Source organism: Taurulus bubalis (assembly GCF_910589615.1).
Source record: "Taurulus bubalis genome assembly, chromosome: 8".
In the NCBI taxonomy this organism is placed as follows: domain Eukaryota; kingdom Metazoa; phylum Chordata; class Actinopteri; order Perciformes; family Cottidae; genus Taurulus; species Taurulus bubalis.
Genome location: NC_136596.1, coordinates 20,250,873 through 20,365,872, shown reverse-complemented (window position 1 = coordinate 20,365,872; position 115,000 = coordinate 20,250,873). Strand labels below are relative to the sequence as shown.

At 41.4% G+C, this 115,000-nt stretch overlaps 4 protein-coding genes across 4 annotated transcripts in view; 2 read left to right on the top strand and 2 right to left on the bottom strand.

Moving 5' to 3' along the window:
* Positions 1–10,744, top strand: part of gak (cyclin G associated kinase) — a gene marked incomplete at its 5' end in the record, with an annotated part of 24,612 nt that extends 13,868 nt beyond the window's left edge. The window contains 18 exons of the mRNA XM_079222164.1: positions 1,560–1,609; positions 1,833–1,981; positions 2,269–2,391; positions 2,551–2,684; positions 2,772–2,966; positions 3,076–3,193; positions 3,293–3,372; positions 3,550–3,743; positions 4,519–4,680; positions 4,870–5,036; positions 5,180–5,432; positions 5,513–5,686; positions 5,904–6,041; positions 6,131–6,217; positions 6,349–6,573; positions 6,816–6,964; positions 8,916–9,092; positions 9,194–10,744. Of these exons, the coding sequence (XP_079078290.1) occupies positions 1,560–1,609; positions 1,833–1,981; positions 2,269–2,391; positions 2,551–2,684; positions 2,772–2,966; positions 3,076–3,193; positions 3,293–3,372; positions 3,550–3,743; positions 4,519–4,680; positions 4,870–5,036; positions 5,180–5,432; positions 5,513–5,686; positions 5,904–6,041; positions 6,131–6,217; positions 6,349–6,573; positions 6,816–6,964; positions 8,916–9,092; positions 9,194–9,295 (2,677 nt within the window). The 3' untranslated portion in view covers positions 9,296–10,744. The remainder of the gene's footprint in view (positions 1–1,559; positions 1,610–1,832; positions 1,982–2,268; positions 2,392–2,550; positions 2,685–2,771; positions 2,967–3,075; positions 3,194–3,292; positions 3,373–3,549; positions 3,744–4,518; positions 4,681–4,869; positions 5,037–5,179; positions 5,433–5,512; positions 5,687–5,903; positions 6,042–6,130; positions 6,218–6,348; positions 6,574–6,815; positions 6,965–8,915; positions 9,093–9,193) is intronic.
* A 28,889-nt stretch (positions 10,745–39,633) lies between these two features.
* erap1b (endoplasmic reticulum aminopeptidase 1b) lies at positions 39,634–48,410 on the bottom strand (the record flags this gene model as incomplete). Its single annotated transcript, XM_079221904.1, has 18 exons — positions 39,634–40,657; positions 41,089–41,170; positions 41,507–41,647; positions 41,757–41,918; positions 42,075–42,259; positions 43,120–43,276; positions 43,373–43,556; positions 43,688–43,767; positions 44,142–44,299; positions 44,888–44,971; positions 45,217–45,348; positions 45,518–45,649; positions 46,037–46,150; positions 46,390–46,544; positions 46,936–47,056; positions 47,227–47,361; positions 47,623–47,761; positions 47,914–48,410. The coding sequence occupies 18 exons, from the start codon at positions 48,408–48,410 to the stop codon at positions 40,487–40,489; spliced, it is 2,829 nt and encodes a 942-aa protein (XP_079078030.1). The 3' UTR covers positions 39,634–40,486.
* Positions 48,411–51,050: 2,640 nt separating this feature from the next.
* On the top strand, positions 51,051–90,585 carry naaladl1 (N-acetylated alpha-linked acidic dipeptidase like 1; the record flags this gene model as incomplete). The annotated part of the gene is made up of 19 exons (XM_079221910.1): positions 51,051–51,250; positions 51,655–51,827; positions 52,469–52,590; positions 53,729–53,848; positions 84,817–85,009; positions 85,223–85,316; positions 85,416–85,520; positions 85,798–85,883; positions 86,027–86,146; positions 86,228–86,313; positions 86,625–86,688; positions 86,927–86,994; positions 87,092–87,183; positions 87,765–87,858; positions 88,547–88,628; positions 88,847–89,020; positions 89,376–89,463; positions 89,575–89,667; positions 90,408–90,585. 19 exons carry the CDS (start codon positions 51,051–51,053, stop codon positions 90,583–90,585), a joined length of 2,232 nt encoding a protein of 743 aa, XP_079078036.1.
* Positions 90,586–93,405: 2,820 nt separating this feature from the next.
* atosb (atos homolog b) lies at positions 93,406–100,329 on the bottom strand (the record flags this gene model as incomplete). Its single annotated transcript, XM_079221783.1, has 7 exons — positions 93,406–94,665; positions 94,848–95,053; positions 95,249–95,317; positions 95,951–96,109; positions 96,736–96,835; positions 97,238–97,296; positions 99,142–100,329. 7 exons carry the CDS (start codon positions 100,327–100,329, stop codon positions 94,512–94,514), a joined length of 1,935 nt encoding a protein of 644 aa, XP_079077909.1. The 3' UTR covers positions 93,406–94,511.
* Positions 100,330–115,000: the final 14,671 nt, after the last annotated feature.

The window sequence follows — 115,000 nt, the reverse complement described above, 5'->3', positions numbered from 1 at the left end:
ACGTGAATGGAGGGAAGAGTATCATTATAAGAGTGAATGGCAGCGCCAGGTGATTGGAAAGTGATATTGGTCAGTGACAAAGCCAGTGAAACATGTTCTCTACGCATACAGGAAATGAATGGGCCAGTCTGAGCTGATGCTGGTGCAGCAATGATAGCCTTTGCTTGAGAGCTGCATTATACCAACTGCATCAGACAATTATTTATGAAATGCCAGAAAGCAGTGTAAATTCATCATCTCTTAAAGTTCTGTCTTCTATTTAAAAACAAACAAAAAAAAACCTAATTTAGTAGCCCTTTTCAGATCAGTCATAATTTTAACGACAAAAGTGTTTTTGCAACTTTTGTCTGTTTTCAAGCAGACAGCATCACCCATAGACTATTTTGATGGTTCCCAACCTTCTTTTGTCCGATGTAACCTCTTACCCTGTCAGGTAAACTCAAGTACCTCCTCCATTATTTTCAACCATTCCATTATTTTAAGCTCACTATTTTCAACAGTTCATCCATTACTTTAAGCCATGTCCAATTCAACATGAACCTATTACTTTAAGCTCACTGAACTATCTATTGTAACCATGTATCCATTCATTTAAGCTAACAATTTGAATCATACGTTTAGGTATCTATCTCTCATCACTTTTAACGTCTCTGATCACTTCACAACTTTTCATGTACTGCACCACATGGCTTTCAGATGTTAATGATTAAACAACTGAACGTTATGTTATTTGTTCACAATTCATAATCATAATATTTGTTTTCAAAATAAGTCAAGCTATTATCTTTCCATGTAACCCAAGCAAATCCAGATGTGCCTCTGGTTGAGAATCACTTTCCTTTATGTGAGTGAATGATTGAGTGTCTGGTTGTTCAATTTAATATTCCACTGCTAACAAAATCACCATTTTCAGCTCAATGTGTCTGAACCAGCATCGCCTGTCTGTCTTGACAACATACAGATACTGTACAATTGAGTATCATCGGCATAGAAGGACAAATGTATTTGCTTGGCCTACAGGTTGTTTGTGTGTTCTCAATTGTAATATTCAGTGGGAATCATTCTGCGTTGTTTTTGCTGTTGCCATTGTCCCAATATGATTTATTTTGCTATATATGTAGCCTAATATATTAATTAATTAACTGCCAATAATGCGTAACACCAAGAAACTATTGGCAGCAATGATCCTCCGAGAAGTATTCCCATGCAACAGCAAACATCTGCCAGATGCATGTGCTACATTTAAAAACTGAGAAAACGTCCAACTTTTTATGTCTTAATTTGCATGATTGTGGGACAGCAGTCATTAAAGTAGGTGGAACATCTGTACTGTGGGGTAATGCTGACAGAGTTGCCCATTCAGGCATCAAATAGCAACAGAATCATATCAGTATACCGTAAATAATAATACAAAACGTTCTTGTTTCTGAACCAGTTTGCATTAATTGGCTATATTTGTGTCTCCCAGACAGTCAAACGGTTTCTTTCTTTCTTATTTCTTGTTGTGAATTGTGTTTTTCCTCCCTATTTCATAAGTGCAATTGTATTTCCTCTCCCAGCTACGCCAAAGGGGACCTAGATATTTCATACATCACCTCCAGAATAGCAGGTAGGCATAATACCCTTCATAAAAAGTAATTAAACATTTTTAACCCTCTTACTTCATAACATTGTCGATCAAGTCATTATTCTATACTACATGGTGAAAATAACGTTGGCGGTGATTCCATTCTGACACTTACGTGACGGGATGTGATATGTCTTAGATTAACATTTTTAGAAAGGGGATGAACTTTGATGTACGTTACACAAATGTATGTGTGTGCGTGTAGTCATGTCCTTCCCAGCGGAGGGGGTGGAGTCAGCGATAAAGAACAACATTGAGGACGTCCGTCTGTTCCTGGATTCCCGTCATGCTGGCCACTATGCTGTCTACAACCTCTCCAAGCGATCCTACAGGCCTTCTCGATTCCACAACAGGGTACGAAGTGGGTGTGTGTGCGGGTGTGTGTGTGTGTGCACGAGTGTTTGTGCAAGCACCTATTTGGTAGCTAGATGCATATCTGTGTGACTCCCTTGTCTCAGTATGGGTATGTCATTGCTGTGAGTGGATTGTTTGTTAACTCTGTCACAGTGTCACTATAATACATGGATGTACTATTGCCACAGTAATTGCTTTTGCAAAAGCAGGGTTATCCTTTCACTTGTGTGCGGCTACACAAGGTTCCCGTTGTATTCAGGGGTGTGTCTTTGTGTGCTTGTTTGTAGGTTTCAGAGTGTAACTGGCAAGTGCGCCGTGCCCCCAACCTGCGCAGTCTCTACAGTGTGTGTAAGAACATGCATCTCTGGCTCAAACAAGACCAGAGGAACATCTGTATAGTGCACTGTCTGGTAAGTAATCTCTCGCCACTTACGGGATGCCGAAGATGACTTGGGTTTTCATGCATGCTCAGATGAGGCGAGGTCATGACTCGAGTAGATGATGATGATTATGATGATGATGACACCTTCAATATCCTTAATGGTTGCCTCCACCTTTTGTCTCTGCAGGACGGAAGGGCAGCGTCGGCGGTGGCAGTTTGCTCCTTCCTGTGTTTCTGTCGCCTTTTCACCACAGCGGAGGCTGCCGTCTACATGTTCTCAATGAAGCGCTGCCCGCCCGGCATAGCACCCTCACACAAGAGGTAGAATCCCGGGATCGATCCCCAAATTTCCCTGGTTAACAAAAGCTGAGATTTCAGGAGCCTGATCTTGCGTTTTAATTGTCGCAGGTATATGGAGTATATGTGCGACATGATGGCAGAAGAGCCCATCGTCCCCCACAGCAAGCCCATAGTAATTCACTCCATCGTCATGACACCCGTGCCGCAGTTCAACAAGCAGCGCAATGGCTGCCGGCCGTTCTGCGAGGTTTACGTTGGAGACGAGAGAGTCCTGACCACGTCGCAGGAGTACGACCAGATGAAGTAAGTCCATACGTGCTCGAGAATGACGTTCAGCTCTAAACGTCAGTAAAAGGAGTAAAAACAATGTTCCTAATAATCATTGTCTTGCTCACTCGTTTGCTCTTTCTAGGGATTTCAAGATGGAGGATGGAAATGCAGAGATTCCCCTTAATGTGACAGTCCAAGGAGATGTACTGGTGGTGATCTACCACGCCAGATCTACACTGGGAGGACGTCTGCAGGCCAAAGTACACAAGCATACACACGCATAAGTGCAACACACGTCAGCTGTCAGCACATTCCTTGACAAATATAAGCTTATTTTCATCTCTTATGATGTGTTCCAGATGGCATCCATGAAGATGTTTCAGATCCAGTTCCACACAGGCTTCGTCCCCAGAAATGCGACCACTGTCAAGTTTGCCAAGTATGGACACACATTTTTTATATTTTGACTGAACAAGATCATTGTCACTCAAAGCTTCACATTTCTTATTGCTTGCACAATAATATCAACTACATCAGATTTCTTATTTTCTAATTAACTCTTGAAATGTACTCTCTTCATAAGTTCCTGTTTCCAATCCGTCTGCTGTCTTTCCAGGTATGACTTGGATGCCTGTGACATCCAGGAGAAGTACCCGGACTTGTTCCAGGTCAACTTAGACATCGAGGTGGAGCCCAGAGACAGACCCAGTGCCAAGACCCCTCCTTGGGAGAGCTTTCAGACCAAGGGCCTCAACCCCAAAATCCTTTTCTCCTCTCGTGATGAGCAGCAGGAGATCCTCAGCAAATTTGGTAGGTGACATATTGCTTTGTGTTGATGAGCGTAACGCTTCTCCATCCATTTGTTTCTGTTTCTCAGTTCACTTATACAGGTATATCAGACATCTCTCTTTCTTTTCTGCCTTCAAGCCCACTGGATGTGTGTTTTTCTTCTTTTTTCTTTTTCTAATTCACACATTAAACCAGTGGTTCTCGAACTGTGGGACACGATCCTCTTTTTTTAAATAAATAATCCTTTATTAATACCACAGTTGGAAAATTATTCTCTGCATTTTACCCATCCTTAGTAATTAAGGAGCAGTGTGAAGCACTGGGGGTTCAGTGTCTTGCTCAAGGACACTTCGACATGCAAACTATGGGGAGAACAGGGATCGAACTGGCTACCATGAACATGATAACTTTACATTGTACAAAGTAATAGTAGTATTGCACAGGTTGAACGTTATTGTTATTATCTTGAAAATATAGTCACAGATTATTATTATTATTATTATTATAGATTAATATTTGCACAGATAGAACTTTATTTGCATTGTTCTAACAAAATGATTGCACATGTATGTTTTTGTCTGATGGAGCAATCTGGTTAACTTGAAAGGGATTTTATTTTTCTTTATTCTATATTAGAAAAAGCACGGATGAAGGAGTCACAAAAAGTCGGACCATTTTGTTACAATTATGTTAGGGCGGTGGGGCCCGAAAATTTTTCTTCCTCCAAAGTGGGGCGTGACAGAAACATTTTGAGAACCACTGCATTAAACTAAACCTAAAACCTTAATCACTACAGGTAAGCCCGAGCTGCCTCGTCAGCCAGGTTCCTCAGCATTTTATGACTCTGAGTTGCCCCAGACGGCTCAGACCCCAGAAGTCTCGAATGCGACAGAACCAGAATCCCCTGTGAGCACCGACGGCAACGCCAACAACTTTTTCCAGACACTGGATTGGGAAGGTACTCTACTTGTGTTGTCGTGAAAATCATCTTGATTTTGCCCCGTACAGCCTCAGTGTTCTAGTTATTGCCCTCCATTTCAACGAAGGGGACAGTACTACTTTCCTGCCTGCATTTTCCCAGACAAGAATCAAACCATAAAATCATCCTAACAAAGTGCCATAAAAGTTCCACTTCTTGCATTTTCAGATGTGAGTGGCGCTCAGGATGCCTCAGACAGTCTAGGAGGAGGATCCATGAATGAACAGGAGGACCTAAGTGATCAATCAGAAGGAGAGTCCTACTCCTATTCTGCCCCAGGTGGGGAGCCACTGTCACGTGACACCAGCGAACCGCTGTTTGATGCTGACTTTGAGGTGGGGAAAGTCTTGGATAGCTGATTATATCAATTATAGCTTCCTTTCTAATGCACCCTGAGTTTTATAAAGTAGGAATTACTTTATTCCTCCAGCATTCCATTATATTTCTTTTCTTTTCTTGGTGTCCTTTCTCCTTCCAGATCTCTCCTCCTGCAGCCCAGGAATCACCTATCGGGGACACAGCTGACCTCCTGGGGTTGAACGCTGACCCTTCCATGTCCTCAACCTCCTCCTCTGCTCCTCATCAAGGAGTCCAGGGAGGACTGAAATCTGCATCCAGCAACAGCGACCTCCTCAACGACCTGTTTGCCCCCCCTGCTGGTCAGACAGGAGCAGTGCAGGAAGACTTGATCTTCAGTGGGCCGGCCAGTGGAGCCACATCAGACTCAAAATGTAAGCGCAGAGGCTTAATACACGCCGACTGCATCGTTGTTTAAGTTATCCTTAAAGCATTATTCTCCCTTTACCTGCAGCCATGAGCGACCTGTTTGATCCATTTGGCATGGCGTCTGGCTCCGGTGTTGACGCCACTGTGGGGTCATCTCGGCAGGACTCTGTGCCGGACCTGTTTGGAGAGCTGTTGGGTTCTGATAGTTCAGCTCACAGTAACCCTGCTCCTGCTTCAAACACGAGCCTCTTCAACCTTAGTAAGTACATCACTATGTCCCAAATGTCCCTTTGCTGCCTCAACACATGATAGTGTCATAACATACACCTTACTCCAACTTGGCAGACAAACCATTTTTCATATTTATAATAAACACTCATTTAGGTGTCACATTCCACCTTCTATTTGCAAATAGCGAATGGAAACATGCAAACTGAACTTACTTGGGGATACTCTGAATGATTTGGTAATTACAGATAAACTAGTGAATGATGCCCCTAAGATGACATCATCCGCCAGCCAACCGGACCTGCTGGGTGGATGGGACAGCTGGGCAGCTGGCACCACGGCTAGCATGAGCACCGCCGCCAGCAAACCCAGCTACACCAACACCGGTGAGTGGTGGGACTGAAATGTAGGAGTTTGTGGCTGACTGGAAATATGAGTTGTCAGTTTTGTACTTGCATATTTTTTATTTCTGTAGCTCCTGGTGTTGCATCTCTGTCGAAGGCCAAGTCTCAGACCTTTGATCCTTTTGCCGACTTGGGTAACCTGGGTTCCAATTTACCAGGTAAGTGACTTGCTCAGTGCTATGCAGTGGTTTTAAAAGGGGAAAATGCCCTTGAAAGAAAAACATATTCACGTATGACCTCGCAAATCTCTAAATTAATCTGAATGTACTATCATTCCTTCATGTTTTAGCTTCATCCTCCTCGGCTAAAGCTCAAGCCCAGCCCTGGCAGTCCGGCAGACCCGCCTCCGCCCAGAGCAAACCTTGGAGGGCCGGATCAGGACCTGGGACGGCACCTAAAGCCTCCTCTGCCTCTCAGTCTGCAGGCGCACAGCCCATCAAACCCAATTACAACCTCAACTTCACTAGTGTCATCGGTGGGAGAGAGGAAAGAGGAGCTCGTGGGCCTGGTTTCGGTAAGCAGCATTGAGTAGAGGGGGAAGGATTTGTTTCAGAAGTTGGGGATCTTATCTATGTTGGGTTTTCCAGTTATTACTCAAATACAGCTGATGGAAATGACTAAATATGATTTGTTTGTAATATTTATGGACAGTATCGTATTGATTCTCTGTTCTGTATCGTGTTGCAAACTCTACTTGGGAATTCAGCCAAAGTTCCCCATTAAGACTTCCTTCCTGTGTGCTGTGTTGTGACGCAGGGCGCAAGCCGAAGGTAAAGGAGGAGGATTTTGAGGACCTGCTGTCAACTCAGGGTTTTGCCTCTCGGCCTGATAGGAAGGGACCAAGGACCATCGCTGAAATGAGGAGACAGGAGCTCACGAAAGACATCGATCCACTTAAATTACAGGTAACAAACTAAATGCATGTTACACGCTAAGAAACACATTCTTCAGTGGATGAAATATGAAAAGTGAAGGAGCAGTGCTTGCCTCTCAGGCCATGTCCTTAACCCCCAGTGGTTGACCTGGACAGCTTCTAGGTCAGTGTTTTTCAACCCTTTTTGAGCCGCAGCACATTTTCTACAATAAAAAAATCCCGCGGCACACCAACAACCCAAAAAGTTACAGAATGTCACAGTATTCAGTGTTTAGCCTAGGTTTACAGCTTTAGGTAGGTGGGGGGGGGGGATTGACGGACATACTACATCGTGGCACCTCACAGTACTACAAAGTAATATTTCACAGTACTAGTGACTCCATCTGTGCTTTTATAAATAATAGAACATTGAAATCACTTTCAATTAAACCAGATTGCTCCATCAGACAAAAACAAATGTGTTATCACTTTGTTAGAAAAATGAAAATAAAGTTATATCCGTGCAAAAAATAACTAAAATTTAGTTACAACTAAATAGCTTATTGTGGAAAACAACAAGCTATTTTTTTGCAAAACAGAATGAGTGCAGATGTGTGAGCATAACGTTGTATCATTAATAGTGGCTGCAATGAGCTGCTTTCCTCTACAACTCTTTTTAAAACGAGGTAGATTTGATACAGCCGTTCTCAATTCACGCTCCATGTTGAGCGACGCAACAGCAGAAAAGACAACCTCACGGAGATCTCATAAAGATCGGCTTTTGGCGAAATGACAAGAATCGGCGAGTCGTACATGCGCATGTGACCTATTAGCGCCGTACGGTAAAATCAGCATTTCCTCTTGCGCCCCACCTGTAATACGCCCCAGTTTGATAAATACTGAGTTAAAGGAAACATAGTGTTCATTTATTTTAATGATGACCATAAAGTGAGCAGGCTTTGTCACTTGAGTGTGTTTTTTGGGCTTTTGGAAGAATATTTCCAGAGCCTCAGAAACGTCAGAAACGTCATTGATGGAGCGCCAGGCTGCAGCCTGTTGGATGTTTGTCTTGACCTACAAACACCTTAACTGTTAGGCTTTAAACATGAGAGCTCATAGCTTAAAATAGTGATAGCTTAAAGCAGCAAATCCCATTGTAAAAAGCACGCGACATATTTTTCGCCGCTCTCTCTGTCCACTGTGTGCTCTCCTGTGTGCATCGCATCGGGGCGGAAAGAGTTGTAGACGCGACCCAGAAATTACAAGCTGTCGTGTACGATCAATAACATACGGCCGTTTAGTTTGTTTAATAGCAGAACAAGGTGCAGACCTGTTCTATAGGAAACTACTAGGCCAGCCACTATATTGCAGGCTCAGACGCTCAACAATGGAAAATTATTTGCGTCAGCTAAATAATATTTTTTTGGACCAATTAAGTGAAATTGGAAATTTTCTCACGGCACACCTGACAATCTGTCACGGCACACTGGTGTGCCGCGGCACAGTGGTTGACAATCACTGTTCTAGGTGATAACAAAGTGTTTCCTGGAAAAGAACATTGCGCTTTGCGAAACAACCCTGATAGATAACGGTGAAAATGTAATTAAAGGTTTGGTTACTCACAAAATCATCTTTGTAAATGGACCCATACTTGTATCGCGCTTTTCTAGTCTTCCGATCACTCAAAGCGCTTTAACACTACATGACATCATTCACCCATTCACACACTGATGAGAGGAGCTACCATGCAAGGTGCCACATCAGGATATCAACCGGTCATGTACCGTAGGCGCAGCTACGGGAGCAATTTAGGGTTAAGTGTCTTGCTCAAGGATATCCTCTGATTGAAGGACGACACTGCTCACCACTGAGCCACAGTCGCCACGGCACCTTTTGGCAGGTGATACTCAGCACTGACGGTAACCTCCAAGTGCTGATCAGTGTTTGTGCCTTTTTTTTCATGGTAAAAGTGCTTACGGTTTATTTTGTTTGTCATGCTACAGATCTTAGACTGGATCGAGGGGAAAGAGCGAAACATCCGAGCGCTGCTGTCGACTCTAAACACTGTGCTGTGGGAGGGGGAAACCCGCTGGAGGCCTGTGGGCATGGCTGACTTGGTGTCACCTGACCAGGTGAAGAAGTACTACAGGAAGGCTGTGCTGATCGTCCACCCGGATAAGGTACTGTAGAACAATGACAAATATTACAACCCTTCATCTCAACTGTCCTTTATTATTTATTAATTGTCAAACGTGTTCTCTCTCTCTCTTCCCCCCCGCAGGCAACAGGGCAGCCTTATGAACATTACGCAAAGATGATCTTCATGGAATTGAACGACGCCTGGTCAGAGTTCGAGAACCAGGGTTCCAAAGCACTCTTCTAAAACCCTGGTCTGGATCCCAGCTAAACCAGACCAGACCGGACTGGACTGGATTTGGCCTAACCAAACCGGGGTTAGACTGGGCCAGATTGAACAGGACTGAGCCCACATTGGGCCTTAGCCTCTGAGAGGTGTCCTCTCTACCATTCCCTTCACTCCCTCCTTTACTTTCTTCTGTTTCTACAGTCAAGAAAAAATACCTTTTTGCCTCATGTCCGGCTGTAGGCAAAACTTCCTCACTGGTTCATCAGCAGCCAGTAGAATAAACAATGTGATAGTTCTTAAACTCACTGCCTACCTGTACAACTGCCTGAGTGGTGCTGCAAACATCTGGAGGGAAGAATGGGTGACAATCACATGAAGAAGACAGAATGGAAAAGAATTTAGATAACACAAGCTGATTATCTCGACGGTGGTATTCAGATAAAAATATTTCATGACCCCACACTAATAAAATGCTGGTAACTTTTGGCTGTGGCTGGTACGGTTGTTATTTGTGCCTGGCACTGTTGCAGAACAACCAGTCATTTCGCTGACTGAACATGGCTGTACATTTCTCAGCATGCCAGACGATCTGGAAGTATTGTTTTTAAGCTTTGTTGCCTCAAAGAATAGTGAATGTTGCAGATGAATCATAGAACAAACCAGCCACGGCAACCAATGGACTAAAAAAAAAAATAATCTTCTCTCCTGCCCTTAAGCAGATGCAGGATTAAAATCTGCCCGAGGATTTTGAAGATAGATCTGTTGATAATACCCATTAATTCGTAGTGTGCAGCAGTGCACCTTTTTTTGGGTCAACAGTCGGTTGGGTTTGTTGTTGAGATCATTTCCTCGTCAGAAAGACAAGACTATTGCCTGCTGAACACTACTAGTGCTGCTTCTACCGTTACAGTTCCTGCTACACACACACACACACACACACACACACACACACACACACACACACACACACACACACACACACACACACACACACACACACACACACGCGCTCCTCAGATTGATGTTGAAACCTGCATCCTAAGCTTCTAACTTCTGAAGAAGGAGCTTAACTGGTTTTGGAGCCCCATATAAACCTAAGCGGGCCGTCTGTTATTTTTGAAGTGCTCTTTTAATTCCACCCACTCAGGCTATACTGTGTAGCGAACTGCATGCTCTTCCACACCAAACCTCCAAACAGTGGGTAGGTGTGTTTGATTTCAAACCAGGGTAGTCCAAAGGGGCGGGGGCTCTTTTTATTGAAGTGCTTTTTTTTCCTTGTAGCAGAAGCATAAAGAGTCTACCGGCCTGATTGCGCTGGATGGCAGCGCTCGCACTGCCCGCTGCTTTTGAGCATCTCCATCATCAGTCATTAACCCCTTGTCTCTGTAAGAACTGCCCTCCTTCCCCCAGCGCCTAGTTCAGTGGACATTTTGATGTCAGTGCATAGGAGGAGATTACAAAGTGAAGGAACGAAAAGAGAATACAGTGATTTAACCTGGTTGTGCTTAGTTTTACTCTTTCTTGTGTGTTTTTTTTTTTTTTGGGTGTTCATTCCAAACTTTGAGCTCTTGTCAGTAATTCATCACTTCAGTGTAAATATAAAAATATTATCATCCATCAAGTGGCTTTGTTAAGATTACAGCCTGGTCAATTGACGTGTTATCGAGCCTCATGCTTGACTGTGTGAAGGGTTGTGTGTTTCTTTGGGGGGAAATAATGAAACCTTGTTGGACATCATGCTTTCTTGTCTGCTATCACAATCTTTTCTTTCTTAACTTCATTTTGTTCTGCCTCTCCCATGCTTCAAACTAATCTTTCCACTTTTTGCTTTTCCCTTTATTTTTTTATTTTACATTTTACCTCATGGACCAATCAAATCACCTGTTTTCTTATTTATTATGTTTTTTGGGGGAGGGTTATGATGATATGTATTCATGCATATTGATGGCACAAGTGAAAATCTTCAGATAATATATAAGAGGAAAGTTTTGAGTGCAAGTTGTTGGTTGATCACAGTGAGCTTCTTTGTTGCTGTTTTCATTCCAAAGCATTTATTATTATGAATTTGCTTTTACAAAAATATGTATCCTCTCGTTAAGCGTTGTTTATTTGTTTGTCTTTTCAATCTGTCTTTCTGTTTTTTTCCTCTTGCTTCTGTTTTGCATTTTGTCAAAATTCCAACATGAGGGGCCAGTAAACCTAAGTAAGAAAAAATAAATAAACTGATGCTTAAAATTCTCTGGCAGTATCATAGTATAAAGAGGGAGGATTGCAAAACCACACATCAGCAGTGTTTACTGTACCAAATTACATCATACTAATATGAATGTAGATTTCAATGCAAAAATAAATTAAAAAACCTTTTGATTTGAGGCAGATATGTTGGTGTTCTATTGTCTTTATTTTGAAGTATTCAAAGGGGCTGCACGTATACATCTAAGGTAAATTAGCCAATATTATCAGAAGAACCTATTTAAAGATAACTTTTTTTTTTAAGTGGTAGAAACCTGAGTCTGTGCTTTGGTACTGTATACTTTTTGATGCATCTCATTGCTATTCCAACCTTTTTTATAAAAAGTATATATTAGAATCATTAAGGATTTATTTTTAGAAGCAGAGGCTTCCAATTTTGAAGGTGCAACTAATGAGTACCATCAGTGGTGAAAAAACATTAAAATCTTAAATGTACTCTTTGGTAATGAGTCATTTAGTAGCAAGCCCGGTTCTAGATCCACTTCCTTTAGTGATGAGAGATTTCAAAACAAAAGTATAACTGACATTCATCACACCTGATAATCAAGCTTGCAATAATATACCTAAATCATTACCACAGATGAAAGCCAGCGTATTCTTTGCCTTCTTCATCTACTAGTAGTGACCAACATTTTATTTGACTAATTTGCGATTGGAAAACAGTATTGCAGCAGTTATTGCATAACCAAATGATAGTCTTTTATAGAGTTGCATCTTTGAGAGACAGTTATTGCCAGTACAGAACATTATCACTCCAATATTTCTGCATTGTAGATTAGTTTATCCTATTAGTGCAGTTTGTGTGTGTGAAAAAGTAAATAAAACAAGTACTCTGGCATCACATTGAGTTACAGCTTTATTTAAAAGTTGGACCAACATCAGTTCGACAGTGATCCTTTTCACCAGATCACATTAATTTCCCCTCCAGAGCACAGATTTCGAACACAAGACCGTAGCACATTATATGGTCTATACAAAATGAATTAAAAAAAGGGTAGGAAAAAAAAAAGACCTCAGCTCAATCCCTCATACTGTCATTTTCCAGTGGCCATAAAACCTAAAACTCTAGCTTTGGGATGCGTTTTAGCATCACACTAATGGCACTTAGTTGAGGCAGAAAGGAGAACCGGGGACAGAAATGGGGGCTATGAAGAGGTTTGTAGTAGTGTCTTTTTTTAGAGTAAAAAGAGCTGTTAAAATGAACGAAATCTACGTAGTCCCTCCCACTCATATGAACATAAGCCCAAGTACAACTATAGCCACATTCACCGACGCGACAGATTTCACCTGCAATGAGTGTACGCAGTGTTGAAGCCAAAGTACTGGAGAGATGAATAGAAATATCAGGCACTGCCATTTATCTGGTCTTTGGAATCTCCCATCTCTCAAGCACATCTGCTTCTACTCTTAATGCAAATGTTTAGTATTTTTGCATTTTTGGGGAGGAATACAGATTTTTTTTAGCCACTGTGTTGGTTACCATTACTGCATACTTGTGACAACAAGTTCTGCTGCCTTGAATGCAGGAGGTTTTTGGCATGGTGGCATCTGGTTTGGTGTTACGACAGGAACCGGGGCCAGGAAGGCACTTCAAAGTGTGGATGTCCTTTTTAGATTTCCATGCATAAGCTCTAAAAAATGAACAAGATCAGCTGCAAAGCTTTGAGTCCTCCAAATGGCCAAAGGGGAATCTGAAAGACACAAAGAAGACACGGGCCTAGTTATTGGCAGCTGGAAGTGGTGGAAACTGAATTTCCTTTTTTAATAAAGGTCAGAGAAAAAACCCGAAAGAAATTACATTAAATCCATGTGATAATTGACTGATTCAATATTGTGAGAAACTTACAAAAGACAAAAAAAAGATCTTCCGAGTTATGAAGCTAGACCTCAATTGAAACCTCTGGAACAATGTGTCCATTCAGCGCCGCCTCCATTGACATCTCCTGAGCAGCAAACCAGACGTGACATCAGGTTAGTGCACTGTGAATTCCCATTATCGATAAACATCTGATTTATGACAGCAACAGTGAAGTTTTTATTTACCATCGAGCTGAGTTTCACAGACTCCACAGCGAGCTGCATCTGACATGGTATGTCGCAGATTTCTCGCTTTGGCTCTTCTGACAGCATATCCAAACACATCTGTTCAGCATTGATGTCCTGGAAAGGAAAGGAGGGGAGAGAGAGCGGTGGTTAGAGAGCCCTACTTTTTGGATAATCTGAATTAATGAGGAAAGTAACACAGGAGGACTTTCACAATATTTTCATATAATGGTGTAATACCATGCGTCTGTTCAATTTTAAGCAATGTCAACACAGTAACTCACAAGGGCCATTTCCTCTGCAAGGGCAGCAACAGGCTCAGCGGGCATCACATCCACAGATTCTGATTTGGTGTCACTCACTTCCACAATTTCCTAAATATAGCAAGCAGAGAGAGGTGACTGTTAAAAATAAAAGCGGAACATGAAATTTGCACAAATGGATAATATGCAATATACATGGCAATGACATCTGGAGCAACAGCTCATGTTCCATTTGCCATTTTAACTGAAACTATTCTGATCATAAGAGGCAGAATGTAAAATAAATGTCTCATCTAAAATGTGTTAATGGCTTAATAATCGTAAAAATTGCAGTAACTAATGATGAATTCCTGTCTGCAGTTCTTACCGACTGGACAGCAGCAGACTCTGCAACGGCGATATCCACTTCTGAGACTGATTCTGTGACAACAAAGTCATCAACCAGGCAGTCAGCAATGCTCTGCGTGGAGAGACGGAGAGAACAAGATGAGATCATTTTAAGATGTTCAACACACCAACACACACACACACACACATACACATACACACACACACACACACATATACACACACACACACACACACACAACAGACTAAGTGGAGGAGGTGAATTAATTATGCAGCATCCCAGGAGAAGATGGCAAGCGAAGCCTCTGAACTAGTTATTTTAAATGGCTTAGTGATTTAAATGTATTTGTATCAATGTACATCACATACTTAAGATAGGGATGTTGAATTAGTATCAAATCAAATATAAGAGACTCTAACTGTGACTTATTACAGTCAGCACATCATGGCATAACCCATAAACTTCCAATTTCAGGGTGAGCAACATCTAGAATAAAAATGGCCACATAACGTGTATAATCAAATATTTTGAGTTCAGGTTCTACCTCTGTGACTTCAGTTACGAGGGCTTCAGCCTCTTCTACCAGAGCCTCGGGGACGGTGTCTGGCACCTGTGGGCACAACAGATAGCCATGTCAATAATCAGCAGAAACTCAAAATTTCTCTTAGAAAGTTAATAAGTTAACTATATCTTGTATTTGATTGGAAAAATAAATAAATAAATACTCACCACTGGGATTTCCACAGATGGAGCAGCATCCTATATAAAAAGAATAGCAGGACACAGTACGGCATTAGTCGTTGCTGTTAAGTTACACTTTGAAAGAAATTACATTAATGAAGAACCATGCCAGAAAACAGACATAGCCATGAAGACCTAACCAGTGAAAAGATCTTTTTTTTCAAACTGTTCAAACCACATGCTGCACACAAACATCACACCATCACACTATAGACATTTTAAAACTACTTAAGTCAAAATGCACTTCTGCATTTTGTTCTTAGCAGATAAAAGAAAAAAAGAAGTTCGAGAGCAGAGGAAAGTATTTTTTTTTATCAACGTGGCACCTCTGTGATAGCAACATGCTCAGCTGGGACTTTAGGTGCATCTTCCTCAGCCAGCACTTCTATTTCAGCATCGTCACCCTCAGCTGGGTCTGCAGGACTGGCGACAGCCTCAATCTCCTGTTGTGGCTCAATTATCTCTGAGACAACCTCCTCCACGGCTTCTGTAACCACTTCCTCTGCGACGGGTTCGACTTCAGCAGGAACTTGGTCACTTGTCGGTGCTTCAACCACTTCAGTCGTTTCAGTTACGGGCTCTGATATGGCGATATCGCATGTGACTTCCACCTCAGTCTCAACGGCCTCGGCCTCCACTTCAGTCTTTGGCTCGCAGACATCATGCGTCTGCACATGCGAAATCAACACGACACACATTGAAAAACCATGCCACATGCAACAGGGGAACCAATGGGCAACACTTTGACCATATGAATCATTGATCAACAAGGTTTTTCTTCATAATGTGGACAAAATGATGACATCACATGCACTACAGAGTCTATAAAACTGTAATTTGAAGCCTTGCCGTCATTAAGAAAATCAGTATTACCTGTTCAGCCTCTGTGGTTTCGACTATAATCTCCTCTGATTGAGTCTGGAGACGGAGAAATAAAAAACACACTTAAGCAAATGGATGCATTGGTCGATGGACGGATGGCTGGACACATGGACATAAATGCCACAAGATAATAGCCATTTTACAGGCTGAGCAGGCATGAACAACAAACATTGAAAATGTTCTGCACTGAATATAACTTACAGCCTGAAGTTATCTTCAACGGTCAAAGCTAACCAACTATACTTGACTGCGTTTCTGAGGAGCGGTTGCTTAATTGCAACTTTAATACCAATTGCAGCACTTATGTCACCTGAAAGCTTTATTAACTGCAATTATAGGCTGTAAAGCTTTTTGTTGCTGTCAGTGATTAGCGCCAATGCTGCCATTTATGTGCTTAATGAGTATGTTTAGTTTGTTTCTTTCCCTCTAAACATCTGGAGAAGGCGAGTCTGATCAGAGTGTTATACAAGAGAATGAGCCATGGGGGAAAGTGTGGCTGTTATTTATAAGGTGTGAAGCTTATGTCATAGAAAATAAACACTTTTCTATTGAAAGAGTTGTGTCTCCTGTTCAGTTACTGCTGCTAGGAACTTATAAAACAAGAGTGGAAACTCCCGAGTTACTCTGGTTTGATGCACAACTGTTTTCGTTGCACCAAAAATGTGCGAAAGGCAGTTGTGTTTTCTGTACTGGATGAATGCACTGCATTATGTTGTATGAAAGGGCTGCATGCATAGCTTGAATGGCCAAAAAAGAAAAAAGCATTAAGGAGCAGTGAGCTGCAATCAAGAAGTAACTTGGGGTTCAGTGTCTCAACATGCGTACAGGGATACTTTATGTTTTACCTTATCTGTCCAAGGACAACTTAATGTAACACGAACCTAAGTGACACGTCACGTTGCCAGAACGTCTCTACAAAAGGTTTTTCTAATAATCATGTTGAGTTGTCCTTTACTCATACTCGCTCACACTTCTGCAATCCGCTTCAGGCTTAAACCGAAAAGATATACTGCCTGAGCAAGTTATAGGCTTAAAAGTGGGTTGGTGCGTGTGTGTGTGTGTGTGTGTGTGTGTGCGTGTGTGTGTGCGCGTGTGTGTGGAGGTCTGTTCTTACCTCGGTCTCAACACGGGCTGCTACAAGAGCCTCAGCTGGGGGTATGACCTATGAAAGGGGGGAGAAGAAAAAAAAGTTAACTCACAAGTCAGCACAGTTATACTTCACTCTTGTTAGGGAATGCCTTTGGTGTAGGTGTAATTTGAGTTCAGGGGGAGGAACAGGCATACGTTCTACAGGAATGTTACAACCAGTCGCATACTGGGAAACCGGTATGCCCATTTCTCGCCCCCTTTTCTATAACCCAGCTCAAACTCAGGAAAAGAAATAAATATATACATACATATATATTATACACACCTTATTGAACTACCTTTCTCAAAAAACCCACACAACTCTATAACTACATATTTTATAAAAAATAAAAAAATATTTTCCAAAATGTGAATTTTTATTGCATCTATAGAAATACATATTATCTAGACACGCATGTTCAGATAATGACAGAAGGCACCCATATTTTACAATTTTTTTCTGCCAGAGTGGCTTTCCTAGCCTTGCAACGATTTGGTATGGAAGAGTTGGCAGTAACCTAAATGGCCACTGGCGGCACCCACTGTGCATCCAAGTGTGTTGAGCTATAGTGGCACTAACAGGAAGCAGCGCATGAATAATGCAAATCTTTATAGACCAACAGTAAATTATTTACACTGTTTTATACAAGCCTGTCTTCAATGTAGGACAGGTCTAGTGCATAATGGCCAAAACCACCAAGTCTACTTATCTACAGTAGTTAGAACAGAGTGAAGAATTACAGAGACAGTTCAAACGCTTGTTGTTACGCTTGATTTCCTTGACCATCTCCACCTCTTTCTCAACGCTACTGGGGAGGTGAGCAATCCTGTTCTCCAGGATTTTTCTGAACCAAAGCCAAGTGGGAAAAAATGTGCACATAGTTGAGAGGAGTAAATATATACTCGAGCTATAGCGTGAGAGGGACGGTATAGGGGAGAGGGGGAGGGAGAGGGGTGGACTATAGGCCTTCCTTTGCTCAACAGGAAAACACACACGGCACACACATGAAGCTAACACACCCCCTTTAGTCTGCCCCGTACCAGAACACTTTGTACCAAACTGATCTGCACTCAGATCCTGCCTCAACAGTCACATTAAAAAACAAATCCAGCTCAAACCAAAGCCGATCTAGAAACAGACACTTTTTATACAGACCATTTTAACACAGAGGACATAGTGTACCTGCAATGGTCCATGTGCTCCAACCAATTGTATACTCTCAGACACGCACAGTGTAGGGAAACAATTTCATAATCATGCAAAGTACGACTTATTTGCAGATGAATACAAATATAGTAAAACAATAAATGATCAAACACTTTGACAACTCATACTTAGTATAAAAGGAGTCGTCAAATACATGCAAAGCAAAGAATGTAAATGAGAAAAGGAAGCCTTTTGACTGCAAATGTGTACGGTCAAGCTAACAAAGCCCTATAGATACTATAAAGCCCTGAAAAACAAACCCATAAAAGTTGCATTAAAATGTGGGGAGGGCTCCATGTGCGTAGGGAGGCTGGACACGGTGGGAGGAGGGGTGCTTGTCCCCACGTGCTTTGCCTCAAGGTGATAATTGTTTCAACTAAGTTTGAAAACGTAAAAAAAACATTACTTCGCACATCTTTGTCACCTGCAATTTTCTCTAAACGTGCTCAGCCAATCCTTTTTTAAAGCATGCTGTAATTAGCACTAATGTGAGCAAACTGAAAGCAATTTAATGCCAAGTCATCCCTTCACACAAATACCACAAGCAAGACACACACCAACAGGTGATCAATATCCCAACTTTCCCCATCCCGTCTCTTCCCAGTAAAGACTTAATGATAAAAACGAGGACAATACTAGGTGTGTGCATGTGCTGGGAAGACGAGCTAATTAGGGCCCATAGAAGGTAAGGGGGGGGGGCTGGCAAAGACAGAAGTGAAAGAGGGAGGCCAGAGAAGGGCAGAGTATTGAAAGGGGAGACAGAGAGGAACAAGTGGTGGGAGGGAAGGAAGGGGATGAGGGAGAGTGAAAGGGAAACAAGGGTGAGGGACTGAAGGGGGTAGGGCTGCAAGAGCACCGACGGAGCAAACTGGTACAAAATGTTCAGTCTCAGCAGTAGCCGCACCCGTCGCCTCGGGCCACAGAAAAATGCAACGCACTCAGCAGGTCTGCAAATCAGGTGGTGGGGTTTAAACTCACCTGAGTCTCCGTGGTGACAGCCAGAAGCGGAGAGACCGGCTCTCTTTGGTCCCAAAGCCAACTGAATACGAGCCCCATTTATGCACGCTCTGATTCAACTATTGCCCAACTGTTCGAGTGAGGACCAACTCTAGCCTGACACGAGGTGTCACAGAGTGAACACTTTAAGGTGTCTGAGAGAGAAGTTTCATAAAGTCAAGATTGAAAAAAGCTCATTCAACAGAGCAAGTAAAATATGACTTGCCCCACACATTAAACCTGCTACTGTATGCGTTTGCAATTCAAAAGCACCAGCACTGACAAATTCTCAGTTTCGCTAAAGTGCGTGTGTTTGTGAGCGACTGAATCAGGCACATCTGCAAGCAGTGAAGGAGCAGAGAAGAAGCAGGGATGAGGGGAGAGGAGGGTGGGGAAGAGGGAGGGGAGAGGAGGGGAGGGAGGAAGGGAGGGAAGGAGGGGGTGGATACTGCCATTGCTTAAGTATAAAATGGGCTGTTTATCTCCGATAGAAACCTCTTTATTGGTCTTTTATTGCTGAGTGGGTAGATAATCCAAACCTATATTAGTATTTACTGGAGAACAGTGTAACACTGAGTTGGTGTAAATGGCCACCGAGGATAATGACACCTTCTTCCTGGCCAGCGTTTCGCATGCTAACACACGTCAGCACATGCATGTGCACCATATGTGGTCATGGCTCAATGTGGAAGCACAGCCTTGAATTCAATGTGTGTGTGTGTGTGTGTGTGTGTGTGTGTGTGTGTGTGTGTGTGTATGTGTGTGTGTGTGTGTGTGTGTGTGTGTGCATGTGCACTGAGGTTAGGCACATGCATGTACACTATGCAGCGTGCGTTCACATAGCCTGCAGTCTATTGGCTGAGACAGAACATTCTGTTCCAAAAAGCTGTGCATGTTGGCAGTATGAAGCAACAGAGTCTATCATTTTACAACTTGCAAAAAGAAAATGTATAGATTTGGAGGGTAAAGACAGAAGACAGACGGCAAGCGTTTGCATCTTACTCAGTAACTTCATTGTCTTTAAATATCAAACCAACTTCATTGAGCAAGAATATAACAAAAAACGGCTCATATCAGATGTAGCAGATCAAATGTGAACCACCATTCTTGCAGCACAATAAATTAATGAAGGGAATAACTATAAATGACTAGATAACAAACTCCCCAACAAGCTCATCCAAGCAGCCAATTTAAAACCCGGGCACGTTTTTAAATAAAGGCTTGCTTCATGGCACAGGCGTGTTCTCGTGTAGGTGATAATGTACAATGACTGCTGAACTGGCTCCGCTTTCCACCTCTTCGCTAAATGGAACATGTTGTTCCCTCTGTCTTCCCCCCCCGCCCCCCCCCCCCCCCCCTACCACCTCCCTTCTCTCAGAACAAAGCCACAGCACATACTATGTGCTGGGCATTGGAATGGACAAAAACATAGATATTGAATGTTGATGGTGGATTGTTCCCTTTATTATAATGAGTGTTGTCATGTGCAGTGGAGTCAGGCCGAGAGCTGCATTTACCAAAACTTCACCAAGTAGTTTTGTTGCCCAACACTACAAAGACTTGCGCACGTGCACTAAGTGCTCATGTTGCTGGACATTCGTAACATCCATGCAATAACCACTCAAAAAGTAACTCCATAACCTGAACATTAAGCACACTTTCTGTGATGTTTTGTAATGAGGGTGATTCAGACACTCGATGGTTAGTTTACTGACAAGTCAAATGTCTGCATGTGTATGATACGAAGCTGTTCTTACCTCTGGCAGTTCTGTTTCTGGTTCTGGTTCTGGTTCAGGAATGATAGGTTCAGCCTCCTGCACTATTGCAGCTTCAACTGTGAAGGTCTCTTCAGGTGGAGTCTCAACAACTGGGGCTTCTTCAGTGACCGAGACTTCAACCTCAACTTCTGCTGGACTCTGTTCCAACACCACAACCTCTGGCTCTGGCACCGCTACCTCAACCGGGACGGGCTCCTCCACAGACACCGGGACCGGCTCCTCCACAGGCACCGGGACCGGCTCCTCCACAGGCCCCGGGACCGGCTCCTCCACAGGCACCGAGACCACAGGCACCGGGACCGGCTCTTCCACAGGCACCGGGACCGGCTCCTCCACAGGCACCGAGACCACAGGCACCGGGACCGGCTCTTCCACAGGCACAGGGACCGGCTCCTCCACAGGCACCGAGATTTGCTTTTCCACAACTGGTTCTGGTTTAACGATGGGGGTCTTCACAGTTGGGACAACAATCGGAACTGCCACTGGGATCTTTACTGGTGCTGGAGTTTTGGCTGCTTTCTTTGCTGCAGGGGGCGCCACTGCAATCGCAGGACTCGCTTTGACTGGCGGGTCGGCTGCATGCTGTTCTTCAAGGGCTCTCCTCTGGGCCTGCTGCAAGAGGGAAAAGACACAAAAACATTTGGGTTAATGATTATTGTCTTGTCATAACAATGGGAAAGGTTTTCAAGCGTTCACATTTATTTTCACTGGAAATTTCACGTTTTATTAATAGAATGTAATACTATACTACGAAACAGGTAACTTGGATTAATATTGGCAAGTCAATGAGTTTAGAGACACAGAGTCTACAAAAAAGGTGAAGAAACTGAAGTGAATGTGAGTAGCGGGGTCTGAATGCCACAGAGGCCCCTTGTCGTGTTCAGATACTGGTGTTGTTGTCAGGCAGCGGGCCGTTCTAGCACATTTTTGTCTGCAGGAATACCAGGCATGCCATCCGACATGTTTTTTCTGCTCCGGACAAAACCCCCTCAGGCTTTAATAGAGATTTTAGGACTCCACATCACTGGAGGGAGGGGCTGGGTAAATGGGAATAGGCCCTTCAAAGCTAGTTAGATAATGGGGGCTAATTAGTTGAATCAGAGCCATCCTGACAGGTCTGGTGAAGCGGGGATAGAAACCGTGCGAGTCAGCAGCTCTGATGGGTGCCCCGCCGGCCAGACAGTGGGCCTAATCACATTATAATCACGTTATAATCACGTTACAATCACTACCCGAAAATGCTTTTGTTAGACTGGCAGCCAGTTAGTGCCTATGTCTGTGCCTGTCCACTAGCCACCGTCAAAACAACCCCCCCCACACCCTCCTCTCCCTCCCCCTCCTTTTATCTTCCTCCTCAAATAGCTTGCCCCAAACCTCACTAACTGAGTGATATATAACTTTAAATCAATCAAGGTCGTTAATTGTGTTCCTCGGGCTGCGGCTAGGGGGCCCGGACATTTGATATGCTTACATACAAAGAGGCTTGTGAGGGCAGCATTCAGCTTTACATCTCGAGGCTGCTCCTTGACTTCCTGTGCTCCAATATCTCTAGAATTGGGGATAGCATTGAGCTGTAAGTGACTTCAAGGGCTCACAGACTGAGCGAATCAGAGAGATTGTGCAGACTCCACTCTGGCAAAACTAATGCAAGACATTCCTCTCGTCAACACACTACCAAATACAGTTGTGTGGTACAGTGAGAGGTTTTAAGGAGGGGGAGGGGCTGAGACTGAAGGCCACAAACTCATACACACATACCTAGAAGTCTCCCCAGTGTCTGAGAACTGGGCATCAAGTGAACATTTAGTTGTAAAGTTGAAATTAGATGCAAACATTTATTTTCAGTGGAAAAGAAAAGATAAAGAGCAGCACTCCTTTGGGCACTGGATGTTCAGAAAGGGGTTGGGAGTCCGATTTGCCATTTGTCACACTATTAGCCTTCTGCTTCGACAAATTGTGAATTAGAATTATTGAAATTGAATAAAGCAGTGTATCATCAGCATGTGGAGTAGTGTATGTACTGTACATTATGTACTGTGTGCATGGGAGATGTGGGAGGGGTTGGGGGGGGGGGGGATATGCTAGCAAACATAATTAATTGTTTAATGTGATAGATGTTACATATTTGTATAAAGTAAAACAAATTACATTTAATAACAATAACCCACATGGATATATTAACCTGCAATAGCCATCCCAGCATCTGCCGTTCAATACAGAGCGCGCTGAGAGCGCACGTGGCGCACGAGCGTAAAGCCAAGACGTGTACAATTCTCCTTGTCTCTTGCACCTAGTTGCAAGCCAGAGGCGTCTGACGTGCTACTTAAAGAGTTTATATAATTTCTATTGACTCTAGTATGTACATGTGTGGCGCAGTCTTCCATTATAGTGACATTTTACGCACAAGGATTGGAGCGCAACTTGGAGTTCAGCGCGTCACAAGAAACGCAACAACATCGTGAAAACTTTTCGCTTGATATTTCAATGTTCTCGTTAGACACATCATTTGAACACAGGTGCAAAACACGTGTTTGTATTTATCAGCAATCTCTCCAGGTGTCTTTTGGGGGAAAACGGTAAAAGAAAAGTATACATACAGTATACATATACAAGACTGAGTTAAAATAACTACTAAACGGTAGGCGATAGATGAAAGCTGCCACCAACTGATTATGAGTTCTTAATCCAAGCAATACAATTTTGATTTGACCGTGATGAGATTAGAAACTTAGTGAAGAAAGTACGCCTGCCCCCACTTACCACCCTCCTCATGCGACGCTTGTTCTTCTTTCTTTTGCTGGGCATTTTGGTGCGTGCTGGTGGAAATACGAGAGACGGAAAAAAAATGAAGAAAGCAGAGAGAGCGCGACGACAAAGTGGATCTTTATAGAGCCCCCGGTCGCTCTGTTACCTTTGCATAGAACCTATGGGAGGACTGGGATGAAAGATGGGGGGCGTGGAGAGACAAGAGAGCGAGGCATACACACCCACCACGTCACACACATGCACGTGCACGGCAGCTCAGAGAGATGATAGAATCGGAGTTGGACTACCTACTGGCTGGATGTTATGCAAGCGTTCCATCAAAGACAGGAAGAGAGTGGTCCGTGGGCTCGCGGAGTGCCACACTCCCTTTCCTAGACCAGAAATACGTTTGGACTCAAGCACATGGCAACAACGACGCCCATGCTCTAAAATGCATGCTTGTTGTCTACTTTCTGTCCTCTGAGAGTTTCACAGTCAGTTTTGTAACATGCAGATCCTAAAGCATGCTACACGTCAATTTTAAATCATATTCTTGTCAGAAAACAAACAAGAGGAAAACACACAAAGAGCTCTTCCATACAAAACAGCCCGTGCTTGACAACTTTTATGCATTCATTAAAAACCCTGAGCTGGAGAATAGTTTTCATTGTATGTGTCTCCTCCAGGGAATAAAGAGAAGGAAAGCATGTAGCCTTTATGTGTTGACGCCCACCGCCCCCCTGCACTGTACCAGCTGTGAGCACCAATTGTCTCCAACTCCTTGGGAGCAGCTGTACCATGAATCATTTCTGCTTTATATCAAATGTATCGTTCTAAAAGTGTCGAGGAGACATTACACTTCCATAACAGGTTTCTATACTTCACATATATTGCAGTGAAAAGAAGGTGTAAATTAAGATTTCATTTTGGGGAGGGAGGCGATGATTTACAAATATAGTTGATTCTCTACACAACATGGCTGTCTGGCCTGAAGGCTCACAAGTTGATTTACTCCTCGGCAGTTTGTGAGTGCAGATGGATTACACACACATGCAGTGTTTCTACATGTCACAGCGCCTACATGTCGAACCGGTGATCTTTACACTAAAGTCACTGTAGCTCAGGGAAGCTTTAGCTGAATACAGCTGCTGCATGGGCAGTGTGACCTTTCAGCTACCATGTAGTCATATCAGTGGCGGGCCGTGAGGGCTTGCTAAGCCTTCTCTGCTGGCCTAAACAGAATCACAAAGTTATAGCTATTTTACAATTCAATCTTGAATTTTTTAGTAATTTAAAAAAAAAATATATAATTAAAAGTTATATCTATTTTATAGTGTATTTGTTTTTCACAAATGCGCTGGGCCAGACAGAGCAGGGGTAGGTACCAAATCCACGGCCCGCCACTGAGTCATACTGTGACCGACCACTATGACAGAAAATCTTGATATAATGTTGAATTATGAAGTGTAACTGGGATCATTACAGTCGGACCCATAGAAAGAGCTTCATTTGGGGATTTGGAGATGTCGTATAGTTTGTAACATGATTAAAATGTATGTTGCCATTTTTGCAGACCTGTGAAGCGACAACAAAACTGGCGAGTGGATAAAAAGTGAACGTAGAATAGAGCGAATTTGATATGTGTTGTCTTTTTGGATACCACTAAATGCAAAAACAAAATGACTGTCTTGGCCAGGCGAAGAATGAGCTGTTGGGGTTTTTCACGATTCATACCACAGACTTTCATCAGGCTTAGCTGGATGTTTTGAGCTCAGTGCTAACATAGCATTTCCACATGCTGTCAGGTATAGAAAATACAAGTGTTGGACCATTTGGAATGTGTTTCTTGCCTGGGCCACATGGCAATGACGCATTTTTACATTTTATATTTGTATTTTCTGTTTTTGTTTAATTTTTGTAAACTACAGAAGATACTGTTAAGCCACCACTTAATTTCTTATTTCTTAGAGAAAACCAACAGGAAACAGCGGAAATATTGGTCGCTTGATGAAAAGTCAGGGCATGAACTGTTTCCACTGAATTATATGGAAATTTTCTTTATCCATGTCAAGACATTTCTCTCATGGTTTGTGTGACAATGGATGGTCCTGTATGTGTATTGCATATGTGATCCAGACACACTCACACTGCTGTATGTATGAAGATAGCGGACAGGGTTGAATAAATCGCTTTGTATGCTTGTTGTATGCGTGGGTGCGTGTGTCCGGTGTCGCATGTGTGTGAGCAGGCAATGTATAACAACCCTGTTAACTTTTGTGATGTTTCATTTGCTGAGCGTGAACTATTAAGAGTGGGAGTTCCTCGCATTAAAAAATTATGTCACTATCTTTCTTTGCTAGGATTTGCTTTTTGTTCATTTTACTTTCAAATGTTGATTATAATTGTATATTTAGCAGTCAATAACTCACTGATTGTTCTGGTGGGATTCATTTTCCACAGAGCACTGTTATCAAGTGAACTCAATCAGACAGGGTTCATTCTGGCAATATGTTACAGCTAATTTACTTTCAAATGGTACAGTTATAACTTTAAGATGTTATCACCCTAGTCACAACAGTTTCCCTCTCTTAGCTATTACCAGTGAACTCATTGGCCAAAAATAGCTCTCAGAGAGGTATTCTCACTATCTGTAATAGCATTGCATTCTGGGCAGCTTCTCCGTCTATGTCTCACCAGCGTGGTATTTCTTGAACGACTGTAATTGTTGTGATACTCAAACAAGCTTAAGTTATCCTGTCTTTTATTGTGAGTTAGGATGGTAGAACACATGAAGGAAGTTTCCAACACATTATCACTGTAACTGTTCTGTTAGGAAATCCGAAAAAACTATTAAGCTTATATTCAGAATATTCTGTATGTTTTCAAAAGGCTTGCTCAAGGAAAAGCCCTGAATATTTGAAGACTTGAAAAGGGGCTAAAACCTGCAAATACCAGCTGTGTATCTCAGTGAACCCAGCTCAGGTCCTACTTCAAGACGTTGGTTATACGCATCTGCACCTTGAGCAAATGTGTCACAGAAGAATGTTTTTCTGCTGAGCAGAGTCAGTTCAGCAGGTTTGTCAGGTCAGATAGCCGTAGGGTTTCTGCCTTTTAAAACACATTCAGTCGAGAGAAGGTTTACTGCTCTTTGGGGCATGCTGGAGGTTTTAGTGTTTTCACGTTTGAGAGAGGGTAAGCCACATCACAATTGACTGTGACCCTGAATACAAAGCAGTGTTGTTACTGAGGGACCAAGTGAAACTGAGCTAGTTGTTTTCAGAAGCACGCTCCACTGGTGCCAGAGTTAAACATAGTCAACGATCTGATCTTATCTTCTGGGCGATGATGAAGATGTGGTCCTCTGGACAAACCGCCCCTCCCCCTCTAGCTTGCATCTTGTTTTGGTTTCACGGAAAAGAAAAAAACAAGGCACACCCAATTGGCATAGATATGCATAATTACGTTGTTTGGGATGTTATTATTTAATGGATTTTGAGAGACAAATGGCATTCGCATGCAGCCCAGCAGATGTCAGAGAGGTAAGCTGGTTGATTGTTGTCACGTGTGAGAGTGAAAACAATTCCCTCAAACATGAGTTAAAACTACAAAACAACAGCTGATGGGATGAAGAAAGAAAACACAACAGAAACAACAGAGATTGCTTTTTATAAATATGCAGGAAAAGTAGACCATAACTCTCTTTTTGTTATAGCGTTAAACACAAGAAAATGTGTGTGTCCTCCGGGACTTACTCTGCAGTATCCAGGCAGAATAATACGAAGGAGTCTCCTCCTCAAGACTGCAGGCAACGCTCAGAAACGTTGTCCATCAGCTGGTCAGGGAAGAATCATCATCTTTAAATAGACGCATGATGTTTACCTGCACACACACACACACACACACACACACACACACACACACACACACACACACACACACACACACACACACACACACACACACACACACACACACACTAGGCTAACTCAGGCTAACACTGGAATGTTGTTCGTCAACAAACACCCCTCCCCAGGTCAGCGCCATGGTTACCAACACTGGCCCATCAGTGCAAACACACACACACACACACGTACGCACACACATGTGCACACACACACACCAGACTTATTGTCCTTAGAGATGCATTTAACCACGACGGGGCAGACTATGCATCAATACATACATATTTACACATTTAACTAGATACTTTGAGTGCAGTTTGTATTTAATACACACTGGAGAAAAGAGGCTCCGATGTGTGTTCACTCAGCAGGGATGGTTATGCTCACTACTATTTTGTGTTATTCTGTATTTTAAAATCTTTTTATGATACATTAGGGGATTTTTTTTGTTCTCAATTGTTATTTCTGGATGAAGCCAAAGGGGAGTACATATTGTCTCAAAGTTCAGCTGTGTAGGTAAGCAAGTGCATTAAGAGCCTGCACGCACACCGTATTTACATCACATAACTTTTAGAAACAGGAGCTAGAATAGAGAGTACTTTCGGAAGAATAAATAACAAGAACTTAACTACTTCAAGTTATTGTGATATACAGAATTCCCAAGATATGTAGGCATGATTCTGGAAGCAGTGGTTGCTGTTTGAAGAAAACAATTGTTCACATTAAAATGAAATATCATAGTCGTCAGGAGCCTATTTTTAAAGCAGCCTGCACTGTAAAGCTGGGTTTCACTAAAGGAATCCAGGACAGTTATGATAATGATGATAATAACAGTATTTTCCTCCTGAGATCTGTGACCCTGCTTAACAGATCCTTGTAAGATAACATCTATTGGCCTCTGACCTACTAACAGGAACCCCTATGTCCCTCAAGCGCTACCAACTCTGCAGTTTTCTTGTGACCCCTAACATTCCTGAATCCTACCAGCAGCTGCCCGCCCCAACACAGTCAGACGTGTAAACCCCATCGCATGTATAATCTCAAAAAGGTGCCACTTTTTGTTTTAACATGAAGATGATATCATGTGAGACATTGTAATTGTGATTATTTTTTAAACATATATACTGCGAAGTCTTTGGATAAATATAACAATGTATATTAACTGTAAAAACATAAACTGCCATTGATTTCATTTTAAAGAACCAAATATGGTAATATGGTAATGATAGTCAGAGGGCAAGGGATGGTGTCAACGGTTTTTACAGAGAGCATTCAGGATATCTTTTTGAACCACTTCATAAATCACTAAATACTGTCAACAGCCAAAAAAAAACCCTGCATTTCCATTAGTAGTGTAGACAGGCCATATTTCTTTACTGGGCCAGTTTTAGAGCTACTTGATTCTGTCTTCGCAGTCACAACGTGTCCTTTCCTGATTCGTCACGCTCCTATCAGGTGACCCTTTTCCAGACGAACACAAACATCAACGACCATGATTATCGGCCCAATCTAATGTCCCCCTAAGGCCTCAAACCCTCAACCCTCAGGGACTTACTGACATCACCTGGTAAGTGGTTGAGTGTGAGAGGCTTGAAATGGTGTCAATACAAATGGGACAGCACTTTGCTGCAACACATCACAACACTTCCAGGCTCGCTCCTCACGAGATGAGAGGAAATTTAAAAAAATCGATTGACTTGTTTTTGTTAAAACAGCTTCAATAACAAAATGAAATGTTTGATGAATAAATATGTGCAATCTCTGCTTGCATTCATCTGATTTCATGTGTTTTTATTTTGCATCTTTAATTCGTTTAAACACGCTTGAGCCCTTAAGTCCGAATGTTTTGCATACCCATACTAAATACAGAATGTCTCCTCAACCACAAGGGCTATTTGAATCATTTCAAAAAGTATAATATACAGAAAACACTTGTGAAACTAGTTAGGATGTTCATATAGCGGTGTATGTGTTACTGGTTTATTGGTCATTGGTCTATGATAGAACACAGAAAAAAAGAAGGATAAAAAAAAAAGAAAATTCCAGGATGTATTTCCTCTTTTTAATTATCCATATCATCACTTTTTTCTACTATAAAATAGCACTATGTGTTAACTGTATCTCTGCTAAGTTTGACTTTGATTAAGTGAAGTTAAATAGTTTTAGTAATTCATTTAGTATAGTATACTAAAATATGACAAATATGTCACTCTTACCTGTCTTAAAAACTTGACAGCCCTTGAATATGGTTTCATCCATGAGTAAGTCATATTTCAGTTTTTGGGCTGGAATGTGGTTGGTATCTTGCTGAGGCTTTATCTGACAGTGGATTTGACGCAATTGGCGGATTCCGTAGGTCGTAAGCTAATCATATGTGGCATCAAGCTAGGGATATGAAAATGGATTTTTCCATAACCTGGGGAGCTCTCTCGAGGCATTTTCGAGTCCTCTCGAGTCATATTTATGATATATGTTAATATTTATGGTTTAATTGTGTTATAAACATGCAACATGGACTTATATGCTCTTGCAAGGCCAAGCTTTGCAGTTTTTTTTTGCTATGTCACATCAGTGACTTTGGTATCGATTGATGCGAGTACGAGGACTTTGAGAGTGAGGAAGAGTTCTGATGAAGATTTCAGCCCCCATTTTTGGGGTTGCTGGGGTTAATGTTGTGCAAATGTCATTTGCCAAGCTGAGCACTCACGTGTCGTCCTCTTTGTTTATCTTCTTTGTTTTATGTCTCCATTCTTCCAAACTACCTACGTGTTTAATGTCACATTGCTATGAATTGTCTATGAAAATGTCTGCCAGAGACTCAAACACTCGATGATTTGACAGTGGGACAGAACTAAAACCCCAAAGGACTTTGCGGGAGCATTTCTCAAAGTCTGTGAGTCCGTGAGGGGAGGGATTGGCTACCATTGGTTAATTTAACATGATAACTGATTACAGGCATTGCTGACCTTGTTCTCTATAGCCGCAGCTGTTGTGCAATTAAATTCAGCATTTGATAGTTCTACCGCTATGACCTGCGGAGGAAGCAGCTGTTATTGGAGCGATTAGCGAGCAGCGATTAGCGAGCAGCGTTTCTCCAGCCGCGGTAACAGTCCTAAGGAGCGGACGTTTGATGTCACGGTTTGCAGCTTGGAGGAGGACGACGTACCCAAAACAGAAGACTTTCCTTTTCTTAATTAATGCCTATTCTGTTTTGCAAAACTATTGTCAAAGTTCACACAGAAACTGTAAAGGAACAAAAGCACTAAGTGTTCTCTAGTGCGACAGAGACTTCAGCCACCGGCAGTAAAAATGATGTTAAAATCTTTGCTCACACTAGAAATAGATCCCAAAACATACTTCAGCAGTTGAATTGAGAGAACTGATATCCAGTTGAAGAAAACCTTGTGTATTAATGGTGCATTCATTGAAAAACAGAATGTTACTATAAACCTGATAACGCTTAACACCTATCACTCAACATGTAGTTAGCGTGTGATTTTCCCTGACACATTCTTGGTTTAGCCAAACAGATGCAAACGGAAAGGAGGCACTTGTACAGGCGGTTAAGAGTTTGTTAATAAAGATTCACAGCCCCAGTGATGATGAAGGCCAGACAAAGATAGCAGTGCAGGGAAAGAATCCGAGAGAACGTCATCAGACAAAGGAAGGCCAGAGGCTGTCCAGTATGTATTCATATCACACACTGGTGGGGGAGGGTTGGATGAAGAGAATGGGAGGAAGGTAAATAGAGTGTTGGGTCATCCTGGTAATAAAAGCAACTGTACTCAGCTATCAGTCAGCGGAGAGCAGACACACGAACACAAACACATACTTTTAGCAAGCTCTCTTTTCTTTGACTGTCATGCTTACATGCACAGGCACAAAAAACATCCCATCCATTCCTTTTTAAATGATCTGTGCCTCTCTCTGCATGTGCAGCCCTCGGCCCTCGGGGGGGTTTTCTTCCTCTAAATCTATTCCAGGATCCCACATATCTCTTCCAGAGCACCACTATTCAGACTCACTACAACTCCCTCACACAATAACTTTTTTCAAGAGCATCACATCCAAAATGAACTTTTAGTTTTTTAATAAAAACTGATGACCAGATTTCTTTGTGGACAGAATCACGTGTTAAACTGCACACATGTTAATGTCATTAACACAAATGTACAAACCGGCCATGTATTATTAAAACCCATAACATAACATTTCAAATTGTAGTCCAGATCACAAAGACCATCACAAATCCTGCCAAATGATAGAGAAAAGTGTAAAAAACACAATTTCCCTTTGATGTGATTCCAAATAATTCCTTTTGTGTTTAACTCAGCTGTGAGAATGCAGCAGAATTCAGAAGTCCTTGAGCGCAAGGGGATGATTTAAGGGATTATTTGAGGGGAGTTAAGGAATATCAGCTGTTATAGAAAATCATTTGGGCCTTATCGTGAAATGCTGTCTAAGGAGTACAGAATAATCAGGATTGCAACTTGATTCCTTTCAAGCTTTTAACAAATGAACCAAACTCAGAACCACAATCAGGAAAAACCTAGATATGCAAGTGTCAGCATGTACCTTCTAGAGTTGAGGCAAGGGGTTACAATATTTGTTTTCATTTTATGACAAACTCTTCCTGAAATGTGAGGAAGACAATGTATGCACATTTGATTTTATATACAAATATGCATAAAAATGTACATATACACAAACACTATACTGTACACACTCACATATGTATACATGCATGTGAAGAGCAAAGCTATCTAAGCTTTTGACGTTTTCACTTCCCAGCTAACTTCTCCCTGAAGATTTACTGATTTATACTCAACAAAAGCAAAACATCAGCCAATGAATCACTTAAAGCTACAGGGGATTAGGTAAGAAAGCCCTAGTAAATTAGTTGTAAGTCAGGTTAGCTGAATGAAATACTACTGCAGACATTATACTGCTTTGTGCTGCTTCAGGCTCAGGGGGTCTTGAGGGGACTGATGGAGGAGATACGGGAAGGATCGATGCACAAGTGTCAGGAGAGAGATTAAAGAGATGGGGAGAAAGGGAGACAGAGCCGTAAAATGAACCTCTTGAAAAAGACTATAGAGTGACAATGAGGGGAGGAAATAAGATCAGACGGAGCCAGATAGAAAAGGGGGAAGCAAGAGAAACAGAGGTCAGAGGTGAGGAGGACATGGCGAAACATAGAGGAGGAGTTTTGGTTTGGTGCATTTATTCTGCCTGCTACATCACACAAATATGATTTGGGATTCTGCAAGGACAAGTGACAATACAGATTTCAAAACCCAAATGTGCAATTCAGAAGACAAGATCTTGCTTGGAACTAATAAAAGAAGTTTTAACTTAGTCTGTTTTCAAAGCATATACAGGGTAAATGGCCGTGAACAAAATAGTCTGGATTCATTGTTTTTTTAAATATTTATGTATCTATCTATATTAATGCCTTTGGTTTTTGCGGTACTTACAAAAATAAATAGATGTCCTCTCAATATTTTCTTTATTGTATTCACAAAACATGAAGACAGATTCCTTGCATGAGTTTAAACCTACTTGGCAATAAACATTGTTTTTATTCGGATTCGATTGAACCTTGGACGTCCTCCCCTCTATTAAGCTTATATTACTTACTTGCATCATCAACTCTCTGAATTATATTTTCCCACTGATAACCTCTCAGAATAATCTCCATACAAGGGCTGGTTTGCACTCAATGAGCACATGTGCCAAACTATTGAAGTCACCAAGCTGTCAAATTACTTATTAATTAGAAGCCGTGAAATATAAAGAATGAAAAAGTGGAAGCTATAAGCATTCCTGTAATACAGACATATGCATAGTGCAATATTGTTTCTGTAGACAGGGTGATGAGCTCTTGACAGACGGTAATCCCAGACTGGCCGAGGAAGTGTGGTTTGGCAAAATGTTCTCTTTTTACCGACCAGCTTGAGTTTGGTTGTGAATTGTGTGGCTGGAACTACAGAGAATAAATATAAATAACAACAAGCGGTGGACACGAGACTACACAGCTGCACTGCCCTCTAGTGTTTAATTTGCTCCATACAGTATCCTATACTTTTGCAGGCCTAAGGCTATGCAGTTGTCATAAAATTACACCCTGTCTCTAAAACAGGAGGAAAGATATTCTGGGATTCAAGCTAATGCATCCACACAGACTTACACACAAACACACATACATACACATGCATGCATGTAGGCAAGCCCCCAGCACAGGGTGAGAGATAGCATGGCGTAGTAAGGAGATGTATAAGAGGAGTGGGTTTTCCCTTACGGAGGCCGGGTATACGACACCACATCCAGTTGCTGTAAAACAGAGGAAAGGAGACGTTTGAGCCTACATACAGTCTGTGGTTTAAGACCTCTTGACATATATAGGATTACAGATCATGTGTGACTGTCTCTGAGACACATCGGGCCATGTGTGGCTGTATGTCAGCCTGTCCACACTGGTGTCAGCAGTTGTAGACATCTGGCCATTCTGTGTGATTCACTGATCCACTGCTGCATGTTGGTTCTGACAGAGAACATATATGAGAGGTTATGGGTGTATTTCCAGAATGTGATAGCTAGATTAGTTAGCAAATACATTTTAACCATCATTTTGAAACTACATGAGGTTTGGGGTTATTGCAAACCTATACTGTACATGTGTGTTTGCAAAATGGAGTGTGTGCAAACATCTTACATTTACATAGAAATGTGATATAACATTAAATATATAGACATAAAGGTAGATTTAATCAGCTAGAATTTCTAATAAGTTTTTCCTTGACATTACAGACATATCTTTTAAGTGACACAAAGGCTTTGTCATTTTATTTAGGGTTCTGTTGGTAGACCAGCTACTATATTTATACAATTCACATGATGTTCTGATGGATTTGCTATTTGCTCATGAACACAATTCATTTACAGTATGGTCAAGTCTCCAAAAATCTCACAAAAGCAGCTCTCTTGTTTTCAGAGCAGACGGTTTAAACTGTAGTTCCTCCTCAGTTCGTGTCTTTTGGGAAAGACTGAAGATATACAGGATACCTCTGAATTTAAAATACTGCCTTCAGATTTCAGATAAATACCCGTAACCTGACTTAACATACATTGACAACATAATCATATTAATATCTACAGTCAACTTCAAGTCGGATTACCTGATAACAAGCTGTTGCTTTGGACCATCAATTCGTTCCAAACGTTGCTCCTATTTTATTTGAATGCATCGCTCAGTCACTGAACTTGTGTGCGTTTCTGTTTTTGTCTCAAGGCTGCTAATCAGTTCAATATTGTATATTATCTGCATGTGGCTCAAAATCTGCATTAAAGTACGCACAGTAATAGACATTGATCCTGTGTTTATGATATAAATATTTAGTTTAGTACAATGATGAATTGTGCCAAAAACAAATTTAGTGGACATTTCAATTGTATCATATTGCTGTGCCACCTATTGGCAAAATGCTGTCAAATTTCAGATTGCACAGAAATATATTAATTATTCATTTTCTATTAGACCACAACTGCAAGATTTTGTCAAATATATAATGCACCAATCTTTCCAATCTTTGTGAAGGTTGGAAAAACTGGTACAAGTAGGGAAAAAAACATTTAATTAAAACTGTGTGCAGTCACTAATACATATTAAAAAAGGAATCCAGGAGGAAATACGACACTCCTCATGATTCAGGAGACATGAGCTAAAACAAAGAACTTTATAAGAGGAAACAGGAAATGATGCACACGGATCCAATTTTAACAATCACCATACACAGGAGCAAAATCTGTTTTAGTGGCTCAGAGAATATGCTGTCCTCATGGCATTGTAGCTGTGAACCTGGTTCCAGCTTTTATCTCCTTTGTCCCATCATCACATTCATCATCATAAAAAAAAAATTAAAAAACAAGCTCACGATAAAAAATTATCTTTGAAACATAGTTTACTCCAGTGCCAGCTCACTCAAGTCCATGAGGCAGTTGAATAATCAATACTGACCACAGCCTCAGTAGAGGCACAGTGTGGAGTAGAGGTGCAGCTTATTGTTGGGACTGTGCTTGTGGCTGAACCATGTCTGTGTGAGCTGGAGCCGTGATGGGATACACAGGAGCGTTGTACTCCGTGTATGCCGGGGGCAGCTCATCTGGCTTCAATCCCAGCTGAAATACACAGAAAGAAATGTAAAGTTTAAATATAAACACACATGAAAGGGTTTCGGGGACAGAAAGGGCTGACGGCACGATAGAAATGGGACACACTTTTTTTTGGTCATTGAGTGCGATTGTTTTGGAATCACCTCATTATAGGAAGGTGGGGGCCCACAGAAGACAGCGTTGCTATATCGCGGTGGTGTGTGGAGCTCCTGGCTGTATCGAGGCACCCTGTGGTTGTCTTCGCTGTCCTGCTGTGACATGCTTCCGTGGAAGGGGATGAAATATATCGGAGGATGGCGCGCGTCCTGCTCACCCCGTCTCAACCCCTCCCGGTCTATCTGCTCCTCTCTAAAGCGGCTGCACGCCCTGCAGAAGGTCGTGCAGAACATGATGGAGAGGCCGAAGCCCAGGATGGCCAGGAAGATCCTTGAAGAGGAAGAGGAGGAGATGGGTGAGAGGAGGATGAGAAACAGGGAGGTGGGTGCAGGACATCGGGAGGTGGAGAGAAAAGGAAAGGAAGGAAGTGGCAATTGGAAGGTGGAGGTGTGAAAGGAAAAAGCGGGAAGTGGAGGGAGAATACAGAGAAAAAAACATTTTCTTCAAAATAAAATAATTAATAATCCAACAAACACCAGTGCAAGTTCAGATTCACATACACTGTAATGCCACGCTCTGATTTGAGCTCGTTCTTTTCCTTGTTTACATTTTTTTAAATATTACTTCCTGCTTTATTTTGATACTCACCTTGTCTCACCTATAGCTTCACTTTCTGCCCTTGCGTGTGATTACCTGCTCCACCCTGATTGGTGTCACCTGTCCTTCTTTAACATTCCTTCTTTGTCTGATGCAAGTTTGTCTTTGTAATTTCCACGTCAAGAGTTCTAGACATTTCTCCTCTGTAGTTTAGACCTTTCATTCAACCTGCTCTTGTTTTGAGTCCACCGTCTGTATAGATTCATTAGGCTCTATGGTCATTTCCATATTTTGAAATCATCAATTGGGCAAGCTCAGTTTGTGATAAAGAGCAGCGTGAGTATAGCTTTCTGTTTCATAAGGTACGAAGAAAAGATTTCTATTTAGATTTTTCAAATATCTGTCTTACAGAGTTTGGGCTTGTGGGACCATCAAATGAAGAAGTAAAGACAAAGTCAACAAAATAAGGGTTGAATTAATCAGCAAGGAAACGTATAGAGGAAAAAATGGTGTCTTACTCCAGAATGGGTATGCTGTCAATTGGCATTATTCGAACTCTGTGGATAAACTCCAGATGGACCAAAATGGAAACGGAATCAGAAAAACACACTACGGACCTGAAGAGGAGACAGGCAAAACATTGCATATTGATTTTGCCATCAATGACACACTTTTTAGTCAGTCAGTCAATCGGTTGGTCCACAAAAATGTCCCCACCTTTTGGTGTCCTCAGTTTCCACCCTAGGACGCTGAGTTTTGGCATGGAGGTCAAGCGTGTGGAAGTGTTCAAGCCAATTGGGGGGAAAAAAATGGGCCGGGCAGTGAGAGTGGCCTACACCATGAAGGCACATCACTTCTAAATGGCTTCACCACTGCCAAACTGTCATTGGTGTAAGTAAGCCATGCCCTCTTTACTTAAGCCACGCCCCTCCCACAACCATTCATGTGCATGTGGATGCACCAACGTGGTCATAGCTATTACGAATTCACTCTTGTATTTCTAAAAATGTACTATATCTAAAGCTACCTATTGATAGACTTTATACATGAATGCCTTGTGTTTCTCTTGCTGGGTCAACAGAACAAATATACTTTGAACTTAAGACCCATAAATGTTTTGTCTGAGACAGCATGAGTCAAGGCTATTTTATTGCCTGTCTCTACATGTAGGCGGAGAGATAATGAATTTACATCTCACACTGGAAGACCGTTTGTCCTACTGTTACCTCAGTTTACAATCGTTCCAACTGGTTGGTATCCTCACTCAAAATAAAATGATTACATTTGTTCTTGAGTCATGAAAAGTTGATGTCTAACAGATGAATTGTTTTCACAGGACGGCAATGGAATTGTACTGGTCTCTGGTCGGCAATCAGTGGCATTTAGTCCTTTGTCAGATCAACACCCAAAAAAGACTTGAATGTGGTCCTATGACTCTGAGACTAAATTTAAGCGGGTCTTCTTCAGGTACCACTACAGTTCAACTAAGTCACCATTAGGAAGTTGTAACTGCTGGCACAATGTAGACTTCCTCTCAAGTGAGGTGGAACCAATATGGAGCTGTTTGGCTCTGTGATTAAAGTCTATCACAGGCTTTGATATTATCATTATTATTGATAATGTTTGCTACCATTAGCACAAAGGAGAGCCTTTTTGATCAAAATTGACTGAACTTTCACCTTTCGTCACAAAACCTCTTCGTGTGGATTAAGTCCTCAACATGATAGTGAATCTGTTGTTATAGGGAAACAAAAACCGTACATATTTCAGGTGATTTAACATTACCACTTTTATATGCCGAGTAGATTATTAAACCAAACCTAGCAAACAAAAGACCACAAAAGAGTGAGCACACTGGAACAGGGGTCAAGTCTGTAAATATACTGGCTAAACAAATAAAAGGCTCCTAATACGCTTCATTTTAAGATGAGATAGAATTTGATTAGTTTTCAGTCATTGAGTCATTGATTCCATGAACTGGAAGCAGAAGTAGAAAGACAAAGTCTTACCTCCAGCCCAGAGACGGCTCTCCTCAGGTGTACGACTGGGAGGGAAAACTCACTGGAGCGGAGTGCCGTTTGATGAGGGGGCGGTGTGTGTGTGTGTGTGTGTGTGTGTGTGTACGTGCACTGGAGTGAGTGCAAAGCCCAGCACGTATATCAGCCCCTAAAACACTCTCAGAAATTAAATTTGGTATATCAACATTGTTTTTAAGCTTATACACAAGTGTTAAGTGTATGAGTATATGCTCATATGTATTGTTTTTTTGCATTTACTTTTTCAGTTGGGCGGTGTGTTTTATTAGTTTGTGCTAAAGGTCCATCAGAAGAATTTATGGTAGCTTTAGACGATTTAAAGTAACAGCTACCTTTCTCCACAAGGCCTCAGCTGAGAGGGAAGTTGGCTTAGAAACAGGAGTTTGCGCCATGTGTGTGTGTGTGAACCCATGTGTGAGTATCCTTCAGTGCTCATGCCAACTTGACACACTTTGCTTCATCGGGGTTAAAGCATGAATTCATTGGATTTTCTTTGACAAAATCTTAGCTTTCTTTCTTTCATTTAACTCGTTGTTTTTGGATTGGTTTAAAGTGGTACTCTAGCGGTTTAAGTTTGCACTTCCATGACGTTGGTACACTTTCTAAAGACTTTCATACTCGTTTTACCATAATGCAACTTCAAACCCATGTCCAACAAACTCCACCCATTTGACAAACTGACTTTCTGTAAAAATTCAAGGTAACCCGTTGACATCACTGTGACATCATCATTTTTTCAGAGCAACAAGGCACATTATGCAACAGCTGTCACAGGTCGAAGAGTACTCCCCATGACAGGTGTAGTGATGTCGATGATTTAAAACTTGTGGAGTTTTGTTTTATAAACAAATACTTCTCAAGTTGTTCAGCCACCTGCACAACTTTGTTTGTGTGTGTGTGTGTGTGTGTGTGTGTGTGTGTGTGTGTGTGTGTGTGTGTGTGTGTGTGTGTGTGTGTGTGTGTGTGTGTGTGTATAGAAGCACTGGTGTAAAAATAAACCTAGAAATGTAATCTTTACTGCTGGCAAAGTGTTTGACCTGCTGATCAGGAGTGAAAAGGTACAAAGGTTACAGCCACATAACTCCCAGGGGTTAACATGCGAGTATTACCAATATTATAACGATTAAAAAAAACCAAAAAAAAACATTAGAATACAATATCTGTCCAATATTTTATTTAATTAACACACATTGCCTTACAAAATATCCAAATTGCTATGAATTGTGTCCAACAAAATATTTTAGTCTTAGGCATGGAATATTGTTGTGTTGAATAAACCAAATGCCTTTTTGTAAGAACACATTCCTTATCGAGCACTGTCTTTTGTCGTTTATGTGAGAATTTCAAAAAAGTTAAAAAAAAAATGCGACCAAGAATCCAGTGGCATCGGTTGAATTCATTTTCATTTTCATATCCATCAGAAAATGTATTTGATCTGATTATACAGCAGTGTTTTCTGAAGTTGTAAAAATAGTGGTCTGGTACTTAAATATTTGAGCAAGAAATAAATATCCAATGTGCAGTACATTTCTTTTGGTACAAAACTGAACAATATTAAGTTGTTGCTTTCTGCAACAGAAATGGAAATTAATTTAACAAAAACAGAGACTCTGGACACAAATGTTTCAGTGTCATGACTATTGCAGAGTGCATTTCATTGGGCTTTTACCCCCTAAAACCTTTACCATATTCTTCTTTCAGGAAATATGCAATAACTCAGATCTCTTTGAACCTGACTAACAACAGTTTTTAGGTTGTAGTTCATAGAGGTGGTAGAAAAGAATTGTTTTGCAAGTCACAAGTGCCATGTCAGGTCATTCAGATTTAGGATTATGAAGAATATGTTCTAATATTACTCTGCATCCAACGGTTTGTGTTTTATCTTTCCATGTGGGGAGGCGGGAGTCACTGCTGTTAAATTAATTGTGACTCCAAATCTCGCGAGTTGTATCCACACCTCTTGTAATTTCCGCCTTTAGCAACATAATTGTACAACCTCGACCTTTTTGTTTCCCCAGGAGCTATAAATCTGTGTGCACGGCTCTGTGGTTGCGCTTGTCCAGCCAGGCCTGCAGCAGAGGAAGGTTGGTGTTCGCCCAGCGGATGTTCTCCTCGATGATCTCGTAGGTCTGCCGGATACATCTCATCTCTGAGCCCGCCTCCTCAGTCAGAGAGCCAAAGAAGCTCCTCACCTGAGCACAGAGTAGCTAGACTAAAAAAACATATCCAACAATCTACATTTATCTAATGAATGAGCGGAAAGCCTAGAGCAGCAAAGTGTGTCGAGTCAGACTGTCATCACATTATAATGCCTCTTTGGTCAAGATAAAACAATTGTATTTTACCACCATTGCTGAACAGATCAGCTTACAAACTATTGTTCATGGCTACTATTTTTTCCCCCCATTTGAATCAGTATTTTGTTAGAGTTTTTTTTATTTGTATTTACTGATTAAATTAGGCAAACAATAGAAGAAGACAAAGAAAACATGTGGGACATAAACCCAAGTGTGGATTTACACTTATTTTTTAAACAAAACAAAAAAGTCAGGTTCTTAGGGCAACAGCACACACTTTCTATAGACTGACAAAAGCCCAAAAGTATGGCCACAGCCTCCCTTACCTCATCTAACATCTCCCTGGTAGAATACTGGTTGGTCACTTCCGTCACCAAGTGGGATATGGTGTTCGAGCCCAAGTCAAATCTACGAGAAAGAGTTCAAAGTTTAGAATGCACAACTACAATACAGTATTCTCAGGCTCTACGGATGTATATAATATACGAACAAAAGCCAACATATGGAGTTTAAAAACAAAAATACTTTTATTAAAAAAGTTTTTTTTTTTGACTCTGAATATATCATGTAAAATAACGTGCCAGAAAAAAACACTAAACTTTCAGCAAAAATACTAACATTTCAATTTAAATATCTACACCAAGTCATTTTAAACTGCAGCTTTAAGACATGTTTGACTAACATTCTTAGATTAAAGATAGTTTAGAGAGGCATGTGTCGTGTATGCATGATGGGCTGACTGACTTCATGATCAGAGTGGGCCAGTTGGCTCGGAGGAAGTCCCAGGCCAGTTTGTAGCCCCGGGGGTTCTTGCTGACTGAGACGACGACGCCTGGGAGGTCCTGAATCTTCATCACCTCACCGTGGAGGCTCTGCTCCATCATCCTGTGGGCAGAAATAAGAGTAAAGGAAGATAGAAATAGAAACAGTGGGAGGGATCTGGGGTATATAATGAAAGGGAAACAAAATCGCAAGTGTCATGTAATGTACACACCACTTGAGCTTGTCCTGCAGTGGGCTGATGGTCATTGCCGACTTCATGCGGCTCTTTACAGACGTTTGCAGTGAACGGCGGTACTCCTCAAACAGGAAGTCCCACCCCTCTGGTGTTTGAGCTCCAATCACAAACACAGCCATGGTGACGTCAACAGGGAGGCTAAAACAATTAAGAATGTCAAAGGTCAGTGAAAACGTTTAATCTCTACATACAAGTGCTGATTAATATTAAAAGCTCACGGTCAGTATTTGTGAGGAAGAATCGTAAACAAATATTTAAAGGAAACAGTTGATGTGCTACTTTATGCTCACTGACCTCATGGTGCCGTCAGAGTCCCTCCAGCTGTTAAAGAGTTGGGTGGCCTTCGTCACACAGGGAGCGTATTTCCTGACGCAGCTAAACAGCAGCAGGTAGCTCCTCAGCACTCGCTCAGACACTGATCCTGAGTCAGTCCACTCCTGCCGATCAATCAGCCCCCGGAACAGATCGACAATGTAGTCCTGAGAAACACATACAGTCAGTATATACATTTAAGATCCGTTAACTCAACATTTTACAGACAAAATGATCGATGAATCCATCAAATGGAAACAAATTGTCATTTTCAGTTCTCCATCAGTTCTTAAACATTTTATGTTAAAAGGCAAACAATAATAATTTCAAGAGAAAATAACTTCAGTTTCAACTTGAACTTGTGTTGTATTCTGGGACGTCTCCTGGTGGCCTGAGAGGAATTTCACTTTGTTTGAACTCCCAGGAGCACTCTGCTTACACAACATGTGCACAGTCCTTTGTTTGTCAGGCTTTTCTGATGCTTATGGAACCATGACTCCGTGTGTATAACTTTCTAGCTACACAGAAGCACTAACAGTTCTGTGTCGAGTTTTTGACCTCTAGTAGCAATATGGAGCAGTTTGTTCAGGAGGAGCTCCGCTTTTTTGTTGGTGTTGTGCATAAGGACATGCACACTCCTGCCAATGGTTTCAAACTGTTCCACTGTGCCACAGCTAGCGTTAATGCGCTAAGAAAGCAGCAATATACCAGCAAAGGCAATGAAGAAAAAAAATCTGCAAGCCAGTAAACAGGGATGCAAACAATACAGTATGAATTCAAAAAAAGTTGCTTTGCAAATGTTATGAGGACCGAAATACATTCAACATATTTGTTAGACCTCAAGGATACACACAATGAGTTGTAATGAGTAACACCAAATTTAAACATAAGTTGTGTCTGTTTATAAACTCCACATGGCATCTTTAAGTGTAAGCAGACATTTATCTCTTATTTTCTTTGTCTAGATTTGACATCTTATTTGTCTTCCTAGCCATGACATTTTGGATTCATCACTGCATTTACCAACCTTCATCTGGTTCTCCAGGGCAGCCATGTCTCTCTTCTCCATCAGTTTGTAGAGAGGTACGAGCTCTCCTAAGCCCTGAGTCACAGCCATAATCTCCGTCTCCTTGGACAGGTACAGAGACAGCTCCAGAGCCGTGTCCAGCCTCACCGTCCCTGTACTGTAAACACACAGGAAAGGCTGATCTTATATCTCTATTCACACGATAGAGAATATACAGCAGCTTCAACGGTTATTATCCGATCTGTAAACAGACCTAACCAGCTGGAAGACATTGTGGACGAGGCTGGCGCGGTCGTTGCTGCTCAGGGCTGTGTGGTTGTGCTGCAGCAGTTTGATAAGGGAGTTCCACCCGTCGCCTGCGTAGTGCACCAGGTAGAAGCCGCTCATGTCCACGTTGAACTTCACCCAGTCCGCCTCCTCCGGCAGGTACAGGACATCTGCATGGAGGAGGAGTCAAGACAAGCTTTGAAGTGAAGAGGACTTGCAGCATTAACATGCTGCGAACAATATTTGGATAAAGTATAGAAATATAGCAATATGGAAATCAGGGTCATGACCACACACTCACCAGTCTTGGTCTTAAGCAGGAAGCGGTGGGTGGTTTTGGAGGCGCTGGTGATGTAGGTCAGTGGGATCTGCCACAGGAATCTAGTAACACACAAGGATCATTTTAGAAAATACTCATTTTGAAATAAGTGTAACAATTACTGAAAAAAATACATAGGAGGTAAAGATGACACTTCATTGCATGCTTCAAAAACGGCATCACGATTATGCTACATCCCAAAGTAGTGCAGTTTGCTTTTTTAGAAGTCAGAAGTTGCAACAAATGAGAGCAATTCGGCAACAAATTGATGGATTTTTTTTTGATGTGCTGTATTTGAAAAGTATTTTTTTTTCATCACAATCTGGCGGTAGTACATAGAAAGACACAGTGGCTGTAAAGTATAATGCTACACCTTAGTACACTAGTATATATATCTGCTATAGCACTCTTTATCCTGACTAATCGGACATTTTACCCTTTAGTGAGGGAGTGGTCGTCTGTCTTCAGGTAACGCTCCTGACTGAGCCTGACCTCCCGACCTCTGACCTCCACAGTGACCAGAGGGAAGCCCTCCTGCAGCGTCCAGGTGTCCATGATGGCCTTGACATCCAGCTCGTCACTGGAGTACCATTTCTGCGTATGTATGACACACACACAAATTATTTTCAGGTTTGGGATTTTCAGATTTATTGTCCTTAAAGATGCATTTAACCACGACGAGGCAGAGAAAAGATGCGCCTATGTGTGTTCACTCAACAGGGATGGTTATGCTCACTCCTATTTGGGGTTATTTTGTATTTTTTAATCTTTTTATGATACATTTGGGCATTTTTTTTAGTTCTCAAATGTTATTCTTTGATGAAGCCAGAGGGGAGTACATATTGTCTCAAAGTTCAGCTGTGCAGGTAAGCAAATAACATTAAGAGCATGCAAGCACACTGCATTTACATAGAACTTTTAGAAACAGGAGTTAGAATAGAGAGTACTTTAGGAAGAATAAATAACAAGAACTTATTATTAACTGCAAGCAGTGGTTGCTGTTTGAATAAAACAATTGTTCGCATTCAAATGAACTGAGCACCATAAAGATTGTATGCGTGCAATTCCACTTTGAATAATAATGCTTGCTGAGCCTCATGTCATTATAGTTGCAGGATATGTGTTCTCAGTAAGAGTGCTTTGTTGAACCTGGTTCTTGCTACAAAGCTTCAAACAACTTACAGAGGCTCCCGTCTGGACTTTGCGCTGGGAGCAAAATTCTTTGTGTTTCAATCGGCCTTCGTCCAGATAGTCTGAGTCGCAGATCTGATGGGGAAGAGCAGAAAGCTTTAGCAGAGAGTCATAACAGTTCACACATTCAATCCCAAACACACCAGGTCCCAAATGATCCGTCTACAGCCGTACTACTAATACTTCAGGGTTACATGAGCAGGAAGAGGAAAGGGACATTTTTTACCCCAAAAATATTTGTATGGCGAGCTGACAAAGACCACTTATTTTTAACCCTTAAGTAAATGTTTCCCTCAATCTCTCACACAGACATCACTCACATCAGTCAGGCTCTCCCAAAGGTCGCTGTTGACTGTGTTTTGGTAGCTGTAGCGCTTGAGGTATCGGATGATGCCAATCTCAAAAAGCTCAGGAGTCAGGAAGTCCTGCAGCATATTCAGAATACATGCTCCCTGGGAAAAAGAAATTAACAATTTAAATAATTTCTATAGTGCGATTAAGTACTATATTATCATGCCTGTGTATTAATGTTTTGTTTCGACTGCATAGTGTGGGGGTAACTTATTTACGCAAATTATGATTTATGCCTGATAATTGGTCCTCTGACAGAATACGGCTCACCTTGTCATATGAAACGTCGTCGAACATCTCCTGGATCTGAGTGGGGTTTTCCACATCGGTGGAGACCGGGTGGGATGAGCTGAGGGAGTCGACCTCCATGGCATCAAAACATTTCACTAAGAAGAAGTCATTCTGAATGAGAATCAGAGGAGAGGAAACATATGAGAGTGGATGGAGGAGAGGAGTCAGAGAGAAAAAGAAGTTCAGGTCAGACTTGGGACAATTTAAAAAACACTCATTGCAATGTCAAAATGATCCACAAATACTAAAGCCATATATATAAAAAAGCTGATGACATAAGATATTCAGCTAATGCACAGTATTATACTTTCATAGTACACTGTTCCATCAATATCCTCTTTTAGGAATATAGATTCAAGAGAGAAATACAGAGATATGAAAAAGAAAGCTACACCGTACTGCATAGCAGACAAATTAGAGGATGAGGCTGACTTGTTTGCTCTGACCACTCGTTCACATGTTCTCAGTCAGATACCAGTCAGTTCCCTCGGCTCTCACCACTTGCAGCTCTGGGAAGGTGATGTCGAGAGAAATATACTCCATGAACTTGGCGAAACCCTCATTGAGCCACAGGTCATTCCACCACTCCATCGTCACCAGGTTACCGAACCACTGGACAGGAAGACAAACAACGGGCATCAATTTCATGTGCAAGACCGGTATTAAAGAGACAAAAGCATCTTTAGTTTTCAATGTGTAACTACTGTACATGCTGAGTTTTGTAGCTTGACACAGCAACTTCAATCATGGCCACATAAAAGCAACCATTTTCCTGTGTAACTTCCCAAACGTGGCAGCTTTGTACAGAATGATGAGCTGGGAACACCAGTTGGTTATTGCAGGCTAGCTACCTGGTGTGCAAGCTCATGGGCGATGACCTTAGTGACCCCCAGTTTGTCTGAAGCTGAGGACTTGTTGGGGTCAAAGAGGAGGGCCGTCTCTCTGTAGGTGGTCAGCCCCCAGTTCTCCATCGCACCTGACTGGAAGTCAGGAATGGCAGCCAGGTCTGCAGGGTACAACATCAAGCACATGAAAGCAACTACATATGGTACATTCACGTCTCCTGCCTGTTTCTCTTCAATTGTCTTCTGAAATATGTACTCACACAAATCATTTCTTTAAAAGGTGTTAACTCACTTTTTTTTTTTTTACATATTGCTTTTTTAAAAGGGACATAAGATGCTCATTTTCAGATTCAGTGTTTTGTAGTCAATGTACCTGCATGTGATAAAGAAAGGGGAACCAAATCTGAGTGGCTTGTTGAATCCCATGTTTTGTGATCTTGGTTGTAAAAATGCCTGGGTTGTCATATTTCACAGTTTTCTGGATTTTAGGCAGTCAGTTCTTTGAAAGTCAAAACAGCAAACTTAATTTTTACAAAATAAAATATTACTGACCCTGTTTGGGAAGAGGGTATGGAATATCAAAATAGTCATCGTAGAAGTCCAGCAGCTTGACAGCAGCATCCAGCGCAAAGCCTGTCTGGTCAATCTTCTCAGGTACAGCGTAGACTGTGATCTGATGGTAGTCAAAGAACGTTAGTGACATGACATTTTAAAATGTATACTGTTTATACTGGTGGGCATGTCTCTCCAAAATACTCTGAATTAAAAAAGTTCCAAATACTTATATATAAACATGTTCTGAGTGAGAGAACTTAATGAGGGCACGTCCGTCGTCCGCCTCACCGTGACGCCATGCTGGGTGGTCTTGCTCACGGACAGGAAGTCAGACACAATGTAGGCCACCAGGTAAGTGCTCATCTTCACTGTGGTGTCGAAATGATCCTCAAGCAAACCGCCCGGCAACGCCACCGTTTTTACCTGAGAAACACAGGGTTATAGTGATAGAAATGGAGAAGAGAAAGCGGAGGTCAAGAGGTCAATTGCAGACAGAGTACGATGAATAAGTACTTTTTTCAAAATTGTAATACTTCTTTACTGTGTAGTGCATTTATTTAATTTTGTAAAATTTGACCTCAAAGATGAAGGTGTAACTCAATTCTGGTAACCAGTTTTTATCTGGAATAATTCTTCTACTGTACTTAAATCTAAATAAACTGATATTTCTGCATTCATGCGTACCATGGGCATGTTGGATATGGCTATGTGGCGTGGCTCTCGTATAATCTGTATGGTGAAGTTGGCTTTGAAGGCAGGCTCATCAAAACACGGGAAGGCCGCACGAGCGAAGGTGGCTTCAAACTGCGTGGATGCCAGAACCCTGATAGTGTAAATGAGTAATAGGAAAACAAAAGTTATATCATGCTGTAAGAAGATTAAAGGATCATTAAAGCTGCAATATGTAGCATTTTCAAAATCAATTCATCATCGACAAATTTGTCGTAGAAAAAAGAAAGTCCTTCATGCTCTTACCGGACTTCCCCACTGCTGGTGCGGTAGCTGCTCTTGTAGAAACCATGGAAGCTGTCAGAAAGGTTGGCAGCAAACTCCAGCTGAACTTCATACCTCCTACCTTTGGTCAGCACCGAGTCTGACATCAGGGCGAGCTGATGGAAGCGAGGATACTCCAACACCCGGAGAGGCCTCACACCTTCAGGCGCGAGGAGCCACACATTGGATATCTGCATCTGCTTGGCGTGGAGAACCACGGCGCGGGTGTCTTCGTGCACATCCAGCTGGATACGAACAACTCCTGTGAAGTCGAGGGAGGTCAGGTTGGGGTGGATGCTCAGGTCATAGTGGATGGGGGACACGGTTTTGGGAAGTCTCATGCGGTCCCAGGGGAACTGCTGGCCGTTGGTGGCCAGGAGGGCATCCTTGCCTTGGCCCGGATTTGGTAGCTGTGCTCCTGATGAGTGAGGAAAGGAAACGAGCAGCAGCAGCAGCAGCAGGACAGGTGCCGCCAACATGGTGACAGGAAGTAAGTCCTCTCTGCTGTAATACAAATATCACACACATGTTTGGTTAAGTTCATCGGTACTCCAGTTGCAATGTGCATCTTCAAATTGTATTTTAATAACAAATCGTACTTCCCAAGCAGCTGTGGACACGTTAGTGAACAACCAGGGTGGAATGCTCCATTGACAGATGTTTGCATCGCATTTCTTAGGGTGTCACATTATTATTATCTATCTCGCAAAAGTGAATAATGATTACGCACAACCATGACTGGATACTGCAATACTTTCGATATCACAAACATTTCCAGGCCACGAGTCCTTGTGAAAATGAACCCTATTTTTTTCAGTAAAACAGGGTCTGCTGCTGTACCGTCTGTTACCACACATTCTTAACATTATTTGTGTAAAGTAGTTTTAAAAATGCCTTCTTACCGTGTCTTCTTTAGCACGCAGAATTAGTGAGCGTGTGTCAATTAAGTCAAGAGTGAAAGTGAAACAGATGGAGGAATTGCATTCTGGGAGAGACCGCAGGAGACGTCCACAGTTAGTTATCATTCAGTGGTCTGCAGCTGTGGTCACATGACTGAACGTTTCGAGATGAGATGTTTATATTCCACTACGACTTCACAGCTCTGCAGCTTCTTCTCGCAGTCCAGGAAGTATGAGGTATAGCAACACAAACGTCTTCTGTGAACAGGAAGTTCCGTGTCGTTATGGTCTGCAATAATATGTTTCACCACCAGAGGGCAGCATTGCTTTGATTAATGGTCATTCGTGTTTCTTTTGGCTTCCAGTCGTTTGATGTCTGATGATAGCGTAAATACATCTTACGGAACTGACTGAAATGAACTTAGTTGAGCTGAATTGAAAGAACTGTCAGTTATATATACGTTATTTAACTCTCTCATTTTGACCTAGCTTCAGTGAGCAACAGTGAGACATACCCTGTCAGTGATATATTCACTACTCTGTCTGTATCCAAAGCATGTTTACTGACTGTCATAAAAATGTTTTCATACATTTTTTCCCATTTGTGTAAAACAAACTCCAACTCCCCTGCCTTTAAAAGGACTTGTGTCTTTCCCCAAACCCAGAAACCAAATAATATGATAAAGAATTTGTATTGAAGATACAAGCTGATCGTTTGAGAATTACATTTACATGGTACGTCCATCATGACAGTTTTAATTTTTTTTTACAGTTTTTAAATAAATGTATAGAATAATGTGAGTTGAAACGGTTAACAGTCTAAATGAAATGTGATTACATGACGACATAGCAAACTATAATTATCATATTGCTGATATATCTTATTTCCTCTATTGGGAGGATTGAGATGGTCACTCCCCCCAAGAGGAGGTAGTTTGCAGTTTTACTTTCCAGGAGGGAACACTATTGGGACCGTCTCCTGATGGATTGAATGTAGATTATGACTTTGTGTTTTCTGTAATAGTGGATATTTAGATAAAGATATTCATTGAGAGCATCTGTTTAATCTTGATTACATATCTATTACAAATCTAAATGTTTGTGTATTTTCACATTTTGAAATATGTAACCAGTCGTTTGTTCGTTTGGCTACAGCTCCCAGAAGGCGTCTTGATTATTTTTTTTCCACCCTTGTGGTGGACATGCTTATCTTATCGCCATCAGACGTGAGACTTGGGTGTGGCTTATTTAACAAAGTAGTACCTGTGTCTTATCATTGTTGATCTTGAAGAAGATGGCTCGAAACATCATCACAATAAAAGAAATGGAGCCAGCGTGACATACTTTCACAATAAAACCATTAACATCTTACATTAACAAGCATGTAGTCAACTGGAACGACTGATGTGAATATTTAACTAGAAAGAGTAAGTCATATGCCACCCATACAAAGACTATGTTTATGTGGTATATGTAGAATAAAACAGATGTACTATTATGTCTTTAGACTCACAAGATCCAAGGAGAACTTAAGCAAATCAATGATCTCTAGTTCGTTATTTATAGGCACATAAGAAAGTGTAGTTATGAGTTTAAACAAGCCTATGTTGTGAGGCATTTTTATAAAAGTGCTGACATAATTGTATTGTACATCAAATATTGTTTAAAGTTTATGTTTTTATTGATTGTGTAAAGTGACTTTGTTATATTTAAGTGGATAAATATATAGTGGAGAGCAGCTGAGACCATTCAATTGGCCATATCTGGTGTTTAGCAAGGAATTCAGTGAAATCTAAACCATTTAGCTCAGTTAAAACATGTCAAGTTGTTCATCCTGTGCGATCACTTTTCAAATCATAATCTCATTGGTAAGGATTTAAAGTTTCAAACACAAAAAATTAACATCACATATAACCCAAATATCTATTCTACTCACAGAATATTTACACACACATCCACAAAGGGATGAAGTCCATCCCATGTAAACATCAATGAGTAATCCTTACAATCTGTTTTATGGGAGGTCACTTCAGCAGCTGCTCTGGTGTTGCAGTGATCATTTGGAAGTCAGATGCAAGTTTTTTTTTTTACATAAGCCTGGATTCATAAGCAACACCACAACATTCCTTAACTTTGGAGAACGCTCACTGTCTGGCACAAAATTCAGGGTCAAAGAGAAGGACAGCTATTTTCTTTAAAGAACTCATTCCAGGGGAGAGAATGATAAAGCAAGTGTTGATTGGGATTCTGTGTGGTGCTGCCGTACTGACAGCGGGTATCCTAATCGGCCACTATGGCATCACGAAGAGCAACGGCTCCGCACCGCCCTGGGTGAATGATGTGGCGAAGGACGTGGACGAGAGCCTGATTGAGAAGTTTTTGTCTGAGGTGGACAACATCCAGATTCAGGAAAATCTCCGGTGAGTTGGTGAATGTTCACATTTAGATCATGTTGATGCAAATTTTGGAAAGAAAATATGATTTTAAAAACGGGGTAAGTGTAACAAAAAGAGGTGGTTCATAAGTTCAACCTATATTCAAGCAGCTTTTGTATTTGGTTTTCACGTTGAAATTCAGTCTAAAAAAACTGAAGACCCAAACATTCTTGAGGTCATGGGATTCATTCAGTATCATGAAGCTTTTCCCTAGAAACAATACTTTAGCATAATCATAAAGATTTCTTGAGAAACAACAGGTCACTTTATCCCTTTATGGTTTCCCCCCAACGAAACACTTTACATTTATCATGGTCCTTTTAGGTTTCAAACAGTGAACTATCCAAAACATTACAGGATCAAACCTTTATTCTCATCCACCTCCACAGGGAGTTGACCAAAGTGCCCCACATGGCCACCACAGCTGGAGACGAGCAGACAGTACAGTTTATGCTGAAGAGATGGCAGGACCCCGAAACGGGTCTGGACCGGGCCTGGAGAGAGGAGTACATGGTCTATCTGTCTTTCCCTGACCCCAAGAACCCCAACAAGGTCACTGTAGGTGAGTCATTCAAATATCAAAACATTCACCATTACTAGCTAGTGTCCTCCTCTTTCTTTAAAAAATATTAAGCACACACAACAAATGTAACTCCACTTTGAAATGTTACTCCTCATGCATACTTTCAGCTCCAGACTTTATTTAAACGGGTCACAACACTTTGAACTATTCAAGTAGAAGTCAGCATTTTGATATCTATTAAAGTGGATGCATGATGACAGTTTACATGTATGCTGTTTTCAGATATTTTCAGAGTTTATAATGGGTGTGTATTGCTCTGCTGAGAGTGGAGAAATTAAAATCTTCGATAAAAAAAAAATTCCACACAATGCGTTTAGCAGAAGGTCATAACTACTTAAACAAAAACATTTAAGCTTCAGACTGGGAAGCAATGGTATGAGCTCAACCTCAGCTGTATGCAATGAACTGTCTAAATATAACATATAATGGTTTTGATTACACCTGCTGAAAATATATATATTCATTTATTTAATAACTTTACATTCCAACTTTTAAAGAAAAGGATACCTAATCTAAAAAAGAGATTTTTTTTGACATGGCATTGAGGAGATTATAATTCTGCCAGTGTCCCGCTGAGTTTCAGTTCACAGACTGGTAGACCATTGAGTTGTTTATTTCAGTGAGCTCCTCGGATGCTGTGCTGTACACTGCGAGAGAAAAAGAGAAAAGTTATACTCCGGACCAAGATGATCCTGAGGTGGTTCAGCCATACGCCGCATACTCCCCTGCTGGACAGCCAAAGGTAGAAAGCTACACGCCGCCTATCTCAAATTCTGTTTAAAGACCCCTGATCCTTCAGTATGTAGCTGTCATTATTAAATGTAAATCGTCAAAATAACTATACAAAATATAATTTCACTTACAAATGATTCAAGAGGTTGAGGTTTTATTGTTTTTATGCTGGCGCACTGATCTCCTAGAATTAATGTATTTAATGGGATACATAGAAAAGTTCCCAGTATGTGCCAATGCTGCCTGGGCCAAATAATGCAATATAGTCACAGAAGAAAATTCTAGTAGTTTATTACACAGATAAAGTATATGGATGGTCAGATAGAACTATATATGTGTTTATGGGACTTCTGCTTTAACTGAGGCATACATCATTTCAGGGAAAGTAATTTACAGATGCTGTAAAAATCACATGATTGTCCCATTCGGTCTGACAGAAGAAAGATCAGAGACATTTATTCTGATGTAAAACATCCCAGTTAAGTGGTGGTGCAACAAATGTAGATCTGGAGCTTGGGGGAAGGTTCAGTTTATACATTTCTAACCCGTAAAATAGGGTAAGAGCATAAAAAGCATGACATTTTTTTTTTTTAATAATTGTTTTTTAGTCAAGGTCAGATAGGACTTTACAAGTGCCACTAAATTGCATTTCCTAACAGATATGGCATCATCAAGGCTAGCATATCTTTTGTTTGTCAGTATTATATTTGCATCTTTTTCGACTACAACTTGAATAAGGAAGGTAGCGCCGTAGTAGCACTTTAGTAGCACTTAGATGGCACTTACTGATAGCACTTTGGAGTTTACCTTTATTTGTACTCATGGTGGAATTGCACTTATTGTAAGTCACTTTGGATAAAAGCATCAGCTAGATGAAATGTAATGAATAAGAGTCATCAGAGTTCAGAAAAATGATTTTTTGGAGGTTACATGATGATTTGGATTTGTGAGAAGATTTGGGTAATACTAATACATATTATTATTGTTGTTGTGTAATCACAGCCTTTCTTTAAAATATTGTGTATATGTATTTTTTCTTCCCTCTGCCAAATCGTCATGCTGCTGTGAGGAACTGAATTTAATCCTGGCATCACAGCCATCACTTGTTGCTTTTATTGACCAATTGTTGGTTTTTCTGATGGTTTTAGGGGAAACTGGTGTACGCCAACCAGGGGAAACCAAGCGACTACCAGAAGTTGAACGAGACAGTGGACCTAAGAGGAACCATCGCAATCACCAGATATGGCGGAGCAGGAAGAGCTGCTAAAGTGAGTGACTTCTTATCCGTTTAATGTTTGGGTGTGTTTTATAAAGATGTGCAGAGACAAAACCTCCGTACCAAAAGTGGCAGTTGCTAATGAGCTTTGAGTGCTTTGGCAAATGTCATCAATACAGTGAACGCCTCTAATCTTTCAATGACGGCTTTTATCATGAAAGGTGAAGGAAAGCAATGTGACTGAAAACAGAAAACTATGTTTTTGTTTCTTTATTCATACTTTAACTTGCTTTAAAATTCAAAAATACATTTCTTTATATAAAGCTAACAATGACTCCAAATGAAGGAACACATGAAACAACTTCAGATTAACTTTATAGTGAAATCATGCAAGTAAATTGTCTAACTTCTTAATAAAATATCCATCCAGTATATCCATCCACTTTAATCCACTTATTTTGGGTTGCGGGCAGCAGGCTAAGTATTACAAGTGTTCCTCTCCCCAGCAACAGTTTCCAGCTCCTACTGGAGAACCTTGAGATGTTCCCAGCTCAGCTCCTTCTTCACCACAACGGTCCAGTACAACACACGGATCGCTGCTGACTGCACCAAAACCCCAAATTGTACATCATGCCCCAAACATTAGGTCACAAACATGTATTGTGTAGCCAACGCCCCTTTGGGCACTGATCACTGCATCATTACTATTCATTACTAATTATGCTGATTTATTGACAACACTATGTAGAACATCATCTACGATTAATGTTAGTGTGTCACCTCTTAAAATCCAAACAACAAAAAATATATCAAGTTGATGCAATAGAAAAATGCAACGTTGCAAACAAAAAGGAGGCGACTCTAATTAGCAGGATGACAACCTAACTGATCCCAAAAACTCAGAGTTCACAAACGACTGAGGTGGTGCAATACCTGTGAAACATAACTTTGTAAATACAATTTTAAAACGGCAAATCCCTTTGAGCACTGATCCTTACTTTTCATTCACTTTAATTTACAATTGCTTCGGCTGATTCTTTGACAGCACCAAGTAGCACACCACCTACAATTTGTCTGTGGGTTACCTCTAAAATCAAAAACAACGATAATTTGATCAAGCTGATGCAATTACAAAATACATAAAAATATTAAATGAGGTAGTCAATAAACATAAGTTGTCTAATTGAAATGACAACATTACTGACTCAACAATACAGAGAGAGGGTTTCTCAGCCTCAACAGTGTTCACATTTCACTCATATTACTGAAGTGTACTCTAAAAACAAAGAGTGTCAAACATTTGCACGAACTTAACTCGAGAACTGAATTATCTTTTATGTTTTTGTAAATACGAGGCTACTTGTCTGTATGAAATCTTATATGTCTTGCCAATTGAGACGCATCAAAGTATGTTTTCCCTCAGGTCTTGCAGAGGTACGGCTTCTCCCCAGTGTGGGCTCTTCTTATGTGAACCAACAAGCTACTATTATGTCCAAAATCTTTTCCACATGTTTTGCAACAAAATGGCTTCTCGCCCGTGTGTGTCCTCATGTGGCGTATCAAGTTACTATTACGTCCAAACTCTTTTCCACATGTTCGGCAAGAATACGGCTTCTCACCTGTGTGTGTTCTCAGGTGTATATACAAATACGACCTGAACTTGAAAGCTTTGTCACACGTGTCACATTGGAAAAGTGCTTTACCTGTTTGAGTAGTACGGCGAATCTTTAACAAGTTCACGTCGTCACAGTGACTTCTATTTTTGTGATGTCTTTTCTTTGGTTCTGGCTCTACATTTCTGGTTGATTCAGAGTCTTCATGCTCGCTTCCTTTCTGATCTGGGCTCTCAGCTACATGAGAGATGCAAGAGAGGAGCTGGTGGTCAACTGTTGGTTCTGGTTCACTGTGGTCCCTTTCCTCACAAGTAAGAGTCAACATGAAGGTCTCAGTCTCCTGCTTCAGCTCAAGCTGCTCTCCCTCCTGACTGCTGCAGAGTTCCTCCTGTTCCTCTTTAATCTGTGGAGGCTCTGGGTCCTCTTGGTCCAGACTGGAGCTCCTCTCCTGAATACAGAGCTGCTGCTCACAGAGAACCTCCTCCTCCTCCTCCTTACAGACATGTTGCAGTGAGTGCTCTGGAGGGACAGAGAACAAAAGGCATTAGGTACAACTGTGATGGTAAAGAAGAAAATGCCAACAGTGCATTCACATGAAACCAGACATTCAGCACACCGGCTATCCTGACAGTGGACGAGGACAGGATGGTACAATTGGGTGAACCTGGAGGAGAATACAAACATCAGTATTGGATAACATATTTTAACTTTATTAATCTTCTTCCCTCACACTGGAGAGTTGCTTAAGTTGACAATAGAATATTAGGAGAAAGCACAATGTTCTGGCTATACAACGTTGACATTCCGTAAATAACTTAATAAAACCGTAGACATGAAATAGAAGACTCAAATATTATATCTTATTCCACTGTGGCAAAAAAGTTGAACTATTTTAACTTTGGACGGAAAGTGTACCGTGAAGTGTTCTCTGGCTGCTTCACCTCACTGTACCAACCTGTTCTCATCTGCTGTCTACAATCTGCTTGAATCCACGTGACTGCAGTAATAATTAATACCAGTACATTACATTGAATTCCTCTCTGTAGTGAAATTATAATGATTACATTTCACACACCTATCCTGTGTAGTTTTATTTCAGGTTTCAAAACGATGTCCAACAGTCTGCGCTGACGGTCAACCTCTTCCTGGTACTCAAAGATAGTTGTTTTAAAAACTCCGAATATTTCCTCAGCAGCAGCAGATAGTCGCTCGTTGACAAACTCTCTTAAATACTCAACTGACGACATTGTCGTTTCCTCTCAATATCGTTTTTGCAGCTAACGGCACACGCGCGAGTCGCTAACTCCACACGCGCTTGAGTTGTTTACTTCCGCTGGATGTCACACTGTCAAAGTTCCGACAGTAAAAGCGAGTTTTTTTTTTCTTTCCGCTTTTTAAGTCACACACATGAATTATTGGCCAAATAACAGTAGGGACGCAACTTCTGCTCCCCAGTCCAACCCGACCAGACATCTCAATACATTTATAACTTGTTTACACTCATTGCAGAGGCTCTAACCATAACCAATTCAAGACTTAGAGCCACTAGGTGGGCGAACGGGAGAACATGTTCGGACGCGTGTTCTTGCCACAAACAAATCCAATGTCCAGTGCGCTGCGTCTCTTTGATCCATTTATTCATCAGCAGCTCATATACACACACACACACACACACACACACACACACACACACACACACACACACACACACACACACACACACACACACACACACACACACACACACACACACACACACACCTGTTCCCATTAGCAGGCACCAATGTTCCCTCTAATTTCTTTCAGCACTGAGCAAAAAAATTTTTTTCTGAGCACTCATTTCAGCCATGCATTAGCCATAGAGGATTCAAAGAGATGACAGCAAATGCATCAATATGTATACAAGGTTGATATTTATTCAATATCCTTTATAATGGCTGGACTTTGGGAACATTTTAATGATGGTGTTTTACCAGTCAGTTTAGTTGAACTTAAAGGATCTTTGTTGAACTTCAATAAAGGGAGGTTATGACTGGTTCACTGGTTATGACTGATAATGATATATATAAAAAATAAAAGTATCAAAAGGTGTTTAGTCATTTCTCAGTAAGTACAACATTTAAGTGGAACTTCATTGAAAGAAAAATGCTAATGCAGTGCTTAACAATAATTATAGGCCTATTAAATTGATATGGTGTCATTTTTCCTTAAGGTAGCCTATATAAACAATTTAATAACTTCATATTCTTCATATTAAAATATGTCTGAAAGTTTCATCCTACCTGTGTCAGTTTGGACTATTTCATCTAGCCCCTCATGTTTGAACGTTAGGCAGACCTTTTTCTGGGGCGCCTGCTCTGCCTTTCTTTTCGCCATGGTAGCCTATAGCTGCTGGAGCAGGGCCCGCCAAGAGGAGCCTAAACAGCGCCGGCCCGAGCTCATGTGGTGCTCCGGGCGAGCTTCGCTCCTGGCGCCCGCAGGAGGACAGCGGGGGTGGGGGGTGCTAACGGAGGCAGAGCGCTAGCAGAGGTACAGAGAGCGCATGTCGAGAAACGGGACGCTGATTGGCCAAGAAGACTCGCTACGTCACATCAAAGATCTTATTATTGTGAAGATGGCTCACTCCTATCTCAGAAACACTAGCACAAAAAAGATTTTTAACCCCTGAAAAAAAATTGTTCCTGCGGTCTGAAAAATGTGCGCGGTCTGAAAAATCTATTGCGTGGCCACTTCGACTGGCCTGCGCGGCCGCGCGCGCAGCTTAGAGGGAACACTGGCAGGCACTTACCTATATTCCCTTTGAGCTAAATGTGCCACCATGTGTTCAAGTAAAGGAACTACGTGTCCCGATTTACCCAGTGTTTAGCTCAAACAACAAAACCCCATTTTGGCTCCAACACTTATTACTAATATTTTTAACGTGGGCTTTCCATGTTAATCTTCTGTCAAAGTGCACTCCTAAAAACTGAAATGACCCTACTATTTGTAATTTGATTACATAAAGATTCAGCTGATAGTTTCCCTTAGTTCTCCGTCTTATAAAGAACATTACTTTTGTTTTTTCAGATGAGAATTTAAATCCCCATTTCAACTTGTTTTATCCCTTCTTGTAGTTTCCGAACAATATGTTTCAAGTTTCTAATGGTCAGAGAGAACCTCCTCCTTACAGACTGTAAAGTTTATAGTGCAAAAATCAGCAATCAACACCATGTAAGTATGTACTGCCACGGGTTGAACCACTTCCTATCAGCTACAGGTTGTTTTTGTTTTCTTTTGCCAGTAACGGCCCAAAATGAGACTTGAACTTGAAATCTTTCCCACATGTATCGCATTGGAATGACACTTTTGGATCTGCATTTCCAGTTGACTCCAAGTCTAAATTAGTGCCTTCTTTCTAATCTTTGCTCTCAGCCTCATGAGTTGAGAGAGAGGAGCTGGTGGTCATTGCTGTTATTTTTTTATCCAAATATTTCTTCTAACAGCAGCACTTTGTTGCACATTTATAAACTCTCTCAAATACTCAACTCAGTGCATTACTGCGTAATAACATGCAGTGGGTGAGCAGACGAGCAGCAGAGTTCTGGATGTATTGGAATTTAGGATTTTGGATGATGTGCCATAAAGAATACTATTAAAGTAATCAATTCTGGAGGTGATGAAGGCGTGGATCAGAGTTTCGGCAGCAGATGAGCAGAGTGATGGGCAGAGACGGGCTATATTTTTTAAGTGAAAAAAGGCAGTTCTGGTGATTTGTTTGACATGGTGTTCGAGGGAGAGGTTGCTGTCAAACATGACTCCGAGGTAGCGCATGTATGGGGAGGGAGACCGAGTGGAGTTGTCAATGGTGAGGCAGAAGTTGTGACTAGTTTTGGTGAGAGATTTAGGAGAGGCAGAGACTATCCGTCCCGGAGACAAAACCTCCGTACCAAGTGGCAGTTGCTAATGAGCTTTGGCAAATGTCATCAATACAGTGAACGCCTCTAATCTTTCAATGACGTTTTTTATTGAGATCATGAAAAGGTGGAGGAAAGCAATGTGACTGAAAACAGAAAACTATGTTTCAGTTTTTCTTATTCATACTTTAATGTGCTGCCCAATAGGCCTGCAATTCCAGAATATTGATTACGTCAGCAGGATTCAAAATACATTTCTTTATATAAAGCTAACAATTATTCCAAATGAATGAGCACATGAAATAACCTCCGATTATCTTTATAGTGAAATCAAGTAAATTGTCAAACTTTTTAATAAAATATTCGTGCAGCAATCCATCAACTTTAATCCACTTATTTTGGGTTTGGGTTGCGGGCAGCAGGCTAAGTATTACTGGCGTTCCTCTCCCCAGCAACAGTTTCCAGCTCCTACTGGAGAACCTTGAGATGTTCCCAGCTCAGCTCCTTCTTCACCACCACAACGGTCCAGTACAACACACTGCCAATTGAGATGCATCAAAGTATGTTTTCCCTCATGTCTTGCAGAGGTACGGCTTCTCTCCAGTGTGGGCTCTTCTTATGTGAACCAACAAGTCACTATTACGTCCAAAATCTTTTCCACATGTTTCGCAAGAATACGGCTTCTCACCTGTGTGGATTCTTATATGAGCCTTCAATGTTGATGTCTGACTGAATTGTTTCCCACAATAGTCACAAGAAAATGGCTTCTCACCTGTGTGTGTCCTCATGTGGACCATCAATTGACTTTTACGTCCAAAATCTTTTCCACATGTTTTGCAAGAAAATGGCTTCTCGCCCGTGTGTGTCCTCATGTGGTCCATCAAGTCACAACTATATCGAAAATCTTTTCCACATGTTTTGCAAGAAAATGGCTTCTCACCTGTGTGGATTCTTATATGAGCCGTTAATGTTGATGTCCGACTGAATTGTTTCCCACAGTAGTTGCAAGAATGTTTGAGTGCTTTACCTGTTTGAGTATTATGGCGAATATTTAAGAAGTTCCCGTCGTCACAGGGACTTCTATTTTTGTGATGTCTTTTTTTTGGTTCTGGCTCTACATTTCTGGTTGATTCAGAGTCTTCATGCTCACTTCCTTTCTGATCTGGGCTTTCAGCTACATGAGAGATGTAAGAGAGGAGCTGGTGGTCAACTGTTGGTTCTGGTTCACTGTGGTCCCTTTCCTCACAAGTAGGAGTCAACATGAAGGTCTCAGTCTCCTGCTTCAGCTCAAGCTGCTCTCCCTCCTGACTGCTGCAGAGTTCCTCCTGTTCCTCCTTAATCTGTGGAGGCTCTGGGTCCGCTTGGTCCAGACTGGAGCTCCTCTCCTGAAAACAGAGCTGCTGCTCACAGATAACAACCACCTCCTCTTCTTCTTCTTCTTCTTCTTCTTCTTCTTCTTCCTCCTCACAGACATGTTGCTGTGGGAGCTCTGGAGGGACAGAGAACAAAAGGCATTAGGTACAACTGTGATGGTAAATAAGAAAATGCCAACAGTGCATTCACATGAAACCAGACATTCAGCACACCGGCTATCCCGACAGTGGACGAGGACAGGATGGTACAATTAGGTGAACCAGGAGGAGAATACCAATCAGTATTGGATAAAATATTTTAACTTTTTAAATCACACTGGAGAGAGTTGCTCAAGTTTACAATATAATATTAAGAGCAAGCACAATGTTCTGGCTATGTAATGTTAACATTCCATGAAAAATTAAATAAAACCGTAGAGACAAAATAGATGATTCAAATATATCTTATTACATTCTGCAAAAAAAGTGTTCTCTGGCTGCTTCACCTCATTGTACCAACCTCTTCTCATCTGCTGTCTACCATCTGCATGAATCCACGTGACTGCAGTAATAATTAATACCAGTACATTACATTGAATTCCTCTCTGTAGTGAAATTATAATGATTACATTTCACACACCTATCCTGTGTAGTTTTATTTCAGGTTTCCAAACGATGTCCAACAGTCTGCGCTGACGGTCAACCTCTTCCTGGTACTCAAAGATAGTTGTTTTAAAAACTCCGAATATTTCCTCAGCAGCAGCAGATAGTCGCTCGTTGACAAACTCTCTCAAATACTCAACTGACGACATTGTTGTTTTACCTCCGCAACGACAACAATATCGTTTTCCAGCTAACTGAACAGCTAACGGCTCGCGCGTGACTCGCTAACGCCACACGCGCTCGTGTTGTTTACTTCCGCTGAATGTCACACTGTCAAAGGTCCGACAGTGGAAGCGAGTTATTTTTTATCTTCTGTGGTGTTTAGCGGCAGCTTGCATCCTTTTTGTTGCATTACTGCCATCTTCCGGTTCCCAACTACTGCACTTTATCAGTCCTGTTGCTCGCAAAAAGTTTGTCAACCACCTTCTTCCCAGTTTATTAGGTAGTATATTGCACTCTAGTATATTACTTAGCTCTCTTTCTTTCATCCCGTGTCTTAATCTTGACATTGGAACGTCTTCTCTCCCGTTTCCTCCCCTGTATCTTACACTGTTCACTTTATTCTGAATTATATGTAGGTGTCTCCCCCTCGTCTCCTGGTCCCATTGTTGTTGCCATACTCTGATGATATTTTTCCTGATGATGCTCTTTCCCTCTGCTTTGGATAACTTGATATCTATGTGTACTTTTTTTTCTTTAGTGCTTGTATGGCTAGTTGGTCCACTTTTTCATTTCCTCTGATACCTACATGTGCCGGTACCCATACAAATATAATTGCAGTGCCTCGTTCTACTGCTCTCGAATGCATTGACATTATTTTACCTATCAGATCTTGTCGAGTTTTGGACCTACCTGCCTTCAAACTAGCGACATGCCCATATAGCAGTCGACTCCGGGGCGGATCCGCCTTCAGGTCGGCAGATCCGCCCTGCTGTCACACCCAGTTTGGCCATGTGCACCGGATACGCCCCGCCTCCGGATCGCGCACCTTCAGACCGCGGATTAACTGCGGACAACAGGCGGATGCCGCCTCTCACTGAAGTGCAAGCAGAATAGCTGCTGGTGTATTTATATTGCATTTATATTGTGTGTGTAATATATATATATATATATATATATATATATATATATATATATATATATATATATATATATATATATATATATATATAAAAAAAAAATTTATAAGCAAACAAACTATTTTATTTTTTATTTAAATATATTCATAAAAGGAGAAAGGATAGATGACAACTCAAACAACCAATCATGATCATGAAGTATGTCTACGCCCTACTTCCAACTGACGTTCACGTCTCATTTCACACCTGTCTTTTCTAATCTGACGCCAGCTGCACCACACGTTTTTATAACGTTTTAGGTAAGTGTTTGATATTATATTGGTTGCTACTGTCGAATTATGCTGGACTATTTGTGGTTATTGTAGACGCGCCGGAGAGGGGCGTGGTTATTGCTATTTCTGTTGTGGAAGTCCCACAAACGTAACATCAAACACCCTGGATCTGGGTTCATAATATCTGTAGCCCGCTCAGCCTCTCCATGACGAGCTGCGTCTGATGCAGCTGCTTTCAATCGGCAGGACGTCAGGGATGACAATTCAGCGTCACGTTGCACAAGCTTTAATTTATGTCAAGGAACAATAAAGGTGTGTCTAAGCTTTTTGACCAGCTGTGGAGGATGAATCAGGACACTGTCGAGTCTTGACCAATCAGCGTTAAGATGTCTACAGCGTCTTCATTTCCCTCACACTTGTTTTTAATGAAAGCTAGTCAGCTTGCTATCACGTTAGCTAACGTGTTTGGGTTGTGTTGGCGTTAAAGTTCCGTTACAGTTCAGTCTCGCTTGTAAACAACCGTAACGTGATGAAACATGCCGTAACCCCCCGGTCTGGTTCAGTTCACGCTGTCACTCGTTAACGTTAAACCGGCACACCGGAGGATCTGGCTGCAGGCTGTTGTTGTTTTTTACTCTAAGCAGAATGAATCAAATCACGTAGTTGGGTTTAGCCAACAACGTGATGTCGTGGTCTTAAGACACCCAGATATTGATCAGATAATGTGAATGAAGTTAATGCTTTTTCGATTTTTCTGTCCGATTCATGGATTAATCGTTAGTTGCAGCCCTAGATTTAATGTTAGTTGTTAGTTGATCTAAATATGTTGGTGCTTATATTTTTCAGGTTGCTGTAGTTGTTGTTTTTTGTACAAAGAAGTGCAGTAGACATATTCTGAGAATAGTATATTTTAACACTGTATCTGTCAATAGCTCAAATTAACTAAATTGCTTTTTACCTTTTTAATAAAAAAATTAAAAATACATGTGTCATTTAGTGTTAGTATGACGAATGAGTATTTTTCTAAACCCATTTATAACCATTTCTATGGGGACTCGGATGACGATAGTAAGGAAACTCCTCAACAAAAAAAAAGATCCAGAGGTCAAACGACGAGCAGCAAATGTGCCCCTCCTCCCCCTCTTCCACAGACGCCATCACCAGCAGGACAGCAAACACCTACAAGCCAGGGGTACAGACCAACTTGGCGAGGGGGAAGCTGTGGATTAGACACCGTTGCCTGCTGTGGTGAGCAATAACAGCTATGGGATTCTAATTGAACATTTAATCATTTCACTTTTTAAAACGTTAACAATTGTTAATTGTATACCACGTATATTACAATACACACTGCCACATTGAATCCAAGTGAATATGATTATTAGGATTGCATTACTGGAATTGTATAAAACTTGATGTTTCCATATTTTAAGTGAAATCGGTTGTCCAAATTATTTTTTAACCTTATTTTAATGTTTTTTAACAGCTGCTCAAGTTCATATGATGAGCTTATCATGACATGAAGCAGCAGCTTGACCAATTGATGGTCAAAGTTGACAATCTCGCCAGTAAGCAACACTCAACTGGCCAAGAAGTCGAAGTGACTGGAGACCCGGTTCGTTTACCTCAGTGGAGGAAGTGGACCTTTTCAAAGATCCCTCCAACTTTCAGCTAAAGAAGAGTGTGGTGAGTGTTTTTGTTTTAAGCATCTCAAGCAAATCTGATTAAAATGTATCTTTTATTTGAACTATTGTATGTCATTAACACTTTCGTTTTCAAAAACATTCTGTAAAGTATCAGATATTAATAGTACTTTTTTGATCCATTTTAGATTTCCTCCCTGGCAACCATTGGACATGATACAAAACGGTGACATGGAACATCCTCGCCCGCATGTTCAGCGATGACGTTGGGAAGACCATCAATTGGAAAGGGGTGAATGGGGAAAAAGTCCTTCAGCCAGATGGTGTCAAAGACTCCGGTGTGCTGGAAATATCCCCCCAGTGAACAAACCTAATGTGTATGTGCAGTCAGGTTGAATATTTTCAGAATGAAAGATATGCACATTTTGGGCTGAAATTAATCGTGTTAAGTTTAAACTAAACCCCATATTATTTTCATCTAATTCTTGCTGCTCTTCGAGTTGCAGACGGCAATCTTGTTTTTTTTTCACTGTTGTGAATGGAATAATAATCTTCAACCAGTTACACAGAGACTTGTTGGTTCTCCAATAGCGATTGCTGTTAACCATGTCCACTGGGTTCTATTAAGTTCTATTAGGTTAGTTATATTAAAAGGTACAAATTGTTCTATAAGGGTAATATCTGTACATAAAACATGAAACCTTTCAAGAACTAGTTGTCTCATCATTATTAGTTGATAACTGTACAAGTCGAAAAATAATTGTTTGTCCTTTAATAAAAAACTGTTTTTGATATCATTTATGGTTGCATTTCTTTTTTCTATTGATGCATTTTAAATATATGTCGGTTAGCTATCAGATTTTTCTGTAGTTATTTTGAGTAATGGAGGATCCGGGCCAAATGAGCCGCTTTATGAACGGGTCCAAATTGAATATGAGCGGATAAGGGCCGTATCTGGTCTGAATCTTTGACCCGGAGCCGTTCCGGATACGGGTCGGATCTTTGACCCGTAGATGTTCCGGATCTGTGCCGGATCTGGTCTGGATCTTCGGCCCGTAGTCGTTCCGGATCTTCGACGTGCATCCGTTCCGGATCCGTCCCGCTGTGCATCTAGCCTCCGATCCGGACCCGTTTTGTGGATCCGTTCCGGAGCCTATGATACATCCTGGGCGGATCCGGAACGGAGTCAGTTTGCTATCTGGATGGAGTCACTGCAAATAAGGACTTTGCCTGGTTTGTATTGTTCAACACATTCTAAGGTCAAAACAATTGCATACAATTCAACTGTGTACACAGCCAGACAATTCAATATGCGTTTAAATATTTCAAAACTGTGACTAGGGACTGCAACAGCAGCTCCTGTACTGTATGTATCTCTTTTTTTTTTATCCATCTGTAAAAACATGCACATGCTCTGCATATTTTTCATCTGTGTATTCATAGAACTCATTCACTATCAGTATTATTTCAACTTACTTTAACTTGCAGCATCTCCCATGTCCACCTCTGGTTCTTTAAGTAACCACACAGGAGTTATTGGCCAAATGACAGTAGGGATAAGCTCTACATCAGAGACTCCTAAGCTTCTTGCTGCTGCTTCTCTTATCCAGCCCAAACTTGTCTTTGGTACTGTTTGCCTTTCCAACATGCTTGTAGGACTTTTTTAGTTGGATGATTATCTTCATGACCTCTCAGATTTATCCAATAATTAACCAACAGTTGTTTTATGTAAAGACACATTGGCATTTCTCTTGTTTCTACTTGGATGGCACACCGGTGATGTTCTTACTGCACCTATACACATTCTGAGGACCGTGGTCTGGATACCATCCAGCTGTTTAAGTGTAGTTTGTGATGCTGAACCATATGCTATACTATCATAATATAATCTGGCTTTAATTAAAGCTTTGTATATGTGTATCAGGGACGCAACTTCTGCTCCCCAGTCCAACCCGACCAGACATCTCAATACATTTATAACTTGTTTACACTCATTGCAGAGGCTCTAACCATAACCAATTCAAGACTTAGAGCCACTAGGTGGGCGAACGGGAGAACATGTTCGGACGCGTGTTCTTGCCACAAACAAATCCAATGTCCAGTGCGCTGTGTCTCTTTGATCCATTTATTCATCAGCAATGTCCAATATACTTGAATTAAATTAGTCTTACATGTTGCAGCACAAGACACCACAAGACAGGATATAGCCCGTGATCTTAACTGAAATGCACGAGAAGCAGGCTCGACCATGGTCAAAAACGATTGTGCTTCCCATCCACACACACACACCTGTTCCCATTAGCAGGCACTTACCTATATTCCCTTTGAGTTGAATGTGCCACCCTGTGTTCAAATAAAGGAACTACATGTCCGATTTACCCAGTGATTAGCTCAAACAACAAAACCCCAACTTTTGTGGTTAAATAAAGGTAGTCGTCTACAAAAAGAACAATATTTGCCTGTACAATGTAGTAAAGTAGAAAGAATCAAAGTAAAGATAACCTACATTTATTTAAATAAAAAAATTATAATGTTCAAGATTTCATGTGTGGAATTTAAATGCAATCTTAGCCATCTGAGGACAAAGTTGTCTATTGTATCCATCAGCTACGGGAATACATCATAAATTAACAATCGGTGATCTGCAACATTAGAACAGCTCTTGCATGGTATAACTTAACACTCGTAAAATAACTGTTCTTCACTATGACTACTTTTACTCTTGATGTCAGTGAGACACATGAGCAGCCTTGATGAACAAATCATACTTAAAGCTTTAGACCTCAGTGTGGATCAGATTTTCATTCACTTTTATTTACAATTGCTTCAGATGATTCTTTGACAGCATCATGTAGCACACCACCTACAATTTGACTGTGGGTCACCTCTAAAATCCAAAACAACGATCATTTTATCAAGTTGATGCAATTAAGAAAATACATGGAAAATATTAAATGAAGTAGTCAAAAAACAGAAGTTGTCTAATTGTAATGACAACATTACTGACTCAACAATACAGACTCAACAGTGTTCACATTCCACTCATATAAACAAATCGTAAATCAAAAACAAAGAGTGTCAAACATTTGCACGAACTGAACTCGAGAACTGAATTATCTTTTATGTTTTTTGTAAATACGAGGCTACTTGTCTGTATGCAATCTTATATGTCTTGCCAATTGAGACGCCTCAAAGTATGTTTTCCCTCAGGTCTTGCAGAGGTACGGCTTCTTCCCATTGTGGGCTCTTTTTATGTGAAGCAACAAGTGACAACTATATAAAAAATATTTTCCACGTTTTGCAATAAAATGGCTTCTCACCTGTGTGTCCTCATGTGGCGTATCAAGTGACCACTACATCGAAAATCCTTTCCACATGTTTTGCAAGAAAATGGCTTCTCGCCTGTGTGTGTTCTTAAGTGTTCTATCAAGTGACCACTACATCGAAAATCCTTTCCACATGTTTTGCAACAAAATGGCTTCTCACCTGTGTGTGTCCTCATGTGGACCATCAAGTCACGACTATATGGAAAATCTTTTCCACATGTTTTGCAAGAAAATGGCTTCTCACCTGTGTGTGTCCTCATGTGGACCATCAAGTCACTATTAAATCGAAAATCTTTTCCACATGTTTGGCAAGAATACGGCTTCTCATTTGTGTGGATTCTTATATGAGCCTTCAATGCTGATGTCTGACTGAATTGTTTCCCACAGTAGTTGCAAGAATGTGGCTTCTCACCTGTGTGTGTTCTCAGGTGTACATACAAATAAGACCTGGACTTGAAAGCTTTGCCACACGTTTCACATTGGAAAGGTGCTTTACCTGTTTGAGTAGTACAGCGAATCTTTAACAAGTTCACGTCGTCACAGTGACTTCTATTTTTGTGATGTCTTTTCTTTGGTTCTGGCTCTACATTTCTGGTTGATTCAGAGTCTTCATGCTCACTTCCTTTCTGATCTGGGCTCTCAGCTACATGAGAGATGCAAGAGAGGAGCTGGTGGTCAACTGTTGGTTCTGGTTCACTGTGGTCCCTTTCCTCACAAGTAGGAGTCAACATGAAGGTCTCAGTCTCCTGCTTCAGCTCAAGCTGCTCTCCCTCCTGACTGCTGCAGAGTTCCTCCTGTTCCTCTTTAATCTGTGGAGGCTCTGGGTCCTCTTGGTCCAGACTGGAGCTCCTCTCCTGAATACAGAGCTGCTGCTCACAGAGAACCTCCTCCTCATCCTCCTTACAGACATTTTGCTGTGGGAGCTCTGGAGGGACAGAGAACAAAAGGTTCAGAGAACAACGATTTCTCCTTCTTGAATACTGATCCTCAGGTGTTTCCCACCCAAAACTGTGATTAGTATCATGTTTTTCCTTCAAGTCATACAATGTGGCTCCTCACTTCTGAGTCCTTGTGCGTTTTCACCATGAGCCACTAGAATTGAATCGTCTCTCACACATTTTGCAAATACAAGGCTACTAGCCTGTACGCGATCTAGCATGCAACGCTAACTGAGACGCATCGACGTATCGTTTAACCGCGGATCTTGCAAAAAGTACGGCTTTTCGCTCGTGTGTGCTCTTCACATATGGACCAACATGGCACTACTACGTCTGAAATCTATGCCACATGTTTTGCAAGAATACAGCTTCTCCCGTGTGGGCTCTTATATTACTTTTCAGTTGTCCAACAGAATGTTCTCCCACAGGTGTTGCAGGAATATAGCTTCAAGTTCTCACTTGTATGGATTCTGGTATAAATGTTCAATGTCGATGTCTGACTGACTCTTTTCTCACAGACATTGCAAGAATGTGGCTTCTCAGATGTGTAGAAAGGAGCCTAGAACTTGAAATCTTTCCCACGTGTGTCACATTGGAATGACGCTTTTGGATCTCCTTCTCCAGTTGAATCTGAGGCTCCATGAGAGCTTTATTTCTAATCTTTGCTCTCGGCTTCATGAGAGTTGAGAGGAGCTGGTGGTTTTTTAAAAAAGATTTTTACTCCAAATATTTCTTCTGCTGCAGCACTTGGTCGCTCATTTAGAAACTCTCAAATACTTAACTTAGTGCATTGCTGCATAACAACAAATTAAATAAAACCTACGGTATCGTCTTCCAGGTATCTCTGCAGGTGCGTACAAGTAAGGCAACAAGCGTGTGTGTTGTGTTTTCTTCCACTGACACAGTTAGTCAGTTTAGAGCGGCGTTCTCGTTCTTCTCTTGGTTTAAATCGCTTGACTGGCGCATATCAAACTGCAAGCAGGTGCATGCTGCTGCCTACTGTACAGGAGTTTGAAATATCACATATTTTCACCACATTTCTTATGTCCTACCCACCAGCTCATGGGAGTATTCTTCGTACGTGGTTCAACAAAGTCGAGCAAATGTCCGATTATCCATCTTAAATTAGCGAGATGATTGAAATCAGGTTAACTCAGTTTCTCCACAGCAGATTCGTGCTGAAACGGTCTCGTTAATTCTAACCAGACGTCTGATGTTCTAACAGTAAAATCGCAAATAAACTCAGAGGAACCTCTTTTTATTTCTCCGCTGAGAAGAAGGAGATGATCATGAACGCATATGAGGAAGTCAATACCGTAAACATGGCAAAATCTAATGCTGCATTCACAGCAAACGATTTGCAACGTTTTTGGTGTGAACGCAGCTGAACACCGCCCCCGCTGCGAGACATAAGCTTCGCAAATATATCAGACAAGTTAAATGCGTCAGTGTTGGGAAAATGTATCGGCTAATTTGAAGTGCTTCATCACCCAAATCAATCAGATTATATTTATTTAAATGTGCCTGTTGGCAGTAGTATGCAAATTAATATATACTTATGAGGATATATTTACTGTATGTGCATATGTATCATGTACAATATATGTGTATATTCATGTATATGTAGATTACCATGTAACTAGGAGTTTGAATATGTGTATGGACGGATCAGTTGTATTATTCATAAGAATAATTTTTAATCAATTGAAGCAGTGAAAATAAATTGTGTGTGATTCTCTGTATTCTTATCACGATCACCTTAATCATGTTCTACAATAATGACATGTATGGTACACTAATAACACTGTCATACAATTATGAATGCTTTCAACATATCCATAAGTTTCTTAAGCGCTAAATAAACTTAAGAACAGCACGGCATGCAGCGGCAGATAGTCCATGCAGTCTTTGAGATGGGCAATGGGGGTGTGGTGTTCAATGTACGGCTCGAGAAGCTCCCGTAAATAAGTGAGTCCTTGGGTACATCCCAAGTCTCTAAATTGTCGTTTCCTCGCTCCTTGATCGAACCGGAAGTGGTTCTGCGCCGCCATCTTGACGGCCGTCCCAAAGCTCTTATTCTGCTCGGAGGAGCGAGGATCGAGGAGCTAGGAGGGAAATCGGAGGAGCCATGATTGAGGAGCCCTGAGAGCAGGCTTCCAGGAAGTGTTTTAACGCTGGACACGCCCCCTCGCTGTTCATCTGTTATGTGATTAGACGCTGCAGCTGAGCGGACTGATCGCTGGAGTTTCATACCAGAGACGATCACAGATTAAACTCAAGCTATATATTATATCTGTTTTCTTATTCACCATCTGGTTAAAATATGTTCATTGTAGGTCTGAATAATAAAAGGACCACAAACAACTGTCTTCAAAGATTTTAACTGTTGTTTCCCTCAATAACTTGTACTATGTATGTCATTAAAATCAGAGAGAGCTGGAAAGAGGAAACACTTTTTACAACACGTAATGAAGAGAAAACATATTTATATTGTGGGTTATTTTATAATGATGTCACAATCAGAATTTCAAAACATACCGACGTAAAAAATAAATAAATAAGACGCATTCCACCGGTAGAAATGGATCCTGCGCGTATAAGCAGGACACATCACAGTATATAAATACTCAATGCAGTTTATTAAACGGTAACAGACGACAGAGAAAACATCTCCACTCTGACACTCATGATAACTTTGTCTTTATTAATGTAAGTCGTAGTTTAACACCATTAAATCAACTGAAAACATTTTTATCAATATTTTAAGTGCATTTTTATTGGAATGTTCGCTAAAAACTCTCCGGACAAAACTCCGTCAGCTGTTAAAGCGACTGACAGCTGATCAGATGTGATCCGCTGTCAGTCGGCCGCAGTCATCATAAACCGACGTCGCTTCACGTGACGCTTCAGAGGAAAGGACGTCTCATGTCTATTAAAACATATTTCCTTGCGTCTTCTCTCCCTGCTTGGTTTCCTTGCGTCTCTCTATGTATCCATGGTGGGAGGGACTAAGACGCAAGGAAAAGACGCAAGTGAGGGAAACGGGGATGCAATTTAGAGACTTGGGATGTACCCCTTGTCGGCAGAATCGATAGCGCTCGTACAGGAAGTCATGATGGTGTGAGAACGGATCTTGACGATCTGGAAGAACTCTCTTCCTATAAAACTAATAAAACTAATATCGCTCCTTCATCAATGAGGAAGGGAGCTGCCTTTTTTGTCCGGTGGAAGTGGCCAGCTTATCCAGTGAATTTCAGTTAGCCTGCGCAGGAGCAGGTTTACATTTTAGGCTGTGTTGCTATGGTGATTTTTCTAAACTTGCTTCGAGGAATCGAAAAGCCTGACCTACGTCATCTTATCCTGAAAATTAGCCAGCTAACTCAGTAAGCCAGGTACGAAGAAAAGGGCCCTGTGTAATATTAAAAAAACATTCAAGTCTACAACCCTCACCATCCACCATAAGAGAAAAGTCAAAGTTATGAGCCTACTGCTTCAAGAGTGGGTCTGTTGAGGTGGAGCTATTTCATTTTTACCATTTTTCACACTGATGCATAGTTTAACAAAACATTATATTGAAGGCACTATCAATTTGTGTTTGTAAAAAGCTTCATCAGCAAAGTAACTTGTGGTTAAATAAAGTCTAATAAAATAAAGTCTACAAAAAGTACAATATTTATCCGTAAAATGTAGTAAAATAGAGAGAATCAAAGTAAAAAGAACCTACATTTATTTAAATAAAAAAATTATAATGTTCAAGATTTCAATGTGTGGAAATCTTAGCCATCTGAGGACAAAGTTGTACGTCATTACAGTATTTGAGTACATGCAGTTGGTTTCCACCACAGCTTGTTCAACATGAGGCCGCCCCACTGATCAAACTATCGTATCCATCAGCTACGGGAATAAATCATAAATTAACAATCGGCAGTCGGTGAGCTGCAACATTAGAACACCTATTGCATGGTGTAAATAACCCCATGGAAGGTTTATTGTATTGTGTTGATTGCCTGCTTTGCATTTGTCTTATTGGTTCTTGACGTATGCCTAGATTATATTGTATGAAGAGTTTATAGAGGCTTTGTGTTACTTTCACTTAAATAGATAAATTTTACCTTTATTTTGAAAAGGTAAAAGGAAGTGCAGATTTGTTTTATGTTTGAACTTTAACTTGACGGTATGGCCACAGAGTTTGTCGTCATGGACAAATGCTCCGTAACAAAGTGTAATAGTTTAATGGACCCGTATGAGGCTAATGCTTTTACGGTGGTGATAGTACAAGTTAAATGGATGTATTTTGACCCAAAGGAAGAACAATAAAGGAGTAATTTCACCAGCAGTAAGTTTCACGCCACTTCATATACGGGGATCCGTTACACATGGTATAACTTTACACTCGTAAAAGAACTGTTCTTCACTATGACTACTTTTACTCTTGATGTCAGTGAGACACATGAGCAGCCTTGATGAACAAATCATACTAAAAGCTTTAGACCTCAGTGTGGATCTGGTATTCATCACCTCAAAGTTTTATTATCAGATACATACATGAGGTAAAAAAAACACAACTGCATTTTGTTGCCCACTTCCTTTCGAGCACGGATCCTTACTTTTCATTCACTTTACAATTGTTTCGGCTGATTATTTGACAGCATCATGTAGCACACTGTGGGTCACCTCTAAAATCCAAAACGACAATAATTTTATCAAGTTGATGCAATTAAGAAAATACATGGAAAATATTAAATGAGGTAGTCAAAAAACAGAAGTTGTCTAATTGTAATGACAACATTACTGTCTCAACAATACAGAGAGAGGGTTTCTCAGCCTCAACAGTGTTTACATTCCACTCATATTACTGAAGTGTACTCTAAAAACAAAGAGTGTCAAATATTTGCACGAACTAAAAACGAGAACTGAATTATCTTTTATGTTTTTGCAAATACGAGGCTACTTGTCTGTATGCAATCTTATATGTCTTGCCAATTGAGACGCCTCAAAGTATGTTTTCCCTCAGGTCTTGCAGAGGTACTGTTACATCCAACATCTTTTCCACATGTTTTGCAAGGAAATGGCTTCTCACCTGTGTGTCCTCATGTGGACCATCAAGCCACTACTATATGGAAAATCTTTTCCACATGTTTTGCAACAAAATGTCTTCTCACCCGTGTGTGTTCTCATGTGGACCATCAAGCCACTACTATATGGAAAATCTTTTCCACATGTTTTGCAACAAAATGGCTTCTCGCCTGTGTGTGTTCTCATGTGAACAATCAAGTCACGATTACGTCCAAAATCCTTTCCACATGTTTTGCAAGAAAATGGCTTCTCACCTGTGTGTGTCCTCATGTGGGCCATCAAGATACTACTATAAGGAAAATCTTTTCCACATGTTTTGCAACAAAATGGCTTCTCACCTGTGTGTATCCTCATATGGACCATCAAATCACTACTACATCGAAAATCGTTTCCACATGTTTGGCAAGAATATGGCTTCTCATTTGTGTGGATTCTTATATGAGCCTTCAATGCTGATGTCCGACTGAATTGTTTACCACAGTAGTTGCAAGAATGTGGCTTCTCACCTGTGTGTCTTCTCATGTGTACATACAAATAAGACCTGGACTTGAAAGCTTTGCCACACGTGTCACATTGGAAAGGTGCTTTACCTGTTTGAGTAGTACGGCGAATCTTTAACAAGTTCCCGTCGTCACAGGGACTTCTATTTTTGTGATGTCTTTTCTTTGGTTCTGGCTCTACATTTCTGGTTGATTCAGAGTCTTCATGCTCACTTCCTTTCTGATCTGGGCTCTCAGCTACATGAGAGATGCAAGAGAGGAGCTGGTGGTCAACTGTTGGTTCTGGTTCACTGTGGTCCCTTTCCTCACAAGTAGGAGTCAACATGAAGGTCTCAGTCTCCTGCTTCAGCTCAAGCTGCTCTCCCTCCTGACTGCTGCAGAGTTCCTCCTGTTCCTCTTTAATCTGTGGAGGCTCTGGGTCCTCTTGGTCCAGACTGGAGCTCCTCTCCTGAATACAGAGCTGCTGCTCACAGAGAACAACCTCCTCCTCCTCACAGACATGTTGATGTGGGAGCTCTGGAAGGACAGAGAACAAAAGGCATTAGGTACAACTGTGATGGTAAAGAATAAAATGCCGACAGCTTCCGCAGGAGAATACAAACATCAGTATTGGATAAAATATTTTTACTTTTTCAATCTTCTTCCCTCACACTGGAGAGAGTTGCTCAAGTGTACAATAGAATATTAAGAGCAAGCACAATGTTCTGGCTATATAATGTTAACATTACGTGAATAATTAAATACAACCGTAGACACGAAATTGATGACTCAAATATATCTTATTCCACTGTAGCAAAAAGTTGAACTATTTTAACTTTGGACGGCAAGTGTACCGTGAAGTGTTCTCTGGCTGCTTCACCTCATTGTACCAACCTGTTCTCATCTGCTGTCTACCATCTGCTTGAATCCACGTGACTGCAGTAATAATTAATACCAGTACATTACATCGAATTCCTCTCTGTAGTGAAATTAAAATGATTACATTTCACACACCTATCCTGTGTAGTTTTATTTCAGGTTTCCAAACGATGTCCAACAGTCTGCGCTGACGGTCAACCTCTTCCTGGTACTCAAAGATAGTTGTTTTAAAAACTCCGAATATTTCCTCAGCAGCAGCAGATAGTCGCTCGTTGACAAACTCTCTCAAAAACTCAACTGACGACATTGTTGTTTTACCTCCGCAACGACAACAATATCGTTTCCCCGCTAACTGAACGGCTAACGGCTCGTGTTGTTTACTTCCGCTGGATTGCACACTGTCAAACGTCGACAGTAGAAGCGAGTTCTACTTCTTCTTCTTCTTCTTCTTCTTCTTCTACTTCTTCTTCTGTGGTGTTTAACGGCAGCTTGCATCCTTTTTGTTGCATTACTGCCATCTTTCGGTTCCCAACTACTAGACTTTCCCCATCAGTCCTGTTGCTCGCAAAATGTTTGTCAAGCACCTTCTTCCCAGCTTACTAGATGCCCACTCTAGTATATTACTTAGCTCTCTTCCTTTCATTCAGATTCAGATTCAACTTTATTGTCATTGCACATAGTACAAGTACTATGACAACGAAATGGAGTTTGCATCTGTCCAGAGTGCAAAAGAGAAGCAGTTGAAGACAGCAATGAAGACGGCATGAACATATATATATATATATATATATATATATATATATATATATATATATATATATATATATATATATATATATATATATATATATATATATATACACACACACACATGTCATACATACATACATACACACATACACATACATACATATGGGAAGGTGTCTGGTGTTAGTAAGGGAGAGGGGTTGGTAGTGGTGATGAGATGGGGGCTGTCACCGTGATGCAGAGTTAAGCTCAACCTCCGTTCCATTGATATGGATGGGGGAGTGTGTGCAGCGCTTTGTCTTCCTGAAGTCCACAATGAGCTCCTTGGTCTTTTTGGTGTTGAGGGTCAGGTTGTTGTTGGCGCACCACCCGCCAGGTGCCGGACCTCCTCCCTGTAGGCCGACTCATCGTTGTTAATGATGAGGCCCACCACCGTTGTGTCGTCTGCAAACTTGATGATGGTATTGGAACCATGTACAGGCGTGCAGTCATATTTCATGCCTTATCTTTCCATTTCTCCCAGCATGCCCCTCCTTTCTGAGCTGTGTCTAGTACAGGTGGTGATAACATGTTGTACACTTTCTGGTGGCAGTGTTCACAAAGACCGGTTGGATGCTTCCCTATCACGTGTAATGTGCTGCGTAGATTGCTGTATCCAATTTTTTATTTCGACATTGAAACTTCTTCTCTCCTGTTTCCTACCCTGTATCTTACACTGTTCATTTTATTCTGAATTGAATGTAGGTGTCTCCCCCTCGTCTCCTGATCCCACAGTTGTTGCCATACTCTGATGATATTTTTTCCTGATGATGCTCTTTCCCTCTGCTTTGGATAACTTGATATCAATGCGTCTTCTCTCGGTTTAAATCGCTTGACTGTGGATATCAAACTGCTAGCAGGTGCATGCTGCTGCCTAGTGTACAGGAGTTTGAAATATCACATATTTTTACCATACTTCTTATGTCCTACACAGCCTTGTGTTGTATTAAAAATAACATGCAAGTCTATAACCCTCACCATCCACCATAAGAGAAAAGTCAAAGCTATGGGCCTGTAGCTACAAGAGTGGGTCTGTTGAGGTGGAGCTATTTCATTTTTACCATTTTTCCCACTGATGTATAGTTTAACAAGAAATACTATGGAAGGCACTATCCATTTTTTTTTAAATAGCTTAATAAACAAAGTAACCTTCGTGGTTAAATAAAGGTAGTTGTCTACAAAAAGTACAATATTTGCCTGTAAAATGTATGGTAGTAAAGTAGATAATAATAATAATGCATTTAATTTATATTGCGCTTTTCATGGTACTCAAAGACACTTTACACAACATTTTTAAATCATCCTAAAAGCTATACAATAAAACAAATTAAATAAATGAAAACAATAAGAACATAGAGCACAGTCTCACATTAAAAGCAGTTCTGAAGAGGTGGGTTTTGATTTGTGATTTGAATATGGAAAGGTCAGTGCAGTCTTGGATGAGTTTGGGGAGAGAGTTCCAGAGGGACGGGGCCGCTATGGAGAGGGCTCTGTCACCCCATGTCCGGTGCTTGTTCCTATGGGGGGTGGACAGGAGGTTGGCATCAGAGGAGCGGAGCTGACGGGATGGAGTGTGGTGGTGGAGCAGGTCGGTGAGGTAGGAGGGAGCCTCCTACATGACTCCGAGGTTGCGGATGTGTGGGGAGGGAGACAGAGTGGAGTTGTCAATGGTGATGCAGAAGTTGTGACTAGTTTTGGTGAGAGATTTGGGAGAGGCAGAGACAATCCGTCCCGGAGACAAAACCTCCGTACCAAGTGGCAGTTGCTAATGAGCTTTGAGTGCTTTGGCAAAGGTCATCAATACAGTGAACGCCTCTAATCTTTCACGGCTTTTATTGAGATTGTGAAAAGGTGGAGAAAAGCAATGTGACTGAAAACAGAAAACTATGTTTACATTTTTTTATTCATACTTTAATGTGCTGCACAATAGGCCTGCAATTCCAGAATATTGATTATGTCACAAGATTCAAAAATACATTTCTTTATATAAAGCTAACAATGACTCCAAATGAAGGAACACATGAAACAACCTCAGATTATCTTAATAGTGAAATCATGCAAGTAAATTGTCTAACTTTTTAATAAAATATCCATCCAGTATATCCATCCACTTTAATCCACTTATTTTGGATTGCGGGCAGCAGGCTAGGTATTACTGGTGTTCCTCTCCCCAGCAACAGTTTCCAGCTCCTACTGGAGAACCTTGAGATGTTCCCAGCTCAGCTCCTTCTTCACCACAACGGTCCAGTACAACACACGGATCGCTGCTGACTGCACCAAAACCCCAAACTGTCCATCATGCCCCAAACATTAGATCACAAACATGTATTGTGTAGCCAACGCCCCTTTGGGCACTGATTATGCTGATTTATTGACAACACTATGTAGAACATCATCTACGATTAATGTTAGTGTGTCACCTCTTAAAATCCAAACAACATGAAGTATATCAAGTTGATGCAAAAGAAAAATACAAAATTAAATGTTGCAAAAAAAAAAGAAAAAAAAAGAGGCGACTAATTAGCAGGATGACAACCTAACTGATCCCCAAAAAACTCCAGAGTTTATCACCCTAAACATCGGAGTTCACAAACGACTGAGGTGGTGCAATACCTGTGTAACATAACTTTGTAAATACAATTTTAAAACGGCAAATCCCTTTGAGCACTGATCCTTACTTTTCATTCACTTTAATTTACAATTGCTTCGGCTGATTCTTTGACAGCACCAAGTAGCACACCACCTACAATTTGTCTGTGGGTTACCTCTAAAATCAAAAACAACAATAATTTTATCAAGTTGACGCAATTACAAAATACATGAAAATATTAAATGAGGTAGTCAAAAAACAGAAGTTGTCTAATTGTAATGACAACATTACTGACTCAACAATACAGAGAGAGGGTTTCTCAGCCTCAACAGTGTTCACATTTCACTCATATTACTGAAGTGTATTCTAAAAACAAAGTGTCAAACATTTGCACGAACTGAACTCGAGAACTGAATTATCTTTTATGTTTATTTGCAAATCCGAGGCTACTTGTCTGTATGAAATCTTATGTCTTGCCAATTGAGACGCATCAAAGTATGTTTTCCCTCAGGTCTTGCAGAGGTACGGCTTCTCCCCAGTGTGAACTCTTTTTATGTGAAGCAACAAGTTACGATTACGTCCAAAATCCTTTCCACATGTTTTGCACGAAAATGGCTTCTCACCTGTGTGTGTCCTCATGTGGACCATCAACTCACTACTATATCGAAAAGCTTTTCCACATGTTTTACAAGAAAATGGCTTCTCGCCTGTGTGTGTCCTCATGTGGACCATCAAGTGACTACTATATCGAAAATCTTTTTCACATGTTTTGCAAGAATACGGCTTCTCATTTGTGTGAATTCTTATATGAGCCTTCAATGCTGATGTCAAACTGAATTGTTTCCCACAGTCGTTGCAACAAAATAGCTTCTCACCTGTGTGGATTCTTATATGAGCATTCAATGTTGATATCCGACTGAATTGTTTCCCACAGTAGTTGCAAGAATACGGCTTCTCACCTGTGTGTGTTCTCATGTGTACATACAAATAAGACCTGAACTTGAAAGCTTTACCACACATGTCACATTGGAAAGGTGCTTTACCTGTTTGAGTAGTACGGCGAATCTTTAACAAGTTCCCATCGTCACAGTGACTTCTATTTTTGTGATGTCTTTTCTTTGGTTCTGGCTCTACATTTCTGGTTGATTCAAAGTCTTCATGCTCACTTCCTTTCTGATCTGGGCTCTCAGCTACATGAGAGATGCAAGAGAGGAGCTGGTGGTCAACTGTTGGTTCTGGTTCACTGTGGTCCGCTTCCTCACAAGTAGGAGTCAACATGAAGGTCTCAGTCTCCTGCTTCAGCTCAAGCTGCTCTCCCTCCTGACTGCTGCAGAGTTCCTCCTGTTCCTCTTTAATCTGTGGAGGCTCTGGGTCCTCTTGGTCCAGACTGGAGCTCCTCTCCTGAATACAGAGCTGCTGCTCACAGAGAACCTCCTCCTCCTCCTCCTCCTCCTTACAGACATGTTGCAGTGAGTGCTCTGGAGGGACAGAGAACAAAAGGCATGAGGTACAACTGTGATGGTAAAGAAGAAAATGCCAACAGTGCATTCACATGAAACCAGGCATTCAGCACACCGGCTATCCTGACAGTGGACGAGGACAGGATGGTACAGTTGGGTGAACTCGGAGGAGAATACCAACATCAGTATTGGATAAAATATTTTAACTTTTCTTCTTCCCTCACACTGGAGAGAATATTAAGAGCAAGCACAATGTTCTGGCTATATAATGTTAACATTCATTCACAATGTTAACAACATGAATAATTAAATAAAACCGTAGACACGAAATTGATGACTCAAATATATCTTATTCCACTGTAGCAAAAAGTTGAACTATTTTAACTTTGGACGGCAAGTGTACCGTGAAGTGTTCTCTGGCTGCTTCACCTCATTGTACCAACCTGTTCTCATCTGCTGTCTACCATCTGCATGAATCCACGTGACTGCAGTAATAATTAATACCAGTACATTACATTGAATTCCTCTCTGTAGTGGAACTAAAATGATTAAATTTCACACACCTATCCTGTGTAGCTTTATTTCAGGTTTCCAAACGATGTCCAACAGTCTGCGCTGACGGTCAACCTCTTCCTGGTACTCAAAGATAGTTGTTTTAAAAACTCTGAATATTTCCTCAGCAGCAGCAGATAGTCGCTCCTTGACAAACTCTCAAATACTCAACTGACGACATTGTTGTTTTACCTCCGCAACGACAACAATATCGTTTTCCAGCTAACGGCTCGTGTTGATTACTTCCGCTGGATTCCACACTGTCAAACGTCCGACAGAAGAGAGTTATTCTTCTTCTACTACTTCTTCTGTGGTGTTTACTAGATCCCCACTCTAGTATATTACTTATCTCTCTTCCTTTCATTCCTGTCTTTCCATTTCTCCCAGCATGCCCCTCCTTTCTGAGCTGTGTCTAGTACAGGTGGTGATAACATGTTGTACACTTTCTGGTGGCAGTGTTCACAAAGACCGGTTGATGCTTCCCTATCACGTGTAATGTGCTGCGTAGATTGTTGTATCCAATTTTTTATTTTGACATTGAAACTTCTTCTCTCCTGTTTCCTCCCCTGTATCTTACACTGTTCACTTTATTCTGAATTGAATGTAGGTGTCTCCCCCTCGTCTCCCGGTCCCACAGTTGTTGCCATACTCTGATGATATTTTTTCCTGATGATGCTCTTTCCCTCTGCTTTGGATAACTTGATATTAATGCGTCTTCTCTCGGTTTAAATCGCTTGACTGTTGAAATCAAACTGCTAGCAGGTGCATGCTGCTGCCTAGTGTACAGGAGTTTGAAATATCACATATTTTCACCATATTTCTTATGTCCTACACAGCCTTGTGTTGTATTAAAAAAAACATGCAAGTCTATAACCCTCACCATCCACCATAAGAGAGAAGTCAAAGCTATGGGCCTGTAGCTACAAGAGTGGGTCTGTTGAGGTGGAGCTATTTAATTTTTACCATTTTTCACACTGATGTGACTGTTTAACAAGAAATGATATTGAAGGCACTATCAATTTTTGTTTGTAAAAAGCTTAATAAACAAAATAACCTTTGTGGTTGAACAAAGGTAGTTGTCTACAAAAAGTACAATATTTGTCTGTAAAATGTAGTAAAGTAGAAAGAATCAAAGTAAAAATAACCTACATTTATTGAAATAAAAAAAACTAATGTTCAAGATTTCGTGTGGAATCCGAGGACAAAGTTGTACGTCATTACAGTATTTGAGTACATGCAGTTACATATAACCACAGCTTGTTCAACATGAGGCCGCCCCACTGATCAAACTATCGTATCCATCATCTACGGGAATGAATCATAAAATTAACAATCTGCAGTCGGTGAGCTGCAACATTAGAACACCTCTTGCATGGTATAACTTAACACTCGTAAAATAACTGTTCTTCACTATGACTACTTTTACTCTTGATGTCAGTGAGACACATGAGCAGCCTTGATGAACATATACTTAAAGCTTTAGACCTCAGTGTGGATCTGGTACTCATCACCTCAAAGTTTTATTATCAGATACATACATGAGGTAAAAAAAACACAACTGCATTTTGCTGCACACTTCCCTTCGAGCACCGATCCTGACTTTTCATTCACTTTTCTTTACAATTGCTTCGGCTGATTCTTTGACAGCACCACATAGCACACCACCTACAATTTGTCTGTGGATCACCTCTAAAATCCAAAACAACGATAATTTTATCAAGTTGACCCAATTACAAAATACATGAAAATATTAAATGAGGTAGTCAAAAAACAGAAGTTGTCTAATTGTAATGACAACATTACTGACTCAACAATACAGAGAGAGGGTTTCTCAGCCTCAACAGTGTTCACATTCCACTCATATTACTGAAGTGTATTCTAAAAACAAAGAGTGTCAAATATTTGCACAAACTGAACTCGAGAACTGAATTATCTTTTTTGTATTTTGTAAATATGAGGCTACTTGTCTGTATGCAATCTTATATGTCTTGCCAATTGAGACGCATCAAAGTATGTTTTCCCTCAGATCTTGCAGAGGTACGGCTTCTCCCCAGTGTGGGCTCTTCTTATGTGAACCAACAAGTTACTATTACATCCAACATATTTTCACATTTTTTGCAAGAATTTGGCTTCTCATTTGTGTGGATTCTTATATGAGCCTTCAATGTTGATGTCTGACTGAATTGTTTCCCACAGTCGTTGCAAGAATGTGACTTCTCACCTGTATGTCCTCATGTGGCGTGACAAGTGACCACTACATCGAAAATCCTTTCCACATGTTTTGCAAGAAAATGGTTTCTCACCTGTGTGTGTCCTCATGTGGACCATCAAGCCACAACTACATGAAAAATCTTTTCCACAGTCGTTGCAACAAAATGGCTTCTTACCTGTGTGTGTTCTCAGGTGTATATACAAATACGACCTGAACTTGAAAGCTTTACCACACGTGTCACATTGGAAAGGTGCGTTACTTGTTTGCGTAGTACGGCGAATCTTTAACAAGTTCACGTTGTCACAGTGACTTCTATTTTTGTGATGTATTTTCTTTGGTTCTGGCTCTACATTTCTGGTTGATTCAAAGTCTTCATGCTCACTTCCTTTCTGATCTGGGCTCTCAGCTACATGAGAGATGTAAAAGAGGAGCTGGTGGTCAACTGTTGGTTCTGGTTCACTGTGGTCCCTTTCCTCACAAGTAGGAGTCAACATGAAGGTCTCAGTCTCCTGCTTCAGCTCAAGCTGCTCTCCCTCCTGACTGCTGCAGAGTTCCTCCTGTTCCTCTTTAATCTGTGGAGGCTCTGGGTCCTCTTGGTCCAGACTGGAGCTCCTCTCCTGAATACAGAGCTGCTGCTCACAGAGAACCTCCTCCTCCTCCTCCTCCTCCTCCTCCTTACAGACATGTTGCAGTGAGTGCTCTGGAGGGACAGAGAACAAAAGGCATGAGGTACAACTGTGATGGTAAAGAAGAAAATGCCAACAGTGCATTCACATGAAACCAGGCATTCAGCACACCGGCTATCCCGACAGTGGACGAGGACATGATCGTACAATTGGGTGAACCAATTTCAATCTTCTTTCCTCACACTGGAGAGAGTTGCTTAAGTTTGCAATATAATATTAAGAACAAGCACAATGTTCTGGTTATATAACGTTAACATTCCGTGAATAATTAAATAAAAACGTCGACACGAAATAGATGACTCAATTAAGTTATATCGTATTCCATCGTGGCAAAAAAGCTGAACTATTCTCACCTCACTGTACCAACCTGTTCTCATCTGCTGTCTACCATCTGTATGAATTCACGTGACTGCAGTAATAATTGCAGTAAAACATTACATTGAATTCCTCTCTGTAGTGAAATTATAATGATTACATTTCACACACCTATCCTGTGTAGCTTTATTTCAGGTTTCCAAACGATGTCCAACAGTCTGCGCTGACGGTCAACCTCTTCCTGGTACTCAAAGATAGTTGTTTTAAAAACTCTGAATATTTCCTCAGCAGCAGCTGATAGTCGCTCGTTGACAAACTCTCTCAAATACTCAACTGACGACATTGTTGTTTTACCTCCGCAACGACAACAATATCGTTTCCCCGCTAACTGAACGGCTAACGGCTCGTGTTGTTTACTTCCGCTGGATTCCACACTGTCAAACGTCCGACAGAAGCGAGTTCTTCTTCTTCTTCTTCTTCTGCTACTTCTTCTTCTTCTGTGGTGTTTAACGGCAGCTTGCATCCTTTTTGTTGCATTACTGCCGTCTTCCGGTTCCCAACTACTAGACTTTCCCCATCAGTCCTGTTGCTCGCAAAATGTTTGTCAAGCACCTTCTTCCCAGTTTACTAGATCCCCACTCTAGTATATTACTTAGCTCTCTTCCTTTCATTCCTTGTCTTTCCATTTCTCCAAGCATGCCCCTCCTTTCTGAGCTGTGTCTAGTACAGGTGGTGATAACATGTTGTATACTCTCTGGTGGCAGTGTTCACAAAGACCGGTTGGATGCTTCCCTATCACGTGTAATGTGCTGCGTAGATTGCTGTTTCCAATTCTTAATCTTGACATTGAAACTTCTTCTCTCCTGTTTCCTCCCCTGTATCTTACACTGTTCACTTTGTTCTGAATTGAATGTAGGTGTCTCCCCCTCGTCTCCTGGTCCCATAGTTGTTGCCATACTCTGAACAAAAATGCCCAAAAATAAAGACATGGGCAAGGCATTGATACAGAGTGGTGTCACAGTTGAACGGCCATCATTAAAAAAAAAACGACAGCAAGGATTTCATTCTGTATTTGTACCGATAATCTTGGGAGTGTGTTCCAAACCTTTTTTCTTCCAGGTGGAAATTGCGGTTAAAATAAGTGTATTAAAATGTGTAAATCAATGAATCATGTTGTTAATCAAATGTCATGTGTGTCTCATTCAGGCCATCAATGCAGCACCCTACGGAGTCATTGGTGTGCTTGTCTACACAGACCCTCTGGACATCAACGATGGTCTCATGTCGGACAGCAATGAGACTTATCCTCACTCCTGGTACATGCCACCGTCTGGTGTGGAGAGAGGTTCTTTTAACGGTCAATATGGAGACATGCTCACACCCTACCTGGCTGCCAAAGGTAACCAGGGACTTGTGTAAAAATGGTACACAATCGTTTTTTCCTTTTTTTTTATTGTGTGTTTATTCTACTTTGACTCCAATACAATCCAGAGAGGGACTTTTACCACAGCTTCCAAGAGACATACACAGATACAATCTTGTCATATCAATTATTTTTGTTTTGATATTTAACTTTTCAATAAATTCTTCAAAATCATACATTATTTTGCAGAGGAAACCTACAGAATTCCAGCCAAGGACATCACTGGGATCCCTCCCATTCCAATTCAACCAATCGGATTTGAGGATGCCTACAGACTAATCTGGTTTGTGATGAGACAAATCTGCTTGTGGGATTAATACGTTCCAAAATGGGTTTGGTTATGAATTCATTCTGACTTCTGTGTTTCCATTGGTCATTTCAGTGAGCTAGGTGGAACAGCAGCTCTAGCTTCATGGCAAGGAGCGTTCAACTGTACCTACAACTTTGGCGGTCCAGGGTTCAAACCAACATCTGCTTTCAACAACAGGTAGTCAACAAATTCAAGCATTAGCTGCATTTAAAGATGATCTTGGAGAATTATTAAGCAATGCACCTGTTTAAATTATAAAAGAAACATCATCAAACTGTTCATTTTTACTTCACATATCTGTTTAGGCTAAGGATGGCAAATATCTAATTTTCAATGAAATACTAGAATGTTTCAGTAAAATCTTTTTTTCTTGTTAAAGATGACACAGCAGTTTTGCAGTGGAATATTATTTTGTTTCAATTTCTTGTTGCTTGATACTTCTGAATTTTTCCAGTGATGTGAAACTGGCCATCTTCAACCACGAAGAGTTGAAGAACTCCTCCAATGTGATGGGAGTTATCAGAGGGAGTGTTGAGCCAGGTCAGACTGCTGACCAAGTCCAAAATAGCCATTTTATAACATCTATTTGCAAATTGTAATTACTCTGCTCTATGTGTGTGTGTGTGTGTGTGTGTGTGTGTGTGTGTGTGTGTGTGTGTGTGTGTGTGTGTGTGTGTTCACAGACAGGTATGTGATCTATGGGAACCACAGGGACAGTTGGGTCCATGGTGCCATCGACCCAAGCAGTGGGACGTCGGTTATGCTGGAATTAACCAGAGTACTGGGAATGATGGTGAAGAAGGGTGAGGGCAATCATAGCTTAATGAAAGACTACATGTTTTGTTTATATTGCTGGATACAATTTTAATCTCTCTTAATTTTAGGCAAATGGAGGCCTCGCAGGTCCATTATTTTTGGAAGTTGGGGAGCGGAGGAGTTTGGCCTAATTGGGTCTGCAGAATACACAGAGGTATTTACGATTAATCCACCAAGGAGTATGTTCATGCGTTCACGAGCAATAGAACACTCTACTTCTCAATTGAACATACTGATACAACCTTTCTTGGCCTGGTATGACCGGTAGCTAATGGTGGCTAATGTTAGGAAACTTTAGATGGACCTTCCTGTATAACAAATTACATTTTTCTGAGTTGTTTACTCATTACTTGTTCAACTGTTTCACAAAATGTACCATTATTCCATGATTTAGATTTGCTTTAAGTGTTGCTCATAAACTTGTGTACAGTGACAAATATGACCTTGTTCTTGTCTTTTCTCCAGCAATACTTCACCAAGCTCAGTGAGCGAACTGTTGCTTATATCAATGTGGACATAGCTGTTTTTGGTAAGAAGCTCCTGCTGTACTACCTGTCAGGAGTAAATAAGAAAATATTGAATTCCTTGTTATAGTCTTCGTCCTTGGTTTCACATGAACAGATGCAGTCAATATAATTGGAAAAAATATCAAAAATGCTCTCCAAACAATGAGCAAATTTGCTATCTAGTTGTCTAGTTGAGAGACGTGTATTATTTTCTGGTACAACATGTTTAATGCATGAAGACATTCATCTTCTACTTCGCAGCCAACGCCACTCTCAGGGCTTCTGGGATGCCATCACTTCAGAACGCCATCTTCAAAGCCGCAAAACAAGTGAGCACTTACAAAAACTTACATGTTAATTAGTTTCTCTCTAGCATTTCAACTTAACCAGGAACCTGTCACATTATAGTGTTTTTGTTCCCTATAGGTTGATGCACCTGGACTGGACTCCACATCTGTGTACGACAACTGGATTCGATATGCCAACAGGACGAGCTCGGCCCATGGACTCATTCCCAAGTAATGCACAGTTACACCTCTCTAATCTTCTCACACCTTGAATTTCACCTGTTGTTTATCTAGTCCAAGGAGCTTTATCCATAATATTAAGTGGATAGGTTTTGTCTTGTGATTGGGAATTTGAAACAATAAGGTCAGTTGTTTAACTGTTAAAATCCTGGATCAGAGTGATTGAGAAACATGAACCCACCTTGGGCATCACAATGCTCTTCAGTAGAGAGCTAGCTAATCAGCGGTAATTGGACCTGTGATTGTCCAACACAGTTATAGTATTACTGCATACGTGTAAATGTGTGGATCTAATAGTTTGCAGCTATAAAGAAGCATGGGATACAATACTATTATTGAACAGGCAGCACCTCAGTAGATAAACCCACATTCTTTAGTTTTGTCTTTTTAAGCATTAAACAAATCATTGCATTGAAAATGCCTTTGTACCCTCCACGCAGTATGTACCCTTTTCTCTGCATCGTTAGGGGATTTGTATCTTGAACACGATCAAGTATACCGTATGTGTACCCACAGGAATCTCAGGTTTCTCATGCACTCAATACAAGATGTTTCTTGTCTTTATTTGACAGGGTGGGATACTTGTCAGGAGCAGGGAGTGATTACGCTGCCTTTGTCCATTACCTGGGAATCACTTCCATGGACATTTCGTACACATACGACAGGGTATGCAAGACTCGCTGCCTTTGACTTACTGCAATAGATTTTTGTCAGTGTTGTATGTAGGTTGTATAAACCTTGTATCAGACTGAAGCCAACAGACAAAGGACTAAAAAGCAGACGACACAAGGCAGTGAATGAAAAAGTGTAAATGAAGACAGGGTACGGGTGTTTCGTCCAAATAACAGGCAAGGGTATCAAACCGTTGATAAAAAAATAAGTCCACAAATACAGAAACAGGGTTGAATGCTGGTATGATACAACCAGAGCTCAGACAAACTGGCCACATACAAGGAGAGCACAATGACTAAATACGAGGAAGCTTTAAGAGGGACAGGTGAAACTAATAAGGCAGGTGAAATTAATCAGGTGGCAATCGCATAGTCAGGAAACACTTGAGAGCAGGAAGTGAAGATTTCTGAAACAAGAAGAGAGGTGAGCATTCCAAATTAAGACGGACAATAACTGAAAAGTGGAAACAATTAAAACAGAACAGGACCTACCTGTATTGCAGTTTGATTTTGCCACCTAAATATGCAGTAGCAACAAGCACTACAAATATCTTCAATCTGTGGTCACAAATAAAAGCCGTGTTTATTATTTTTCTGCTGACATGTATTGGAACTCTTCATTGGTTCCAAGAACCAATCCTCCTCCCTGCCAACTGGATCTATGGTTATTTTTCTTCATACAGAGTAAAACGAATGCTCGGATATACCCAGCGTACCACACGGCATACGACACCTTTGACTATGCTTCAAAGTTCATTGATCCTGGTGAGCAGTGATGTCACATACTTTTTGTTTCAGTACTAAAGATAATGCTTTATTTTATGTTATGTCATGCACAAATTTGGCATATTTAACAAAACACCTTTTGTTTCTACTCAGTTTTTCCGTCTTATGTTGTCAAATTTGACAACTGGAAAGACAGCAAAACATTTACCAACAATGTATCTTGTATAACATTTCATGCTACTACTTCCTCCTCTCAGGATTCTTCAGTCACCAGGCCATTGCCAGGACAGCAGGAAACGTTCTGATCCGACTGGCCGACAGCCTGGTGTTGCCATTAAACTGCAGTGACTACGCAGAGATTCTGGAGGACTACCTAAACACAGCAGTCACCCTATATCAGCAAAAACTGCAAGCTAGGGCTATCTCCATGGGTAAGAACAGGACAGTTAAAGATGCTTGAGTGACACAGGGGAATATTGCAATACACAACACACAGAAACTTCATTGTTTCTATTTGGAGCCAAAGACGCTGCAATAATCATTTGACTTACTGCATTGCCTCCATTCGTTTGACCTGAGGTTGGCAATGTCTCTGACGTGAACCAAAATGGTCTATGTCTGAGGAAAAACACAAAGACACAAGTGCTTATAGAAAGTGTCTGCAGGCTGCACTTAAGAACAGAACAAACGGCAGAAGCAGCATCAGTTTCTCCAACAGTCACAGAGGATTAGAGAGGGTGACGTCTTCGCCGGGAAGCTGCACAGCTGATCTGTTTCTTGTTTCAGAACCACTCAAATACGCAGTGGCCAGCTTTCGCAGTGCGGCTACCCATTTGGACCAGGTGATTCACAGTTCCGACCTGGCAAATGAAACGTAAGAGCACAAACTTACATATTTGTATCTCCTTTGCCGTCCAAGTAGAAACAAATGTCGGGCCAACCTCTCTCTCTGTGTCTCTGTCTTTCTCTGTCTCTCTTCTCTTAGACCTCTGAAGGTCAGAAGGATCAATGACCAGCTCATGCTGCTGGACCGAGCCTTCTTGGACCCTCTGGCCTTCCCAGATAAATATGCATACAGGTAAGATGATGACGTGTCAGTCTAAAAGCCCTAAGCAGTTCATGTTGCTTTCTGGTGCTGCATGCAAAATCTAAAGAAGCTGCCATGTGTAGTTTGCTGAGTGCACTGTACTTGATGGCCATAAGGTATATGATAGTAGCAGGAATACGGGCCCTGTAAAGGCCCACTGCTTATTTATAATTACCCTGGTAAAAGCCATTGTTTTTTATGAAAACCTCTTTGGTGGACCCAACCACAGTGTCGGGAGTAAATGGAGGATTTCTTGTGGGAACCAAGATGAGGATGGTGTGAGGTTGAGCGGAGAAGGGCAGGCAGATGAGTGAGTGTGGCTGGTGTGGTAGCTCAGGGTTAGAGTAAGAAGCTGGTGAGACGAGCAGGGAAGTCAGAGAGTAATGATCCTGGAGACACAATAAAAAAGGGTTCAAGTAAATGGCGTGTACTTTAAATCCTCCGTGTGAGCATGCTCAAATGGTTGTAGCTAAATAAAGCATTTTTCCTCACAATAAACTTGTATACGTTTTGTTTATGCTGCATATGATGCTGCATTGTTTAGGGATTGCAGAGCTCCTCCTCTCTACAAATCTTTTCCTCTCTGTGACCTTCTCTTACGCTCCTCTTCCAGTGCCACATTCGGGATAATTGTAGCAAACAACCACCTCATTATGACTCAGCTCATTTCAATTGTTCCGCTGCTTATCATTGTTTTATCACTCTTTTTTTCTCCCCTGTAACTCACGCAGACATGTTATTTGGGCCTCAAGTAGTGCCGGTAAGCCAACCTTCCCGGGTCTGGCTGATGCCTATGCCAGCGCTGAGTCATCAGGACAATCCAGCGCCTGGGACAAAGTGCACTACCACCTGTCAGTCCTGAGCCAGGCCATCGAGGGCGCTGCCCACACACTGGTTGACGTCATATAGACGAAGCGGAGGAAGGAGTAGGGAACTGTCCTCGCTATGGGATTTATTTTTTTTGAACGGGGAACTGCAGCCAATGAGCACTGAACAGCTTGGCCATGATGAGATTATGGATGATATAAAGTGAGGGCATTTAGTAACAAATGAGCAAAGCTCATTTCCAAATAGCGACATGAATGGTGTCTTCTATCTTCGTCACAGGATTAGAATATTTTAGAATGATGCATTCATTATTACAGCTCTTCACTTCAGATGAACCACTGTTAATACAGTTCTAGTTTATTTTCATGTGCACACCAACTGTTCAAATTTGCTTACACTACAGAAGTACCTGTGTAATACTTTCCACATTGTGTGAACAACAGTAAGTACAACAAGAACAATAATTAAGAAAAGGCAAATGTTGAGACAATGATCGCTAATGACATAAGAGACACAGATATCCACCTCAATAAAAACACAGTACAATCCATTGTCTTGTCATGTATTTCTAAAAGAAGAAAGTGATCGTTGGTTTCTTTAGAAAATTAACGACCAGCTCATACATTTTTGGTGATGTCCGAAAAGTTTTCTTTTCTCGTGGCAAAGACCTATTTATTTTTTTCAGAATTAACATGTATAGGTTCTTGACAGAGAACAATGGTAGTCTTTTTTTCTTTCTTTCAAAGATCAAACATTTCTGCTTGAGCAAGAATGAGTCACATTCAATGAGGGATGAGGACTTCAATTATTCAGACATTTACATCATGAATGTGTGCCCAAACTATTTCATCTGACAGGAATAGTAAACAGCCGTACCCCCGAGCCATCAGACCGTCTGTGAATAAGGAAAGCAGACGGGCACCACAGAGCTATTATAGCAGAAAGATGCAATGCAATGTAATTTTACTTTTTTCCTTTATACATTGAATGGATCAAGACCACTTTGATATGTAAGTGTTCACAGCAACATGCAGGGACTATCAGAGCTCCAAAGAAGCTAAATCATCTATATCAAAGCTGCAAAATGAGCACATCTTGAACTGACTGACTACACCTAATCTTGCATGTTTTCTATGGGCCTCCATTGCATCCTGTTACAGTCTGCTGATCTACTCCAGGCCTGGATGTGGATGTGCAATATAGGCACTTGCCACCAGGGGTCAGAAAATGCTTTGAGGCAGTCCTATGGAACTAGTCCGAATTTGGGATTACATTTGTCTATATCACAAAAACTGAGGGACATTAGTGCCTACAAACCCAGTCAAATCGGCCATCTGGAAAAGGTAATTCATTTCCCAGATCAATCTCACCAAAATAATGTCAATAATGCTGTCGAGCCTGGGAAAATTATGTATAGTAAAAAATGAAGTGTAAAGAAAGAAATAAACAAAACAAGGGAGAGAGATGGGAAAGAAGAAGTGTGAAAACTATCTGCCTACATGGGTCTTTCTCTACTTTCTTTCCTGTTCAGGCTCCCCTGTAAACACAGGTCTGTCAGGGACTGTTGGCTTTATCCTGCCACTTCCTCTCTGGTTAACGTTTAGTGTAAGTCACTCCCATCTAAGCCCCTCCAGCCACTGCAGAAACACACCTTGGAGGGAGCACTGGGGTGTAATAAATACAAACTGTTTGTGTGGATGGGCGAGGTGATTTATTTTTTAATCCTGTAACCTTTATTCTCTGAAATAAGATGGACTCCTTAGGTTCTTGGTTCTTCTTAAATTATAAACAATGTTACAAAGGTAGGTCAAATGCAGGTAAATACCACTTAGAAGCATTTCAAATATGCATTAAAAGCAACACAAATATGCATTAAAAGCAACACAAATATGCATTAAAAGCAACACAAGACACTTAACATAGCTGTAGAGACAAGCTGCAGGTGTATAACTCACACACATGTATTTTTACTAGTCAAACAAAGTGGAACAGACTATATGGGTTAAGTCAGTGGCAGGGATATCATGGACATGTGCTTATATAAATTCCACATTTAGCAGTATTTTCAGTGTTTTAGTGATTTTGTCTACCCACTGTATGTTAAAAACGATATCATCCTGGAAACCATCTTTTGGATGTTGCACAAAATACAATGACCCCATTAGTTCAGGACCAGGCTGTAATCCATATTTCAGTGCATTGCAGGAATGACTGGCCATTTTGTTGGCGAGACATATATAGATGTTCCTCTGTATTTTAAGCTGGGGAATATTTACAGAGGATGGATTCTTTTTTTAGCAATGCTGTACTTGACATTCACACAGTTTGACATTTATATTTTGCAGAACTGCCCAGAACAACCAAGGTCTGTCTTTTCATTGGCAATGAGCATTTTCAGTGGCGCAGTAGAAGACGGGGGAGGAAGTGCTTTATAGTTTAAAGGTTCCTCTCTTGCTGATTTCTAAACAATCTGCAAGAATATAAAAATCTGGCTTACTTTTGTGACCAGCTGCTTTATTTTAGTGTGATACATTGCATGTGGTATGTAATGGGAAAATATAGTGTTGTAATATTGTGAGTTTAATAGAGCCTTCCATCATAGGTATCAGAATCCTGGGTCTGTTTCTAGTAATAAACATTGGCCTCTAATTTGCTTTTATTAAAAGGTGTACTGTAAATAAGCAACGTATTGAAGCTTGATAGAACTTACTTTCTTGTGAACTGATTTTGTCAAATATTCCACGATGTTTGTCAATCAAAAAGAACAACAAAGACAGGTGCTACTCGCCAGTCGCAGAGTTTATTCTTTTAAATATACATAGACATTTTTTCCCATATTAAATACCCCACCACCCTTCCCACCCGCATCATCCCTCCCTCCTCCTATTTCTAATCCTCCACTTTCTCTGCTCTCCCCTCCAGAGAGAAAGCTCGTCCGGCTGAAAAAACACACTCTACTTTGTGCAGCATATTTCTTATTAAGACATTTGCGAAAACATAAATTAAAAATACTACAGCTTTTTTTCCTCCATTTTCTGTTCCAACGTCAGACTGTTCTGAACAGAATAAAAAAAATAAAAAAAAGGAAACGGCACAGTGTCCCTCAGTCTGACTACATAAAATGAACTGGATTCCCCTGTTTTTCATGATGTGGTACGACCCTCATAGCTCACAGCAGTCTGTATGATTGGTGAAATGGTAAGAAGAGAAATGTATTCTTCAACAAGTGTCCTGAGTTTGGTCAAATCATATCAGTGTTTTCTATCATATGTTGAATGATGAGACACCGATCAAGATGGCCTATTCCGTTTCAGCCTTCGCTTTCACTAGTGTTTGTGTCTCTGCTCATCTCCTCTCTGCTGGTCAGAAAGTGTGCAAGTGGGGGAGAAGTGGGGGAGGGGTTGATCATTTTCTTCACCTCACAATAAGGGACATGTGAATTATTTGTCCGATGAGGCGGTTGGAACTGCAGGCAGAGTGAAGGACAGTGTGATACGGCACTAGAGGAAAATCCAGGTGTTTAAGTCACAAGGCATGCATGTTAACACTGAACTCAGAGAGTCACCACCAGAAGTGTTTCAGCTGTGACGTGTGTCATATGTGCTGTGTGTGCATGTGTCGGTGTTTGTGCGTTTCTTTTTTGTACAGATAACAGTGTAGTAAAAGTCCTGCTTTTGACTGCATGTATGCTGAACTGCTTTTAAACAGTTTTTTCTAAATTATTTTTCATTTTCAATGAATGGAAGTTACAAGGAATGCCATGTTTGGTTCGTGACATTTTCTATCACCAATTTCTTTTGACTGTTAAATTTCAATGGACAATAAATGCATAAAAGGAGCACATTTACTACAACACTGTATCATGTGTCGTGGGCATGTGGCGTGTCTCATCAAGTCTCATCAAGTTTTGTGTCCATCATTCTAGCAGTCTGTTTCCGTCCCTCCTCTTTAGGAAGCACAGGAGGTGCTGCATTGGCGGTTGGGGAGGGTCAAAGGGCCAACAAGGGTCACACGCGGGGGGAGTATTTAGGGTTTCTTGGCACCTCGGTGAAAGATTTCAGCTCATAAGGGATCCCTGTGTCCACTTCGATGGATTTGCGGGAGAATAGCAGCCGGATATCATTGTGCAAGTAGATCTTCCCAGATTTGGAGCTCTGGAATCTGAGAAAGCCAGAACCAAAAAAAAGTGTGAGCAAAACTATGCTAACTATGACTTTCATGTTGTTAGTGCAATCTAATGGTACGTTTCCAGACATTCCGACACAAGCTAGTCATTTTAAGTTAAGTGTTAACAAGACTTCAGCTATAAAAAGCAACGCAAACACTTGAAATCTCATTCATACCTGAGATGTATCAGGTAGCAGAGAATCTTCTTCCTGTCTGGCACTTTGCCCCCTGGAGATGCCTCGTCCTTCCCCTCAACCCCTTCCTCGACGGGCATCAAGAAGATACGGTGGCGCAGAAAGGTCATGTGATTAACGGGCATGTCGCCGAAGTTGTAGGTCACCAGGAACATCTTCACCACAGTTTTGTTGGGATTAAATAAGGTCTGAGAACAGATGTCAGACCAAGGTCAGCATTTCAAGCAGCAAAAACAAGACAGCTGGCAGTGGTTTTAAAGTATGTGTACAAGAGGTTATTTTTCACATCATATTAAACATTGTGGTAACACAAATAAGATATAGGCAACCTGGGTTTAATCGAACAAAGAATGAGATGAGGATGAAAGAAAAGACAAACGTACCACTTGAATGGTCCCTGCTTTGGGTATGCTGTATCCTTTCTTTCCAAGAGGCTCGAGAGATATCACCCCCTGTGAGGGAGAGAGACCGAGACCCAGCACTGATTAAATGTCCTCAATCACTGTGATTGCACAATAACAAATTATTTTGTACATTTGAATAGCTGTAATCTTTAGGATCTGAGATAAGAAGAAATGTGCTAAAATCTAACTTTTAGGGAGCAGCAGTATTACAATCGTAATTTTAATTTCTGGTTTGAGCCACTGAATCACATCAGGTTTTGCATGTACAACTAATTCCTCATCAAAACCACCAAACGCACAGAAAAAAAAACTAAAATGAAAGCAGACTAATTCCAAAATAACTCCCATTATGCTGTAGTTACAAAGGCAGCTACATATAATATTGAATGACACTTTTATACACAAAAACCCAAGGTTAACACGAGGCATGAAGCTAAGGAAGTGAAAATGGTTTAGTGCAGTTAAAGACCTCTTGTAATCAGGACTAAAGTTGTTCACACATTAATGCCGTTTGTACCTTGCTAAGTACTTGGTGATACAGTGTTGTTTTTGTGCTAGGTTTATTGTTTGTGTACCAGTTACACAACCACACAACATCTTGCAGCGAGAACACACGCGCACACGCACACGCACACACACACACACACACACACACACACACACACACACACACACACTGACCAGGAAGGGTGAGGGTGCGCTGTGCTCTGAGATGTCGTAGTATGTAACCTGCACCGGCAGGGTGGCGTGCTGTGGACAATAAGAGCCGCTAGCACCGATCTCCGCCGCGAAGCCCTCGATCTGACCTGACGGGGAGAATCGTCCCTTCAAGATGGATTCCTGGAACATACAAGAGAAGAGAGTAGATAGTTAACAGGAGCCTTTTAAAACTCTTTGTATTGTAAACCACCAGTTTCATTAAAGACATGAGTATTTATTGCAGCACTGAGTCAAGTTTGGTCAAAGAATCAGAAAAAACACCCTTGGACTGTGAAATCCATAAAAACATTTTCATTAAAACCAAAGGAGTGTTCAACACAGTAATAAAATGTGCATCTGCAGATCCAACAACAATTTGAGCTAAGAGGAGGCTCTTTTGAAAGCATGAAAACATTATTATATTGTTAACAGTTTTTAATGCCAATATATAACTATCCACTGTCCTAAAATGATCTACACAAAGGAGTAAAGCAAATATCATAGATATGGTAACCATGTCATTTTGGCATTAGCTTATTGTCTGCATTTATCCTTATAATGCTCCGATTAGCTCTACTCTCACGTCATTTCTGGTTACAAAAAGCCAAGATGGCGACTGCCAAACACTGAGATGGTGACACCTAAATGCTGAAAACGAGGCTTGAAAACGATAGTCCACAAACCAATTGGTCACGTCACAGGGACATGTCCACTTCTTATATTCAGTTTATGCTTGCGTCTCCTGAAATGATTAAAATAATGTGTACCTCAAAGTTGCAGAGTAGGGATCTGCTGATTGAAGATGAGGGCCAACTGGAACGTGTGGAGCGGCCGGAATCTGTGCGTCTGCCGCTGCGCAGCTGCCGACTGAAAATTACCACAAGAAACACACAGAACAGACTGTTGGTTAGTGGCGGTTCAGATTACATGTTGTCTCCACCAACATGTCATGTGCGTCTGAGTGTTTCTGAATATTCAAGAACAGACAAAAAAGAAAACCTTAAATTCAGAATAACAAACAACCTACACTAACTCTCAGCTTCTTTCCCTGTGTTGACTTTGCTGCCGTCAATCTAACTGACATTGAAGTGATCTCATCTATACACGTGTGTGCGTGTCCTTGAACTCTAAGCATGCACATGTTGAAGTTTAAATAATGTTTTCTTAATCAGTAGTAGTACCAGTATCTTAATTTTCTTCATCCCTTTTTTATGTTGTTATTTGGAATTGAATTATACAACTTCCCTGTAAATATAATGGAGCACTCACCTTTTCAGCCGCAGTCCACTTTTAAGCCGTCTTCCTGATCTTGTGCAGTCTGTGGGCGTCTGTACAAAAAGAGGGCAAAAAAATAAATACGAAATTATGAGTCGTTTTTCTCTTTGAATGTCCAGATTTATGTCAGCCTTTAGCTAAATCACAAATAAGTAACTTGCTTGACATTTTAAAAGAACTAAAGTTCTCAATACACACAAATAAAATACAGTAAGATACTTGAATAAAGACAAAATGATTGTGTTAGTGTTTCAGCGAGAATAATGTATATGTTGTAATTGTATATTTCAGGTGTTCTCTTACTTACGGAGCACTGACTTTTGGTTGTGGCATCACACGCATAAACATTCCCCATTTCCAGGCTGCCTTTCATCTTAAAGGCCACCCAACTGTCAGAAGGCTTGTCAGTACCCAAACCTATGCTCCCTGCTAGCCATTTGCCCACAGCAAACCTTTTACTCATGGTTAGCTTATTGGCATCAGCCAACCTGTGGTTACACTGGCTCTCTACAGAGCTCAGAGTTCTTTGTCAGCTTGTCGTCTCATCGTCACACTCAACCAAAACCACGGATGGCATTTTAGAATATCCTCCTGTCGCCCCTTTCTGTGCCTCTTGAATAGCTTTCTCCTAACCTTTATTTACTGAAATATCACTTGTGACAGTTTAGCCTTGCTTCTCTTCTCTTCCTTTCACTTTCCTCTCTGCCCGTAATTTGTTTCCACAAGTCTTTCTTACATCTGTTTCTCTCTGTGCTTCCCACACACACACACACACACACATACTCTAAACACCTCTAGTCACAATGAGGACACCAATGTATGAAACCCACCTAGTGAAACCTATTGTCACCATTTGCACACACACACACACACACACACACACACACACGCACACGCACACGCACACGCACACGCACACACACACACACACACACCTCTTTCTGCCCCCCCAATGTAAAAATTCACTTCCAGAACCCTTTTTTTTAGCAGGATCTATGTACATGTGTGTGCGTGCACGTGTGTGTGTGTGTGTGTGTGTGTGTGTGTGTGTGTGTGTGTGTGTGTGTGTGTGTGTGTGTGTGTATATGAGAGAGAGACACAGCACACTCATGTGGGGGAACAATGGACCCTCCCTCAATGGGCTTTATTCTCGAGCTACTCAGCCTGTTCCAGCATGGCGTGATAATGAGCCTCCCATCACTTCACTCTTTCACATTTACTCGTTCTCTTAGCTTATTTTTATTTATGACTCAGACTCTTTTCCAGGACTGTCAAGGCTCACAGTTGTCTTACCATCAACCACTGACTTTCAACGGCAATTCCTTATTCTGTATTCAAAGCCTCTGCATATAGTAGTCCAAATGTGTTTGGTCTAAAAGCATGGCATTTGCATGCAAATGTGCACATGCTGTTTTTTTGTGTGCTGCCATAAAGTCACCTAAAGCTTCAGGTTTTTTTTTTTTTTTTTTAAAGGCGAGAAATAAACCGTATTCCTCAACTCAAACTTGCTTCTTTCAGGTACTTTATGATAGGACAAATATTACAATCGTAGGAATTTTAGTTTTATCTATATATTTCAGACTTTTGCAATTGGAGATTCATCACTACTGCGGAGCAGTAAGTTAACTGCATTTCTGTCCCCAAATGTGCTAAGTATGTGTCAAATTCGGTCTCTTCTTTGACTGCAATTTATCAGTTTACCGCTGTACATTGTGTGCTAAGCTGGCTTGTGAAGTAGCTAAGCGTGCTACTGTCTGTAATTACAGTCAAGTTGCATAACTGCTGACATTCACTATTAGCTAGGATCTTATTTTGAACTGTAGGCTGATGCAGTTGTTTGGGTAAATTAAATTACTCAAAAGAAAATTTTGAAGTCAGAAGGATGTGAGTGTGCTGACCTTAGGCCGGTCCCATGCAGAGGGAAGCAGGTGGTTCCAGTAAGGGGCAGCTTTAGCATCAGTGCTGCGACATGAGGCCGGGCCAAGTCCCGGAGCCAACAATGACAGCCTGCTTCTTTTGGATGTGGAGGGGCCCTCGTCTTCTGAGCATGACTCCCCTGTGTCGCTCGGCGACAGCAAACGCTTTTTGGCTGGCCAGTGGCCTCCAGAGGATAGATGGTGGCCATTACTACTTGGAGTTTTCTCCCAGGAAGCCAGGCCATTGGAGGAGGAGGAGGAGGAGGTGGCAGCCTGGGTAGCACTTCGCTCAGGTGGGGAGGATTCAAGTCCAACTTCCCATTCGGTTGCCTCCCCTGGCTCCTGCAGTTCTGTGTGGTGTGGGGGGGAGAAAGGGCCTGGAGGGCTGGTGGGACTAGCAGGGTTTGGAGTCTCATACATGGACATTTCATATATGTGGGGGCTGGGCTGGCCTCCAGATGAGCCATTAACACAACTCTCATTTGCAGGGCTACCTAGTGAGTAGGTGGGTGTGTGGCCCCCGTTAGGTGGTTCAGTCCTGCCTGAGCTACCGAGGGAATGGCCCTGGTCACAGAGATGTCCATGCGGGTCACACATTGGGGGTGATTTAGGTGAGAGTGGAGCAAATACATCAGGAATGGGCCTGTCATGATTGTGCTGAGTTGGGCGTCGAGAGGGGTTGTGGCTTGGTGAGAGGGGTGGAGACCTGGGGGACAGTCCACCCTCAGAGTCTCTGTGCTCCATCTGTGTGCAAGAGTATACAGAACCAGGCCCAATCGGTAACCCCATCCCAATACCTTGAGCCGGGGCTGGCCCACACAGCACCCCTCCCTCCAACGCCTCATTGTCTGCGAAGTCCCCCAGGTGGGGGCGTTTATGAGTCAATTGTGGCTCCTCTAGCCCTCTTTTCGCGCCCAACCGGACAGGCCTCTGTTGGGTATCAGTGTGGGTTTCTGTGGAGGTAGAAAACCCCCCCAACTGGGAGAAAATAGAAAGCTGGTAGACCTTTTGGAGGCGCAACTCCTCCTGGCCAAAGTGCCTGGGCGCCCCAGGTCTGACACCAGGGTCTAAGCCCTGTGTTCGGGCTGTAGGTGGAGGCAGGTCCCCCTCCTGGGCCGGAAGCTCTAATGGAGCCTTTTTGCGGGCCAACTCCACGTGAATGTGCCGCATGGTTTCTCTGCAGGAGGATAAGAGTCTTGACTAACTTGCAACAGGGTCAAGTAGGTCCTCACAAGTGCCAGTAGGCAAAGGAAGATGTTTCACAGGAATAGGAAGTCCTACTCTTCCTGCTGGGGTGCTGTCAAGCAGTGTGAAGTAGGAAGCTGAGCCGCACAGCACCTGAAAGGAACAACATACTGAATTACTATTCAGGAGAGATTTCAATGAATAAATCAATAATGACTATACGAGTGAAGACGACATTGTCAACAATGATGTTAGAACATTTAATGATATCTGCAAATTAGGGTATTTGAGTTCTGAACTTGTCTTTGTCAAATTTTGCAACATCTTTGAATAGAATAATGCATCTCATAAGGTATGCAGGTTTTTCCTGTCATTTGCAGATCACATAGCAGTGTACTGGTTGACATGACATAACAAACAGCATGAATCGCATCAGGAAATCCACCATAACCATTATAAACAGATCACACCACTCGCGTCTGGCACATGCTTGATAAATGACACTTACTTCAGCCAGTTGTCCCATCCTATTTTTATTTCAGAAGAAATGCAGGACTATATGCTCAAGAATAATTACAGCTTAGGGGCTGAATCTCGTTTTGCTGCTGTCACTATTGTCCCTGAAAAGGAATGGTATGCCTGTGATAGTTGGTTTTGACACACCTCCTCCACACTTTAGTCCTAATTACTATAATGCCATGACTTCACTGGGTCACAGTCTTATCCGAACAATGTGTAGGTTGTTTCTGTCTGAGAAAATATTCTTAAAGCAAATTCAGAGTGGAAATCAGGTACTAATATCTTTAGACATACTGTTATTGAACATACGATCTAAGCAACACTCAGGACTTTTCAGCAATGAAAATACAGCTCTTTAATTGCATTAATGGGCTACTATACATAATGCAATTTAGAAAAGGCATAAACCTAATTTGTGTCCTTTGTAATTGAATGAATAGATTGAGACAATGCCAAAGATCAGCATCTCACCTCTGTGCCCGTCCTTGTCCAATTCTGCCCGTGTGGACAACCTGCATCTGGCACAACATCTGGAGGTTGTGTCTAAAATGGTCAACTAAAGAAATCCGTTTATCTCCATGGCAGCTGCCATGAAACGCCGCCTACATCCCATGATAGGTAATCAGGAAACAGCAAGGACTCAACCGGAAGCAGGAGTGACCGAGGTGAGCACAACAACTACAACCTGGGGAGGAATAAAGAGGTTTGTCAGTAAAAAAAATATATATATATATTTTTTGATTCATTTTACCCAGAAGTTACAAGCAACTTGGCAATGCAACCAGTTTGTCAATACACATTAATTGCATTATGTTGGTTTGTTCAATAAAGCTAAGGCCTGAAGGTGAAAGTGTACCTCATGGGCAGAGTGTCAGTAATGCAGGAAGCTCTTGAGGGGAAATGTCTCTGAACTGGAATTGGAAATAACTCTATTGAGGCTCCCTCTGTAGTTGGCTGATAGCCAGACACGCCCTCCTTCATCCCCTGGGCGTGGGGTGTGGCACGTCTGTGGCATCATCACAGGGTCATCCTACCCAGAATCTCTGAGGAAAAAGAAAGATGTAGAAAATAATTTAATCAGTGGGCAGTTTGTTTGACTTTACCAATATCAGTCATAAGGATGAGACAACAACTGAAAACTCACACACATTCAAAATGACACCAAAGAGAGCGACAGAAACACACATACGTCTTCATACCTGTGCATACTTGAACAGACATGCACTGTAGTGCACAAAGACACACGTATTGTGCAAACAGGGCAAGTTAGGAAGTCAATATTTAAGTCTGTTCCTGAACTTGAGAAGACCACAATGACAGATCAATCAAATAATCAGTAACTAGTAACTAACCATCTACATACTCAACCAGGCTGATTGACTGAGAGAGAAATATTACTCTCATTCTCTTTCATTTTAAATGTTCAGTACAAAAACCCAAACACTTCGGGTTGATGAGCAAACATGAAGGAGCCACTCGGGGAACAGAGAGTTGATGTTTCCAGTTTGGCACCAAATGGTGCTAGGCTAAGTGAAGCAGGCTGTTGCCCGACCCACTTGGTCCAGAACTTGGGAATGTGGGGCGGGTTGGGGGTGGTGTCGTCACATTGAGCCGTCGCCGTGGGAACCAGTAGCCCAAGGATAACGGCTCTTTTGTGCTCGACCACAAAGAGGGAGAAAGAGAAGCAGAGCTACAGAGAGAGAAAGAGAGAGTCGGGGGGGGCAAAGATGCTCCTCCAAGAAAATATCCATCAAAATGGCTGTCCGCCATGAGGTGCGAACAGCCAGACCAACATTTCAACACATTGAGATAAAGCTAGAAATGTAAATTGTGACAATTGGAGGAGTTTTGAAAATAGCCAAGAAAGGTAATCTTACTAACTGGCACAAATGTAAAGCAGTAGAGAAGAGAATTGCAGTCGGTTTCCAGTCAGACCTCCACCACAGCACCCTGTTACTTCACTTTCTAGTATTTCATTTTGAATCCTCATGCCAAGATTCATCATTTACACAGAAGTGATGACACTTGCTGAAAGATAGAGCAAGAGGAAAGAACAAACATGGTGAGAAAAAGGAGATGTCGATGACGAGAGTTGTTCAAAAGTATTTTCAACTAAACTGAAACACACCTGAAATGAATCCACTGATGCAACTGGAAGGGATGTTGAATAAAAGCCCCAGAATTCCTCTAAATGCTTAAACTAGCCACTGCATTGCTTACAAAGCTGCACTGTAGGTGACCTGAAGCAGATGTTTAAATCATTGAGCATAGATAATTAATTGAGCACGTATTGTGTTTCAAATCTTTTTTTTTTTTTTTTTACCAAATTCTCTATTCTGTCAGGGAGAATACATTCTTCAACTTCAACAAGACGGGAGGGCTCATCTGTCAAAGACGACACAAGAATGAGAGTGAAAAGAGAGGGAGTAAAGAGAGACTGAGACCTTTTACATTATAACCTGTTTTACTCAACTGCAGTATACTATCAGGTAAGATGCTTAGCTATCACTGCAAACAAAGAACCGTATGGGGTCGATGCCAGGAGGGAAGCCTTTGTCCCTTGTAATTACTGCATTATGCAGTGGCACACACATGCACAAGGAACCCCAGCTTGGGCGGCCAATATTCTAACAACCCAAGGTAGGGTATGTTATTTTTTTTTTTAACTGAACCCCACAGAGTGTTACACACCTAGTATTGTAACATTAATGGCCCAAATGTCCCACTCGTTGTTCATTGCCAGGACATTTGGAAGACAAATGCTGTAAAGCAGTGGTGAGACACTCTCGTCAAGCAAAACCAAAACTGTCGAAGTCAAACAGGGATATCTGATGATCTACTGTATATCAACACAATACAAGGAATCCACCCCCCCTCTAAATGTTCAGGTGGAGTCTCTACAGTGAGCGCCATGGGGCGGACCCTGAGTGGGGGATGGGGAATGAATGGGAGAAGAGTCAGCATTGAGTATTAATAGTCACTGCGTATGGCATAGCTCCCTGGGAGAACCCAAAGGCTCTGTGCTAGTTCCCACTTGATTTCTGACCTTGTTTTGAACTAGCTGAGCAGGAGGCTGGCAGAGGCTTCTCAGCCCTTTTCAGGCTTGATCCACGAGCCAACAGAGGAGAGGAGGGAGGAACTCTGGCCTCGCCCCAAGAAAGGCTTCAGGATGCTGCTCTTGTGTGCCAGCTCAGACTTGAAAACATAAGAACTATTCCTGCGTCGCTCAACATTGTTGTGATTTTAATACACTCGCACCTGCCCCCTTAGACAATGTTCCCATAGACACCTCTAATCTACATGTACACTCTGATCTGTGTAGAAGTGCAGAACCTGCGCACACTTACTGTGTGTTTGAAAAAACACCTGTACTTTACATGTAATAGTCCATCTATAAAACTATTGCAAAACTACTTTTCGCCACTTCAGTGAACCAATTTCACCGATATGGGTGAATAAAACGTTCACACAAAAATAAAGTCGTTACATGTTCCTTGATAGAACCATTAATCACCAGCATTAATTCAAGAGTGGCAAGAGTAGAAATGGTGTGATAAAGGAATGAGAAATGCCTGACTAGAGGGTGTCGTGGAGAAGAGAAGTTCAGACCGGGCCATTTGTCTAAACTGCTGCTTCACAACGCTATTCTTATTCTATACTTATTTATTGTTGTGGAAGAAGAACACACTGGAATCCGACAGAGTTTACCTTTCAAGCAAAGAACACAAACCCAGACATTCTCCGGAAAATGTATTCTGTTCTTACATGGTCTTATATAGTGTGGCTGATATTGCCTTTGCCCTTTCAAGCTCTTCCTCTGCTTCCTTTGATGTGTCAATCTTTATTAATTAAACCCAGTAAATCACAGGTGTGTCCCTGTTCCTGTCATGTGGGTTATGTTCGTATGGTTTCTAATGTGTGTATTGCATGCGTGTCATGGTCAGCTTTATCTCTCTAGTGGGAGGTGAAGGTCTTTTCCTGACGCAGCCTCGCATAACTCTTTTCATCCCAGCTCAGCTGTTCTTATCTCAGCCCTAACGGCCTTCGCTTGCCTTTTCCCTGATAACCTTACCATACACCTGCTATGCCTCTGTAGTAGTAATGCCAGCCTTACCACGCACCTGTTACGCCTCTTCATTAGCTTTTTTCTACAAGAGACTTTGATCCTTACTCAGGCAAACAAGCTGTATGTTAACCCATTCAGACCATACTATATTCACACTAGTTCTCAATATGTGGATGTTATATTTGTGGGTTTTAAACATTTAGTTATATTTAAACAAAAAGACATAGTCGATGGTGCTATTATGATAAATTACACTCCAACAAGGGAAACACCGAGACCGAGAGGGAGAGATTGTCTGGTTTCTATGAATTGTATCTTTTTCTATTCAATATTACCTGACACTTTGGCAACATTGTCTTTGTTGCCCTCATACCACTGAGGCATACAGCAGGGAAATGTAGAGTTCCTCAGTGTAAGGGCCAACTCAAGAGTGTTATTGAATATTCAATAGTACATAAACTAGCAGGTCCCTGTGCATATCAGTGAATCATTTGAGTAAAAAATAAACCAAACCTTTTGAGCCACCAGAACCCTCCTCGGAAAAATAACAAATAACTGCATCAGCAAAGGTGCTGCAAAAAGCAGGGTTAAACAGAATGAAATACATATCATTAATACATTGAAAGGCTAAACATATTTTGAGTTGGGCAGAAAGCCACGCAAATAGCTTATGATTATACTCAAGGTTGTCCTATTTTACTGAGTCACACCTCAGGTTGGTTTCATTTGCATGCACAAAGGTGGGGTGATAGAATGTGTGTGGTTGGAACCAAGACAAATGAGAAATGTGACACATTCACATCAGATGTGTATTTATGTATTCACTAACTGCTTGCATACACAGCAGCAAATAAGGGAAAACATCACTCTAGCAAGATTTCAAAAAGGTAACTGTTTCGGAAACGCTTGTGAATTCAGTTTACGGTCTTTGCAACCCTGACCTGACTGCTAAAGGTAGATAAAACTCACAAGGGCATCCAAACCGAAGTGACTGCATCAAGAAAGTGCACTAGGTCTCTTACACAGTCGTGTATAATGACTGAAGTCAAAAGGGTGCCATACCTTTCACTTGAGGCACGTTATGTAGTGGAGCTCAAGCAGTTGGTTCAAGAGATGGTCATGTTCTTGAGGTGTGTTGAAATATGTGTCAGCTGTGTGTTCCTTCGGGACGAGAATTTCATCATCATGACACACGCACACGCACACGCACGCACACACACAGAGCAACTTTGACAGTTGCTGCACATAAATTGTTGATGGGAGAAGAACAGCTCCTCTGTTTACAGTTGTCTGGAGGACTGGCCTGCTCCCTTACTAGTTTAGAGATTATATTATTTCATTATAATACAATATTAGATTTAGGTATGTGGTACTGGAGATTAAAAAGCCAATACAACGTTAACAAATAAAGTTAAACAATTGTCTCTGGGATCCCCCCCTTTAAAACACACCTATACAAGGGCAAGATGCTGTAAAACATGCCCAAATACCCCCTTATAAGAGAGAATGTGGCTTCTGGAAGGGATTAATTCTCCACCATGTTATAGACTAATTGTAATTACTTTTCTTCAATCAATGACATAAACTCATCATCTTGAATGGGCAGTCTTGTCTCTAGCTGCACTCTGCCCTTCTCGTGTCCTTAGTCCCCTTCAACAGAGAGGTGTGATAACATCAGCATGAAGTTAGGAGCCTTCCAAAACACCCTGATTGCCTCATCAACTTTTAGCAGAACCCGCCCAAGCTACTCCCAGGCCTTTGCTGTGCCTGGAGGCTGATAAACACACAGCTACACAAACACACACGCACACGTATGTGCCCATTCTCGGACACAAACAAGTTGCTACAATCACCTGTTGATTCAATTACAGAAGCCATCTAGAGTATGACAGTCGGAGGTCAGGGTGAAGAAGGGGATGGAGTGACAGCAGACTTTGTGTGTGTGTGTGTGTGTGTGTGTGTGTGTGTGTGTGTGAGTGTGAGAGAGAGAGAGAGAGAGAGAGAGAGAGAGAGAGAGAGAGAGAGAGAGAGAGAGAGAGTCAGAGTGTGTTTGAGTGTTACACAAAGACAGGAAGCATCGATGACCGAGCCGAAAGTGACAGGAGACAGCTCAAGTTGACTGAAACTGATGAACCTCTGAGCGAGAGGGTGTTAAGCCAAACACACATACAGTACTCAGGCTGGAGAGGCATGGCCGTCTAAACTAAGCTGGCTCAGTGACATATTTGCTGAGAACGCCGTTTGACACGGGGTCCCTTTCTGTCTCTCCCTCCCTCCCTCTGTCTGCCTGTCTGCCTTTCATGTGGCCATTTTAGGAGACGTTGAGTCACCCGAGCCCAGCTGACAATATGACAGGAGAAACATTATTACACTTGGCTTGACAGAACTTGTGACACTCACCCTCTTATGAAGATGGGGTTTATCTCGCTGTCACCTCTCTCCGCACTTCCTCTGTTTAGTTTGGTGGCTGGGTGGGTAACTCTGCCTGCCTTTTCTTTCTGTCCTCCTCTTTTTCTATTTCCACTGGGTCAGGCTTCTCTCGCTGTCGACTCTCCGGTTTGTTGGCTCTCTTTGCTTCCTTCCTCCTGAATAGGTGGTGTTGAGAAAGGCAGAGATACGTCAGGTGGTTCTGCCTCCCTCTGCTTGTTTTGAGCCCTGACACTCTCTCTTTCTCTCTTTCTCTCTTTCTCTCTCTCTCTCTCTCGCTCTCTCTCTCTGTTGTTTTCTTCCTGTCTACCTCTTTCCACCCTCGGTCACACACATATCAAAAACCCGTCAACAACCCTCACCCCTCTCACGCTTTGCCTCCCATTCCTTTTCTCTCACAAGCCCACCCCCTGCCTTCTTTCTTCCTTTCTCTCATTCGTGCCCCTCCAAAATATCTTGAATGCTAAACCCACCTCACATGCTCAAGCTCCCCCTTTCCTTTCCTCTCCTCCCATTCCTCCTCTTCCTCACCCTCTCCTCTCTTCCTATATTAATTCACAGGCCCCTCCTAGCCTCTCTCTCTCTCTCTCTCTCTTTCTCAGCTGATAGAGCGAGGTGTGCTTTGCTCACTCAGCAGTGAAGGCATACAGCGGAAAGTAGAGGGGGGTGATGCTGACAGCTGATTGGTTGGAGAAAAGGGGGGTCAGCTGAGCGACTGAGTTCCTGATTGGCTGGAGGGAGTGTGGAAGTAAGACCCCGCCCACCTGCTTTGCCTGTTCTGCAGAAGTAGAGAACGAGACCAAAGAGCAATTTCCCCAAACGATCTCCGTGTTTGTGTGTTACATTTGTGTCCATGACAGCTTCAAGCGTGTTGTGTGTGGAGGTGAAAGCCTCAGTGACTAAAGATGCAAACAGCTGTGCAACTCCCTTGCTGTCTTGTTCGCTCACACACAAAGACACACTGTGTGTAGCATTGAATAGTACACAGCGTCTTTACAAGCACAAAAGCACAAGGCTTATCTGCTGCTAAAGTGCAGATAGAGAATGAAGTGCATTTGAAAAAAGTTTATCAGCTGAGTACCAGGAGTCTCTCTCTCTCTCTCTCTCTCTCTCTCTCTCTCTCTCTCTCTCTCTCTCTCTCTCTCTCTCTCTCTCTCTCTCTCTCTCTCTCTCTCTCTCTCTCTCTCTCTCTCTCTCTCTCTCTCTCTCTCTCTCTCTCTCTCTCTCTCTCTCTGTGAGCAAATAAGGAACAGCATGGCAAAAACTATTTCTAAAGGAGTGATGTGGTTAAAGTACACATAGTGTGTGTAATGGCATCAGACAGTTGTGTGTCAAAAGCTCACCACACACACACACACACACACACGCACGCACAAACTGTGGGTGGAGATTAGACAAGTTAAAGCACTGTGCACAAAAACATACCTGAAGTTGTGAAGACCACATTTTTATTACTCAATTGTGCCCGGCCCTCTAGTTACAGACACAAACACACACCTACCCGATTATGCTTACCCTTATTTCGGGAACCAGGGTTGACTTGTCGAGACATAAATACTCAGAGTACTCGTGTAATAAAGAAAACTATCTTGCTATATCAAAATATGTCACCTGTCATGTTGATTCTGAACAGATGAGGTTTGTAAAACAACACTTGGCTAGGTACCTCCAAATATAGAGATGTGGGGACAGTGGAGGGAGGAAGTAAGTTAAATAAGACATCAAAATAGACAGAGTAAAATAAACAGAGTAAAATGTGGCAAGAAGACTGTAAAAACTATAATGATGGGGTCTTTCTCTCTTAATTTCTCACTGATATTTAGGATTTTGTTTTTCAGCACACTCAAACACACTTCTGTCCCTTTAAGAGCCCATGTTGCTTTCCATATTTAGGAAAAGAGGGTGTGTCTTCTTTATGATGATCCTACTCCATTGAAGTGCACTCCGAGTCCAGCTGAGGAGAAAGAAGCGTTGCACGCATGCGCGCACACACACACACACACACACACACACACACACACACACACACCATCCTGACTCAAGAACAGTGTTTGTTTTAAAGTCTATCTCCACGTTAGGGTTGAATTCTCAGCCACGGCATGTGAAATGCTGCACTACACAGACACACACTCATATCTTGTTTGTCTGAGCCTCTTAAAGTGACACCAGCTGTGTTGTTGGGGCGTTTTACCCACCAGCACTAAATAGTCACAGCCTTCAAGAACTGAAGAGCTTTTATCAGACTAGCACAACACTTCCTTGAGTAAATAATCTGCTCACTGTGTAAAAAAAAGAAGAAGTCTAATTCACCCTCCTTCTCGGGGAGGGAGAGAACAAAAGGAGGAGAGGGAAGAGGTGAGGTGGAGGAAGGGTGGGAAAGGAAAGTGTGCGTTTGTAGGAGTGTGTGTGTGTGTGTGGGGGGGGGTAACATATATAGTAATGCTGAACATATTTCAAGAGGAATGGGCCACTGGTGTCTGTTTCTGTTGACATGCATTAAAGTGTGTTAGTAGTACACACATGCACACTTCTTATGTATGTTTAAGAAGTGTGCATATCTTCTAGTGAGTGAATCAGCAGCCAAACAGGGGACATCGACAAAGCTCCAGCATGCAGAAGAAAAGTGCACAGCTAATATCTACAATGGTATTGAAGCACTGGTTAGTTGCTGGCGCAGGTCCATTTTAATTTTGTTATGCAATGTGTCTGGTTTTACTGTAAAAGAGTGAATTAGAATAACACTGTAATATTGTAGGAAGGCCGATGTTCACAATGACAACCATCATTGTGTGAAATTCACTTTGTGTCCCCTTTTGGCCTGTCAGTGTCCAGCATAAATGAAAGTCATTTTAAAACATTTAAAAAACGAGTAGAACACTGGCTTCCTCACTGACAGCTCATTGCTTTTGTCTTAGTCTTCATTTTTTATTTCTAGCAGCCTCAGTTATGACGTGTTAATAACATAACTGTTTCTATTGCAACATTTCCACCGTTATTTCTCTAAAGGTCAGTGTGTCTTGACAACTTTATTCCCGCAGGCAACAACCTTCAAAAGTAGGACAGGACCTCTGAATAACATGCTTGCCGGCCAGTTTGACCGCTATAACCACACCCACAACTTTACCATCAATAGACAACCAGTTCCTTAGGGTTGCTTTAGGTTTACATTTCTAGAGCACTGTAACAATCCTGTGAGATGAGATAAACTCTCTCTGGAAGGGTATGTTTGACCAGCTGCCTGATGATAAATAGGATCACAAAGTGGAAAGGAGGCTTTCATGTAAAATCCTTTAACTTTACAGCCCAACTTACTAGCAAGTGACTATAAGTGCAATTGATATAATGGGTTCGGGTTACATTTAGGATTTGGGGTTAGGTTTAAATTGAGCACATGCAGCAAATAGACATTACTGGACACAGACTTGTTGGTAGTCCATTTTAAACACTAGACTGTCCAAATAAAGCATTCCTCAAATAACTTCTGTTTGTTTTTCCATCACCAAATATGCCTCTCAATCCACTTCTGCAATCATTCCCACCATTCATGACTGCTGCTAGTATTACATTTCCTCACGGAGATGATGAAAGTTTGGTGTAATCAAATTCAATCCATGCATCTTTCAATACCAGTCCATCACAAAGAATCACAAACTTTGATTGTTTAATATATTTACTGATCTACACCTTGCACTAACGTTATGTCTGGATTTGTATTCTTTTACTTCTTTCTTTTGAATATCTTTCAGTGTCTGGTCAGAAACGTTTGGACTAAACCTTTTATGGTTCACTGACTTTTGCTACAGGAAGATGGGAGTAAAACGATTTAAGTTAAGTGTATATGTACAAGGAGAAAGAGAGTGCAATGGGAAGAAGTGCAGAGATGGGGAGGAGTGTGGCACTCTGAGTCTTGGTGACCGGCCGGGCCAGCTCTGAGGATGGAATGTTCCAGAGAAATATGTTGCCTATTCATCGAGGACAGGAAATAAAGCCCCATCCCTCTCTCCACCTCTCCTCCCTTCCCTCTCACTCCTCACTCTCTCACCCTGAATTCAGCTGCCTGTCTTTCTGTACCTCACTCTCCGTGCCTGTGTGTTTCTTCCTCCTTCGCTGGGCCTTTGGGTATTTGTTTTCTGTCCATCTTACTTCAGTTTTAATCAATTCCTGTTTCTTTTTTTCATGCTTGGGGAACTCGCACAGCATGGGGGTGTTGCACTACTCAGACTGGTAGCGGCTGAATGAGGTCCACCCTACCATCTGGGCATTGCAATGAAAAGATCCCTTTCTTTGCTATGTAGCTCACCAACAACTAACCGGGGCATGTTTTCATTATTTAACCAGCCAACACAACTGATGAAGTGTTACTCTGGTGAAGAAGTAACTACGGTGCTATTAACATAGCAGTTAGAGATCACTCACTGGTATCGACATTTGTAAGTAAGATCATTTCACAACAGCAGAATGAGTGGAGGGCACAAAGCACCAGCCTATACAGCGCCCTTAAGCACAAGTGCTTACATAAACTAAAAACACACGCTTGCACATGCAAGGTTTATAGCCCCCATCCCACACACACAAACACACACACACACACACACACACACACACACAAACACACACAAACACAAACACACACACACACACACACACACACACACACACACAGAGTGAGAGTGGCTCATCTATGTGGGTCTGGGGGGGGGGGGGGGGGGGGGTGGTACAGGGTGAAGGGCGGAGAGAGGTCTAGCTAGGGTTAATCCTGAGATCAGTCCAACACATACACACAGGCGTGTGTTTCGTTAAGCAGCAAGAGTCGCTGCTCTGTGTTTAAGCCCCATGGCAAGGCAAATAGGCAACTAGACATAACATGAGCGCCTAAAAAAATCACAAGCAACCTAAATGAGTTGAGCACCGGTCGATTACGTGTGTATTTCCCTTTGTATGAAAGCCAATGTATCATACACACAAACACCTTTAAGTGTTTTGCAATACAATATGATACTGACTCTTTGATTTAGCGAACGTCCCATACAAGCAACACATATACAACTACAATTTATAGACTATAACCAACACAACTGGTATATCTTGTCTTCCAAAATGCATCATGATCCCCCATGATCAGTATGAAAAGCACTGACAGCATGTTTCCCTTAATATGTCATCAATATAACAATAACACAATGATGCTGGATGACTAGTTGATCACACTGCAAGATTAATCTTGAAATAGCTGGTTACCGGAGACGCAACAGTGTATTGGTCAGAATTTGACATTGTATAAAGGGTCATTTCTTCAGCCCATCTGGTGACTGCTTCTCAACTGTGTCATGGCACTGATGGTGTTCTCTGCTTGTTACATCAGGCCACAAACAAATAGGGGATCTTGCCAAGGACACATATCAGTGCAGTTTGGACAAAAGAACGCTCCGGCTCAGTCGTTTCCTGGCTCTGATGAGACGCACAAGACCGGCCACACACACACACACACACACACACACACACACACACACACACACACACACACACACACAAACATTTACTGCGTACAAACACATCACATCCGTGAGTATACTAATAAAAAGGTATGGATCTGCCCCAATGATAAACAAAAAGATTCAGGGTTCCACTTCTTTAGGCCTACGAAACAAAACAAGCAAACACACACCGACGGGCGCATGTACAGCCCGGTACTCCTTGAAGTTTACACAACAGCTTTAAAACTCTTTGGGAGGACTTGAGATGTACTAATGCTTTCCGTCCAGCAGGAAATAAATTGTGTATGTTCTTTGTCATTAGGGAAAACACGACTGGGCAACTAACTGTTTCAGCTGACAAAAAATACACTGCAGACATCAATACAAAAAAAGGCTACCTGTCCAGTTTGGATCACTACCTCAAGGTCTTTCCTTTTTTATTTTGTATTAATTTAAAACATACAAATCCAATCGTGAAATTAAATTATGAATACATTTCCAAGTGTGGGTATCACAGTTATCAAACAAGGAACGTTTTTTTCCGTTCTGACAAAAAGTAAATTTAAGTGACAAATGATGCATGCAAAGGCCCAGGCCTGTCATACATACTCAGCCTTTACAAGATGGAGAGAATAAAAGCAGCACAAATAGAAGAAAGGGCTTTGATGCTGGGCGAGGGAAAAGTACTGGAGAGTAATGGACCAAGGACAAGACAAGGCCGAGAGGGAGAGGGGTAGAGAGGGAACAGGTTTTAGCTCGATAAGCTCTGTGTTGACCTATATAATGCACAGAAATACATCAGCCTTCCAACATCTACTCATTGATTCTGGGGTTGTACGGAAACACTTTCAACAGAGGAATGGCTCACAGGTCAGTTTGGTCATTGTGACATTGCTTCCAACGAAGACTGAAGAAATCATTGATTAATCTGTCAATTATTTGAAGGAAAACAAAGAAAAAAGGTTCCCAGAGCTCCAGGTGACATGTTCAAATGGTTTCTTTTATCAACCAACAGCCCAGATTCCATATGTATTCAGTTTAAAATGATATCAAAAGGTCAACAACAACAAAATACTAATCCTCTCTTTTGAGAAGCTTGAACAATTCCTTTTAGGGCTGCAACAATAATCATTTTCATTATTGGTTAATCTGGCAATAATTTTCTTGAGAAATCAGTTAATTGTTTAATTACATAGAACAGAGTGAAACATTTCACAAATCCTGAGGTTATGTCATCAAACTGTTTGTTATCCTCACTTTCAACACTTGACTATATATTCTGTTTACTATCAAACAAGAAAAGACAGCAAATCCTCCCAAATGAACTAGGTGGAAGCTAGGGAATAATAATAATAATAATAATAATGATGATGATAGATTATCTAAATGGTTGCAGATTTTTTTTCTGATAATTGACTAATCAATAATGTTTGTCATTTTTGCTTCATAAATGCCTTGTCCTGCCAGCAAAGTTGAATACATCCAGAGATAAAACTCTCACACAGTGTAAGGAAATGGATACAACAGCGCGTTGTCTCTCAGGGTGTAATGTCAAACCATGTTGATTTATTCAGCAGGTGGTACTGTCGCCTTGCTATCCTCCTCTCGCTCCCTGGACTTCAATTGTCAGCTGAGTTTCAGTAAAGTTGAGCAGGCTGCTGCTATGGAGCCACCAAACACCCAGAACAGAGATGGAAATCTAAATTCAATCCTGGCTGAAGTGTGTGGTGTGTGTCAACTCTATAGGACTTAGAAATAACACACTGATTTCCTCAAATCAATTCAATCCTTAAAAATACTGCTTAGGTCACAGCCTCATTATGTTTCCGCTTGCATTGTTGTGTTGGGACTAATTGTCAATATACTTTGATCCTCAACCACATTTAAAATAGTCTTCCAATACTCACTTATTCCAAGCATACTTGAATTATTTAACAGGCACTGAAGGGTTTGTAGGAGGACTAACTAGTTAATTTAATTGACAGACAGTTAAGTGGACAAACTGACCTTCACTGGTAAGCCTGCAGCTGTGGTTTAGCTAGTGTGTTTGTGTAAGGCCCAAGGTGAGAGTTCCAAGGTTAAAGTTGTACCTAGCAAAGCTACAGGTGCTATATAAGGAACAAGCTGTTAGTAAGAGAGGGAGAAAAGGATTTCAAACTTCAAGTTTGAA